This window comes from Diceros bicornis, assembly GCF_020826845.1.
Source record: "Diceros bicornis minor isolate mBicDic1 chromosome 2 unlocalized genomic scaffold, mDicBic1.mat.cur SUPER_2_unloc_6, whole genome shotgun sequence".
NCBI lineage: Eukaryota > Metazoa > Chordata > Mammalia > Perissodactyla > Rhinocerotidae > Diceros > Diceros bicornis.
The window spans coordinates 671,186-794,464 of NW_026690880.1; the positions used below are offsets into that span (position 1 = coordinate 671,186).

A 123,279-nucleotide genomic window follows, 5' to 3' on the forward strand; every position below is an offset into this window, starting at 1 on the left:
GTCTGTCTGGACATAGTGTTTCTTCAGGGGTGTAGAGTGTTGAACTAAACAGGCAAACAATGTTGGTGCCCAAGCTGATCTCTAACAACATACTTATTCCACACATTCCCACAATGACAGACATCCTATGAACACTTGAAAATGCTGACAACACACACACACACCCACATACACACTATTTGCAAATGACCAGCAGCATTCAGACTGTAAACTACACCTGATAATGCACACTGATACTCAGAACATACACACAAACTCACACATACAGGCAACTCACTGTCTCAGAGCCCACAGTGACTTGAACTCTCTAGACACACACAGACATCAACAAAGCACACCTTCACACAGATGCCATAATAGCCATGCCCCCTGTGACCATACAGAATTGCTGAACACACACACATCCACACAACAAGGAACGTGGCCGTGCATGTGTGGGCTTGATCAGGGGGTTTTTCACACCTTAGCATCAACATGGACACCCCAGTGTGAGAGGGAGAGGCAGAAGGCACAGGGAGAACATGTAGGGACCAATCAGGAGGCACTTGCATAAAGCAAATATGATACCTGCAAAGCTGGTTGCTAAATGACATATGACTCAAGGGTTTGAGGAACCAAGAGGAGCTGAAATGGTACAAAGGGGGTGACTGATACAAACCCATCACAAGATATTTAAATGTAAGGGACAGTGATATTTTAAAAGGCATTGAGAAGAGTGTATCAAAGCTTAGATATAATTCCAAACAATGAATGACGTGGAATTCTGACCAAAGAACAGCCATTATTGCTGTTAAAATGTTTCTTATAAAATTATACTCATTGAAAAATGACAAATATTCATTGGTTTAAAACATTTCAGGATAAAATTACTGCAGGTTCCACTTTTGTTGCGTAGCTTTCCTTGGGCAGCTATAAAAGCTGGACAAAGCACACAGAACAGCTGTTTGAAGGGTTGGAGAACCCGCTCTGCAGGCACGACTCGAGGGTCTATAATCTCTGAGACGAGGGAAGCACAAGATTGTGAGTACCAGCTCCACGCGGCTTCTCCCCTAAGGCATTTGCTATTTCAACAGTGAGAGAAGAGAGTCTGAGTAGAAAGGGGAGGAAAAGTGAAATGAAATTTGGTTCCAGCAAAGTCCAGTAACATCTGCTTCCAGTCAGATGTGGTAAAGGCAGAGCCAAAATTAAACATTGATTTAATAAATATTGTGTGTTTGAAAGCACCAAAAGGATGTTGAAGCAAACAGGACTAGATGAAATAAAATTTCACAAAAGGAAGAGAGTCTTTTTAGGTGAGATTGCCAGACATGCACTCACCCGGGGGAATTTGCTTAATCTGGACTCTGATAATCAGACTTGTGTTACCAGAAGACAATAGTAAGTATAATCGGTCATAATTGATCTATGTTAGCTTTTTAATATCACAAGTTTTGTTTGTCTGTTAATTTTTTTATTAATTTTTTGTTTATTGCAGTAACATTGGTTTATAACATTGTAAAAATTTCAGATGTACATCATTGTACTTCTATTTCTGCATAGATTACATCATGTTCACCACCAAAATACTAATTACAACCCATCACAACACATATGTACTAAATTATCCCTTTCACCCTCCTCCCTCCCCCCTTCCCCTCTGGTAACCACCAATCCAATTTCTGTCCCTATGTGTTTGTTTATTGTTGTTATTATCTACTACTTAATGAAGGAAATCATGAGGTATTTGACCTTCTCCCTCTGACTTATTTCACTTTGCATTATACCCTCAATGTCCATCCATGATGTCACAAATGGCTGGATTTCATCATTTCTTATGGCTGAGTAGTATTCCATTGTGTATATATACCACAGCTTCTTTATCCATTCATCCCTTGATGGGCACTTAGGTTGCTTCCAAGTCTTCGCTATTGTGAATAACGCTGCAGTGAACACAGGGGTGCATGTACCTTTGCAAATTGGTGTTTTCAAGTTCTTTGGATAAATACCCAACAGTGGAATAGCTGGATCATATGGTAGTTCTATCCTTGATTTTTTGAGGAATCTCCATACTGTTTTCCATAGTGGCTGCACCAGTTTGCACTCCCACCAGCAGTGTATGAGAGTTCCCTTCTCTCCACATCCTCTCCAACACATGTTGTTTCCTGTCTTGTTAATTATAGCCATTCTGACGGGCGTCAGGTGATATCTCATTGTAGTTTTGATTTGCATTTCCCTGATAGTTAATGATTTTGAACATCTTTTCATGTGTCTGTTGGCCATCTGTATATCTTCTTTGGAGAAATGTCTGTTCAGGTCCTTTGCCCATTTTTTAATTGGGTTGGTAGTTTTTTTGTTGGTAAGATGAATGAGTTCTTTATATATTTTGGAGATTAAGCCCTTATCAGAAGTATGGTTTGCAAATATCTTCTCCCAATTGTTAGGTTGTCTTTTCGTTTTGTTGATGGTTTCCTTTGCTGTGCAGAAGCTTTTTAGTTTGATGTAGTCCCATTTGTTTATTTTTTCTATTGTTTCTCTTGCCCGGTCAGACGTGGTGTTTGAGAAGATCTTGCTAAGACTGATGTCGAAGAGCGTACTGCCTATGTTTTCTTCTAGAAGTTTCACAGTTTCAGGTCTTACATTCAAGTCTTTAATCCATTTGGAGTTAATTTTTGTGTATGGTGAAAGGTAAGGGTCTACTTTCATTTTTTTGCATATGGCTATCCAGTTTTCCCAACACCATTTGTTGAAGAGTCTTTCTTTTCCCCATTGTATGTTCTTGGCTCCTTTGTCAAAGATTAGCTGTCCATAGATGTGTGGGTTTATTTCTGGGCTTTCGATTCTATTCCATTGATCTGTGTGTCTGTTTTTGTGCCAGTACCATGCTGTTTTGGTTACTACAGCTTTATAGTATATTTTGAAATCAGGGAGTGTGATACCTCCAGCTTTGTTCTTTTTTCTCAGGATTCCTTTAGCTATTCGGGGTCTTTTGTTGTTCCATATAAATTTTAGGATTCTTTGTTCTATTTCTGTGAAAAATGTTGTTGGAACTTTGATAGGGATTGCATTGAATCTATAGATGGCTTTAGGAAGTATGGATATCTTAACTATGTTAATTCTTCCAATCCAAGAGCACGGAATATCTTTCCATTTCTTTGTGTCTTCTTCAATTTCTTTCAGAAATATTTTATAGTTTTCGGTGTACAGATCTTTCACCTCTTTGGTTAAGTTTATTCCTAGGTATTTTATTCTTATTTTTCCAATTGTAAATGTGATGGTATTCTTAATTTCTCTTTCTGCTACTTCGTTGTTAGTGTACAGAAATGCAACTGATTTTTGTATGTTGATTTTGTATCTTGCAACTTTACCATATTCGTTTATTACTTCTAAAAGTTTTCTGGTGGATTCTTTAGGGTTTTCTATATATAAAATCATGTCATCTGCAAATAGTGACAGTTTCACTTCTTCCTTTCCAATTTGGATCCCTTTTATTTCTTTCTCTTGCCTGATTGCTCTGGCTAGGACTTCCAGTACTATGTTAAATAGGAGTGGTGACAGTGGGCATCCTTGTCTGGTTCCTGTTCTTAGAGGGATGGCTTTCAGTTTTTCACCATTGAGGATGATATTAGCTGTGGGTTTCTCATATATGGTCTTTATTATGTTGAGGTACTTTCCTTCTATACCCATTTTATTCAGAGTTTTTATCATAAATGGATGCTGTATCTTGTCAAATGCTTTCTCTGCATCTATTGAGATGATCATGTGATTTTTATTCTTCATTTTATTAATGTGGTGTATTACGTTGATTGATTTGCGAATGTTAAACCATCCCTGCATACCTGGAATAAATCCCACTTGATCATGGTGTATAATCTTTTTAACGTATTGTTGTATGCGATGTGCTAGTATTTTATTGAGGATTTTTGCATCGATGTTCATCAGTGATATTGGCCTGTAATTTTCTTTTTTTGTGTTGTCCTTGTCTGGTTTTGGTATCAGGGTAATGTCAGCTTCGTAGAATGAGTTAGGGAGCTTCCCCCCCTCCTCAATTTTTTGGAAGAGTTTGAGAAGGATAGGTATTAAGTCTTCTTTGAATGTTTGGTAGAATTCACCAGGGAAGCCATCTGGTCCTGGACTTTTATTTTTGGGGAGGTTTTTGATTACTGTTCCGATCTCCTTACTGGTGATTGGTCTATTCAAATTCTCTACTTCTTCTTGATCTAGTTTTGGAAGGTTGTATGATTCTAAGAATTTATCCATTTCTTCCAGATTGTCGAATTGGTTGGCATATAGCTTTTCATAGTATTCTCTTATAATCTTTTGTATTTCTGAGGTGTCTGTTGTAACCTCTCCTCTTTCATTTCTGATTTTACTTATTTGTGCCTTCTCTCTTTTTTTCTTGGTGAGTCTAGCTAAAGGTTTGTCAATTTTGTTGATCTTTTCAAAGAACCAGCTCTTGGTTTTATTAATTTTTTCTATTGTTTTTTTGGTCTCTATTTCATTTATTTCTGCTCTGATTTTTATTATTTCCCTTCTTCTACTGATTTTGGGCTTTGTTTGTTCTTCTTTTTCCAATTCCTTCAGGTGCATTGTTAGATTGTTTATTTGAGATTTTTCTTGTTTGTTGAGATAGGCTTGTATCGCTATACACTTACCTCTTAGAACTGCTTTTGCTGTATCCCGTAAATTCTGGCATGTCGTATTTTCATTTTCATTTGTCTCCAGGTATTTTTTGATTTCTTCTTTGATTTTTTCATTAACCCAGTCGTTGTTCAGTAGCATTTTGTTTAATCTCCACGTATTTGTGTCTTTTCTGATTTTCTTCCTATAGTTGTTTTCTAGTTTCATACCGTTGTGGTCAGAAAAGATGCTTGGTATTATTTCAATCTTCTTAAATTTATGGAGACTTGTTTTGTGGCCTAATATGTGATCAATCCTGGAGAATGTTCCATGTGCCTTTGAAAAGAACCTGTATTCTTCGGTTTTTGGATGGAATGCTCTGTATATATCTACTAGGTCCATCTGTTCTAGTGTGTTGTTTAAGGCCAATGTTTCCTTATTGATCTTCTGTTTGGATGATCTATCCGTTGGTGTAAGTGGAGTGTTAAAGTCCCCTACTATTATTGTGTTACTGTCTATTTCTGTTTTTATGTCTGTTAATAATTGCTTTATATATTTAGGTGCACCTACATTGGATGCATAGATATTTACAAGTGTTATACCCTCTTGTTGGATTGTTCCCTTGATCATTATGTAATGCCCTTCTTTGTCTCTTTTTACAGTTTTTGTTTTAAAGTCTATTTTGTCTGATATGAGTACTGCCACCCCACCTTTCTTTTCATTGCCATTTGCGTGAAGTATCTTTTTCCATCCCTTCACTTTCAGTTTGTGAGTGTCTTTAGGTCTGAAGTGTGTCTCTTGTATGCAGCATATATATGAGTCTTGTCTTTTTATCCAGTCAGCCACCCTATGCCTTTTAATTGGAGCATTTAGTCCATTGACGTTTAAAGTAGCTATTGATAAGTATGTACTTACTGCCATTTTTTAACTTTTTTTTCTCAGTGTTTTAGTAGTCCTTCTCTGTTCCTTTCTTCTTCTATACAGAATTGATTGTCACTTTAGTTTGACCTCTGTCTGAACGCTGTACTCTTTAACTCCCCTCCTCCCTCATGTTTTTGATATCATATCTAACCTCTTTGTTGTGCATTTGTATCCATTACGTTCTAATCATGGAAATAGATAATTTTTCCTATTTGTGGTCTTTTCTTTTCCCCTTAAATCAGTCCCTTTAACATTTCTTGTAGCACTGGTTTCTTGGTGACAAACTCCTTTAATTTCTGCTTGTCTGGGAAAATTTTGATCTCTCCTTCCATTTTGAATGATAACCTTGCTGGGTAGAGTATTCTTTGCTGTAAGTTTTTTCCTTTTTGCACTTTAAATATATCGTGCCGTTCTCTTCTAGCCGGTAAGGTTTCTGCAGAGAAATCAGCTGATAGCGTTATGGGGTTTCCTTTGTACGTAACTTGACATTCTCTTGCAGCTTTTAGGATTCTCTCTTTATCTTTAATTCTGGACATTTTGATTATGATGTGTCTTGCTGTGGGCCTCTTTGGGTTTATCTTGTTTGGGGCTCTCTGTGCTTCCTGTACCTGGATGTCTGTTTCCTCCCTTAGGTTAGGGAAGTTTTCATCTATTATTTCTTGAAATAGATTCTCTGCCCCCTTGTCTCGCTCTTCTCCTTCCGGGACACCTATAACACGGATGTTAGTGCGCTTGATGTTGTCCCAGAGGTCCCTTAGACTGTCCTCACTCTTTTTAATTCTTTTCTCTTTTACCTGTTCACCTCGGGTAATTTCTTCTAGTCTTTCGTCCAGCTCACAGATCCGTTCTTCTGTATCCTCTACTCTGCTTTTGAGTCCCTCTAATGAATTTTTCATTTTCAGTATTGTATTCTTCATTTCTGATTGGTTCTTTTTTATATCTTCCATTTCTTTGTTGACATTCTCACTGAGTTCATCTATTCTTCTCCCCAGATCAGTGAGCATCCTTAACACTCTTAGTTTGAACTCTCTGTTGGGTAGGTTGCTCATTTCTGTTTCACTTAGTTCCTTTTCTGGGGTTTTGTCCTGTTCCCTTACTTGGAATGTATTCTTTTGCTCCTTCATTTTACCTCTTTCCCTGTGCTTGTGTCTACGTATTAGGTAGGTCAGCTACGTCTCCTGCTCTTGGATAGGTGACCTTATGTAAGTGATGGCTTAGGAGGCTTCCAGTGTGCTTCCCTCAGTTCTCAATGTTCCAGGGGTGACCCCTATGTGGGCTACGTGTATCCTTCTGCTGTGGCCTGTTTGCTCTCCCTGTAGGCGCCCAGGGAGACTGAGTTATGCTCCTGGTCAGCTGTCGTAATGCTCAGCTGCTTGTAGTTGTTGTGGGCCATTCAGTCTCTTTATCAGGTGTGGGGATCCCCAGCACAGTTGGCTGCAAGTTCTAATACCACGTTTGTGTTGCAGTATTTCTTTTAAGTGAGTAGGCCCCCACCGTGGCAGGTTGTTAGGCTCAGGGCCTTACAATTGCTGTAAGCCTCTAGCCTATTAGGTCTCTTGTCAGCTCTCTGAGGATTGCAGCTGGGTGGGGCTGGCCTCAGGCACAGGAGCACCCAATTGTTTCAGGTTTTGGAAGGTGGAGCAAGCCTCCTATGTGGGTCTTTGAGAAGTACAAGTCTTCTGCGGCTGAGAAGCCCTGCCGCCCACAGGTCCACACACACAGTCAACACAGTCTTGCCCCGTGTGAGCGCCCCGACCTCCCCAAGCGGACCCAGTCTCTCCATGGCGGGAGCCCCACACACTCTGCCACCGCCCCACACTCTCCACCCACTCCTTGTGCACACCCTGCCCTGCTCAAGTCGGCTCAGTTGCCAGACTGCAGAGAATCCAGTCACCAATCTATGCAGGCCCACAAGTTGCCTGAGGGCTTGTTGTTGGGTGAGACCAGTCTCTAGGGTGGGCTGCCTGCCCTGGCTGAGCTGGATTAAATCGGTGCTCTAGCGGGTGGGGCAGACCCTGGGCTAGCAGGCCTCAGGGAGAACTCCAATGGCGTCTGTGTCAGCACGCCCACACCAGGCCACAACAATGGCCGCCGCCAATGTCCCAGTCCCTGGAGAGGTCTCACCCCTCACCGAGATGCACTCAGGGCCTATTAGGTGAGTCTCTTGTCACCAAAGCACTGTGCACCTTTCTTTCTGGTGATTTTAGGGTGCTTCCTGAAATGGGTGAGTTTGCGCGCAGGCCCTTTAAGAGCCAGTTTTAGTTTCTTTGTGAACCGGGTTTTCTGGGGGTGCTCCCCAGTGTTTTAGTAGCAGGCACAGTCAGATATTATGCCGCTGGTCTCGATTGTGCTGGGTCCACAATATGCCCAGAGCGGGGGCCCCGGCTCAGGGCCCCGCGTCTCCAGGGAGGGCTGGAGGTACCTGTGAGCTGCTCCCAGCGGCCGTGAAGCTGGCGGCTTGTGAAGGCGGCGTTTTTCCTCTCCGGAAGGGAGTCTCTGCCTCTTCTACCCCAGTTAGGATTGTCCGTTGTTGCAGGAGTTCCTCTCATCCAGTTTTCAGTTCTGTCTCAGGGGTAATTTTTCCACGAGTAGTTGTAAATTGGCTGTGTCCACGGGAGGAGGTGAGTTCAGAATCTGCCTACGAAGCCATCTTGACTCCAGTCTCCTGCCTGTTAATTTTTATTGCCTCCACAAGAAGACTCTGTGAAAGGAAGGACATTGTATCATTTGCCACATGATCTCCAGAACATTCTTCAGTTGGAGCTGTATGATGTCTATAAATATTTGTTAACTGTTGGTTTCATGAATGCTATGGACTGAATGTCTATGTAACCCAATTTCATACTTTAAAATCCTAATCCCTGACGTGATGGTATTTGGAAGTGGGGCCTTTAGGAGTTAATTATTTTACGTGAGGCCATGAGTGTTAAGCCCCCATGATGGGAATAGTGCCCTTATGAGGATATGGATGGCCAGAGCTCTCTCTGCCAGATGAGGGTAGAGAAAGAAGCTGTCCTTCTGCAAAACAGGAAGACAGTTCTCACCAAAAACAAATCAGCTGGAACCTAGATCTTGAACATCCCAATCTTCAGAACTGTAAGGAATGCATTTCTGTTGTTAAAATTGCCCAGTCTAAGGACGGCCCAGTGGCGCAGTGGCTAAGTGTGTGTGCTCCACTTCAGCAGCCCGAGGGTTTGCAGGGTCCGATCCTGGGTATACACTGACGCATCGCTTGTCAAGCCATGCTGTGGCGACATCCTATATAAAAAGTAGAGGAAGATGGGCACAGATGATAGCCCAGGGCCAAACTTCCTCAGCAAAAATGAGGAGGATTGGCATCGGATCTTAGCTCAGGGCTGATCTTCCTCACATACACACACAAAAAAACCAAAAGTGCCCAGTCTAGGGGCCTGCCCCACCACTTAGTGGTTAAGTTCAGTGAGTTACTCTTCGGTAGCCTGGATTCGGTTCCTGGACACAAACCTACACCACTCATCAGCAGCAATGCTGTGGGGGTGACCCACATACGAAATAGATGAAGACTGGCATGGATGTTAGTTCTTGGTGATTCTTCCTCAGCAAAAATATAAATAAAGAACCCAGTTTATGGTATTTATGTTACAGCGTCCCATATTGACTAGGCCACTGAGTGTGTGAATAAGTTCATTTAGATCAGCGATCCTTCTTCTTCATGACACGTTATTGCCAACGATTCCTAAGTTGGTGTGAGTCAAATTTCCCTTAAGGATCATAAAGACGTTAGAGCCTTTCTCCCTAGCTATGCGCCTATTGATACACATGAAAACATGTTGCAACAAGTGCTTTATCGACACCTTAGTCTCACACCTCATGCCATTAACCTTCAGCGAACCTCAGTGTTAAATCCGGTGCTTTGGGCAATACAGGAAAGTCCCTGGACTGAAGAGGGGCCGGTATCCACCATGCAGCTCCTGTCCTCTGCCCAGCCAGCTCCAGCGCAGGGTCAATTTATAAGATGGACTTTCCTCCAGGCAGTTCTGTCCTTCTCCCAGCCTGATCTCATTTAGGATGATCTCACCAAGAGCCATGAGTGGAAATTGAGAGGGAAGAGCTACAGAAGGCATCTGCCAGAGGAAATTCTTTGTGGTTACATGATCTAGAATATGGACAACCGGCTGCTCTAAGTTGTCCTGAAAATGGAATCCTTCCCATGTCTGCAATATCCTTCCATGTCCTCTTTCCCCTCCATCTCTCTGTTCTTGGTGGCAAAATTCCCTTGGCAATGACAATATAAAAATGAAAGTAGGGAATGGCCCATTGCCAGTCTCAGAATTCTGTGAAATTTTACTGCCTATCCCCAGTCTTCCAGGACTAACGCCCTTTTTACTCTTTTAAGATTAGATTTCATTTTATTTATTTATTTATTTTTATTTATTTATTTATTTTTCTGTGAGGAAGGTCAGCCCTGAGCTAACATCCATGTTAATCCTCTTTTTGCTGAGGAACACCGGCTCTGCACTAACATCTATTGCCAATCCTCCTCCTTTTTTTTCCCCAAAGCCCCAGTAGATAGTTGTACGTCATAGTTGCACATCCTTCTGGTTGCTGTATGTGGGACTCGGCCTTAGCATGGCTGGAGAAGCGAGGCGTCGGTGCATGCCCGGGATCCCAACCCAGGCCGCCAGTAGCGGAGTACGTGCACTTAACCGCTAAGCCACGGGGCCGGCCCCTAGATTACATTTTAATCTCCTTTAATCAGAGTTTTCTCTCATCCTTGTTATGTATATACATTTTCTAATAGAGAATATTGAAAACATTTTTGGCCCTACAATTTCCAGATTAACTCATAGCTATTTTTCTGATGGATGCATGCCTCTGTGATTATGTTTATAATGTCATTAACTATAGAAATTGACTAAATGATGAGTAGTAATGTACAAATACAGGAAAATGGCCCATTTTTATTCAACATAAAGTTTCATGTTTTCATCAAGACAAATACACGAATATTTAATTATTCAGCAAAAACTCTTACTGTGTACATGTAAGCAATTATAAATGTATTGGAGTTGGTTTACCTTGTCGATTATTCCTTGTTTCTGAATTGTCCTTTCAGCATTTCCATGAACATTTTAGAATCCTGCATCCTTATCCTACCATTTTAAATACTGGGTCATTGACAAAAGTCCAAATGACTTGTCCAGTTGTGTGCTAGTGGGTCCTTTGTAGGGTGTCTTCCCGGGTACATTTTCACATAGTCATCGACAAAAGTCCACATTACTTGTTCAGCTGTGTGCTAGTGGTTCCTCTGTAGGGTGTCTTTCTGGGTACGTTTTCCAATGTGAACTCCAGCTGATGGCCTTGTGACACTGATGTAAATACTGGTGTCTCCTCATATCATGGGGCCAATGTTGTGTGGTCCTTTACGGAGTCATATATAACCTAATACTTTTCATTCAGTTAGTGTAAGGAATGCTATGGAAAGTAGATTGGGGACAATTAATAAAAGAAGATTGATTATGAACATGTTGTTAGGGAGAAAAATTGAACCTCTGGTTATAAAGGTTTATGTTTTATGCAATTAATCAGCCACCCTAACAAACCTTGTTCATAGGCAGGGCTATATACTTATATTTGTTAGATTAAGATTATATCATCCATTAGTTTGAATGTGCTTTTGTAAAATATACCTTGTTTCTCTTGCTCTTTCATACTGGGAGAAGCACGGAATAGATAAAAACCGACTGGATTACTCTGGTCCTAACTCGGATGACGTAGGGCTTGAATCGTTGAACAAATGAGGCATTAATGGCGGCTACACCACTGGGATTTCCGGATCCAACATCAGTTATACACCCTATTGTGGATATGGACTCTAGAATAGGATTGTGCTGGTCTCCTGAGGGTAACTTTTTCAGTTGATCAATATTTTGGATCAATAAGTGATAAAATATTTTGACTAGCTGGTCTAGATTTTAACGACTCAGGTTATTTTCTTCTCTGATGTCACCCCAACCAAAATTGTTAGTCCATTCAAGTTTTGTTATCCCTTGATTTGGCTTACCTTTGTTTTTTTCTTAATTAATTGAAGCTCCATAGGGTCTTCTTGTCTTATTTTGTCATTGCTGCCTCTTCAGAGAAAGGTCAATTTCACTGATTAAAAGTAAGAGAGAGTAAAACCCTCGAGAGGCCATTCATACAAGTGCTCATTTAGACAACAAATGATAATGTTGCCTTTGCAAGGTCCGGTCACCGCGGCCTTTACACCATGTCACTGGGCAAGCAGTGCCTGTAACACCAGAAACGCCAAAGGAGATACTTTTGGTAAACAGATGGGGGCTGTGTTTGTGGAGTTTTTTTTCTTTTTTAAAGCTTCCCTTCAATACCTACCTGTGTTGGGTTAACAATTAATGTAATAAATAATTATTGGGTTGAATTTATTTTATTGTTAACTTTCGGTGATTATCTGTTCTGATATAAAATTATGCAAGGAGAAATAATTCTTATTCCTCATAGTAACAGTACTACTTCTATGAATTAATAGATTAATGCAGTATTAGATTAGGAGTTTGTTTCTGTGATTGAAATTAATATAAGTATATTGTCGAACCTGAAAGCTTTCTTAATTGGTGGCTGAATTTAGGCCAACTAGGGTATTGTTTGTACTCCCTCTCTAAGGAAGTTTGTAGCCTGTATCTAAAAGGCTGTACCTCTTTAGGGCTGGGTCTGGAGGAAGCAGGATGCTGGACAAGTGTGGAGCTGGCTCTGGCCCAGAGGGATGAGAAAGAGACACAAGGCACCTGCTGCCACACACAGCTGCAGCAGACATCACTCATCAGGCACGACATGCTTGGCTGCATAGCCCAGAGAGCCTCCAGTCCTCAACAAGGTGCACACGGAAGGCACTCCAGAGCAGGGGACTGTGATGAACCCATTTGCCGTCACTGCTCCCCTAAGACGTGCTCCAGGCCTCCTCTCCCCACTTACTTCAGCAGCATCTCACTGTCTTCGGGACTCAGGCCTTCAAGGCCCACCAGCAGGCTGCTCCAGCACTTCTCCTTCCTTCCCATCCCCTCCCCTCTCTGCTCCCAATCTTGTTTCAGGGCAAGTTACTTGTGGCTCCTGAGTGCTGTTCCTTGGCCTGGAAGGCCTTTCCTTCACCCCATCCACCCTGTGCACTACTACTTATCCTTCAAGACTAAACTCCAGTGATGCCTCCTCGGGAAGCCCTCCCTGTTGCTCCATCTTCCCAGGCATGCTCTGGGCCACCATTCTGCCTTCTGCCCACATCTATCACTGCTGGGAACCTTGCTGGGCCCCCTTGTCTGGTCTCCACGTCCAGCCTAGCCCCTCAGGAGTGGAGGAAACGCTTAGGCTCAGGGCAATAGAGCAGATTACTGGACCGTGGTGACACTGCCCACCACAGGAGAGGTCATTCCTTGGCCCACTTCCAGCTTGGGCCCAAAGCAGCTCAGGGAGAGCCAGGACACAGGGAGGCTGGCTCTGGGCTCAGCAGGTCAGAGGGTCAGCCTAGGGAAAGTGCACAAGGGGCTACACAGAGGGGCTCAGGACAGATCCCCAAGTCAACTATACACTTGCTAAGAACAGCAGGGGCCAAAGACAGCTGCACAGGCCGCAGGAGGTGCTGGCGAGCTTTTCATTTGCTCAGACAGTCCCAGGGCTGGATAGAAGGATCTCAGGAGGCCCGTATGAGTTGGAGGTAACCTCGGGGGCATGTAAGCAGAAGCTGAGTTTCCCACAGGAAGTGGAATCTGAAGAGGTGACCTTCAGACGCCTGGCAGGTCTAACGTCTCCGAGTTGGAAGTCAGTCCCCTCAGTCACAGCCTCTAGCTGCCCCCTCACAGGGCTGTGCCTCTCAAACACAGCTCCCAAGGTGAGTGGAGGCTGAGGGTGAAGGAAATCTCCTACCCATGAGAACTGCTGTGATCACGGCCTCCCACAAGGGGCCAAGGATGATGAGCAAGGGAGAGAGGGACTGACCCACAGGACTTCCCCTTGGATGCTGAACATGCTTGTGATTCATGGGGCCAATCAGTATCTGTCTTCATCCTCCACTCCTCTCTCCCCAAAAGGACATGTCAGTGTTTACTATGACATCCACAGACACATCAAGGGCATCTGGGAAGAATCATGTGTACATCTGGAGAGAAAGGAACTGTGAAAACCTGTAATATCTGCATCCATGTGTGCAGATACCGACATCTACATACAGCTGTCACATTCCTCCAACAGCCCCGGAATACTCCGCAATCATGCTTGCAGGTTTCGGCACATGACAGCCAAACCAACTGGTGGTGTCCACAAGTGCCACCACTCCTGGGGCCTACCTTGAGATTGGGGGGAGACAGGGTGCCATGCCCCATCTCACAAAAGTCTGGTTGGTGTCCAGGAAGGTCTCACAGCCTTTGAGGATCATGCACTCCATGGCTATGTTTTCCTGGATGCTCTGTGTCTCGTTTACTTCATTGTGCATTATCCTGTGGGGACAGAAAATAAGCCAGAGACAGGCTGCCCCCACTTCTCAGAGAGAAGGGAATGCCGGGCCTCTGGTGAGACCTAGGAAGAAGGCCTGGCACCCAGGATGCTCAGGTGGAGCCTGTGGTCACGAAGGGGGAGAGAGCATGCATATTGAATACCTGCTGTGCTGGGCACTCTATGGACATGATCTCATATCATCCTTCTGACAGCCCAAGGAGACAGGTGTTCTTATTTCAGAGAAAAGGAAATGGAAATTAATAGGTAGAAAGCAAGTCTGATCTAAAAGTCTGAACCACGTGGAACAGAGATGGCAAATTGGGAGGAGGACGGGAGTACAGGAAACAACCTTTCTTCATTACTCTGCCCCACTACTGGCCTTATCTCCATCCACAGAACTCCACCCACCCATCCTGCCTCAGGGCCTTTGCACTTGCTATCTCCACCCTTCCCCCAATGCACTTTATACAGTTCTTCCTTAATGTTTGGGCCCTGGAATGGCTTAGTTTTGGAGCATCTGGCAATCCCACTGGCTCATGGAAAGACTGACATCAGTAGGCTCCAACACATCTAGGGGAGAACAGGACACACCTTGCCCCTTCATCTGAGAGTATGAACAACTGTCCTATTTGTCCTGTTCTGACTGCCGCAAACCCCTCCTCTCCAGGAGGTGGAGCCATTTGACTGCTTTTGAAAAATAGCATTAGTGGAAAAAGGGGGGTGTGAGTTGCCAACTTTGCTAAGAGCCTTGGTGGGTTTTCAGGAATCTTAGGAAGTTAGTAATTTTGGAGGGAAGAGTGTCTGGAAAAAGTACCCCACCTGCTCCAAGAAAAGAACAAAACCTCTTATTTGTCTGCTTATGCCTCAAACTCTACAACAACGACCTGATCACCAAGAGGGCTGGTTAATATTCGTGACTTTCGAAGTTTTCTCGTAGACACTGTCCCATTTAACCCGCCCAGCAATGAGAGATGACACTGGTGGAGTTGGATCTGTGATTAACGAACTCAGAGTGATGAGCAAATTACTGGGCCCCTCTGACCCTCAGTTTGCTCACCTGTAGAAGGTCAGAGTGATGATGGAAGAGAACGCACTTCACGTGCTGACCTCAGGCCCAGCACACGACAGGTGCTTGAGTAAAGGGCCATGATGACTGTTGCTATTTTCACTGGTTGCAAAGATGTTATTATAAAAATATTATCCGTTGTTTTCTGGTTATCAGACTGGGGCATGGAGATGGGGTCTTTTCCTTAAGAGCCTCAGTCCCTCCCTCCCAGCAATGCTCTTCTCAGCAACCCAGGCCCTAACCCTGTTCTAGGGAGGCATCTTTCAAGGATATGCTAGTTCACTGGATATGGACTCATTTTTGGAGGTTAGCAAAGGTAAGCAGAACCATTTCTTTTGAAGCGGGTGGGGATTTTGCTGAGGAGGGCTGTATTTGTTAAAGACAAGGGGGCGATTCCAGAGTAGCAACACTAGTTTCACTCTTAAACAAGTGCCAACTGCAGCTGCTCAGGACTACTGTCAGTCCTGGCTAGAGTTTGCGCTGAGAGCCACACTGTCAACGCAGCTGAGGAGGAGTTCCCAGGGCCACAGGCTCCCAGGGCAACTGGAAGCGACGACCTGGGTTACAGTAAGCCCAAGAGATGAGGTTCAGGAGAAAAAGCGGGACAAAGGCCAGAGGTAGGAGAGAGTCAGCCCCAGGGGAGGAGTGTTTCTGAGCACAGCCAGGGAGGATAGGTTATTTGATGGCTTCCTGCTGGGCTGGGAGCCTTCCTCAGTCCCCCAATGGAAGGAGAAAAGAGGATGAAAGGGCTGCTGTCAGGGCGACAGGAAAACCCTCTTCTGTGCCACTAGGGCTGGGTTCAGGCCAGGTGCAGGTGATCAGGTGGGACAACGGACGAGTAGGCTTCGGGAAAGGGGATCAGGGTCTTGGGACAAATGCCTTGGCACCCATGTGCCTTCCTCAGCCCTGCCGGCAATGGGACAGGGCATTCTGCAGTGACGAGGAGCCTGCAGTGACGAGAAGCCTTCCCCAAGTCTTCTCCTTGGGGAAGTGTGCAGGATTTGGCTCCTTGGGGTACAAGAGAACTGGGGTCCCCACCCCACAATGGTTTTTGTTAGTCTGGAATCACGCTCTGATTACATCTGCTCCCTGAATGAACCTCCAGTCTTGGGCCTGTGAACTGCCCTGGTCCAGCCTGGTCGTCTCTCTGCCCAGCTGGGAGCCGTGGCCCTACTGGCTGCCTTTTGCTGGACTCGGGAAGACATTTAGGTCACTGAGTGGTTGGCAGGGCTGGGGATTGGACCTCACATGCTGCAGACCGACCTTCCTTTGCAGCTTCTGGCAGCCCATCACTGAGTACGAGGCTGCTCATCGTCTCTTTCCCTCCATAAGGTGGAGACCCCAGGGCTCAGCTCTTGGTGCGCATCTCGTTCCTGCCTAAACTCACTCCCCTGGTGATCTCACCTGTCTTGTGACTTTAAATACCATCTCCGAGCTGATGGCTCCCGAATGGCTCGCTCCCTTAAACTCCAGACTCAAACGCCCTCCTCCCTTCTTGTCCTCTCCAGCACTGTTGTCCATCTGAAGCTCAACATGCTCCCAGTAAAGCTCCAGTGAAGCAAGAAAGACTCCCCCTCCACACCTGCCCCTCCCGCACCTTTCTCCATCCCGGTTAGCAGCCACTCCAACCTGCTTGCTCAGCCAAAAACCCCGGAATCGCCCTTGACTCCCGTCTTCTCTCTCCCCACATCTAATGCATCAGAAACTCCTGATGGTTCCATCTTCAAAGCACACCCAGAATCTGAATCTCCTCCTCACCTCCATTGCCACCACCTGGTACAGGCCACCGTCAACTGCTGCCTGGGCTGTTGTAGGTGTCTCCTCTCTGGTCCCTCTGCTTCTGTTCCGGCAGAAGAAGGTTGCCCCTGAACTTTGGTGGCTGAAAGAGGGGCAGCGGAGGGGCCTTGACCAGAGGGCTGGGGCCACTGAAGCTGGAAATGTCATGGGCTTCTCCACCCATGATACTGCCTGCTGTTAACTGCAGCCTTGGGCACATGAAGGCCTGTCACCCAGGACCCCCTCTGGGGCTCCTATACCACAGGTTGTGTCACACTGACACTGGAGAACAGAGGAAGTTGGCAGAGTGCCTGCGAGTCCCTGGGCAGATCCCCATCCTGGCAGGTGGCCCCACGTGAGTGCCCAGGGCCCTTCCCCAACCCTATCTGTGCCACGGACAGTACACCACCCACACCATCCCACCAAGTGCCCCCTTGTCTTCAGCTGTGAACTCCTAAGATTGTTCCGGGGGCCCTGCTTGCAGGTGCGGCAAGCTGGGGGTACCCCAACCCTCACCACTTGGGATCCTAACCTGAACATGAGCTTTTACCATCTGGGACTCAGCAAACCCACGCTGGGGAACATCATCAGCCTTGGCCTTTCCACTGGCTGGGCCACTGGGAGGCGGGCTCAGCCAGACATCTCCTCCAGTTTAGCCCTGGCATTGTCCAGGCTGTTGGCTCGATGTGCTCGTGAAAAGTGGGCAAGGAGCTCATGCAGTGTCAGAATGTGCCTGGGAATCTGCAGCAGGGAGAGGCAGTAGGAGAGGGACAGAGGCAAGGATGGGGAAGGAGAGAGACAGTGATGAAGCAAGTCAGAGTGAGACCAGCAATGTAGTGAGGGAGAGAGAGAGACAAAGCAGATAGAGAATGGTTCTCTCAGCTCCCAGCACTCCCATGAGCGGTGCTGAGGACAGACACCCACAGCACTTCTGATCTCAGACTCTAACGTGGAGCCTCTTCCAGGGTCTTGTCTAGGGCAAGAACCCAGATCTTGAGGCTCTAAGCCGGCAGGAAGAAGGGCCTGGAGGTGGGCTCAGGACCCGGAGCTACCCCTCACCTTCCCACACTGCCTGCTTTGCGGAGCTGGACATGCCTTCGGTCCGCTGGGTTAGGGGCTGGCTCTAACCCCATTCTCCAGGCAGCCCAGAGCTGGGGCCTGTTAGGGCCTGGGCCCTTCCGGCCATGGCCCGCTGGTGCCCCCAGGTGTGGCTTCCTCCCAGCTTGGGCCCTCACTGCCATGGCCCCCTGAGTGGGCTCCCCAGGCATGTGCCCTCAAGGACAGGGCTAGGTGCCAGCTGGAACATGTGGTCAGTGAGGAAGGTCTCCATCACCCTCTCCTTGCACTCAGTTTGGCCTCATAGTGCTTCCGCAGCTTGTCAAAGTCACTGTTTTGCTGGCAGTGGGCCAGGATCTGCAGGCTGTACTGGTGGCTGGAGACCAACTCCTGATAGAAATTGACCATGGGCAGCAGGGTGTCCAACAGGTCTGCTCGGGGAGATGCCCCACAAGCCCTCGGTCACCCAGCCCCACCCACAGAGATCAGGGCCAGGCTCAGACCTCCCACCCAGAGACACCCTTGTTTTTGGGGATGACTTTGGCACCACTGCCCTATCCATGGCCAGATAGGTGACCACAGGTATCGGGACCACATCAGAGTCACAGATCTTTATAGAGATGGGGCCCCGTCTAATCTGACACCTGTGTATTTGAAGGTCCACGAGGACTGTCATGGGTGCTGTGGTGTGCCCCACTGCCTGAAGGGTCTGACGTGCCACCCAGCTGCGGAGCTTTGAGGGGTCGGCTGCGGCCTCTGTGGTAACTGAGTTGCAGCTCCACATCCCCCTTGGCCCTGGCTCCCCCAAGAGGCCTCCTTCCCAGAGTGCCCCACCACTGACAGAAGTGACCCATTCGAGGTCATATGGTAAGTCAGTAGCTGGCCTGCAACCAGGTCTCCTGACTCCCCCATTCCAGGGCTTCCCCGCACATGATATGCCCTCCCAAGTCACATCCCTTCAGCTGTCTGTCCCTTTATCCATGTGTCCCTGTCCTTCCACACCTCCCCATGTTCAGCAAGGTGGGTCTGCTGCTGGTCTGCTCTGTCTCAACCTCCTGGATACACAATACCCTGGCTTCCAGGCCCCAAAAGCCCAGCCAATCTCCCCAAACTTGCCCTTCAGTACTTGATTGGCAGGGATGGACCCACTGAAACCTCTGCTTATAAACTCCATTAAAAAAGAAAAACATGCCGCCTCTGCAATAAACTAAGTGGGAGCTCTTACTCTTACACAGAGCATTCCATTACCCACGGAACAACACCTTCAACCACGCCTCTACAGGAAGTGAAGACTTCATCTTTCTAGGGCCTATTCTCATTATGATCTTGAGGAAAATCTGGACTCTCTGACTTAGGAAAGTGAACAACAAAAGGGTCACACTCAGTGTGGGAAAGGCGTGATGCAGGAGTCCTGCTGTGCAGCCCTTGGGGCCATCAGGGTGGTGCAGCCAGCTTGGATAGCAGTGACTCAGGGTGGAAGGAGTGGGAGACATGACATTGCTTCTACATTTGTTTCAGTCATTCTACATTTGCAAACCTGTGCCAAGGAGATGCTCTCTCATATGAACACTTCAGATGCAGAGATGAGTGTTTCTAGAAACAAAAAATTGCAACAATGTTAAGAGGCAATTATGGGAGATGGCTGCATGGATGATGGCATGCTCACAGGTACTGGAGCATCATACAGCCATCAAAAAGCATACTTTCAGCATGAGAAAACACTTGTGATATAACGTTAAGTAAAAAAAACACATCAAGGTTCAAATTCAGGGGCCAGCCCAGTGGCTTAGTGGTTAAGTACGCACGCTCCGCTACTGGGGGCCCGTGTTCGAATCCTGGGTGCACACCGACGCACCACTTCTCCAGCCATGCTGAGGCTGCGTCCCACATACAGCAACTAGAAGGATGTGCAACTATGACATACAACTATCTACTGGGGCTTTGGGGGGAAAACAATAAAGGAGGAGGATTGGCAATAGATGTTAGCTCAGAGCCGGTCTTCCTCAGCAAAAAGAGGAGGATTAGCATGAATGTTAGCTCAGGGCTGATCTTCCTCACAAAAAAAAAAAAAATGAATTTCAAAAAAAAGATTCAAATTCAATATTCATATGTGTGACATTGTGTAAATAAAACTGGGAAAAAACTCAAGATCGGTGCATAGAAAAAAAATTGAAGAAACAGTGTTTACAGTGGTTATCTTTGGGAAGTAGAAGTATGGTTGATATAGCTTTCAATATTTTCTGCTTCTCTAGATTGTCAAATTTTCTCAAATGGGTTCGTATACATTATTTTTAAAAGGATAAAGTAGATAAGAAACTAAAAATGTATCGCTTCATCCTAGAGAAACAGCTTTGGCCAACTTGTCTTTCCTTTTCTGCTCTGTCTGAGGGATTCTGCAGGTTTTTAAGGGGCCACTGTTACACTCGGGGAGGATGGAAGTGCCACCAGCCTGGAGGGGTGGGCCCTGGAGAGGGACTTCTCAGGTGTAGGCGGGGGCAGAAGGGGCTGGGGACCTCTGCCAGGGCTGCCTGCTCATCCCAGGCCCCAGTGGGCCAGCTGGAGATGCAGGCCTTTGGGTCTTGGTAAAGATCTGGTGCAAACCCACATTGGCCTCACTGACAGAGGATCCACAGGGTAAGCTCCGGCCATGGAATTCCTGCCCCTCCAAGGCCCCGCCCAAGTCCAGCAGAGCTGAGGGGTCCAGGAAGAGTGCAGGGGCTGCCACCACCCGTGAGACTCTAGCAGCAAAAACCTTTCTCAAGTGAAACCATATGTGAAACCCCATCAGCAGGATGGACTATGTAACTTGTAGGGCCCAGTGCAGAGCAAATACGCAGGACCCCTTGTTAAAAAATGACAAACTTTCATGATGGTGACAGCAGAGCACTAAACCAAACACAGGCTTTTCTAAACATGGGTCACACGCGGCAGAAGCTGGCAGAGGACGGGAGCTGCTCTCGCTGCCAGCCTTCCTGGAACCCTCAGTGCCCACCTGCTGGGGTGACTCTGAGGGACCTTAGAGGAACTCAGGGCTTTGGAGAATTCAGAGGAAATGCCACTGATGATGTGAAAAGAGCTCAAATGTGAGACACACAGAGCAGGATCAAATCTGCCTTATATTGCTTCTCAGCTGTGTGACCTCCAGCAAGATGCCTAACATATTCTGAACCTCAGGTCTTTCCTATAAAATATGAAGTGAAATGAAGTCACTTCTGCAAGTAATGGGACAATTTGAGGGTCTGGTGCAGAGGAGGAGCTCAGTAAATGCTACCTCTCCACCACCCCCTTTTGGGGGACAACTTAGAAAAGCAAAAACACCCAGATTCTCCCAAACACCTGCTCTGTCAAAACCTAAAGTGCCCTGGGGAACATGCCTTCTCACTGTCAGCTTAGCAACAGGCTGGGCAATGGGCCTCTGAGCACCCTTGGCAGCCACATTTTCCATGGCTCCCCTCCCAGCACCCTCTTCCACGCCCATGCTCCCCAGCAAGCCAGCTCCAGAACACAGCCTGAGTCTCCTCTCCCAGGATGAGGTGTAAGGAAGCCAGAGAGACTTCTGCTACTTCCTGCTACTTCCCTCTCCTCCCAACTGTTCCTCCTCTGCCTCTGTTCATCAACCCCGACTCCTACCACCCTGGAGACCTGGGGACCTCCCACCCCAATGTGACTGGGGTTTGAGCTGAACGACAGAGGGGAAGCCAAAGGGACTCTGTCTTTCACTCCATTTGTGGACAGGAAAACTGAGCCTGGAGAGGAAGAGTGATCCTCCCAGGAGTCAGGGCAGCCCCAACTTAGGAGCCTGTCCCTGCTCGCTGAAGTGGTCTCTGTCTTTCTCTGCCACATCAGATGCCCCTCCCTGGTCCCATTCTCCACGTGTGATTTCTGCTCCCTCCCTCTGTGATGACAAAGCACTTTGGCTGTTGGAGACCCCTGGTGTTGTCCTCCTCAGGGAGCTGTCACAGTGTGCTGTCCCCTCTCCCAACAGTTTGTGCCCTGAAGGCAAACCCTTGCCTTGGTATCTCACTCGCTCGGTACAACAAGAGCAGGGGGTGGAAGGTGCTCAGTGGGTGCAGAGACATATCTGAGCTGTGTAGCACACGTCCAAAGATAGTAGCTCAGGAAATCACAAACATACCACAGACCCAGCTCTGCTCCCTTTTCAGGGCACGTGGCTTTGTTCCCTCAAGGCCACTTGCTGAATTGCAGGAAGAATGGGCTCTGACACTTGAGCAAAAGGAGCACTTTGAAAGCAAAATGGGACAGTTACCTGCTCTCCCCTTCCAGGTTGCTAAAACTACCCTGGCCTGTGGTTGAAGAGTGCGTGAAAATATCCAATGGAGAAATACTCAGTGCCGATGAAGGCTTTTCTATCTTTTCAATTCTCTGAGAATCTTGGCACATGAAATAGTGGCTGTTCTTGGATCTGAACTCTAAAGAGCTAAGGGACTCACACACACAGGCTCGTGGAGAGCTCAGAGAAACGTGGATGCCCAGTCAACACCCTCACTGCCCTGATGTCATCCCCTCCATGCCAGTCTGTTCGCTTGGCCAGTTTTAGGATTTGCACCTGGTATCCCTTTCTCTTTAGGATGGTGAAGTGTGTGTGTGTGTAACAGTAGTCTGTATGTAAAACTGATGGTGCTCTTCTCAGAGACATCTACAGGACATCTACTCCCCAAGGACCAGAGCAAAAACCCAGATGCAGTCAGGTCAGGCACTCTGCTCCCAGCACAGGCAACACCGGCAGTTTGGGAGACTGATTTAAACATCGGGCTGGGTGGGCAAAGCCCTGGAGAGCTGTGAGCCTGGGACCCTGCAGAAGCCTTGGGAAACAGCCCACCCCTGCTACCAGCCAGTGTCAGGATGGCAGCAGGAGCCCCATCCCCACTGAGATCGCAGAGGCTGCCTTGCTCTTATTCTGCAGGTCCCTTCTGGGAATGCATTTGCTTTGGATCCGCGTTGGCTTGTCTGACGTCCAAGGCCTGCACAGTTGACCCTTGTCAACTATGGCCATGGAGAGTTGGGACTTTGGCTTGTTATCCCAATTCGCCAGTTAGAGTCCAGCTCTGGCTGCCCAACCTGACTCAATGTCTGGCGTCTCAGCTGAGCCCTGCCCACTTGCCACCCCACAGTCTGGCCTTCTTGGCCCATCAGAGGCAAACTCTTTTTTGCCACACCCCTTAGCAGCACTGCTCATTGGCTCCTGCCACACCTCAGTCCCCTCTCTGGAGACAGTGTCTTTAATCCAGAATGCATTTAGTCAGTGCAGTCATTGATGAAGGAATTAGTCCAGGGTTTTTCCTTGTTTGTTAGCAGTCAAGGTTTTGCTCAAGATCTCTGTACTTCTTGCTTTTCAAACAGCTGCCACAGAAACTCGGTTCTCTCTCCTTTATTATTGATTCTCTCTGGCCTCTTCCAAGCCTAAGAGATGCCCATCTCTGTCTCCCTTTGTGCCAATCCTGTCAGCATGTCCTGATGGAGTCTCTGTGGTGGGCAGCATGCTGGGCACGAGTGAGACACAGCCGGAGGTGGATGTCAGATCCCTCCCATGGAGGAGCTTCCAGCCTAAGAAGAGGGTCAGATACCCACAGAGGTAACTTATACTCCAAAAAGGTGAGGCCAGAACAGAGGTGTGCCCCTACTGCAGTGGGAAGGTCTCACCATGGAAGCCACAAACGCTACCCAGAGGTTTTGCAAGACAAAAGGAGCCCAATTGGGCTGGGCCCGTGGTGTAGCGGTTAAGTGCATGCTCTCCACTGCTGGCGGCCTGGGTTTGGATCCCGGTCCTGCACCAATGCACCGCTTGTCAGGCTATGTTGTGGTGGCATCCCATATAAAAGTGGAGGAAAATGGGCACAGATATTAGCCAGGGCCAGTCTTCCTCAGCAAAAAGAGGAGGATTGGCATGGATGTTAGTTCAGGGCTGATCTTCCTCATAAAGTAAAATAAAGGAGCCCAACTAGTGTGTCATAGAAAGGAAGGAAATGGAGCAGAGGGGATGGTGTGAACAAAGATGCAGAGCACGGCAGGGTGTTGAGTGCAGGGCAGCAGGGGTGTGGATGGCAGGAGTAACATGGGAAACAGGACTCAAGGCACAGAGTGGGCCCTGCAAAGGGGCTGCCTGGGGAGGGGTCAAGGCGGCCCTTTCCATGTCAAAGTTGGTTTGCAAACCTGACTCCATGGCTAGAGTTTTACCTTAAACCCTGAACTAAAGATCTCTGCAGGTTCTTGCAGAGTCAGCCTTCCAGGATTCTGAGTGCTCCCAAGCCAGTAAAATACCACGACCATCTCTAAACTCCTACCCTGCCCTTTACGGCTGCCTGAGCCGTCCCAACTTACTTCCAATCATAAATGGGAGAAAAATAGCTATTAAAACAATGAAATGGTGTCAAACTGAGGATTGTAGAGGAGGGGAGGATTCTTCCCAGAGGAGGATGCTCCCTTTGTTTTAGATGGTCCTTGGAGCTTTTTGGTTACAAAAGATGAGGCTCAAGAGGCTTGTTTAGATGGGAGAGAAGAGACTGAGACAGAGATGGATAGTTTTGTTCAATAAACTTTGTGCAGACTCTTGTTTGTGTGTGATCTCCTGTTACCTCTATGGAGAGATGGCTGCGGGTGAGAGTTCCGGGGGTGGAGAGTATAGAGTGAGTAGAGACAGGGTCAGTGTCCTCGATGTGTAATCTGTGAACAGCCCGCTTAGAAGGGCCTAATGCCTGGTTTAAAGCTCCGTTATTGCTGCCTTGAAATTCTTAAGAGCCTTGCATTTCCATTTTGTCCTGGGCCCAGCAAAGTATTCAGCTGGTCCTGAAAAAAGTGTAGACAAGGGTATATTGGTAAAGGATTAACAACGAGCTCTCTGAAAGAAAAACTCTGACTGGTAGCACTGGCCGATTTCCATGGTGTAAACATTCCTACATTGGCCCATTTTAAGCTACCAAAGGGTAAATAGCAAGCTTGCAAGATTCTTGAAAATTTCACAACCGACTTGCAAATTGCTATGGGCCAGCTCCAGCACATCACTGGACGCATGGCGAGGGTCTTGGCAGATAAAGGGATTATGAACACTCCCAGCACCAACAAAATGGCAGTTGCGAGCATGTGGGGAGAAGCCAGTGTGAGGAGAGGAAATCAACAAGAAATCCCTGTAGCAGGAAATGTTGAGTGACAGGAGGGCAAAAATGTCTTCTATTCATCTTGAAGCTGTTTTCTGTTTCAGTACTGGAAACCCCCTTTACTGTATCTAAGCCTTTCAGAAAGTCTGGTCCATACTTGGCCGGTGTGGGGCTTGGGGACTGAAGGAGGGGCTAGTCGGGTGTCATTAGGGCTTTCATGGATACACTGGTTCTCCTCCTGGGACAGGGCAGGACTGTACTGCCCAGGTCCCTGATGTCAGGTGTGGTCATGTGACTCGCTTTGTCCAATGAAATGTGAGCAGAGCTGTCAGGCACCATTTGCCACATTGCTTCCCCTGCCATGGAACTGGTGAATTTCCTGATCGTGGGCGCCCCGTCAGCCTGTGTCACTCACTCTGGGTGAGAATGTTGTGGAACAGAACCCACAATGGACACACAGTGTGAGACAGAAAGCAATCTTTGCTGTTTTAAGCCACTGAGACTTGGGGGACATTTGTAATTGCAGAAGAATCTAGCTCCACCTGATGGACACATGGAGTGACCACATGGGGGTAAGCAGCAGTCAAGACTGACTAAAGACAGCCACTGTGGGAAGTGATACAAGAAGTCAGGAGAGCAGAATTGGAAGCCAGACTTGGCCAGGAAAATGGAAGACCCTGAAAATCCTCAGGAATATGTGGGATGGGGCCTGAGGAATTTTTCTGGCTATCAGGTGGACCATGAGAGCTTGAGGCCAGCCAGGTGACACAGTGGTTCCTGAACATGCACCTTTTAACTGGCCCGTCTCCCCAGCAAGGAAGGAATAAGTTGTGGCGCAGGCACAGGCCAAGGATCTACAGCCAGGAGACCCAAGGTTAAGCCTGAATTCCAGCGCTGGCAGTGACCTTGGAGTGACCTTGGATAAGTCCCTTCCTCTTCTGTGGACCTCAGAGTTCTCAGATCCCTCCCAGCTCTGAAGTTCTAAGACACTCTGTCTTTGTCATGGGCGTCACCCATCACTTACTTGGCTCCTCAGCACATTCTGCCTACCTGATGGTCTACTTCCTGGGAAATGGTCTCTGTTTCACCTCCCTGCAGCCCCTCCAGAGCACACAGGTGCCATCTGCCTTGCAAGATGTGTATGTGTCTGCGTGTGTGTGAGAGTGAGGGAGAGTGAGATAGAGAGAGAAAGAGAGAGAGAGACTACAGCCAGAAAGCTTTACCAAGCTGATCTTTCAAAGTCTTCTTTAAAAAAAATCATTTGCCCTGGAGAGTAATGCACTCAGTTGGAAATATTGTTCCAAATTCCCACCAAAAAGGCCTCTGCTGCCATACTGACAAACACACACACACACACACACACACACACATACACTTTCACTCAAAACTGACCAGTTTTGTGCTCCCCAGCACCAGAGAGGGCCTTGTCATTTGCACCCACCCCTTCTCTGGACTATCAACCCCCAAAACCATTCAAGGCCATATGCGACATGAACTCATACCCACTTTGGTCATAAAATGACTCACTTTTTACCTGGGTTCACACCACAAGCTCTATTATGGTGCCAATCACACTCTACCACAATCAGACCTTAAGGGTAGAAACTTCCATCTCTTTACTGCCTACCACAGATCCTGATGTCCATTCATTCATCAAGCCCTTACAGAGTACCTACTATGTGAGAAGCAGAAGAGGCAGAGTGGTAAACGACACGCCTGCCTTCATGGAGGTCCCACCAGACTGCGTGGGGTCAGAGACCTGAGGAGCTGGCTCTGACGTGACATGCTGAGGGTGGGAAAGCCATGGGAGCAGGGGGCACGGAGCACATTCTGGGATGAGAGTCCCCAGGAGAAGACATTTGAGCTTGGTAGGATTCCACCAGGCAGGGAAGCATGGGAGTGACAGAGGCACTCCAAACAGAAGCCCCAGCATGTGCGAAGGTCAAGATGTGCACAGCTCATAACCATGAATCACTGGCTGGAGCCCTGAGTGACTGGGGTAGAGGAGCCTGGGGAAGAGGATGAGGCTGTGGTCAGCTGATCTTAGGCAATTAGTGAACGAGTGAGTGAATGACACCCTTGATCATGAAGCCACTAACCTGGTCCCGTTCCCTAGACCTATTTCCTGGCCCCTAACAAGGACTCAGCTTGGTTTCAGGGATATATGTAGGGCTTGGATAGATCTTAGAATGAACCAGATGGTTTAGACATGGGACAAGCCCCCATCCCAGGAGCCACGTGAGAAGAGGCTATGAGTAGAGTGGGAAGACTGGCAAGTAGACACACAGACCTGGCTTCTAGTCCTGACTCTGCCACTTCCCAACTGTGTGAGCTTGGGCAGGTGACTTTTGAGTTCTCTGAGCCTGCTTCCTTGTTCGATCCTATGAGGATGGTTAAGGGGACTGACTAAGGAAACTTGTCTGACAGTGTCTGGTGCAGGAAAGAGGAGGTATGTGGAATCTGAAACTTTTGTTCAACCTCAAGTTCCAAGCTGATGTGACCATTAGTTCAGAGCTTGGCAGCGGCACCATACGGTGGAATTGGCAACTTCAGATCTTTGAACATTCCAGGCAGAGCTGGCTTCAAGGGCGTGTGATGGGGTCCTATGCTCAGAAGGCCCCATGCCTGGGGCTTCAAGTTCTGAAGTTGCAACATTGAAGTTCTTAACCATTTCTTTTTGAATTTGTGTTGCACGAGTAACATCTGATGGAACAATGGAGCACACCCCAGGGGAGTGGAGCCTCCGCCTCATGTGTTCCTGCCTCCTGCTGCCTCCCTGGGATGGTTTCTCAGCTGCTTGTTCCACACATGCTGACACCCCAGAACCCATGACCTCCTCTACCCTCTGTCTGGGAGCAAATATGTTGAGTCAGCCAGGAAGACTCACATCCCACCGTGAGTCACTCTCCACCCTCTGCAGGGGCCTTGGGGTAGGTGCAGAATAGGTGGGTGCAGTGCACACCCGATGGTGTCTCGGGGCAGGGTGAGGAGACAGTTCCTGGGCACTAGGAGGGTGACTCAGCACGGGCATCTTGCCCACCCCTCATGTAGGTACCAAGTGTATAATGGCACAGAGGTTAGAGAAGGTTGGAAGTTGAAATTGGGGGATTGCCTGTCTGTCACGGGTGGGTTGGTAGTCTGCGAGAAGGGGAGATTGACTTCCCTGACTCCACCCAGGGCCTTGCATTTTTTGCTTGCCTCAGGCCCTGCAAATCATGTAGCCGACCCTGGTTAGAATCTATGTTTCCATTTTCCCTTCCTCAGCTCAGAGTCCACGGTCCTCGTGTGACGTGACCAAATGTCTTGGAGCATCTGGTGAGCACTGGTGAGATGTGGGGGGAGAGAAAATCAGATCATTCGGTGCTGGGGTAGACAGCTGGTGATGGGCATCTAAGGGACAGAGAGCCAGCGCCTCCCAAGCTTTAATGTAAATGGCAATCAACTGGGATGCTGTGAAAGTGCAGATTCTGATTCCGGAGGTCTGGGCAGGGCCTGAGATTCTGCATTTCTAACATGCTCTTGCTTCATGGACCACATTTTGAGTAGTAAAGTTCTAGAAAGCTTACCCTAACAACAGTGTGGCCTCCAGACTGATGTCCGGTGAGCCCCTGTAGGAACTCTTATGACATGTAGAGGGAACAACTGCTTGGAACTGAGCCAGGAGCACACACTATGACGACCTACTAGGAACTCTGTGTCCCCGGACTCTTCAGCTGATAATGTGGGAATGCTTTAGTCAATGTGGTCATCAGCAGAGTAAATAAAAACTCGCCTATAAATAACCTCACTCAATCCTCACAACCTTGTCAGGCAAGTATAAAAAGGACGTTTTATAGATGAAGAAATGGAGGCACAGAGGATGGGAGGCCGTACTCCAGGTTGCAACTGTCAAGTGGCAGAGGTAGGATCTGAACTCAGATCTGACTAAGGCACTTCCCACTCTGCCAGCATCACTAAATTTAAGTTTGGAGGCTGGCCTCACTGTGGCTGGAAGCTGGTCCCCCTGCCAGTCATGTGCCCCTCTGATCCTTCAGGAGCCCAGGGTGTGGGGTGTTGGGCCTGTGTTTTGGGTCCCCCGGCCAGCCTCTGCACCCCTAACCAGCAGTGACCTCTGCCTTCAGCTGCTCAATATTGATCTCCCCATCCTCGATCTGCTGCCGTCGCTGATTGGCCACTGTCTTCTCCGTCTCCATGATCTGCAGCAGGTGCAAGTACTTCTGCATCAGCGCTTCACACTCTCTGGCCAGGGTCTGGTAGCTGTGGACAGACAGATGTGGTAAAACACTACCTTCTGGTCCGCCAGACATCCAACCAGAAGTGGGGGTCCCCCATTGATTGCAACTTAGAGAAGGACCTGACACCCAGACGTGGTGTGCGGGGCCTTGACCTGGCTGCTGTGCTGTTACCGACTGTTCTGACCCCTTCTCCAGCTGCTGTCTCATACTCTGAACTCTGGTTCCTCTACCTGATCCTATTCTCTCCTCTTGCCCTTTAATCCACCTCCGGGCCTTTGTACAGGCTCACTCTCTTGTTAGGGGTAAAGCATCTGGTGACTTTAAGTTAAAGTCAACACTCAAATGGAACAACAAAGCCTGGATGACAGCACATCTGATTGCAATATGGTTCACTGAATATTTTGAGCCCACTCTTGAGACCTACCGCTCAGAGAAAGAGATTCCTTTCAAAATATGACTGCTCACTGGCAAGTGCTGTGGTTCCCACGTAGATACTGATACTGGTGTGTGCCCCCCTCCACACACACACAGAAGTTAGGAAAAGTCTTATGACTCACATAATAGAAGTCTCCTAGGAGAGCAGGACCAGAATCTCAAGCAGCTCTGAAATGGCTTGAGAAAGCAAGGAAAGGAGCCTGGCCTGGGTTTTTATTGTGGTGGGAGGTTTTAAAGAAAAAATATTCAATAACACTTGTGAAAGATGGTAAAGCATATTTTATTCAGAACCACTGTGATACTTAGAGACCACCGTGATGGGATTCAAAGCAGAGGAGAAATGAGATTGGGCTCGACTCTGAAAGCAGCATGGGCAAGTGGGAATTCAAGGCCAGGCTGCATGGTGGGGGTCAGGGGATGAAAAATTACTAAGAGAAAAAGCAAGTGTTGGGGTCTCTGGCTAACCTGACCTAACAGGATTCTTACCAAAGACAGGCCAAAGTGATCAGACACCACCTGAGGGATGGTGGAGGAGGAGGAGGAACCTGAGCCGATCTCGAGGGTGATCAGACATACGGGTGGGGGTTCTGGTTAAACTGACTTAGCAAGGTTCTTGCTAAAACTAGATTTTACGAGGAAGTGCACACAAAGGCCTAGGAGAAGGTTCAGGAGCCTGACTAAAGTTTGGTCAAAGCAAGAAATCTTTGCCAGGGATGAGACTAGGGCAAGAGTTCTGCACACAGACAGGGGCTTCTGTGGTTCGATCTAAAGCCAATGCCCAAGAAGGGAGCCTCTGGACTTTCTCCTCAGCTTGTCCAGGTGTGGACACGAGGGGAAGTAGGAGAGGAGAGGCGTAAGCTGTCAGCACACATCATAAAGTTCAGAGTCTGACCGCTCATTACAAGGACCAACATGTGTACAAAAATATGCATTCTCAATGCCTTGTTTTTATATAAAGAAATGCCAACAGGAAGCTCAAGAATGATGAAAACTGTGTACGGGGGCCGGCCCCATGGCTTAGCTGTTAAGTGCGCCCGCTCTGCTACTGGCGGCCTGGGTTCAGATCCCGGGCGGCAACCGACGCACCGCTTCTCCGGCCATGCTGAGGCCGCGTCCCACATACAGCAACTAGAAGGATGTGCAACTATGACATACAACTATCTACTGGAGCTTTGGGGGAAAAATTAAATAAAAAGCTTTAAAAAAAAACAAAAAAAACTGTGTACTGGGGGTGGCTGGAGTAACAGCGCTGGAGAGGACCCAGAAATGTTGGCAGTAACTGTTCTGAGGTTAGACTTTTCTATGTTACAGATTTATCTAATATAAACAGAGAAATTTACATATACCATGCTTTCCCATTTATTAGTTTTTCTTTAATTTTAACTTTTGTACATAAGAAATCATTCTAAGATTTGATTCCTTTAGCACACTAACAGTTACAAAAGAGTAACCATATGAAATGAAATTTTCGTATCTCTTGCTAACTAAAAGGACAAGCTGCATCCTAGTTTGTCTTTCCACTGTATCTCACACAGGCAGTATTTTCTGGAATCAGTGGCATATTATAATGCAATAGGGGTTTGGTTTAGGTCCTTGAACATAGTAGAATTAGTTTGACTAGTTTTCCTCACATCAATTGAAATTAGAAATTCCATTGCTTTAGCTTTTTAAATCTCAGTGATCTCCAAGGACATGCACATGTAAACACTGATGTAAAAATTATAAATGCACCTGGAAACTTCAACACATTCATTTCACATCTTGAGATTCTCTAGCCTAAAAAGAACAAAAATTCTATTTATTTCCACAATTCTCTTGCCTTACTGACATTATCTCTCTCCATCAATTCACATTTTTAAGCCCACGAAACTCAAAATGTTATTTCTCATACAGGAAATAAAATTACCAAGAGCCAAGGGAAACCAGAGGCACAAGGCTGCACTGTTCAAGCGATACAGGAATCCAAAGGAAAGAAACACAAATATTGGCATCAGCACAGATAAGCAGCCTGCTTCCCAGGGACAGAAGGAAAGCCACATTCAGAAATTTAAACACATTCTAAACTCCTCTGGTAGAGACAGAAGCCTTGGAGTGGGTTAGTCCCTGGTGCAGAAGGGTGGGGACACCTGAGCAGCCACAGGAATGGACTCTGGGAGCTCAAACACCCTCCTCTGCCTGTGGAGGAAGAGAAGGGCTCCCTCTCTCAGCTTCCACTCTCACAAGTGAGGAGACTGTCGGCAGGATGCTGTTTAACGTTGTGACTCAAATGAACCCTAAATTGATAAACCCTAATCCAGACTCAGAACTCCTGACTTTCACAGACTTTCTCAATGTGCACAAATTACACTCTGTGGGCACCTGCACTGTGGGTGCAAAACATCGCCCTACGTGTCGACACAGGCCCAAGGGGATCACAGAGACGACCTCAGGGAGGACAGCAACCCCCAGCCCCTGTGCAGGTGTCTTCAGAGCTTTCCAGGGCTCTGTAGCTTCTCTCAGCAGACAGGCTCCTTTTGCGGTGGGTATGAGCAGGGACGACACCCAGGAAGAACTTGTGGGCCCTCAAGTACTTCCCTGTGCAGACTCAAGGGGTGCTTAGCTTAGAGACCCTGACCCCAGGCCTCTGCTCTCAGTCACGTTGCTTTGGACCACAGTGATCTTGTAAATGGCACAACCCAGTGTTTGAAGAATCCAGCAAACTCACACCAACCTACAGTTTACATGGAAAGGAGGGAAGAAAGTTGTAAAGCATTTTTCTAGTTCAACAAGAAAAGCCACATGTATTTATTACTTTCAGAAAATAATGTTAATTAATTGCTATTTCCATGGCAAGACACTGTTTTATGAACAAGTAATCATACTTAACACTTTTGCTGTTCAAGTATAAGCCCTGGAATTCCATTTGAAAACCCCCCATCCCAAAGAAAAGAACAGATCTCACAATATGACTACACACACTCAGGGAAGGCAGAAAGGGAAACAAGAATTTTTAACACATTCCATGTAATACTAGAAACTTATTTTTTTCTGAAATTTACCTCTTTCTTGCCTCTTTGGAAATATTTTATATTGCTTTACAAGCCCACAGATTACATAAACTTTAACTTTTGAAAACCTAAGGGTCAACTAATTGAATAAATCTTTTCAAGGTGACAAACCCAGGGAGAAGCAGTGCTGACAGGCCAGAACACCCAAGCAAGTTTGCACAGAGGAACCTCCACTCCAAGGCCTACCCATAGGATGTCTGTGCCAGGACACAGCCTGGGAGGGGCACAGGGACTTCATATGATGGATTCCAGGCAGTCCTTCTCTCCTCTCCTCTCGTGGAAGAGTTACAGACAAAATATAAATCTCACAGTCAACTCAGCCAAAACAAAACTCCCAACAGCTCCCCACCAAGCAGGACCTCCCCAAGTCTCCCCAGCTGAGGCTCTTATTTCTTAGCTCAGGATATAAACTCAGCACTGACTTCAGCTCCTACCTCCCCAGCCCCACCCCTCACCACTTCCCATCTGTACATGGTCCTAGTGTCTCGACAACACACCCAGAATTCAACCTCCTCTCCCCACCCTGACCTAAGCCTCCAAGATCTCTTGCCTGGCTTATTTCAACAGCCTCCTAACTGGTCTCCTTGTTTCTCCCCTGGTTCCTCTGTGGTATATTCTCAACAGAGCAGCCAGATCAAGGCTGCTAAACATATGCCCAGCCATGTTACTCTTCCTCTCAAAACATTCCAATGGTCACCATCTCATTCAGAATAAATAAAAGCCCAAGTCGTCACTACGACCAACAAGGCCCCACAATTGGGCCCAAGTCACCACTCTGCCTTCAGCTCCTGCTGCCCTCACCGGCTGTGCCCTGGCCAAAGTGGCTTCCTTGCTGCTCCCAGAGCAGGCCACTTGCCTTCCTCCTGCACTGCTTTTGGGCCTTGTTCAAAATCTAACTCTGCGGTGAGACCTTTCCTGGTCCTCCTGGCTACCATTCCACCCACCTCCATCCTAGCACACATCACTCTCCCACATGAGCCACACCATTGATGTCACACCCAGAATGTCACCCAGGGCATGGTTTTGTGTCTTGTTCACTTCTCTGGAAAGGTCACTGCAACAGTGACCCATGGGGCAGTGGAACAGAAGTGTTGGGGCAGCGCGAGCCCGGGATGGGCGCGGCAGCAGGCATTTTGCCTAGGCCCGCGGGCACAGCCAACTTGCTTTACGGAGGACGAGGGCGAGCGCGCCGCCATCTTGCTGTCCTTCGGGCCTTGGGGACCAGCTGCATATACCAGAGTATTGCCCAGAGCTCTACGCCACTCCTCACGTGGCGGTCCCGCTCGGGGGTGGTGAGGAGGGGGCAGGAGCCTGGCGGTTCGACAGCCTGAGGCTTGGGATGGTGATTACTGCGTGGCCGCGAACTGCTCCCACTGGCAGGGCAATGAGGAGAAACTTCCATCTTCTTCCACAGGTAACCAGCCACCGCTGCCCCGTCAGCCCCCCATGAGTTCCAGCCCAAGGTGGGCGGCACTTTGTGCTAGGGGCCTCAGGGCTGGTCCAGCTGGTGAGTCAGCGTTGGGCGCTGCATTGCCTTGGTCTGCGCCACCGTCTCTGCTCGGAGCGCCTCAGGTCACCACAGCCACCACACAGCCACCAGCGCCAACCTTATGGCCTCCATCACCCTCTCACCCCCACCCTGCGGCCACCCTACTCTCCATTGATTCGGGCTGGGGCCAAAAATGTCAAGAAACAGTATATTCCGGAAATGCTCTTCCTTAGGTCACTATCTTCTTGCATTTGCTGTGACTTTTCTTCTCTTTTGATGGCAAGGGAGCCTGCCTTGATCTCTGCGATCAGGAATGTAGCTGAGCAAATGCAGCTTGTATCTGCTGAATGGATACATCTCCCAATTGCTCTGTTGCTAGAAGGGTCCTGGCAGGGCAGGGAAAGGTGGCTCTGCGTGTGGAGGTGAGTCCTGGAGAGGTGCCTGACAGCATCTTGGGCAGAGCAGAGTTAGGCCCACTCCTCACGGGGAGGCTGTCCCTGCAGACTGGGCATCTGACAGCATCTGGGGGAACAGGGTACAGTCCAATTCTCATAGGGAGGCTGACCATGCAGACTGGGACTCTGCAACTGACAGCATCCTGGGTGGAACAGGACACAGCCTAATCTTCACAGGGAGGCTTACCCTGGGGACTCGGGGAAGGGGCTCCTCTCTCCACGTCTTCCTTGGGCTCTCACAGTCTGGTGAGGGGTTTGCCTTCCCCCTGGCTTGGCTCCCTTCATGAGAGCTTCTGGAATTCAGCTAGTTCAGCGAGTCCTTTCCTGCGGACTCCACGCTGGAGGTGCCAGAACAGTGCACTGAAGACATTCTACATTGAAAACCTGCTGGCAGATCCTTTTGTTTCATGTTGCAGGTTGTTATTGAAGTTTGAAAGACCTGAATGCCACTGTTGTCTATAGTCTTATTGAAAGTTTACAGTGATTTGTTCTAATTTGAAAATTGTTACAATCTATCCAAAGAACTAGTAACATGAGCTTGTTTTAGAGGTCAGCCACCCTGCTTTCTTGACAGTTTCCTTCAGAGCCTGTGTCCCAAAAATTTTGTTACTGTTTTTGAGAATGAGGCAAAACACTGCAGAGAAAGTTGCTTATGGCATGTCTCATGGTCAAACCTGTTCTAGGGGCAAAGGAGGTGGAGGTCTTTGGGAAACTAGTCACAAAGCATTGAGAAAGGTTAGAAGGTCGTGTTGCTTGGAACTCCCTGAGGAGCTAGTACCCACCTGATCTGGTCCACAGTGGCCTCAGGGGGTTTAGATGACCTCAAGTGGAGCAGAAAGCCCTCGGGAGAGACAACCCCACCCCCCGTGTGCACAATTATGGTCTAAATAGAGATTTTACCTTAATGAGGAGAAAAGATTATGAAGTATCTTGGTCAGTACCTTGCAGGGGCAGGTTGCTTTGTACAGGGAGCAGCTTTCCTTCTGATAGTGGAAGGACAGGAGGAACACAGAACCACAGCTCTTGGTGCTGACCTCCTCTTGGTGGTGGTCTCGCATCCTCAGCTGCTTGAGCAGAGCTGGGCCAGTCGCCCTGCTGAGTGCCTGGGAGTCTCTGCTGGCCGACACCTGGCCTGGCTTTGAAATAGGGGGACCAATCTTCCCCGTTTTAACACCCAAAGTCTTGCATCCCAGGGACAGCAGGAGGGTTGGGCAGCCATGAGCTTCTAGGAACTATTTCCGAGGCTTCCTGAAGCCTTTCCTGTTGTCTTGATATCATCCTGTGCTATCTGCCTGAGCGTCTGTGTCCCTACAGGACACTTACCACAGCCTGGGAGGGGGTCCTCACCTTCCTTCCTTCTCTGCCCTACAGTCAGTCAACTCCTTAAGGTAGACAGTGGGTCTTTCATCTTTCTATTCCAGTAATAACTTGCAAGCAGAAGGTGTTCCTTAAATCTTTACTAAGGGTTGAAATGGGCATAGTCGTTACAGGTTTGGGTGTTCGCAAAAACACTTGTTTTGTTTTATAATTGATCATTTTAGGGGGAGACATTTAACTCTTTCTTTCTAATTGCTTTTTCATTTATCCTTTCAGTCTCCCCATAAAGGGCTCAAAACGTCTGGCCCAGTTGTTAAAAGCTGTTCACAGGGATGAAGGGACCCCACTAAGCATTCTTTTGTCTGTAGTGAACATTTCAACAATGTTCACCAAAAAAGCTCTCGGAAATGCTGGAGGTTCAGTACTATGTGCTCAAGCCCACGGCCATGCCCTCCATCTTCCACTTGAGGGAGAAGGGGGCTCTGAAGGACATGGCCGCCCCAGGAGAAAGGACACCAGGAAGGCCGCTGGGGGCCTGAGGATCATAAGGGTGAAGCAGATGGGGAAGGAGCTTCAGGTTCATCGTGGTCCTCGAGGGAAAAGCTGAGTGCTCAGCCGGGCTCCCGCAAGTTGAAGTGAGCCACTCTTCAGGGTGAACATCCACCCAGGGCTGCCCAGGAAGCCACCAGTCAGGATTGAGCACAGAGTCTCTGGAAGGAACTCCAGGAGACAGTGTGGCCTCCACAGGGTCAGACAGCCAGTGAGATGCAAACACTTCTGCTGTAGATGCTGGCGATGAGACCCCCTCTTCCCTGCCAGGGCCTGCTAAGTAAGAGTGACATTTCTGTGGGTGACTTTACCCCCCAGGATCTGGGGCAAGGAGATTTATTGGCTGGCTTCCTTCTTACAGTTTCTCCTCAGCACTCACTCAAGAGAGGCCATCTGTCCCTCAAGAGCCAGTCGAGCAAAGGAGGCTGAAGAGAGATGTGGGGACCAGCTGCAGCGGGACCAGCCTGGGGCCTGATGAGGGTTTGGCCCAGAGCCCCCAAGTTCATCATTCACAATGATGGCTCAGAAACCCTCCCAGAGCCCCTCCACCCTCCAACAGACGTCAGCCCGAAGCCAGCCACAGAAGCTGTGTAGGGCGAGCACGGCAACACTGGCCCCACTTCCCTCAGCGGGGTCATCCTGTCAGCTCTGGGGGCCCAAGAACTCTTCAACTTGCTGCACTCCTACTGCTTCTGCTCCCAGGGGAACAGGAACATGTGTGCCACCTGCAGGAGCAGGTAGATAGAGTGGCGAGCTGAAGAGGGGCAGCCGCCGACAGCTATGTTCACCCGCAGCAGGAGGAGCTGGACGAGCTGAAGGGAGGCGGCTCCCTGCCTGAGCAGCCTGTGGCCCCCAGCCGAGGTCAGTCCCGGGGCTCAGGGCTCCCCCACTGCCTGCTCATCATGAGGGGTTTCCTGCTCCACAGCAGACGGCCCCTGAATAGTTCTGTGTGTAGCATGCCTGCTGCTGTCTTGGGAGAAGGCTCTGCTGGTAGCCGTCCCACGCAGACAGGGAGCCCAGGTTGCAGAGCTCACCCTGCTCACTCTAGGGCACTCGAGAGGCAGCGATAGCTGTTGGGGTTTAGCCGGCGTGAAAGGAAACATTGCAGGTCAGCTGGGAAAGCCAGACTTACCCAATGAACAGTGCCTGAACGGTTGGTTTTCCACTTGAACAGGAGAAAATCAGCTTCTGTTGCATCCCACACACAAATGTAAATTCCAGTGAGTTAGGATCTAAATGTGAAACAAAATCGACATAGTAAACTATTAGAAAAGTTATGGGAGACTCTTAAAGTCATGGGGAGGTTCTTTCCATTCATGTTTTAATGAATACCCTTGAACTGAAATCATTTTGAACATTTTAATAATTTCTTTAAAATTTTAAACAGCTGTTTGAGTAGAATACGTTCTCTTCTGTAAAAATTAAAACACTAAAGAAATACATAAGCTAAGAAGTGGTAAAAACACCTATTTCTCACTTACCTCCCAACTTTTATTCCTTGTTGGTAGTAAAATTTGGTGTGTAATCTCCTAGACTGTTTTCTGTGCTTTACATACATATTTCTCTACCTGTACAAATAGTTTGGATATATTTTTGGTGTGTTTATTGGCTATGTTTCTGATTATCCTGTTCTTTTACAGTTTAGTACTTGTAAACATTGGTTTTTCGATATTCTTTACATATTGAAGGTACCATCTTTTCCCAGTTATAGATCCATGGAAAACATTTCCCTACCACGTTGTTCATTTAATCTGGATCAGTGCTTGTCTTCCCAGATGTCAGTAACACTTCAGGTGGGAAACGGCACTATGTGACAGGCTGTTCAGGACCTCCTGGACCCCCAGGGCAACAACCATTAGGACAACACAAAGCAAGAAACAAAACACATCCTGTGTGTTTCCAGATGCATTCTGGAGGAAGGATAGCTCCAGTTGAGGGCCGCTGATGTCCTGGTCAGAGCCATCCACTATGTTCTCTTATCACGTTAAAGCTGTTTCTGTAGTTTGTAGTACCTGATGGTACAGTTTGGTGCCTTTGTCTGTTCCTCTTGGTCAGACTGCACAAGGTTTCTCACTGTTACAGGTCTTTCCAGACAGCCAGCCTTTGACTCCATTGCTCATGTCTACGTTGTTGTTCCTGCCTCGTGAATCCTCTCTTCATTCTCCAGTCTTTGGTTTTATTGTGGTGTTGTTCTGGCTCCTGGAGGGAAGTGGTCAGCTTCTTCGTGTACAGTTGATATTCCCTGATACCTGCAGTGGAGGCTGTGTCTCTTCTTCTGTCCCTTTGTCCCCACGCCATGGATTTGCCCCATGCTGCTCTCATTGCAGTTCATTTCTAAAGAGTTTGTCCTGTCAGTCTGGATTCCCTCTTTAACCTGAGAGACTTAGAAGGGCGTTGACAGATTTTCAAGTGGATAGGTTGGGGGAGGGGAGCCAATATTTTGTGATTATTTTTTACTTTTATTGCTTTAAGGCCCAGTAATATGGTCACTTATAGATTTCTGCTTTTTGGACTCTTTAGATATTTCATTGTGGCTTAGCACACAGTCAATTGTGGTGATTGTTTCATTGTGGATTGAGGAGAATGTATCCTCTCCACTAGTTGCTTACATTGTTGTCCCTCGGGCTGAGGCTAGATCTAGCTTTTTTGTGTTTGTCAGCAGATCTATTTCCTAACTTACTGTATCACTTGACCTGTGGATTTCTAAGAGAGGTAAGGTAGGTTTCCCTGTGATTCTGGAGGTGCCTGTGTCTTCATGTTTGTCCAGTTTTGCTTTATGTTTCAAGACCATATTGTTAGGTGCATAAGTGTTCTTGACACTTGTCAACACAGAAAACCTCTTTTTGTCCCATTTAAAGTCTTATTTCTTTATCTCCTTATTTTCAACCACATTATATCCCTTTATTTTATAACTATACTTTAACTCAACTTGAGAACCTTCCTCTTTTTATAGCGCAATTTAATCCATTTAAAATTGAAATTATTGATAAATTGGAATTTGAGTCTACCATTTAATTTAATTTTTAATTTGTTAGGCTTTCTCATGATTTTTCTATTCGTCTAGTAGGTGTCTTTCAGCTTTTAGGAACAACCATTTCTGTCTGTCTTTCTGTCAATTCTTAGAGTTGATCAGATCCTGTGTTCTACACTCCCAGCTCCTCACCTTCCACTCCCCAGCTTGAGACTCTCTGATCTTAGTTCTGTGTTCTTATTTTCCCCGTCAAGTAGCCATGATTGGATGTAAGTATACATTTTATTGGTTACTTTGTTCACCACTATTTATGGTATCAAATTTTTCCTCCTTTTTGGAAATATTTGATGCTATTTTGGAACTCATGTGACAGTAAAATTTTGAGAGGAATCGAGTCTGAGATACTCCTTAGGTGCTGATGCTGGGGAGCTAGCACCTAACCTCTTAAAGTTGCATCGGTGTGTCTGCAGAGTCAGGATGAGGTCAGAGATGTTTAAAACCATGGAATTGAATGAGGTTTCCTGGAGACACTGTAGCCATAGAAGGGACCACGGCCCAGCCTAGGATCAGGCAGTGTTTGCAGAGGTGCAGCTGAAGAGGGTCCAGGAAAGGGGACTGAAACAGTGGAGCATGGAGTCGCAGGAGCCATGAGGGGAAAAGTGTATTGGAGAAAGGAGTGGCAATCAACTGGGTCGGATACAGCTCTGATCAGAATGAAGAAAAGATGGCTCGACTCGGCCACGTGGGATCACTGGTCACCTCAGTCTCCTCGAGAGGGTGGGAATGAAGCTGGGTCTAGAGTTGGTGAATGGGGGCCGTGGGAGGGCAGTAGGGATGAGGCACTTTACTTAAGAGGTTTAGCCATGAAGGGGAGTCGTGAAAGTGGACAGTAGCCAAAAGGGAGCATGGGTCCAAAGGAGAGTTTTGTTTGTAACGTGGAGGTGAGCTAGGAGGTGTCTTGCTGCAGGGAGGACTGGATGGAAAGGAGGAACCTGAGAGCCTGGGAGGAGCGTGCTGGACCCTGAAGAGGTGCAAGGCTGAGCTCTGCTGCCTTGGGACTTGCAGAGAACATGAGGACAGATGTGCTGGTGGAAAGAGCGTCCTGTGTCTCTGCTCCTGTATTCCTGGAGCATGAGGTGGGCAGTGGCTGGGAGTGGAAGGGCGATGCAGGAGGTGTTAGGTGAGTAGCAGGGGGAGGAGGGGAGGGAGAGAGAGCGCTCCGGCTTGGTCTCCATGGCCTACACGGAGCTTCCCGCTGGGGTCCCCGGTCTTAATTTGTGTATGACAGACAGCTGCTGTCTGTCTTTGATGTCTTCCTCAAAATGTCGGCTCTGTTGATGGTTCCCAGGGCTACTATGAATTTGTTCATCACTGAAGGAATCTTTGGGTCACTTTTTAGGGATTTTATATCAAGAGTCTCTACATCTGTTTATTCAGTCCATCATCTTTACCCAATCCCTTTGTTTTTGGACAGATTCCCTACAACAGAGCTGCTGGTCCAGTGGCCTGCAGGTTCCAGGTTTCAGGAGGTTTTCCCTCCAGAAAGCCGCTGCTGATTGGCATTCTCACAGGACGTGGTGTTCTGTCCCTGAGCCCACTAAACCTGTGGGTGTGACGACATTGTAAATCCTAGGGCAGTCCTGTCAGGGCCCATCGATAGCATTTCTGTGACCTGTGAGGGCGAACATTTTTCCATGATCATTATCTGTCACTTCCCTGAGTGTGCTGTCGTCTGCCTTGCTCACTGAGCTCCGAACCTTCCTGATGGAACCAGGCTGTTCACTCTCTATCCAGTGTGATTGCACCTTCCCTCAGTGTGCCCCTTGAGGACTTGCTTTAAAAATATCTGTTTTCTTCACATTCTTTGATTCTTTGTACATATAATCTAGATTTAATCTGGAGCTTTAAAAATGATTTATTGTAGAAAACCTTGAACATACACAAATTAAACAGAAAAGTGTGACAGCCCCCCATTTCCCTATTACCCAACTTCAACATTTATCAATATTCTGATAATCTTCTTTTGTCCATATTTCTACCAACTCCCTACCTTCCATTGATTATTTTTTAATTAATAGATTGTTTTTTAGGAAAGTTTCAGATGGACAGAGAAATTCAGCAGGTAGTGCAGAGCATTTCTCCCTCCTCCCCCCCAGTTTCCCCTACTGTTAACATCTTGCATGACCACCTGTGTTAGTGCAGCTCATTCCTTACAAGTGAGGAGCTGATGTTGATACAGTGTTTGTAACCAAGTCCGTGGTTTACATTAAGGTTCTCTGTCTCGCTGTCATGTACTTGGATTTTGACAAATGCATAATCTCATGTATCCACCATGACAGAGCCTACAGAAGTGTTGGATTGTCCTAAAAGTCCCTGTGCTCTGCCTCTTCATCCCTTGCCCCCTAACTCCTGGAAACACAGATCTTTATACTGTTTCTATAGTTTTGCCTCTTCTAGAATGTCATGTAACTGGAATATATGAAAACTATGGAACAGAGTATATAGCCTTTTCCAGTTGGCTTCTTTCACTTAGCAATATGTATTTAAGCATCCACTATGTCTTTTAGTGGCTTGATAGCTCATTTCTTCTTTTTTTTTCCCTTTTTGTATATTGAGTTAAAATATACATAACAAAAAGTCTGCCATCTTAACCATTTTTAAGTGTACACTTCAGTGGCGTTAAATACATTTGCACTGTTGTATAGTCATCACCATCATTCATCCCCATAACTCTTGTAAATCTGAAATTCTATACCTATTAAACAATAACTCTTCCTTCTCCCCGCCCCCCAGCCCTTGGCAGCCACCATTTCACTTTCCATCTCTATGATTTTGACTACTCTCAGTACCTCGTGTTAGTGGAATCATACAGTATTTATCTTTTTGTGACTGGCTTATTTCTGTTAGCATAATGTCCCCAACGTTAATCCCTGTGTAGCATATTGCAGAATTTGCTTTCTTTTTAGTGCAAAATAATATTCCATTGTATGGATATACTATATTTTGTGTATCCAATCATGCGTCAATGGACACTGGGGTTGCTTCCACTTTTTATCTACTGTGACTAATACTCCTATGAACATGGGTGTACAAATATCTCTTCAAGACTCTGCTTTCAGGTCTCTTGGGTGTATATCCAGAAGTGGAATTGCTGGTTCACATGATAATTTTAGGTTCAATTTTTTGAGGAACATCCATATTGTTTTCCATAGCAGCTGCACCATTTTACATTCCTATCAACAGTTTACAAGTGTTCCAATTTCTCCGCATCCTGGCCAACACTTGTTGTTTTCTGTCTTTTCCATAGCACTCATCTTAGTGGGTGTGACATGGTGTCTCACTGTGGTTTTGATTTGCATTTCACTAATGATTAGTGCTGTTGAGCGTCTTTTCATGTGCTTGTATGCCATTCTTCTTTGGAGAACTGTCTCTTCAAGTCCTTTGCCCATATTTGAATTGGCTTGTTTTTTAGTTGTTTAGTTTTAGGACTTCTCTGTATATTCTGGATATCAGTCTCTTGTCAGAAATATGATTTGCGAATATTTTCTCCCACTCTTGGGTTGCCTTGTTACTCTGAATAGTGTCTCTTGATGTACCAACTTATAAAATTTCCATGGAGTCCAATTTGTCCATTGTTTCTCTTTCGTTACATGTGTCATATCCAAGAAATCATTGCCAAGTCTGGTGTAGTGAAGATTTTGTCCTATGTTTTCTTCTAAGATTTCTTTTATTTTAGGTCTTACATTTACATCCTTGAGTTAAATTTTGTATCTGGTGTTGGATGAGGGCCCGACTTCATTCTTTTGCATGCAGATATCCAGTTTTCCCAGCACCATTTGTTGAAAAGAAACCTTTCTCCATTGCATGGTCTTAGCACCTTTGTCAAAAATCACTTGACCATATATGAGGGTTTGTTTCTGGGCTCGCTATTCCATGGCATTGATCTCTATGTCTGTCTTTATGCCAATACCATACTGTTGATTACTGTAGCTTTGTAGTAAGTTTTGAAATCAAGAAGTGTGACTCCTCTAGTTTTGTTCTTCTTTTTCAGGATTGTTTTGGCTATTCTGAATCCCTTGGGATTCCATGTGAATTTTAGGATGGGTTTTTCTATTTCTGCAAAAAACATCATTAGGGTTTGGATAAGGATTACATTGGATCTGTAGACTGCTTTGGGTAATATTGACACTAACAATAGTAAGCATTCCAACCCATGAACATGGGATGTGTGTTATTTGTGTATGTCTTCTTTAATTTCTTTCTGAAATGTTTTGTAGTTTTTATGGTGCAAGCCTTTCACCTCCTTGGTTAAGTTAATTCCTAAACATGTTATTCTTTCTGATACTGTTATAAATGAATTGCTTTTGTAATTTCCTTTTCAGAGAGCTCACGGTTCGTGTATAGAAATGCAACTGATTTTTGTGTATTGACTTTGTATCCTGCTACTTTCCTGAATTCATCTGTTAGATCAAATGGCTTTTTTGTGGAGTCTTTTGGATTTTCTACATGTGAGATGATATCCTCTTCAAACGGAGACCATTTTACTTCTTTCTTTCCAATTTGGATGCCTTTTATTTATTTATTTTTATTCCCTCGTGGTTCTGGTTTGAACTTTCAGTACTGTGTTGAATAGAAGTGGTGATGGTGGGCATCCTTTCCTTGTTCCTGACCTTAGAGGAAGATCTTTCAGTCTTCCATCACTGAGTATTATGTTTGCTGTGTGTTTTTCATATATGGCTTTTGTTATGTTCAGGCACTTTCCTCCTATTCCTTGTTTATTGAGTGTTTTATCATGAAAGTGTGTTGAATTATGTCAAATGGTTTTCTGCGTCAATTGAGATGGTCATGTTTTTTTCCCCTTCATTTTCTTAATGTGGCATATTACATTGATCGATTTTTGAATGTTGAACTCCCATTGTATATCAGGAATAAATTTCACTTGGTCGTAGTGTATAATTCTTTTAATACGCTCTTGAATTCGGTTTGCTAGTATTTTGTTGAGGATTTTTGCATCTATGTTCATCAGCGGTAATGGTCTGTAATTTTATTTTCTTTTAGTGTCCTCGTCTAGTGTTGGTATCAGGGTAATGCTGGCCTCATAAAATGAGTTTGGAAGTGTTCTCTCTTTTTCAATATTTGACAGAATGTAAGAAGGCTTGTTTTTAATACTTCTTTTTATGTTTGGTAGAATTCACCAGTGTATTCATCTGGTCCTGAGTTTTACTTTCTTGAGAGATTTTTTTTAGATTTCTTGAAATATTAATGACATATAACATATGTAAGTTTCAGATAATCAAGATGATGATTTGTGAAAGGATTACCACAATACGGTGAGTTAGCACCTCCGTTCCCTCACATAATTAACTTGTTTTTTCTAGCTATCAATTTTAAGATCTACTCTCTTAACTTTCAAGTATATAATATAGTATTGTTAATTATGGTCACCATGCTGTACACTAGATCCCCAGAACTTATTCATTTTACAGCTAGAAATTTGCGCACTTTGACTCACATCTCCCCTTTTCCCCCACCCCCGAGGCCCTGGCAAACACCATTCTAGTCTCCATTCCTTTGAGTTCGGCTTTTTTAGATTTCACATATGAGTGAGAATATATAGTATTTGTTTTTCTCTCTCTGACTTATATCACTTAGTGTAATGCCTTACGGTCCATCCATGTTGTTACAAAATGCAGGATTGCATTCTCTTGCATGGTTAAATAATATTCCATTGTATATTTCATGTATATATACATATACCTCACATTTTATCTATTTATCCATTGATGGACACATAGATTGTGTCCACATCCTCAGTTTGTGAATAATGCTGAAATGAATATGGAGGTGCAGATATCTCTTCAGAATAGTGATTTCAATTCCTTTGGATATACAACCAGAAGTGGAATTGTTCATTTATATAGTATTTCTATTTCTATTTTTTTGAGAAAATTCCATATTTTATCCATAGTGACTGTAGCAATTTGCATTCATACCAACAGTGCACAGCGTTCTCTTTTCTACACAGTCTAGCCAACACTTGTTGTCTGTTGTCTCTTTGAAAATAACCATTCTAGCAAGTGTGAGGTGATATCTCATTATGGTTTTGATTTCATTTCCTTGATGATGAGTGATTACGAGCATCTTCGCATGTACCTGTTGACAATTTTTATGTCTTCTTTGGAAAAGCATCTAATCAGGTCCTTTGACAATTTTCATACTGTTTTGTTGGTTTCTTTGCTGTCGAGTTGTAAAAGTTTCTTATATATTGTGGATATGAGCCCCTTTAGTTTACCTATTGTTTCATTTGCTGTGCAGAAGCTTTTTAGATTGATGTCATCCCACTTGTTAAGGTTTGCATTCATTGCTTGCACTTTTGATGTTATATCCAAAAAAATCATTGTCAAGCCCAGTTTCATGGGGATTTTTTCTTTATATTTTCTTACAGTTGTTTTATATTTGGTGTCTTACATTTATGTCTTTAATTCAATATGGTCTCATTTTTAGAGTGGTGTAACATAGGGGTCCAATTTCAGTTTTATGCATGTGCTTATCCAGTTTTCCCAAGACCATGTATTGTAGACGCTATCCGTTCCCCATGGAGTCTTCTTAGCTGACTAGTCAACTGTTAGCAAAGTGTATGTGTGTGGTTTTATTTCTGGGCCCTTGATTCTGTTCTATTGGTCTATGTGTCTCCTTTTATACCAGTATCATATCGTTTTTCTTACTATAGGTTTGTAATAAAGTTTGAAATCAGGAATTGTGATGAATTCATCTTTTTCTTTCTCTGGGTTGCTTTGGTTATTGGAGGTCTTTGTGGATCCATATGAATATTAAGATTGTTCTATTTCTGTGAAAAATGTCACGGGAATTTTAATAGGAATTGCATGGAATCTTGAGATGGCATTGGGTAGCATGGACATTTTAACAATATTAATTCTTCTGATCCATGAACATAAGATATCTTTTCATTTCTTTGTGTCTTTGATTTCTTTCATCAATGTCTTATAGTTGTCAGTGTCTAGATCTTTCACCTTCTTGCTTAAATTTATTTATGAGTATTTTACTGTTTTTGATGTTATTGTAAATAGGATTTTTTTCTTTATATCTTTTTTAGATAGTTCATTGTTAGTGTACAGAAAGGCAACAGATTTCTATACGTTGATTTTGTCTCCTGCAGCTTGAGTGAATTGGCTTATTAGTCCTAATAGTTTAAGGGGGAGTCCTTAGGTATTTCTCTATATAAAATCATATCATCTGCAAACAGAGACCACTTTGTTTCTTCATTTCCAATTTAGATGCATTTTATTTCTTTTTCTTGCCAAATGTCTCTGGTTAAGTCTTGCAGAAGCATGTTGAAGAGTGCTGTTGAGACTGGGCACGCTGGCCTTGTTCTTTGTCTTAGCAAGAAAGCTTTCATCCTTTCAGTGTTCAATATGATATTAGCTGTGGGTTTTGTCATGTAAACCTTTTATTATATTCAGGTATCTTCCTTCTATAACCTTTCTTGAGAGTTTTTATCATGAAGGGGTGTTGAATTTTGTCAAACTGCTTTTTATGCATTGATTGACATTATTTGATGATTTTTATCTTTCATTCTATTAACGTGGTGTATCACACTCATTGATTTACATCATGTTGAACTTGTCCCTGTTGATTGATCCTTTTTTGAGTTTAGATAGTTTTGTTATAATGTGTCCTGGAGAAGAAGGTTTTAGTATGAAATTTTAGGGTGACAGATCAGCTTCAGGACCTTGGATGTCTAAAACTCTCCCTAGATTTGGGAAGGTGTCAGCTGCTATTTTTTTTTAAGTCAGCTTTCTTTTCCTTTCTCCCTGTCTTCTCCTCTGGTACCTTAATAATGCTTGTCTATTTCTTTTCATGGTATCCCATAATTCACACTTTTGTCATTCCTATCCATTTCTTTTTTTCTTTTTGCTTCTTTGACTGGATGATTTCAAATGACACATCTTCTAGTTCACTAATTATTTCTTGTACATGGTTGAATCTGATTTCGAAGCTCTCTATTGAATTCTTCAGTTCAGTCATTGTGTCCTTCAACTCTAGGATTTCTATTTGTTTTTCCTTAATGATTTCTGTTTCTATGATGAACTTCTCACTTGTTCATGCACTGTTTCCTTATTTCATTTAGTAGTCTATCTGTGTTTCCTTAGAGTTTTATGAATTTCTCAAAGAAAGTTGTTCTGAAGTCTGTCACATTTCCTATATCTCCATTTCTTGGTTGGTCGTTGGAGTTTTATTCTTTTTCTTTGGTGGTGTCATGGGTCTTTGATTATTCATGATCCTTGTGGCCTTCCATTGGTGTCTGCAAATTTGAGGAAGTAGGTATCTTTTTCACTTTTTACAGACTGGATTTAGCAAAACAAAGCCTTCACAGTCAGCCCATCTAGGGGTCCTAGGTAGGCCATCTGGTGGTGTCCAGGGCAGGCTTGATGCTGGAGTCCTTGGGCAGCCTGGTACTGGAGTGAGTGGAAAGCTTGGGTCCACGGTATTTTGTCTGGCCTTGGGCACAGCTGGAACCCTGAGTTCATGAGTAGCCTCACTGGAGCCTGATTTGGCAGGTCCTCATTGAGAGCCTGCAGCCACTGGAGTCATCCAGGGCCATGGGAGTTGGCCAGTGCTGGGATGAGCTGAGAGCCTTGGTTCACGGGACACTGCCAGGAGACTTGTGCCATGAGAGACAGCTTGTGCTGGGGTAGGCCAGAACTCTGGATTCCTGGGAGCCTGCTGGGAGCCTGGGGCCACAGGAGCTGCCTGAGGCTGCAGAAGGCAGCAGGCACTGGGTCAAGATGGAAGACTGTGTTCATGGGAACCTGCCAGTGCCTGGTGCCATGCGAGCTGCCTGGGGCTGCCTGAGTCAGCAAACACCTGGGTGAGCTGGGGGCCTGGTTTTGTGGGAGCCTGCCTGGAGCCTGGTTCCATGAGAGCTGTCTACAGCTGCTGTAAGTTGCAGGTGGTGTGGTGAGCCATGGGCCTGAGTTCTCAGCAGCCACTGGGGAGCCTGGTACCATGGAATCTACCTGGTACCATGCTGGAGCCAGCCATAGGTGGAGTTAGCTGTGGTCCTGGGTTTGTGGGAGCCCATTGAGTGTCCTGTTACAGAAGCTGCCTGTGGCTGTGGGTGCTGCCTGTGGCTGCCTGGAATAGGCAGGAACTTGGGTAAGCCAGGGTCTGGATTCACCAAAGCCCACCAGGAGCCTGGTGCCAAGGACACCACTTCGGGTCACACGAGCCACCTTGGGCTGTTGAAGATGGCAGCCCCTAGGCTGAGATGTGGGCCTGGGTTCCAAGGAGCCTGGTGGGAGCCTAGTTTCAAGGATGCTGCTTGGAGCCATCAGAGCTGGCATGCTCCAGGGTGAGCCAGGGTCCTGGATTTGCAGAAGCCTACGGGGAGCCTCCTAGGTCCACAGGAGTCAGCCTGGGGCTGGGGCAGGCTGGCTCAGGACTCTGTGGTGAAGTCAGGCAGAGTGGAGAAGTCCTTTCTCGTTGGGAGGTATTTGATTACTGATTCAGTCTGCTTATTTGTTACTGGTCTGTTCAAGATTTCTATTTCTTCATGATTTAGCTTTCGTAGGCCGTTTCTAGGAATTTATCTATTTTGTCTAGGTTATCCAATTTATGAGCGTACACTAGTTCAGAATAGTCTCTTCTGATCTTTTTCTTTCTGAAGCATCAGTTGTAATGCCTCCTCTTTCATTTCCAATTTAGTTTATTTGAGTCATCTCTCTTTTTTTCTAGATATATTATCTAAGGGTTTATCACTTTTATTTTTTCAAAAGATCAACTTTTACTTTTATTAATCTTTCACACTGTCTTTCATTTTTTTCTACTCTCCTCTTGATGACTTCCATCCTTCTGCTAACTTTGGGTTTCATTTTTTCTTTTTCTAATGCTGTGTGTTGTAAGTCAGGTTGTTTCTTTGACATCTTTCTTCTCTTATAATGTACAAGTTTATCAGTATAAACTTTCCTCTTAGTATTACTTTTGCTGCATCCTATAAGTTTTGGTGTGTTTATTGTCTCTTTTTGTATGTCCTGAGCTATTTTCTAATTTCCTTTTTGATTTCTTCTTTGATCTACCTTTTTTTTTGTGAGGAAGATCAACCCTGAGCTAACATCCATGGTAATCCTCCTCTTTTTGCTGAGGAAGACTGGCCCTGAGCTAACATCCTTGCCCATCTTCCTCCACTTTATGTGGGACGCCACCACAGCATGGCCTGACAAGTGGTGCATCAGTGTGTGCCCAGGATCTGAACCTGGGCTGCCAGCAGTGGAGCGCACACACTTAACCGCTACAGCACAGGGATGAACCCCTGATCTACTTTTAAGTATAAGAGTTTTTTGTTGAACTTCATCATATCATTAATGTTCCAGTTTTCCTTCTGTTATTGACTTCTGGTTTCATGCCATTGTGTTGGGAAAAGATACTTGGTATGATTTCAGTCTTCTTAATCTTGTTAAGACTTGTTTTGTGACCTAACACATGATGTGTTCTGGAAAATATTGTGTGTGACCTTGAGAAGAGTGTACATTTTGTTGCTGTCCAGTAAAATGTTCTGTGTGTGTCTGATAGGTCAATTTAGTATTTCATGTTTTCATGTCTTCTCTTTCCTGATTTTCTGTCTGGATATTCTAGCCATTGTTAAAAGTGGGGTATTGAAGTCTCCTACTATTTGCAACTTATAAAAGTGAGAAGGCTCTAATTTTGACAATATATAAAGATCTCTTAGAACTCAGTTATAAAAGACAAGTCAATGAAAAGGGGTAAACAATTGGAATAGACATGTGTCCAGGAAATACATAGATGACCAATAAGCACAAGATAGATGCTCAGTATCATTAATTATTAGGAAAATTCAAATTCAAAGCACAGTGTGATACTATTTCACACTCAAAATGAAGGCTATATTCAACATAATGGAAAATAACAAGTGTTGGTAAAGATATGGAGAAAGGGAAACCGTCATACATTACGGATGGGAAAGTAAAATGATGCAGCCACTGCAGAAAACAGGTTCGCATTTTTTAATATCTTAAACCTAGAATTACAATTGACCTGGAGAGGCCCATGGTAAATATGTCCACAACAGCAAGCTTGTCCATGGACATTCAAAGTGACATTGTTCACAATGGTCCAAAAGTGGAACAAACCAAAATATCTATCCAGTTATGACTGCATAAACCAAATGTGGTCTATTCATAATATAGGATTTTATAGAGCCATAAAACGGAATAAGGTACTGCTACCTGCTAGGCCATGGGTTAACCTTGAGACATGTGTGCTCACTCAAGCCATCCACAAAGGCAACAGATAGCATGATGCCATTGAATGAAATGTCCAGAATAGGCAAATAGATGGGGGAGAATTCAGATGAGTTGTTTCCATGGGCTTAGGTTAGAAGAAAATAGAATGTGAATGAGTATGGGTTTGTTTGGGGGTGTTGAAAATGTTCTGGAATTAGATAGTGGTGATAGCCACACAACATAATCATTGTACTAAAAGCCACTGAACTGTATATTTTGAAATGCTTAAAACGGTGTAGTCTATGTTAAGCAGATTTTCTCCCATAAAAATTTTGAATTTTTTAAATTAATCAGGGTATTGGTTAATTTTAGGTTGGTTGGGATATTTAATAATGGTAATTAATGAAGTTCTTATGGGTAGAGCAGGTTGTAGTCAAGAAAGTAAACATCTGATGAGGGCTATAGTAGCAAATCCTATGATTACACAAGCAACAGTCTAAAATCCAGTCCGTTTCCTTTGTTCCCAACTTGGAGAGACTGGCCATGTAAATATGTCAGTGATCTTAGGGGTCTTGGGTATCTGTTCAAAGATTTGGGTAATGTTATACAATATTTTAACCTCTTGGGCCATCTGATGGAGGTAGGTTTGAACTTGTGTGTTGAGGTACATTCAGCAAGTGGTTCTAGGAAAGGCACAAACCCCTCCTTCCTTGGCCGGTATAGACAGTCTAGGGCCAGGACATTTTCTAAAACCATTTAGGCAAGAGACTCATGAGACTGTTGTACAAGGGCTAGTATAGGTCCTCATGGAGTTGTTGTCCGTGTGGTGTTAAGGTTTTCGATACTTCTTGGTTGCCTCAGTTTCCTGATTTTGTGTGGGTAGTGCCACCGCACCTATGTCCAGTCCAGTCAGTCAATCCTAGTAGAACCGAAACACTCAGTGCTATAGGATTGACAGTGTTTCTATGAGTTGGTGGTAGCCAGTCAGGGCAGGAAACTCAGGGGACCTGAGACCTGAGGGAAGCAGGCTGAGAGAGAGACAAAGATACATTGCAGACTATAGCCTGGAGTAAGTTGCTCAGATGGCTGGGGAAGACAGAAGCTCACTGGGTGAGAGCCTTGTGATATCAGCCCACAGTAAAATCCAAAAGTGGATGTTCCTGGTGTAAAATATTCATTAGGGGTCTTGGAGGTAAAACCAGTAATTTGCACCCATTCACTGGTTCCCTGTGCTGTATGATTTCAAGGGATATGGTTAAAGTGTTTGTTGGTCAAGAGCTGTTTGGGCCTGGGCACAAAATCACCAAGGTGGCCTCAAAGTCTACCTCAAAGTGACCCCTCAAGGAGCTGTTGGGGCAGAAAGTGGGTGGAGCATTTTGAAGGAAGCCTGGAGCAAAGATGATGTTGTTTGATGGATTTGGCTACAACTGAGTCTCTCCGCAGTGTAAGCCCTTCAGCTGCGGTACAATAGGTGATTGGAGGCCAAGTGACAGACCCTGTGACTCCTGATTCCCAGTGCATGGGCAGCCCTCTCAGCCCATAAATGGTGGTGGTGTTTGTGAATCATCTTTCTGGTAGTGTGGAAGGTATAGGGGACGTGTGGTGGGACACGTCCTGATAGTGTTGGGAGGGACTGTGTGTGAGATTACGGTGTTGAAAGGGAAGGACTGGAGGCAGGTGCAGTGCGTGTATGACCAACAACGGTCAGTGAAGGGACAGCCGAGGTGTAACTAGGGAAATCAGGGACCAGCAGAAGTCATGTGTTTAATACAAGACATCAGGCCTAAATGGAGCCACTTAGGTTACGCCCCACGTCAACAAGCGGAGACTTAATTAGACTTTTGGCCCTCCCAGTGATGGAATCTTAAACCAGTCAATCAGGAAGCACCTGATGAGCAGCACGAGTAGGTCATCTTCCTGATAGAGCCCTGCCATCCCCTAAAGGAAGGTAACCTTACAGTAACCAACCCGCTTTGTTGTCTAGTGTAACTTAATTGTTCCTGCTCCCTTCTGCCTATAAAAGTCTTTCATTTCGTACAGCTCCTTGGAACTCCTTTCTCTCTGCTAGACTGGATGCTGCCTGATTCATGAAATGTTGAATAAAGCCAATAAGATATTTAAAATTTACTCAATTTTGTTTTGTTTTGTACTAGTTTGGTGGCAGCAGTGGGATCCAAAGGAGATATCTCATAGCTTTGGGGATGAGAATCACAGGCATTGGTACCTGCAAAACCTTTGAGTTCTCCATCTTTTTTTGCTGTTTCAGAGTGTTGTTGGTAAGTTCCTCTCAGATCTCAGATCCACTATCTTTTCATTGAGCTCCCGATCTAACTGGCTTCCCAGTCCAGGGCCAATGGGTCAGTCTAGATTGACAGGATGCTCTATGAGAGCATCAGTCTTACCCCTTGGCTAGTCAGCAGTGCCAGACAAAGGCTTAGTGAGTCAGCTTGAACTGGCGAAGGATTCTACCAGGAACCTGAGTCCCTGGCCCTTGGTTAGTCCACAGTACTCATTTGTTGGGGTCTGCTGGTTGAGTCTGTAGTCGCCATGTGTTAGGGTCTAGTGGTTCAGTCCATAGTTTTTGCTAATGGAGAGGAGTGGAAGAAATGTGTGTTCCATGCACACCCAGTCCTTGAAAACTTCCCACGTGCATTTTACATGCATTTTCCCCTCTGTTGATGGTCGATGAGTTTTAAGGAAATGGTGAAGGCACAGTGTGGAGGAATTGTGGGTTTCTGCATGACTAACTCGAGGAGTGCTGCCCCCTCAACCTGAACAGCCACCCGGCACTACTGGAAATGAAAGACATCCCCTCATCGTGGATTGGAAGACTCCTTATTGTGACAATGTCAACATTATCCAAAGAGATCAATAAATCCAGTGCACTCCTAATCAAAATCTCAAGGATGTTTTGTGCTGAAATGGAAAAAAACCCATCCTAAAATTCTTATGGAATCTCAAGTAAGCCCAGATACCAAAAATAATCTTGAAAGGAGGTGCTAAGTTGAAGGACTGATTCTTCCTGATTGAAAACTAACTACAAATCTGCAGTATCAAAACAGCATTGTCATGGCATAAAGACAGACATATTGACCAATGGAAACAGAATTGAGAACCCAGAGATTAACCCTCACCCATATCATCAAATGATGTTTGACAAGGGTGCCAAGATTATTCAATGGGGAAAAGTCTTTTCAACAAGTTGTGCTGGAAAGAGTGGATATCTACATGCAAAAGAATCAACTTGGACCCTTACATAACACCATACACAAAGCCTAATTTCCAGTAGATCAAAGACCTAAATGTAAGAGCTAAAACTATAATACCCTTAGAAGAAAACATAAGACAAAATTTTACAAGAGAGAATTTGGTAATGATTTCATGGATATGACACTCAAGGAGCAGGCAATAAAATAAGAAAATACACATACTGGACTGCATGTATATTAAAAAGTTTTGTGCCTCAAAAGACATTATCAATAGAGTAAAAGCACAGTCCACAGGATGGGAGAGACCATATTTGCACACCATGTATCTGACAAGGCCTTAATATCCAGAATAGATAGAGAACTCTTAAATTCAACAACAAAATCAAACAACCCAAATCAAAATTGAACAAAGTACATGAGTAGACATATCCTCAAAGAAGATCTGCAAATGACCCATAAGCATATGAAAAGATGCTCAACATCAGTAATCATTAGGGAAATGCAAATCAGAAACACAGTGGGAGACCATCTCACATTCATTAGGATGGCATCTATCAAAAAATAAAAAGAAGAAGAAGAAAAAGAATAGAACCAGTGTTGGCCAAGATGTGGAGAATTTGGAACCCTTGTGCACTGTCTTGGGAATATAAAATATATGGTTGCTGTAAAAATCAGTATTACAATTCCTAAAAAAAATTAAAAATATAATTACATAGGACCCAGCAATTCCACTTCTGGGTATATACTCCCCCAAAGAGTTGAAAACATGTTCTCCAAAACATATTTCAACACCCATATTCATAGCATCATTATTCATAATAGCTAAAACATGGAAGCCACCCAAGTATTGTAACCAAGGAAGGGCTTGCTGCCCAATGCACCCCTTAGGCCAACCATGAGATACCCGCTCTTGTAGAAGGGAAAAAGCTTTATTACAAGGTTGGCCAGCAGGGAGACAGGAGACAAAGTTTAAATCCTTCTCCCCAATGTGCAGTTGAAAAGGGCTTTTTAAGGGCAAAGGAGTGGGTGCGGGAAGGTTGGGGTCAGTCCTAGGCATTTTGCTCAAGAAGATTTTCACGTTCTGTCCTACATCCCACGTTCAAAAGGCGGTGTCCTTAACATGATCGGCAGGGGAGTTCTTGGTCCCCTAGGTCATCCTCCGTCACTTGTGCAGTCACGGTTTGAATCTTGCCAGCCATCTTATGGTCTCATTGGCTCAAACCAGTTGAAAATTGCTCAAGGAGGAAAAACGAGAGTTTCTGAAAAGCAACTCATGGCCCAAGACTAGAACCTTAGTAAATATCATATGGAACGTGGCTTAAGAAAGTAGTCTCCAGGGGACCATTGATAAAAATCTGGTTGTGGCCTCATTTTATTTTGGGCTTGGTTTTGGGCCGGGCTATGGTATCTGTCCAGGGATGTATGGATATGCAAAATGTGGTATATACATACAATGGCATATTATTCATCCTTAAGAAAGGAGGGAAATTCTAAGATATGGCACACCATGGGTGAACCTTCAGGATATGACTCTAAATGAAATAAGCCAGTCACAAAAATACAACATTGTGTGATTTCCCTTCTATGAGGTTCCTGAAATCGCCAGATTCAGAGAGACAGAAAATAGAACGGTGTTTGCCAGTGGCTGGGAGGAGGAGGAATGTGAAGTTATTCATGAATAAGTATAAAGTTTCAGTTTTGCAGGATGAAAAGTGTTCTGATGATGGATCGTGGTGATGATTGTACAACAATATTAATGTATTCAATGCACTTAAAGTGTACTTAAATATATCGATGTAGCCTGATGACTTGGCCTGGCCGAGCACATGCTTGTGCTGTTGCACATCTTACCCCTCACTGTACAGTTGGGAAACTGGCCCAGAAAGAGGCAAGTACTGGCCCAGACCACAGGAGGCAGTCAGGGTCTCGAAGACTAGACAGAGCTCTGGCTTCCTTGACCAAGCCTCCGACCCTTCCCTCAGGGGCCCTTTGGCAATGAGAGACATTAAGATCCTAGGAGGTTGATGGCCACGCCTCTCCATATGGGGTCATTTTCCTCTCCTCATCATCACATGTGCACAGGTACACCCACTCACACTGACTTCTCATGTAGGGGCCATGGAGGTGCAGTCAAGAAAGACCCGACTCCGGAGAATTGACAAGAGGCAGGAAGGAGAGAGGGTGGAGGCAGCTCTCCCACAGGGCCATAGCATCCGTTCTCCTAGATACGTGCCCAGGGGCCCAGTGATGGGGAGAGGAATCCCTAAGGATCCTAGGTTTCCACCTGTTCCAGACCCATCCCTGGCCCAGCTTAGAAAGCACAGGACTGGGTCCCTGCAGTCCACCTCTGTGTGCTCCCAGAACTATGATCAGCCCACCCTCCCCTTGTGTAGGCATTGGGAACAGAAGAGAAGACCTCAGTGAGTGTTGTCCTGTATAAAGTGGCGTGCATCCAGCGGGTGACACCAAGGGTTCCATGAACTCACAACGAGTCTGTTGGACTAGGTTCTCTGTTGATGACCTACTGTGCTCTGCAATGCTGAGAAAATGCTTTCCACCCACTTGAGATCGTTTAGAACTGAGGAGGCTTGGGGGTTTGGGTGGATGAGAACTGGGGATAAGGAGAAAGATGCCAGAGCACTGGACACCAAGTCTAGAGATGAGAGAGAAGACCAGTCCCTGTTGGACCCTCGGGGTCTTCATCTAGAGGCAGGGGGGAGTCATTGTCCTGGTTGAGGTTGGATGCCACAGGAGTGGAGGACACCTGGTGGGGGACAGCAAGATGAAGGAAAAGGTAGGCTCCCGAGATTCCTCCTACTCCCGCGAAGGTGACAGTTCCTGCTCCTTTACCTTAGAGAGCCTCTGGTCTTGAGGACACCCAAAGAACGGTTCCTTTCTGTTTGGCGGAGATTTGGTAAGGGCTGCAGTGCTAGTGATGGCCACCAAGGTGTGGGCAGCCTCTTGTGTCAGTGGTGGCCAGTGAGTTTTTGTTTTTATTTTTTTCAGTTGTATTGAGATATACTTGATATACAGCACTTTGCAAGTTAATATTGTTGTGTGGTATATTTGAAAGTTGCTAAGAGAGTAGATCCTAAAACCTCTCATCACCAGGAAAAAACCTTTTATTTCTCTTTGGTGATTGATGTTAACTAAATTTATTTTGGTAACTGTTATATAATATATATACACATCAAGTCCTTTCCTTCTGCTGTAAACCTGGAATTTACTCAGTGTCCACTGAACTTTACTTGACCTCCTGGAGCAGCAAAGAATCAAGTAGAGGTCTTTCTGGCTGACCCCCTGCCTCAGAAACAACTTGTACCTCCTATTACTAGTGTTCATCTCCACAATCAAAGTTGGTCAGAAGCACGGGGCGGAGTGCAAGATCTTCCCATGTACTCATTCAGCAGCTGTGCAATGAACACTCATCCTGTGCCAGGTGCCCTGGTGGGCCAAAGTGCAGGATGAAAATGACCAAGTTGTCCCTGCCTGCCAGGAGCTCACACTCTAGAGGGGAAATGGACAAAAGCAAAGACATGAAAAAGAAAAGAGAAAGTGCTGTAGAGAAACACAGCAGGGGACTGTGAGGGAGGGCTGGGCATCACTGGGTAGGAGGGTCTGGAAGGCCTCACTAGGGTGACATTTGCTGGGAGCAGAATGACAAGAGGGAGCCAGCCCTGCATTAGTCTGGGAGCAGTGTGTCAGGGAGATGGCACCACTGGTCCTGAGTCTCACAGGCAGAAGTGACTTTGGCCAGAGGGGGTTAGAAAGGTGGCCAGTGCAGCTGGAGGGAGGCTGGGAGGAGAGAACAGGAGCTGGGGTGGAATGTAGGGCCAGGGCCTGGTAGGCTGTGTCAGTTACGTTTCCCTCTCTGACATCATTGCCTGTAACTTTGCACTTCAAAACTACAAATGATGACTATCTGACAATTTGTGTGGATCAGCAATCAGGCACGTTTTAGCTGGGTGCCTCTGCCTCAGTGAGTTTGACAGGTTGGGGCTGTGGCTACACATGAGGCTCGACTGGAGGAGGACTGGCCCCCAAGTTCACTGTCAGCCTTCAGGGTTCAGTTTGGACTGAGAGCCTGAGTTTCTTTCTGTCTGTTGGCCTGGGCAGTCCGGTGCTTCTCTCCTCTATAGGCCACCACATTGGGCAGCCCCACACACTGGTATTTGATTCCTCAGTTACAGGGATTCGACAGTGAGAGAGAGAGAGAGATGGAATATGAGAGAGGGATTAAGAGGAAGTGAGAGATATTTTTAGTCAAAATTTAGACAAGACATCCCATCACTTTGGCTGTTATTATGTTAAGAAGCCAGTTACTACCACTTGGTTCCACGGGAATGGCTATTCCATGGGTGGGGCTTACTGGGTACCACTGAGGGGGCTGCCCACCTCATAGGCCAAGATGAGGCACTTGGGTCTCATTCTCCATTAAACAGGAACAAATCTAATGGTTTTATGCCGCAGGATGGCAGTATCTAAATTTCCATTAGTTTCAACCCCCCCGATGATGCTGACCTGAAAATGAGGCCAAGTTGGAAGCGACTGTTCCAATATCACATTGCTAGAACCCAGGCCTGTTTAGAGTGGTGTTCTGTGTTACCTGTCACCCCTTCTTGTTATTCTTCCATCTCTAAGTTTGTGCCTTAGGTACCTGTGACACCAGCCCACAGGGGTAATAGATATTATGACATATAAACCGGGTGACATCCCTAGGAAGTAGATTCTAGCCTGATCCCCATGGTGCAGGTTTGGAGACTGGGGAGGACCTGAGAGGCACAGGGATTTTCCCAGGGTGAAGAACTGGTAAGAAAAAGGAGGTCTGCATTCATCTCTGTCTCCTCAAAGCTAGGACCCGACTTAGGTTCCCAGGGAGCTGTGGCTAGGGCTGTGTAGGCTCCTTGTGTACAGTTCAAGAGATGACATGGGGAGGAGGGTGAGCAGCCCGGGTGCAAGGGGCAGCTCTGGACATGTTTGATTGAGGGAAGGTGCCCAGGTAAAGGAAACTTGAAAAGTGACCTCACTTCCTTGGTCATAGACCACAACAGATCTTAGAACTCTGGTAACCAGACACCCACAGCCCCCCATCCAGCTCACTTGACTGGAGACAGTCAACAGGCAAAAATGTTTTGTTATTGTATCCCAACTTTTGGAGGATCTGGGCTCAAAAAATCCCAGAAAGAGAATATTTTTGGTTGTTGCCGACGTTGTCTCAGCCCTCATCCCTGATGCCTCTGGGTGTCTGGCAGGAGGCAGTGAAGGCTAACACGGGGCAGCCCAGGAAAGGCTAGTGCAGGCCAAGACACAACTGTGATCCCACCTGATCAGCCCCTCACCCCTTGGCCCTCATCGTGTGTGTGTGTGTGTCTGTGTGTCTGTGTGTGTTTGTGAGGAGGGGGGAAGGCAGGGCATGGGGTCAGGTCATTCCTGGGCAGGAGCTGGTTGTTAGGTGTCAGAAGCATGGTGAGTCTGTCATGTTCATAGCTCAGATCATGGCTGGCAGCATGAGAAAGTGAACTCCTCTACTCTTATGCTACCGAGCCATAGAGGTTTCATCTCCTTCCCTCCCTGACCACACTTCTTTGCAAGGATGTCCCTCTGTGCCTGAACTGAGGAGCAGACTTTCTCTTAGGGGTTGACCCCAGTGGCAGTCTGCAGGCAGCCCCTGATTCCTTCTGGCCCAGCTCCCGAGCAGTCTTTGCAGAACTCCGCTCAGGAGGTCATTGAGGAGCTGCCCAATGGTTTCAACTCCACCAACTCACTAGACAAGGGTCAGGTGCATGAGGCCACAGACGCCATCCAGTGCTGCTCTGAGATGAGATCAGGAGCCACACTCAGGACATTGAGATGACGATGTTGAACCAGAACTAGGGTGGGACCAGACTTGTGATGTCCCTTTTTCAAGCTAAAGGGGATGTACACGCAAGTCTCCTGCCTGGTTCGGAGCTGAGCTACCTTGACCCTCTTACTCTTGCCCAGTGTGAGCTTCTGGAGGCCACTAAGGCAGAGCCAGAGGGTAAGGGGGACTGCAGGCTGGCTACATGGAAGGGAAGTGGGATATTTCTTGTGTTTAGGACACATGGAAAGCCAGCTATGTGAGTGAACTTTTCTCTTTATTCCACTACAGCGGCAGCTGCAGAACTCCAGACAGTGACAGAAGTAGACCAATGGGCAGTGGTGGAGGTAGAACTGGCTCCAGCGCCGTTGACATCACCTCTTCTAGTGCTGGAGTGGGCCTCACCTCCATCAGCAGTGTTGGAGCTGGAGCAAGGGCCAACATTGGCTCCAGCAGGAGAGGTAGCTGTTGAGCTGAACCATCATATCTAGTGGGAAGTCCATCTCCACTTGTGGCTCTTAAGGAGTGTGAGAAGAAGCCCAACCTCACGGCCTTCCCTCCTCAGCTGGTGGTGGAGCAGTTGACCATGATGGATGCGGTGAGCAGCTGGGCTCTCAGGGTGAGGTGGAGCAGGCCTTCCCTCTGCCATCGTTGCACCAGACCTGATCTGGACTCCTATGATCTGGACCCAATTCCTGGCTCTGCCCCTTACCAACTGTATGTCCTGGGCAACTTTCTGAACCCCAAGCCTTTGCTGTCCACCTGCAGGCCATAGAGGTGGACATTAAGAGTACGTGCTGCACAGAATGGCTTTGCCAGCTCCATGAGGTAGAAGAAATGGAAAGCTGGGCAGGGCGTGGCCCATCAGTGGTGGAGGGGAACTCACTGTGTGCCGTCAGGTCCACAGTAGCCCAACCGTCTGCTCAGGAGGCTCAACAACCTCAAGACTTATTAGACACCTGACGTGTACTTCACTACAAGGGAGACAAACAAGGCCCGTGGTTGTAGCTGCCACGGGGGAATGTGCATCAGAATGGGGAGTGGGACCAGAGGGCGGATCATGGTGGTGGAAGATGCTCCCTCGGCATGAGCTGAGTTGAGCCACCGTCTGGAGCTTGGGGTTAGCCAGGACGGGCTGGGTGCAAATGCCCCTCTCCCTTCCCTACCAGTATTGGGTCCTGGGTCATCCTGTGCTGGGTACCCTTGGTGGACAGAGAAGAATACCCAGAGACTCTCACAAGACTCAGGCCACATCTTGAGGTTCCTGAGCTCCAGCTCTAAATTGTGACCCCTGCTTGGGACTTTGGGGGCTGTGGACACAGAGCTGGGGTGTGGCAGGGCTGGGTGACACTCTCCCTGTTCCCCAGGAGCTCTTCCAGAAGGTGGTGCCCTCTCAGTGCCTGGGCTTCACCTGGGGCAAGAGGAACAAGCCCGGCAATGAGCACCTGACACCCACTGTCCAGGCCACCGTCGACCACTTCAGAAGGGTGGCCAGCCTCGTCATCATCACCTGCCTCGGGAACGCGAGCATGATGACCCAGGACAGGGCGAGGGTAGGGGAGCACTGGATTCAGGTGGCCCAGATGTGTTGTGGGAGGCCCAGTGGAGCCCCTCACTGGAGCCTTGGGAATTGTCTCTCCACCTTTATCAGCTCCCAGGATTGAAGTGTGTGGTCTAAGCCCCTGCAAGTCCCTAGGCCCTTCCTGCCAGGGGCACGCTGACCTTAACTCCAGGTCCCAGTGGTAGGATACTCACTTCCTACCTGGCTCCTTCCCTGGGTTGAGCTAAAATCCTCCTCCCTGTGAGTGTTACTCTTTGGGTCCTAAATGTGCCCTTCTGGGGCTCCTTGAGCGTCTGTCTCATCCAGGAGGGGTGATTTAAATAGAAGGGGATTGAAGCTAGATCAAGAGGGGCTCCAGCACCCCACCTCACACCTCACTCTCTTCCCTTCCCCAGGAGTGCGTGATCCGGAAGAACTTCTCAACCCGCACTGTCATCTCTGTTCTGCAGAAAACCTCCACAAACCACTTGAAGAACACATGGGAGGAAGTTTCCCTGTGGGTAGGCCTCTTTCCATAGGAGGACCAGGGTGGATGGGGGATCTCCTGTATGTCTGCCATTGTCTCCTCAGTCAGCTGGGAATTCCTGGGAGGCAGCAAATGCTGGGGACAGGGCCTGGGCCTCGGTGTGTTGTCTCTAAGTCTCCTATGTGTCCTTAGTGCACCAGTTCTGCTTCAAGACTCAGTTTCCCTACATGTCAGGTACTGGGTTGAACCACATTGGAGATATTCAAGTGTTTATAGCAACAGAACTCTACGACCAGTTGAAACTCAAAGTGGTCGAAACAGAGCTGCTCTGTGGATCTTGGGAGTGGACACCCCAGTGACCAACAGGAGAGCCCCCTCCTAGTCCCATGGGACCTTAGCACTCAGAGGAGCCCAGTGAGAACACTCCCCCAGGAAGGTTGAATCTCTTGGGTTGTCAAAGAAAAGGGATTTGCACTCAGACCCCTCACATTATCCCTAAACTTATCCTTCCCTCTTTCCCCTCCTCTCAGGGACAGCTCTGAAAAACTGAAGGAGCTCTATAGCCAAGACGAGTCCTTGAGAAGATAACTGATGACCAAGGTAGAGTAAAGGCTGGGCGTCTGGAAAGAGAGGAGGGGAGAGAGGGGGAGGGGGACTGGGTAGGCTGTGGGTTTGATAGTTTCTCACTTGAACTTTCTCTGAAACATTCCTGTCTATCCTGTCCAGGTTAACAAGCAGAAGGATCTGTTAGGCCCCTTGGCCGGTGGGGTGCGATTTTTGGGCAGGAGGCCCTGGTCATGGGACACAGTGGTGTTGGCTGGGCTGTTCCAGGAGGAGTTGCTGAGCTGGTGCCATCAGCAGGTCTCTGGCTTCTATGCATGTCCATCCTGCTGGAAGTAGCGCCTTCCAGGATGTTGGGTTGTTGAGGTGGGTTTAGCCCTCAACCTAAACCTGTCCTCAGCAAGCCAGGCCCCTGCTGCTCCTTCTCTCTTCACCACATCTCCAAAGGAAGGGAACCCTGCCTGCCCCAGGGACATGTACAGCTGGGGATTCCCATGGACCAGGTGGACAAACAGGCTGCTCATCCTTGGGTCTGAACTGCTGGACCAGAGACAGATGTGTGTGCATTCTGGGACCCCCCACTGGACCCCTAGAGCAATCACTCGAGTCAACCACAGGAGTTTAACCTGAGTGCCTGGTTGGCAATGACATATGCCCCTGGTGGCTTATCAGCAGCGTCTAGGCAACTGATGGATTCTTAGTGGATCCTGCTGAAAGGATGTTAGGAACTTCATGTAAACAGGGAAGGAAAGTGTTCTGTCACCCCTTTCCCTGTGGATCAGAGGTGGCAACTTGGAGGTCCAGTTCCTTAGTGGATAAAGAAAGAGTTCAATGCAGGGGAATGTCCTGAGGGGTTCTTTGGGGAGGAGAAGGCTTTGGCATGGCCACTGTCCCAGCTTGGGGGCCAAACACTCCACGGGACTGGGGCAGGCAGGAGCCACTCAACCAGACTGCCAAGACACACAGTCCTCTCCATCCACGGCTCGGCCCAGGACCAAGCTTTGAGAGCTCGGGGACAGGACTCTTGTCAGTGGTGGGGCTGGTGGTTAGGGGAGGATGTTGGAACAGAACCTATGGCTGGGAGGGTCAAGGGGCCTCTCCTCTTTGGGCCCCTGAGCAACTCACTGCCCCTCTTTGGGCTTCTGTCTCCTCATCAGGGAAGGGAGGGATGGTGGTTCTGTGGTGCAGGCCTCACAGGGGTGTGATGAGGTAAGAGGGAGGAAAGGAATGTGGGAGCTTTCTGCCTGCTCCACCTGGAGGGGTGAAGGCGAACACAATGATGACAGTCATGTGACTCTGAGTCCTCAGGAGAACCTGTGAAGTAGCTGGAGTTCTCACACCTTCCAGATGAGTAAACAGGCTCAGAGAGTCCAGGCCACAAGCCCAAGCTCACACCCAGAGTGAGAGTTGGAGACGGGCTTGTTCTAGAATCACAAAACCTTGGAGGGTGGCGTGACATTGTTACCAGTTGATTAGAGTTAGATGTTCAGGGTCGGAGGCCAGTGGTGCTGGAGAGAAATGAGGTGAGGGGAGTATGGCCCACTGACACTGTCCTTGACCCTGGCAGGAGGGGTCCTCCACGTTTGCCTCCCCGGAGATCAGCCCCCAGAGAGTGCACGAGAAGCAGCAGCAGCAGGAGAATATGCCTGTGGGGGAGGGTCTCTGCTGGAGGCCTCAAATAAACAGAGGAGGGCCCTTCCTCTTGCTGCCACAGTGCCTGAATCCCCCAGTAGAAGTGACCAGGAGGAGGGCCTGGGAGATCTGGTGCAGAATGGGTTTGTTGTGGGGAGGGCCAGGGACCGCATACCCTGTGATTTGCCAGAAGCCGGCCCTGGGAGGTGAGGAGGAGGAGTGTGGTGTTCTTGGGGTGTGAAGGGAGGAGGAATTGAGGGGAGGCTTCTGAGGGTCTTAGGCTGCTGCCGGTGGGAACACTGGGGTGGGCAGAGAGTATGAGGGTGAGGACTTTTCAGGGGAGGGTCTCCAGGGGGCAGACTTGAGAGCAAGGGCTCATCCCACACACACCCCGATGTCACAGAGTGTCATCGCATATCTTGGTACTTTCCTCGGTGACCTGCTGATGCTGCACCTGCTGATGGGTGATAATCTCGAGGTGGGTGGACATGAGGAGCAGGTAGGGAGAACCAGGATCCTGAGCCTTGGGATGCAGGAGACTCCAAACTGAGCTCTGAGCTCTCAGCACTTGACACATCTCTCCTGAGAGCCTCGCAGCCGCCCCTGGGAGCTGGGGCATCAGGCCAATCTTAGGGATAAGTGAACAGAGGCTCCACCTGAGACACCCATTCTGGTTCCCCAGGCTAGGGAAGCTCAGAGCTGCCTGATGGCACAGCTGCATGAGGTTTTATCTGAGTTGGACACAGCCTCTCCCTCCTATGCTGCCCATGGAGGGAGAGAGACTTCGGGCCTCTCCAAGTCAGGCAGCACATATGTGGCTGAGCAGTCCCGTCTGCCTGAGACCTCACCCTCCAAGTCTGTCATCAGAGAGGGTTGTGATGCCACGTCCCTCAGCCTGACCCCCATGTCCTGCTTCTCTGGATCCCAGAGCCTGGCCTGGGTCCAAGTCCTGTTTTCTCTGCATGCCCCAGCCCCTCTGGGGATCTGGCTGTAGTGCAACATGAGAAAGGGTGGGCATAGGGGGCTAGTCAGGCTAGGGGCCTCTATCTAATGGACTCTGGCTCTCTGCCTTCCAGGAGAACAAGATTAATCTTGAGTAAAGGACTGAGGTGAGCAGCTGTGGCACTCCCTGCGGGGGAGGGGAAAGAGGTGGAAATCAGAGAGCTTCTGGGGAGAAAATTCCCTGGCTCCACCCCCTGTATCTTACATTGAGTGGAAGAGTTTGATAACAGAGAAGTGGGAGACCCATCCAATTGGCGGGTGGCTTGAGGGGAGGATGGCATCAAGTAAAACTTTCTGGAGGAGGGGCTGATTATTCCCATTCTGCAAACAGGTAGAGCCTGGATGGAACTGGAGAGAAGGATGGTTCCCAGGACCGGTCCCCTGCCCCTTACCTCACAACCCACAAGACCCATGCAGCATCCCCCACCAGGCCCTGTCTGAATCCTCTCCTTCCCTCTGGTCCCAGGAATACTGAGTCATGAGGGAGATCCTGCTGCTCCAGGTGGCTGCAAAGAATTACAACCTGGACCCCGAGGAGCGATTTGGGGCCTGGTTCCAGGACATGGTGCTGCTCAACGAGAACGGTAGGTGAGGCCGGACAGGAGTTGGGTGAGGGCAGGGGTGGACTCTCCCTGTTGGCCAGTCCAGAGAGCCTGTCTCTGTGGCCCCCAACTCAGGCCCAGGACTTATTGCATGGTGACCTCTGGGACACCCAGACTCCAGCTGCTGGGCAGGCTGTGGGGGGACACCTGAGGTGTGGCTCCTGGTAGGCTCACAGGTGCCTCTTTGTCCTGGAGCTACAGCCTGTCCTGCCAGCTGGAGTCCCAGACCTAGTTGGCCAACAGAATACTCAAGGCCAAGAACTGGCCATCGTCAAGTTCAAGGGTGAGTGAGTGTCTGGGCCGGGGTGACTGACTCCTAGGGGTTCAGTAAAGCTCGGGCTAAGCGTGGCATTGGGGAGTCAGACAGCTGGCACTGGGATCCCAGCTCCACTACTGAACACTCCTGTGACTCGGGTGACTCTCTTCAGCTTCCTGAGACTCTGTTTCCCCCTCTGTGAAATAGTTGATACTAAATGATCGCTCACGTGGCAGAGACAAATGGGGTACTGGTGGCTGACAACACTGAGCACAAGGTCTGGATCACCCAGTGCAGTGGGGACAGGGTGGGGGCCATGATTATTGGAGGCCCCTCAAGAGAACCCGACAATTCTACTCAGCCCCCAGGCCCCAACTCCGAGCCCAGTACCAGTGGCCGATCATAGCCCCATCCTCAGCAGCGCGGACACAGCTTGGAGGCTTGCGATGCACCGGGCCAGCTCCTCCCACCTGATGGGAAGGGGAACATTGTAAGCTGATTCCTGGGGCCCCTGAACCCCAAGAGAGAGGGGACGACCCCACCCCAGCTCCCTGACATCTCTACCCCAACACCTATTCACCCACTGGAGAGGGACAGTAGTTATTTGTTGTAAATAATAATAGCCATATTTGAATATTATATTAAAGTCCTCTTCCCTTTAGAGCCTGGGAGTTGTGGAGTGGTTCTGTCGCTTTCTGTAGGCATGTAAGTGAGACACTGAATCTCACATTTTTCCTTGAATCCAGAACTCTTCTGGGTCATCAGCTTATTGTATGTGGGAGAATGGAGAATGGCCAGCCCCTTCCCTGACTAGTGGGGACAGTCCCAAGTCCCCCTAACACCGAGGACCGGTTCATTTCAGTATCATTCAGCTCCTCCAGGAGAGGACACAGCCCCCCGCCTGTTCTCTTGGGATTTAAAGGTTGAAGGTACTTTCACAGGCAGAGCAACAACCACTGAAATGTGGGTGTCTTTAAAACAGCACTACCCAGGATCATTTCGTGCCACAGGCAGGGGCTGCCTTTCTACATTCTGGAGGAACAGGGAACATTTTATGCTTCTCTTCTTGAGGTGTCTTTTAACCAAATTTTAGGAACTTGTAGTTTTCTAGTTCAATCTCTGGGATTGCATCAGCTCTAAGTGGGGAAAACCATGTAAAAGATCAAAACGTGCACGTGGAGACGACAAGGACTGAGGAAGGTCATTTGCAAATGGACTAAAGGCAGGCATGACTTTCCCTCTTGAGGCCCCTCTAGGGGCTCTGTGTTCACCCCTGACCTAGCTTTGAATCCGCCTTTGATCCTTGATCAGGACTCTGAATTCCTTTTCCTGCTTGTTTTGTATCCAGGAGGAAAGATTTGTGACGCAGCTTTTAAGGCTACTGCTGGGCCTCGTTCCATAAACATGACTGTTCCCTGTGGAGTAGGATTTTCAGCACCCCTGCCTTTCTTATGCAATTCCCTTTAGGGCAGATATTCCCTAGAAGGCCCACAGCCTCCTCCCTGGCTTGGCCTGATGGATCCCGGGTGAGCTCTACTTTGCCAGGATAAGGGACCATAATCTTGGTCAGTGAGTGACCTCACACTGTCCCTTGCTGTCCAAGGTGACTTCTGAGCCCATGTCATTCTGTGGTCCATGGTCTTGGACAATCTTCCAGTTTACACACTAAGTGTTGGTGTTACCAACTCGTCCAAATGGGGCAACTGGGCCCGAGACCTTAAAGTGTGTTGGCCTTGGGTGGTTGTGATTTTTTCCTCAATCGTGTGCTGTGGTTACATTACCACCACCTGCTGGGGTGGGAACACTGTTTGGAGCTTTGAAAGATGAGGCAGGACAGGGGTGTGGGGGGCTCCAGCAGGGAATGCCATGGAACTGATGATCCATGGACGTGCATGAGCACAGTCTTACCAATTAAAATACTGAAATGCTTCCCATCTGGTGGTGGTGTGGTGATCATTTCAATATACACTCAAACATTGAATCATTACATTGTACCCCTGAAACTAATATAATTTTGTATGTCAACTTTACCTCAATAAAAAAAAAACACAACAGACAAAACAATTTTAATATTATAAATGAGTTCAGTGAATCCCTGAAAGTGCCCCATTCCCATATGGAAGTTACAAGAAGCAGAGAGGATGAAGTAAATGGAAGAAAGTTGTATAAAACACTATTCAAATTAAAATCGTTTAAGTTGCTATCAGCTCCTTGTGGCAAAGTTCTATGAGCACTGATCTTCTTTCACATTTTTCCGGGAAAAGCATATTTTCAGATCCAACCCATAATAGTTTCATCATTTCCTCTAATAAGACAATTTCAACTTAATAAATAAAACCAAAGGTATCCCTTATGTATGAATAAAATTAGTGAACTCTACAGAGAAAAGAGCATATTTGCACAATCTCAATAATGGAAACAGAAGAACTGAATGATGGTAAAGTCTCATTCAAGCTTATCTTTGAAAGCCAGTAAGACCAGGCTGTCTTTTCAAGGATGTGTGTAGAGCTGTCAGCCTTGAAAGATAGAAATAGTGGCCTCCTCTGGAGCAAAGGGCAGGCTTGCTTACTACCCAGTATAATACAAATAACACACCCCCAAGGCAATGTTTAGCAGACATCCTGCCCGTTATCAAAGATTTGAGTTCCTTAGGCTCTGAGATCTTGCAACCCTCTGCATGTCACCTGCCCCACACTGTATCACACTGTAGGAAGTGAGATTCAGTGAACCGGTGCAAATGCTGATACTCTGGCCACTGCTATTGCTGTGTCATTAAGTTCTTTGTCTCTGACCCATGGGTATCGTGTCTTTTGCCATCATCTATAAGACCATGGTAGGCTGACATTAGCTAGCAGGTAAGGTAAAATATCAGACCTTTCACAGTTCCCGTCAAGCCCTTAAAGTAACTAGTAGTCTTAGGAACAGAGAGCTATCCAGAACAATATGCATGGATGGTCTTCATAGAAGACTTCATGCAACCAAAACTAATAAGTCTCTCTGATCTCTTTTATTTCTACCCCAATTAGAAGGAAAGGCACCAAGCTATTACAGAACTAGGGATTATGAAAGCCACCTGGAGACCTAGTGACCAGAAACTTCCCATGGGGAGCAAAGACAGATGGGCATATTTCCAAAATGGACCCATATGCCTCCCTATCATCCAAAAGACAGTACATTATCTTAATTTATGATGATTTGAGTCATTAAAATCTTGTGATGGGCCAAAGATAGATTTCTAAGAGGAGTGAGGCACATGGCAGTTGTAAGCAGAGTAATACATTTGGTGAAAATCATACGCTGAACTAAACTTAGTGTTCTAATCAATTATAAGCTACAACAAATTTAATTAGGTCAATTAAATGATATTTAATGGTATCCTTAATTATTACTCTGCAATAATGAACAAGAAACTCAGGTAGATAACTATAATTGGTCTTACTTTGAAACATGATAGTCAGGACTATTTGAGATAAGCTGGAGAGAAGGAAGGGTAGAAATAGATAAAAGTTAGCTGCTCTGAAGCCACTCTCAAGACCCCTGGATCTACATGTACCCCAGGAGATCGAGGCAGACGGCTGTGTACCTAGATCCTCCTGCACTGTGGTTCTCAGGGATGTCACAGGGCTGAAACAGCTTCCTGAATCGTGTTTACACGTCCATGTGTACAATACCTCTGACCATGGGGATGAACCACCATTCAATCATCCCTTACACCCCTCTAATTAACAATTAGATTTCAAAATCACTGTATCATTACATTATCATTTATTCCTCAAACCGGTGGGATGCGGAGCTAAAAGAAAATCAAATTTCAATGGCTTCTTTTCTTTGAAGGACTCGGATGTTCTTTCACACTTGGAATCCGGATTAGAAGATAAATCCATCAAATCAATGGAAAAAAACTTAAGAAATAGACAGAGGGATATTTCATACATATATACACAGTTTGCACTTTGGCAAAAATAGAGTTATATTTTAAAAAATTAGAAATTTTTGAAATTTTATAGATATTAAATACTTTGTTCTGCTTATACTCCCTTTGGTTTACCAAATGAAACTCATTCTTTAATGGGCATTTCTAGCATTCAGTGCTAGTAACACCAGCTTTTTTAAATTCTTATATTTTCCAGGTCAAAGAACAAGAGCAGAGGTCATCAAAAGGTCAAGTCTAATCTACCTACAGATGTGGCAGGCTTAGCTATGGATGTTCAAGCCAGACATTGCCAGGAGAACCACATCTCTTCACCCATAGGTGAGTTTTTACTAGTAATCACAGAGACTTAATGATATCAAAGGAAATTCTTTATTAAGAACTAAAGTTATAGATTCCTATCTTGGGTTCATTACTTTGAATTTTTGAAGCAAATCATATATATAGATTGGACCATGTTCAATTCTATGATCTTTAGAAGATGCAACCTACAGCTGAAGAGAAATAGATACAACATCAATATCTTATCCTCTCTGAAGGCCAACTGAGAGCCCCTGGAGTCAGAAGTTTTCAAGACAAGAAAAATTCATCCTCCTGAACAGAAAGAGTAGAGGCTATTCAAAGATACAACTTTAAATTTTTAACATGACTTGTTAGAATGTGATGGAGCGAGCATAATATGTTCTAAGTTTCATAATTTTTCTCCAGAATACTGAGATGGATGAGCTTGAAGTCCAGTTTCCCCATAAATGTCATTATTCAGTGATAAAATTAATTTCCCTATAAAATAATTCCCATAAAAATGTTAAAAATGTATCATAGTCTCTGACTAAAAGGAAAGGAAGCAAATTGAGCAATTGAATACCAGTTTAATAAATTCCATACAAGGATCTTATTGCAGCATTATGTATAATAGTGAAACTGGATGTAATCCTGTTTCTATCAAAGAAGATATAAACAGATCATGGTATACCTATTCTTTGGAATACCTCTAAAACTTCTAAAAAAGTAAGTTAGAGTGATGTGTACTGATAAGGAGAGAGGTCTATGATATATGGTTTGGGAAACAGCAAATTGCAAAACGATGTCGTTATGTAATTTGTGTTTAAAAAAAAAACTTTGTGTATATATAAATTCATAGGAAATTTCCAGAAGAATAAGCCGCAACCTCTTAACAATAGTTCATTCTGAGTAGGGGAGTGAGTTTGCAGAGAAGGAAGGTTTCACTTTACTCTACATAGATCAGTATAATTTGACTTTTATTACAGTGTGTATTTGTTTCATAATTAGAAAAATGAGTGATGTGACCGTTTGGTGCAGGGCAACAGTATTATGTTCACCAGTCTCTGTTCTCTATGTTACTGCACAGCATGGACTGTAGGAGAAAGCCCAGAGGAGCAATGAAGACAAAGAAGACATGACACCTGCAAAAAGTCAGTGGAGTATTTCTACATAAGAAACATTCCAGGTGAGTTACAGTCAGTATCTTCCACTGCTCCAGCTCTCGCAATGAACCTAGAACCTGCCCAGGGTAAGCCGGAAGACCACACCCCGCTAGTCCACTCCCTGCCCGGAGCCGGTTTGTGCAGGGTGACTGCCATCAAGCAGACAATGGACTCAGGATGCAGTGTGTGCCTTTGGGGAGGCTGGCAGAGAGGCACAAAGTGGAACACCAGCTAAGTGCACACACCTGAGAGGCGGAATTCCAGGTGGAGACTCAAAATGTACTAAGAAACTGTGTGAAGTGAAGGAAGCTACTCGACCTCTCTGATCCTCAGTGTCCCCTCCTGTAAAATGGGGATCACAGGCCTACTTCATAGAGCTGTTGGGGAAGATACATAAAAGTTCCTGTGACAGGCAGTGTCCACATTATTAACAAAGTCATATTCGACTTCCAAATAATTGATGAAAAGTATAATGTTAATGAAACCAAAGACGAGCTACCCAGCTTCAGAAGCAGCACCAGCAGCATAAGAATGAGAGGAACTCCAAGTAAGCAGGGTTCTTCACAGCTCCACTGGAGAGGACGAACACGGGGTACACCAGGTACACTGTTGTACAGTGACTCGTGTAGTGAGGGTGGGTCCCTAAAGACACTGTGAAATACAGTTACACACAGTGGCTCCTAGGAAACAATTACAAAGCAATCAACGCAGCAGTTAGGAATGGGCAATAGGCGAGCAGAGGAGGGTCAGAGCCACAAAATCTGACAGAAAACACTGAACCACGAGCTCCCAGCTCTGTCAACGGCTGCAGTAGTTGCACCAGGAGATCAAACGTCTGAGACAGCCATTGTGGGGACTGCTGGGAGCACAGTGGTCACTGCAGCCACACCCCAACAGCAGTTGCATCGGAGCACACAGACCCAGAGACTTTCCTCTCCATTAATCCTTGTTTTAAGATGATGAATATCCTCATGTTACAATGTCTCCTTCCAACACTTGTGGACGAGTGTCATCAGAACCCCCTGAAGAGGGGACAGGCCAGAGTAGGATGGAACACTGGGGGCTGGGGGAGCTGCGCTGCACTTGACCACACGGACTATCACCCGGGTCTATTGAACACGAGAGAAGAACCCGAGGATGTGGTCTAAAGAGAATTCCCCATCTTGCCACATTCAGAGACACTGCAGAGTTTCTCACCCGTTCTTTACAAAAATGTTAAAGAATTCGTGTCGTTAATCATAAAGAGGCAAATTCTTGACATAATTACAGAGTCCAGTTTCCAGGAGCAGATTTTTCAGTTGTTTTGATAATATCCCACATTCAGGAATCAGAAATGTAACCTATTGGGGTGTGTAATATAAACAAGGACTTTTTTTCATGTAGATCAACACCCAGATTTTTAGAGAGGACATAAATCGTGAAAGCTGCTAATCATTCCTCTACAGGTTTCAATAAGACTTTTAAGTTAATTTACCAATCTCAGGAAAAGAGAACTTGGCAATTCAAATTTTTTGTTTCTGCATTCAAGCGTACAGTACAGCCAACAGAATGAGCATAAAAAAAATTAACAAGAAGTTCTTGCTTGCATTTCATCTTTTTCAAATAAGCAGGATATTTTATGTTCTGTTCCTTTCACTACTCTAATCAATTTTTAAAGAATACGGTACGTCTGACTATCCCTAGGCGTGTTTATCCAGGAACCTTGCCAGAATCCAAAACGGAATTGTTAATGCTGATGAGTTTCAAATGCTGCACAAGTGCTGTCTACCTTGAACATCCCTTACCCAAAGCTGGACCACTGTTCTCTTCCTGAGGGATCAGAGTCTCCAGCCGTGTCCCTGAGAGACTGGTCACTCAGGCCTCAGCTGAGATTAGGTGATCAATCTAAAGGGAAAAATTGTTAAGCTATTATCATCTTAAGGATGTTGTTTCGGAGTCCTCTGCACTGGAATGTGTTGGTGAAAATGACCTAATAGATACTTGCCTGAGAATGAGGTTGTTCCCCTCTGCTCTTAATGGATCCTGGGGAAACCAGTGATTAACCTCACAGATGTCTCAACTTCCACATCTGTGAAAAAGGCAAGAAACAGCCAATGTTACCAAGCTGAAAAGCTCTTAAGTTGTGCTTGCAAGAGGGACCACAAGGGCAAATGTCTCCCAAAAGCTGATGAAATGATGGCACTTTGGCTGGAGAAGACAGAGGGCAGCAGGCAAAGTGGAAAGTTTCTGGGATGTCAAACCAGTTCCTATAAGCAGTTTAGAGAAGCACTTGAACCTGGACTAGGTAGGAGGCTATGAAAAGACCCACAGGCACACAGGTGGGAGGAGGATTCAAGCAATAGGGGGAGGCCGTGGGGAAGAGGTGCGAGTCAGGTTTCAATTTTGGACAAAACCAGTTGCATGCTGCAGGCCAGCAGTTGCCATGCAGCTGCCATGCCTTCCTAACTCTCTGGTCCCCCTCGTCTCGTCACATCCCTCCAAGACTCAGTCAACGTGGAGCGGGTGCAGGACCAGAGTCCACAGCCAACGGCGGTTTGGCCCTCGACAAAGCTCACACCGCCCTGCTCCTACCCCCAGGCCTAGGCACCGCCCCATGCCCAGAGCATCCTGAGAGTTGTAGTCCTGCAGCCCTACAGGTTGCCAGCTAGGAGCAGTTAAGAGACGAAAGCTCCTAGCATGCACAGTTTGTGGCCCCCACTCTCGCCTTGTTCCTCTGGCCCTGGGCCCCACCCCTCTGCTTCTCCACCCCACCCTCTACCCCACCTCTTCTCTATACCACGCCTACTCTCCATGCCCTGCCCACCAGAGTTTTCATAGTGTGGTTGGGCTGCATCCATTAAGGCTGGTACTCAGGTAGGGGTGGGGCTCACCAGCCTGGTTATTGCTGAGGATGCTTGCAGCCCTGGTGGAAGCACCCTGGCCAGTATTTGAAATGTAAATTCAATATCTAAAATGGAAATACCGGGTGCCAGGCATCCTGGAATTTGCCTTTTCAAGGCCACCTGTCCTATCATCCCCTCCATCCCTCCAGGCTGCCATGATCCTCCCTCTGAACCCCATGGTCAGTGTCGCTGCAGAGATCCTCCCTTTGGACCCTGCCTGCCTGAAGGGCCCATACCTTGATCAGACGTCTTAGAACGACTGCCCTTAGCCATGTCATAAAAAGGAGAAAACATCATATTTGACAACCCCAATTCCTGCATTATACAGACAGGAAACTCAGGTGCACTTGTAAGTGACCCTTAAGCCACTTCATGGGACCACACGCATGCCCCTTCTCCCATACTGCACACAGGCTTGTTCACTGGATTTCCTTATCCCAGTGTGGACCTCTTGGCCTCATTAACACAGGCAACAACACTGAAACTTCCCATTGGTCCTCCCCACAATGTTAGGCAAGTTTGTGCAGGAAGGTAATATACAATTTCTGCTCTACTATAGGGCTGGCTTCTTGGGAACTAGTTTTAATATCCCTGTTTAAATATACCCTCAGAATCACAAAATAATTAAGCAAAATAATTTGTTGTTGTGGGGGGTTATGGTGGTAATTCTCTGAAGTCGTTTTTCCATTTAGCTTTTCTGATTGACTCCAAATACTACAGCACCACACGCTTCTCAGTTGCGTGGATGCACATCTCCACTTCTTTGCAGGGAGGACGAACAACAGCAGAATACCCGTGGCCTGACTTTCTGGAGCATCAGTATTACTACAAGATTTGGAAAAACCAAAGTTAGGTCATTTCCAAGGTAAAGAATTAAAAACTTAAAACTAAGATGAGGTGGGAAAATCACATGCCATTAATAATTGTCAGTAATCTGTGCCTGAAATGTCAGACTTTCTCTGAGAAAGAACTTGGAGACCATGTTTCCCATTGTTTTAAATAGGAAAAATTAGAAAGCATAGTAAATCTATCGAAAAACTCTAGCAATTTCCTCACTCACATTATGGCACCTAGACATAAGTTCCGAACATCAGGTGTTCCTCATTTTTTTCCTCATTCAACCCAGTCCCACAGGTCTTGAGTGCATGCTGTGAACACGGCATTGTGCTAGGTGTCAAGGCCTTGGTAAGCATTGTGGTGGGGGTGGACCTTGCTGGAAAAAGCATCATAAAACCTCAAAGCCATGCCACTTACCAAATTGAGGCAAAAATGGAAAGACCTAGGGGCCAACGCAAGGATGAGGGCATTAATAGACACTTGGAAGTATTAAAATCCATCTAATGGTGTCATAAGTGAATGTGTTCCACTTTAAAACAAAACACTGCTGTTATTCTTAGATATTGAGTTAGTATCTTTGTGCAAATATGCAGGATTTAAAATGGTTATTGATTTATAACATGTGTACAGAAATATATGCAGAAGTCATCCACGTAAATCTCAAAGAATTATTACAAAGTGAACACACTTGTGTGACCAACAACTAGCACCAGCTTCACTCAGGTCCCAGCAATCCCTTTCTCCTTCCTTCCTCCCCAAAGGTAACTGATATCTTACCAGCAAACACTGTATATCGAGTTTGTCTTCTTATACAAGTGTTTTATCACAGAACAATTTAAACAATATACAAAATAAACAAAATAGCATGGTAGGCCTGTCACCCAGCTTCAACAACTACTAATCATCTGCCATTTTGGTTTCATCCACACTCCATCCCATTTCCACCTCACTTTATTATTTTTTTAGTACTTTGTGTGTGGGGGGGGAGTAAGACGTACAACAGTGAAAGGCACAAATCTCAACCGTACAGTTTTGACAAATAAACATGCCCATGTAGCTTTCATCCCTTTAAGAATAGAATATTTCCATCACCCCCAGAAAACTCCTTCCTGTTCCTTCCCAGGCAATTTTTTCGTTCCCCCGAGGCAACCCTTGTTCTGGTTTTTTCAGCATAGATTCATCTTGGCTGAAATCATCCCACGTGTATTGTTTTCTGTCCAGCTTGTCTCCCTCTGCACGAGGTTGATAAGTGTTTTTCAGCATGTGTGTGTCAGCGTTTGCTCTTCAGCACGGCTGAGGGCGATCTGCTCTGTGGATCTCCTGCAGTGCGCTCATCTTCCTCCTGGGGACGTGCAGGTCATCTCCTGTGAACAGTCTTGTACAAACTTTTTTGGTATGCTGTTTAATTCCTTTATTAGCATTTAAGTTACACACCTTTGCACTTTTTAGTGGTTGGTCCAGATTACAATATGCATCTTTAACATATCACAGCCTACCTAGCTTAATAGTTCACCAATTTAATCAATGTAAATATGGAAGCCTTGCTACAGAACAGTTCCATCTACCTCTGTCTGTCCTTTGTGCTATTGCTGTCATAAATTTTACAACTACCCATGTTATAAATCCCACAATACAGTGTTATAATTTTTGCTTTAAATAGTCATAGGTCTTTTAGAGAAATTAAGATAAAAAAGTTAAGTATTTGGAAGGAAATGCTTTGAAACTCTGCAAATGTACTGTCTCTTCTTTAAGTTTCATCCACAGTTTTTGCATTCACCAGTCAGTCTTTTCCACAGTAATTATTACTGTGGTGTTCTAGTGGCGATTTTCTATTTCATGCTATCCAGCCGCATTTATTATTTGGAATTCTGGGAGGAAGATTCCCTGCCCTCCCTCTCCCTTTCTTCCTCCTTTCTTTCTCTCTTTTTCTCATTCTTTTTTTCCCCTTTTTCCTTTATTCCTTTCCTTCCTTTCTTATTTAATCTTTTTTATATCAGTATAGCCTCGTGGATATTTATTTTGTTCTCTGGGTAATAATCCAATGCTACCATTATTTATTTTGTTGCTCACAGTTTTCCAGCTTGAGCCATTGGGAAGTCTTTCAGATTGATTCCTTTTGACACGTCCCATCATTTTCTGTGTTTTTTTTTAATTGACTTTCTTACTTTCTGGCACTACAAGATGATCCAGGCTCATCTTGTATTTTCCATCTCCAGCCCTAGAATTAGCCATTTCTCCAAGAAAACCTGGTTTTTTTTATTTGAGAATGATATTTAGAAAACAAGATCTGGGAGCGAGGTGTGCTTATTAATACTAGAGTGTCACTGCTTCTAGACCCTCTCAGCAGAGTTTGGAAATGTATGTATGAATATAAACTCAGGTATACACATCTATCAATCTATCAATCTATCTATCAATCTATCTATTTGGTAGACATATTAAAAGTGACATGGATTCATACTGATACTTCCAACTCCAATCGAGCACCACAGAGTTTATTCTAGCATTCTCCTTTTGTTTATTTGAAATTTCTTTCACCAACAGTGAGAAACTTAACTCCAATTACCTATAATATATTTACTAATGTGTCAACTACTTTCAGAATTGCTAATCCATACCCTTATGAAAAACAAATTCACCACCTAGAGTACAGTGTTTGGGTCCAGTACTTTAGTTTTACAGCATCCCATCAAAACACTGTCTTCCAAAGTTACTTAGGTCGGGACATTTCATCCCCACCCCTTCAGTGTGGTTTTGTCACATGCTTGTAATACAGTGGGATTCATTTTTCACTGCATTCTATCTGGGTTCCCCAGCATCCTGATTGATTTTTAAAATTTGCAGAGTAAAATTCACTCTTTTCGGTGTACAGTTCTATGGGTTTTGACTTCATGGTAATGTATCCATGTCCACAGTACTATACAGAGTTGTTTTTTTCACCTCCAAAATTCTCTCATGCTATCCCTTTGTATTCAACCCCTTCCCCTACTCCATCCCTTGGCAACCACTGATCATTTTCCATCCTTGTAATTCAACCTTTCTAGAAAGTCATATAAATGGAATCATATACTGTACAGCCTTTTGAATCGGGCTTCCTTCACTTAGAGAAATGTATCCAAGATCCATCTATGTTGTTGTGTGAATCAAGTGTTTATCCTGGGGCTGGCCCCATGGCTTAGTGGTTGAGTGCGTGCGCTTTGCTACTGGCAGGCCAGGTTCAGATTCAGGGCACACACCAATGCACTGTTTCTCCTGCCATGCTGAGGCCACGTCCCACATACAACAACTAGATGGGTGTGCAACTATGACATACAACTATCTACTGGGGTTTTGGGGGGAAAAGGAGGACGATTGGCAATGGATGTTAACTCAGAGCCGGTCTTCCTCAGCAAAAAGAGGAGGATTGGCATGGATGTTAGCTCAGGGCTTATTTTCCTCACAAAAAATAAAAAGTTTATCCTTTTTATTGCCAAGTAGTATTCTAATGTCCCAGTGTCCACAGTTTCTTTTCCCATTCACCTGATGAAGGACATTTAGTTTATTTCCAGCTTGTGGCAATTATGAATAAAATGGCTATCAATATTCACACAAAGATTTTTGTTTAAACGTTAGTTTTCAATTTGCTTCAGTAAATACCTAAGAGTGGGATATCTGAGTCATATAATAAGTGTATGTTTAACTTTATAAGAACCTGCTCATCTGTTTTCTGAATGCAACTATCATGTTGCATTCCCAGTTCTAATTGCTCCTACTCCTCACCAGCATGTGGTATTTGCAATTTTATTTTTTATTTCAGCCAGCAAATAGTTGTGTGGTATTTTATTGTGGCTTCTGTTTCCATTTTGAAAGTGAGTTCTGCTAAATATAGAATCCTGTGTTGACTTTTGGGTTTTCTTTCTGCATTTGAAAGATGTAATTTCGTTGTTGAGTTGTCTCTTTTGTTTTTGATAATATATCATCCATCATTCACATTATTTCTCCCTGTATGTAATGTCTTCCCCTGTATATCTATATTTCCCTGACTGCTTTCAAGATTTTCTTTTTATCTTTGGAATTTAGTAGCTTGACTATCATGTACCTAAGTAGGGTTTTATTTTATATTTTATTTTGTGGGTTTGCTGACTTTCTTAGATCTAAAATTTTAGATTTTCCACCAAATTTTTGAAATTTTATGCTATTACTTATTGATTTGCATTTCTGCCTCATTTAATTTTTCTGTCTCTCTCCTCTCTGCTTGGGACTCAATCATCTCACAGGTCATAAGGCTCTCTTCACTTTTCTTCAAGATTTTTACATTCTTTTCTTCAGACTGGATAATTTCTATTGCTCTATCTTCATGTTTCTTCTACTGTTTCTAATCTACTGGTAAACTCAAAAGTATTTTTTTTATTTCATCTTCCTATTTGGTTCTTTTTTGTAATTTCCACTTCTCTGCTGAGTTTCCACTTCTGTTCATTCATTATGGGAATATTTTTCTTTACCACCATGATCATCTTTAGAATACCTGCTTTCTTATCCTTGTCTGCTAATTGCAACACCTTGGGGATAGTTTCTACTGCCTGCTTTTGGTCATATATGGATTATATTTTCCTATCTCTTCAAATCTCATGAGTCTTTTAAATTATGTACTGGAAATCATGAAAGATAGTTATAGAGACTCTGGATTCTATTGTATTCCTTTGAAGAGTGTTGTTATTTTTCTAGCAGGGAGTTAACTTGGCTGGACTGAAACTCCAATCCTATCTCATTTACAGTGGGCATAGCTGAAATCCTCATTCAGTTCTTTCATCTTCCAACTGCTGTTTTTACACTAGGCCCTCTGTGGCCTACACTGCATGTGTGTTGTTCAAAGATCTGCCAATTTGGTGTGTGTGGGGGGGGAGACTTACATGCATATTTTGAGATTTTCCTCTTTGTGGCTCCCTCCATTCCAGAATTTCTCCCCGAACTTTCCAGCTACTCTGTCAGCCCCAAAATATATCCTCTAACATTACAAGTAAGACTGTAGTTTTTCCACAGTCTGGGCCAAGTACAGATTTCGGAATGCTTTGAGGCAAAAGACTCAAGCTTGCAAATAGCTCCTGGTGCAATTCCCATCATTTAAAGGAAGACTCCCTCTCAGTTCTGCTTGCTTTTGGAAGTGATTTATACCTACACACATATACACATTTATTGTATCTGTATTACATATAAATACATGAGTCTGTATAAGTATATATAATGATTTACGCAGATTTTATCATTGTTATCTGTGAGAGTGTTAGTTCAACAAGCTACTCCACCATTACTGGAAGCCAGACCTCTGTTTTGTTCCTTTCTTGGATTTTATATAAATGGAATTATAAAATATATAGCCTTTTGAATATAATCTCTTTTATACAGCATTATGGTTGTGATATTCATCCATGCTATTGCATGTAGCTAGTGTTTGTTCATTTGTTGAAAATAATTAATTTTTAATGGTCATAAAATATCATAACATAAAATTTTAACCATTTTTAAGTGTACAGTTCAGCGACATTCAATACATTCACATAATTGTGTAGCCATAACCTCCAACCATCCACAGAACTATTTTCACCTTGCATTGAAACTTTGTGCCCATTAAGCAACAACTCCCTGTTATCCCTCCCTCTTGCCCACCATTCTCTTTTCCATCCCTATAAATTTGACTACTTTAAGTACCTTATATGTGTGGAATCATATAGTATTTTTCCTTTTGTGACTGGCTTTATTTCACTTAGCATAAAGTCCACAAGGTTCATCCATGTCATAACATGTGTCAGAATTCCTTCCTTTTAAGGGTGAATAGTATTCCACGATGTGTATACACCACATTTTTTTTGTGAATTCATCCGTTGATGGACACCTGGCTTGCTTCCAGCTTCTGGTTATTTTGAATAATGCTATGAATAACACAGGAGTATGTATACGTCTTTATACTTCTGCGTTCAGTTCTTTTGGGTGTATTCCCATAAATGGTGCTTTCAGATTCATTTTCTCACATGTAGGAGGGTTCTGCACACCTCCAACAAGCAATTCTTGGAATGTCATCTGGTCGCTAGATAATTCAACTCAATTTGATGCTGTCAACCCAGAGATACATCAGATTCCACAGGTTGAGGGCTCAGTCCCATAAGTCTGCACACCCACCTAACCTCACCTCAACTTCAGATGCCAGTTACAAGCCCAAGTTTTACCTGTACTTCTGACTGACTGGCTATAAACCAGAGGTTCCCACAACCTCCTCCTTGGGTTTGATTAATTTGCTAGAGTGGCTCACAAAACTCAGAAAAACATTTACTAGATCACCAGTTTATTATAAAACGATATAATTGTGAGAAGGGGCACAGATCTTTCATGTCATATCCAGATGCACCACTCTCCAAGCACTCCTTGTCATTGCCAACCTGGAAGCTCTCTGAACCGCCTTCTACTGGGATTTTTATGGAGGCTCCCTCACATAGGCATGATCAATTATTAACTCAGTTTCCAGCCACTCTCCTCTCTCTGGAGGATAAGGGGTAGTGCTAAAAATTCCAAGCTTCTAATCAGGGTTTGGTCTTTCTGGTGACCAACCCCCATCCAGGAGCCATTTAGGAACTCACCCAGAGTTGCCTCAATAGAACAAAAGATTCTCCTAGTATTCTTATCACTGGGTAAATTACAAGGGTTTTAGGAACTCTGTGCCAAGAACTGGAGGCAGAGGCCAATAAATATGTTTTTTATTATTTCAGAACCCATAAGTGGAATTTCTAGATCATATAGTAATTCTATTTTTAATTTTTGAATGAACTGCCATACTGTTTTCCACAGTTTTATATTCTCACCATCAGAGCACAAGGGTTCCAATTTCTCAACATCTTTGCCAACACTTGTTATTTTCTGATTTTGTGATGGTAATTATCTTAATGGGTGTGAAGAGGTATCTCATTGTGGTTTTATTTTGCATTTTCCTGATACTTAGTGATGTTGAGCATCTTTTCTTGTGTTTCCTGGTCATTTTATATCTTCTTGGAGAAATGTCCATTCAATTTCAATTTGCATTTTTAAATTGGGTTGCTTTTTTATTTTTGAGTTGTAGGAGTTATTTATTCTAGATATTAATTCCTTATCAGATATGTGATTCGCAAATATTTTCAACCATTCCATGGTTTCCCTTTTTACTCTGTTGATAGTATCTTCTGATACAGAAAACTTTTGCATTTTGATGAAGTTCAATTTGTTATTCTTTTTGTTACTTATGTCTTTGGTGTCATATTAAAGGAATCATTGTCGGCAATGTCATTTGGACCCAAATTTTGGAACCGAAAACACAGGTTTTACCCTGTGTTTTCTTCTAAGGATTTTATAACTTCAAGTCTAACATTTATATCTTTGATCCATTTTGAGTTAATTTTTGTATATGGTGTAAGATAAGGGTCCAACTCATTCTTTTGCATGTGGGTGTCCAATTATCCAGCACCATTTGGTACAAACTTATCCTTTCTCCAATGAATGGTCTTTGCACCCTTGTCAAAAATCATTTGACCATATATGCAAAGGTTTATTTCAGGGCTCTCTATACTATTTCCTTAGTATATTGTGTGTAGTTATGCCAGTACCACACTGTTTTGATTACTTTGTAGTAAGTTTTGAAATCAGGAAGTGTGAGTTCTCTAACTTTGTTCTTCTTTTTCTAGATTGTTTTAGCGATTTAGGGTCCCTTGAGAGTCCATATGAATTTTAGGATAGATTTTTCTATTTTTGCAAAAAATCATTGGAATTTTTACCTCCTTGAGTAAGTCGATTCTTAAGTATTTTATTCTTTTTGATGTTATTGTAAATAAAAATGTAAAGTTTGTAAATTTCCTTTTCAGATTATTTATTATTAATGTATAGAAGAACAAGTAATTTTTGTATGTGGATTTTGTGTCTCATTACTCTGCAGAATTTATTAGTTTTTACAATGTTTTTGTGGAATTTTTAGGGATTTCAACATATAAGATATTATGTGTAAACAAATATAATATTTCTTCTTCCTTTCCAATTTGGATGCTCTTTCTTTTTATTGCCTAATTGCTTTGGCTAGAACGTCTAATACCGTGTTGAAAAGTGGTGGTGAAAGTGGGCCTTCTTGCCTTTTTCCTGATGTTAGAGGAAAAGCTTTCAGTCTTTCACCATTGAATATGATGTTCTCTGTGGATTTCTATATATGGCTTTTATTTTGTTGAAGTAGCTTCCTTTTACTCTGAGGGTTTTCTAGTGTTTTTAACATGAAAGCATGTTTAGTTTCGTCAAACGCTTTTTCTGCATCCATCGAGACGATCATGTGTTTTTTTCCTTCATTCTGTTAATGTGGTTTATTACGTGGATTCATTTTCATATATTGAAACATCCTTGCATTCCAGAAATTAATCCAACTTAAAAATGATGTATATCCTTTTAATATTCTTCTGGATTTGGTTTGTTAGTATTTATTATTTATAATGATACTATTTATAATATTTATTATTGAGGATTTTTGTATCAATATTTGTCAAAGATATTGACCTGTAGTTTTCTTTTCTCTTAGTGTCTTTGGCTTTGATATCAGGGTAGTGCTAACCACATAGGATGACTTTAGAAGTATTCTCTCCTCTTCAACTTTTGAGCGAGTTTGAAAAGAATTGGTGTTAGTTAATTGAAAAAAAGTCTTTGGGCCCAGGAATAAATTCAGCATAAAATAAATACAAATAAATATTTTTTAAAAATGTGAAAAAGTTTTCTTACTAAAAAAATTAAAAATGAAGCAAGTACATCACTTATCACTTTATTTCTAAAAAGTTTTTTTAACCTACTAGTAAGCATGAACAAATTGTTAGAATTAAAATGACTCGTGTTAATTTTCTTCATTGTAAATTTTCTGACATAATTATATGATGCCGTCATGTATGACATCTTTTATGAAAAAAATGGTCATTTTTTGTAGTATTTGAGAATATTATGAATTTTCCCAGTGGTCTCTGACAAAACTCTGATATGCAAAGTTATCTTTTCAACATATATGTCTTTACCAAATTAACAAACTCTGTCAGGTGCTAATTAATCAACTACTTTTCATATGATTCAGGTTCTCCATCACCGACTTCCTTAACCATCAGGAAATTCTACAACTTCTGCAAAATTAACAATTTTACCTTACACTCTATTTATCTCATGTGGTTTAAAACATCCAAAAATCATTGATAAACTGACCCTGCCCAAACTAAACCATGGTGAATTATAAAAGATGGTCACTGTTAAGTGGAGAGGGATTTCAGGTTGAACTTAATTTTATAAATGGTCAATTTATTACGGTGTATTGTCCTGTTATGTATTTTATTTCTTTTTTAAAGAAATGATAGTTGAGGGCACTTAGATAATAAGAAGTTGAGAAAATAAGGAACTCATATACTCTGTAAGCTTCAAATGTTTTCAAGCATAAGATACAATAAGAACTAAAAGTAAGAAATGGCAGAGGAAATAGAGATAAGGGGATGAAATTGCAAAACTGAATCTATAATAATATCTCAATGGCTACCGTTGTAGTGCCAAGAAAGTGGTGAAGTCAAAGAATTCATAAAGATGATAATAAACACACTACAAAGGAAAGAAACTGAAATTTTTATAGAGAGGATTTTTACAATGATATGACAGATAGAGAACAGGGAAGAGAAGTTGGAGTGAGAGACTATCTGCTTCTTAAATTATTTCCACTGTAGAGAACAAAAAACCAATTTGCTGAAATCTTTATTCCCCTCTATGACCCTATCTTTACCTGCAAAATCTCAGCCCTGAATCGATGTCAGAGTCGAGATTTTCCATCTCTGGGGAACAGAGCAATTAAGCTCATCTGAAACCTCAAGTGCCCAAGCTGTGAAATATGGCCGACCATCCATTCTCACAGAGGAGCCAACTGGAGGTAGGATTTTTGGTTCTGAATTCAGCTAAACATCTTCAAAGAATTGTACCTGGTCTTCCTTATCCAGGGCTATCAGTGAAGTGCTGGCTGGCTTTCAGAGAAGAGCAATTCACAGTCAGCTGGGACATTTTCTGTTGAGCTCTCTAGAGAAGGCTGTGGGGTTTGTCAGTAAGAGATGATTTCTATAAGAGTTATATTTTTTTTATTTTATTCAGAGGTTTATAAAGAAATTTACATGATAAGTATTATTATCAAGAAAAATGGTTGTGTATTCCTTGGTCATTTAAGCAAAATCTTCCTCTCAGAGCCTACCCATAGACAAAGCCAAGATTTAATCTGCAAGAGTCTGCCAGGCACTCTGTGGTCCATGGGAATCCCTCAAGTTGGCAGCCTGTTCCCTTGTGTCCTGTGCTGGTGTTCAATCTTCCATCTCTTCAGGGTACCACTAGACAGAGGCCTATCAGATCCTCAAGGGACTTGACATTTGAGAAATGTACTTTTCATTATCTTTATACATCTACACTTTTCAAAAAACTCTCAGCATGTCCAGTAATTGTGCAGCAGTATACCCAACAGTAAGGTTCTCACCATTGAAAGTTGAAACAAATAAATTTTGAAAAGGAAAAAGTGATCTTTGCAATTTTGTACAGATTAACACTGTAAGTAATATACTTTATATATTACCAATTTTGAGATTATTTGTATTTAAAAATACTGCTTCAAAACCTTAAATCATTGTAAGTGGTAGAGTCTGATATCTGCTTTGGCTGAACCATTGTATACAATGTCAGCCATAATTCCTCTATTCCAATATAATCTTATATGTGGGTGGTAATGGTTAGTTCTTATAGATTGTTTGAACACATGCATATCACAAAATACAAGTGGCCATTAAAAATTAAAATGTTCACCAAATACAAGATTATCTGATACCCAAAAAAAGAAAACATTACTGTAACATTAAGGCTACAACTGTGAAAAAGGAAGCCAAGATACACTCAAGTCAAGCTTTTGTTCAAAAGTTAATTGGCTCCTCTTTGAAACTTTATCATGTTTATTATGTAAGCAAGATACTTTCAGAGACTAGAATATAGAAAGTGCTTATTGGTAAGTTAACATTGTGATCATTTATTTTGTAAATGTTAATATGAGAGATGTAATTCATTTTCTACTATATTCAGATTTTCAAGTTCTGCTAAATCTAAGGCCACATTACTGGCAAGTTGGGATACCTCTAGTCATATGAAAAACATGAATCCTACACGGAAGCATATAAACTCTCTATTCATCAGGATCTAAATTCTAAAACATTCTAAGCTTTTGGAAGAAACCAATCATATTCCAAATTTACAGTAAGGCTGCATGTGCCATACAAGATCCTATAGGAAGAGAAATCCAGATTTTAAATAGAGGAGATTGTGCACAAAAATAAAGTACCTTTTCAAGTCTGAAAGGGGATTTCAAGAAAGAAGGGATTCTCAGAACATGTGGGAAGTGGTAAATAACTTAGCAAGGGCTCTCTAAAGGAAAACATATTGTGGACAAAAGAGCTTCACATGCAGAGAGCTAAAATGGCATCTCTGGAATCCTAACACTGAAACAGATGCAGAACTACTTTTTCCTAAAATTTAAAATGCATCTTATCCTCCAAACAAATACCACCTCCCTGCCTTGTGGCTTACCTGGGCATGGTGACGTGTTGGAATCATTTTTCTAATTCATTGGCTCTTAAACTTGATGGGCTCCAGAAGCACCTGGAGGCCTTGTTGAAACCCAGACTGTTGGGCCCTCAGAGTTTCCAGTTTAGCAGGTCTGCAGCAGCACCTGAGAATTTGCATTTCTACCCAGTTCCCAGGTGATGCTGATGCTGCTGGTCCAGGGACCCCACTTTGAGAACCACAGCCTAATTTAGACCCTATATATGGTTACCAAATCAATTATTTCATCCTTTGGCTGCCATTTTTCCTTTATCACATCAAAACCTTAGCTCCGAATCTCCTCATCTAGCAATGGGTATACTTGGAGAGTTTAACAGCTGGTCCTCTCTTCCGGCTCAGTTCTCCCTCTTCCTCTCAATACTACATTCTCTTGCCAGGTAATTGTTCCTTAAACATCAGTGCATCATAGATCTTCCTTGCTCAAAAACTCATGTCTCTTATGCTGAGCACAAGACATTTTAAATTCTCTACTTGGCTCATAAGGTCTTTAATAGCCTTACTTTAATAGCAAAATGCAGACACCCTGTTCCCTACTCTGCCTGCTATAAAGGAGTATGTGAGGATTACATAAGATACAGTCAGTTCTTGTTATGCACAGTGTGACATTCTATAAAGTCACTGGGAACACTGAATCAGTGAATATGACCCACTGCTCCTACGGGAAATGCAGTGTTAGGTTCCTGCAAGCCTTAGTCACATTTTCTTCAACTGATCAATACATAGCCTTGTTCTCTGTGTGTTTCTCTTTAAAGTCACCTTATTTAATATATAGTTGATATATTAACATTGAACTTAGACTAACAGCACTGTACCTCGTGTCTCAAAGAAGCTTGTTGAACACACATACTTTCTCCATAAAGGCATGTCACAGCCTCTTGCCCTGAGGAACACCAGGGAACATTGCAGCACTACACACGGAGGACATATTAAACAGCCAAGTCACCAACACAGGCACAAAAAGATAGCAAATGAGGCACTAAACGGACTGCAAGAAGGACACTTGTTTACAGCATGGGCTGAAACAACAGGGCAGAGCGTCACCTTGTTCCCCTCAACTGGGAACGTGTACTTCGAGTGAATCAAATATTTCACCACTTTGCGCTTATCTGCAAATGGACAAGAAAGCCCTGTGAGTGTTGATTTGGGGGCTGCCAGTACATTTTAGCTAGTAGGCAATTGTGCAGACACAGAATCCACAAATAATGAGGATCAACTATATTATGAAAACACGTTTTCAAAACCAGAGTATTGTTCAGATATAAGAGCAATAATGATAACCCCACAGCTAACATGTTAATGCCTACTATGCGCCAGGAGCTCTTCTAAACACTTTACATAAGTTAATGCATTTATATCTCACTAAAACCCTGTGAGACAGGAGTTCTCAGTAGCCCCATTTTATAGATGAGGAAACTAAGGCTCAGAGAGTAAATACTTTGCACAAGTTCCCCAGTTAAAAGTGGGATCACTGGGATTGGTGTCCAGACAAACTGGTCCAAATCTCACAGCCTCAACCACTATGGTAGGAACGTGAGCGAATTTTCTACCACTCCCCAAAAAACCCCTTCTGCTCCAGCCAGAGTTGTCTCCCACATACTTATTCACTCATGAAACATTTTCTGAGTGCCCCCAAGGTATCAGGTACTGTGTTTAGATACTGGAGGGACAAATAGAATGTCAACGCAAATAATCCATAAAAAATCTATAAAACCTAATTGGGGTGAGTTTATTATGAGTCAACCTTTGATGACCATATAGCCCGGGAGAATCTTTTCACAAAGAAATGGAGCACTCCAAATAAGTGGGGTGTACAGAGTGGTTATATGCCACCAAAGAGCATGTACCACATGTGATTGCAATATCTCTTTTACAATAGCCACGACATTGACCTGTTGGCACCTGGATTGATGAACACTGTGGATATCAGATGTGCTGTCTCCATGGGCGTGGCTGTTGTCTCAAGTTGGGTTGTCACAGGATGAGCACAGCAATCAAATCCTAGACTAGGGAGAAATGTTTATCCTTAAGGAAATGTCAATGTGGTGAAGTGGCATTTACATCTTAAGGGCATTGCTTTTGTCTTTGGGACACGTTAATTGCTTAAAGCGGATATCTGGATGAACAGAAGCTACAGGCCCCTTTTGGGGAAAAAAAAACAAGGTCAGGCCCAATTAGTTTTACACCAAATGGCTTCCTCATATGCTCCAATATATCCTATTGCTTGCCATTTATTTATCGTTTTCCCCCTTTTGATCTATAATCTTTTGATAGAAAACATTGATGATCAAAATATTGTCCCTTGGTGCCAGGGTGCTTGCCTTCTTCCCTGGGTTTATCATGTCCCTGGGTGCCAGGCTTTTTTTTTATCTCATCTATTTGTCTAGTTGTCCACGTTATGGGGAATTAGTCGGATATTGTGGACAAGCAAAGAGGTATATATATATATAAAAATAGAGAAAGTATTTCATGGGTTTTGGATAATTTTAGGTTGTTGCACAAACATTGCATATGCGCCTTTTTAAAAATACTATAGCCCCTTGTGTACATTGTGCACAATTATAGAACAAGTACGGTAACAATGATAATAATTTAACATTTTTTTAAAAGATTAGTTTACAATGAGATTTTAGGCATAGTCCTTATCAGAGAAGGATATTTGTCCAAGGTTATAAGATTGATTGGCCATCTCAAGTCGCCGAGCCATCATTACTCTATTTTGCATGACAGTCTTACAGCACTGAGTAAAGAAAACAACAATCAGTTTGAATATTATGATTAGTACAAGAATTCCAAGATGTAATAGAAATAGGACTTGCAATCCAGATCGAAAAAGGGAACCAATACCAGAAGGGAGCTCATGGTGCTCAGGGCAAGCTACCCCAGGAGGCACCACTCTGGTATGTGGATTATTTCGAGCTGAAGACAATAAGGACTCAGAGAACTCAGGAAGAATATTTGAATTTCCCCTCCCAAACTGCCTAAAGAATTTAAAACAAAAGATCTGTTTCAAGAAGGAGTTATTATCATGATGGCTGTAAAGATAATGTAGGATAGAGGTTACAATAGGAAAGGCACCAAGTCTCTTTTATCAAAAACTCTATCTCTCCCTGACCACATTATCTATAGATGACCCTGAGAAGAGTTGTCAGGCAAACATTTGCATTTCTATCTCCATGTGAGTTGTCTTCTTACCCTCTGAGGTCCCAGACCACTACCCATCCCCAACACCTTCCTCACCTTTAGCTGCAATACTTAAGTGGACAGCTTAGACAGAGGGACGAGTTGCTCATTTCTGAGTTTCTCCCATGTATACATGTTATTAAACTTGGTTTTATTTTCTCCTGCTAACCTGTCTGGTTAATTATTTGGCCAGCCATAAGAACCTTAAAGAAAATGGCAGAGGGAGATTCTCTCTCTCTCCCGACAGTTTTGGCGCCCAAAGTGGGGCCACACTGGCTGGCAAATTGCCTTCTCTGGCTGGAAGAACTGCCTTCTCCCTGGACTATTGCAGATGATGAGATACGGGAATGCCTGATGAAAGCCGGCGGAAGGTAAGACTTCTTACCACGTCAGCCACCAGGAATCTCTATCTGTGGAGTCTGGTGGAAGGAAGCGGTGAGAATTTTTTTCTCTTTCTAAATTTAGATTGGCAGGAGAAAATATTTGGGAAACTAGTTTCTTGTGCTTTTAATGACGTTGGTAAATTTGGTAGAGTACTCTTGGTTTTGATCTTGATCACTTTTCCTCCCAGAGATAGTCTCTGTTTTTCTCTTTTGTGTCTGTCTTTTGTATCATGTGTGATAAGAAGGAAATACCTTAGGGTAGAACGCAGGCATAGGCTCTATAAGCCTGCTCTCTGGGCCGTCCCCACAGACTGGTGAGTTTGCAAGTCTCACCAGACTGGCGTCTATTAAGACAAACTTTGCTGTGGGTTAATATGCACATGAAGTGAAGGCCATTGCCAAGGACATCTTGGAAGCCAAAATGGCCGCAAATTTGGTGGGCACGAGTCGAGCAGTTAAGAGCCATTAGGGCACTTGCCACTTTCAGAAGACTCCCATGACAGGATAAGTTGGGTCACGGAATGGGGTAGATGACTCAGGTCCCTCGCCAACTCCAAGAAAATGTCCGTGCAATGGCAAGGTACTCTGTAAAGCACACAGTCCCTAACCCCATGGCACTTCCCCCCCAGGTATTATTCTGGCTCCAAGAGACCTAAGGAGTGGCTAAAGCTGTCATTGTGCACATAAGAAAAAAACCGGATGAGGTTTTCTCTTCTGTCTTGTTCTGTGTCCTGAGAAAACTTGGCTTTGTGACCAGTGAGAATCTTCTCCTTGGTCTCCACCATACAGAAGGTGCATTTACCAGCGTGCCCCTTGGTGGCCAGTCGAGTAGGCTGGGGTTCTGAACTGTCTCTTTGTCTGGCTGTGCCAACCTTTCTGAGGAGTTTGTCATAAAGGGCCCAGTCCATAAGGGCTTTTGTTGTCTTAACCTTCGTTGCTTGTTAGTGCTGGAAAAATCACATCCCAATATCACCTGCCCCGTGTCACAGATTAGCGGCTCTGTGACTGGAGGCGTCCCACACTATTGTGGGAGACCTGAGACACCGTTTTCACTACACCATCCTTACCGCCTGTGCAATGAAGGTCTTTATTTTCTCTGAATATATTTGGGAGTGAATTCTGTGGATCATGGGGGCTACATCATCTGCGCCCTCACCAGGGATGCCTCTTGCGTCCAAGGTAAAGATTTACTCTAAGCGTGGAAAGTTACTTCTAGATCTTTCCTTAAAAAGGCTTATTGGATTGAGTCACTATTAGAATAAATATACAAATGAAGATCCTACTCATCAATGGCCAGACACAGATCCTTTGAGTTAGGAAAATTTCTAAATTGGGGGACAAAAGAATGTTTTCAGAGCTCTCACACAATTGTTTAATTGGTACACAAAAATGGGCCAGAAAAAGGAAGGGAAAAATTTGAATAGCCTTAAGACCTCGACTCAGGCTACAATTGAATTAAGAACATGTAAAAGTGTAAATATTGATAAGATTATAAAGGTTGGAAAGTTTGAGCTAATTTTATATAAAGAGGTTACATCAACTTTGCCTGAGTATGTTTTAAAATGTGTGGCTGGGGGGCCGGCCCCGTGGCTCAGCGGTTAATTGCGCACTCTCCGCTTCCGGCAGCCGGGGTTCGGTTCCCGGGTGCACACCGAGGCACCGCTTCTCTGCCCATGCTGACGCAGCGTCCCACATACAGCAACTAGAAGGATGTGCAACTATGACATACAACTGTCTGCTGGGGCTTTGGGGAAAAAAAGAAGGAGGACTGGCAATAGATGTTAGCTCAGAGCCGGTCTTCCTCAGGAAAAAGAGGCGGATTAGTATGGATGTTAGCTCAAGGCTGATCTTCCTCAGAAAAATAAATAAATAAAATATAAAATAAAATAAAATAAATAAAATAAAATAAAATAATAAAATAAAATAAAATAAATAAAATAAAATAAAATGTCTGACTGGGAATGCTTCCCTTGTTCAAAATTATAAGACCAAGACCTATTGATAAAAATCTTAATGATAACTATGTTTAAAGGTATAAGAGTTGATGAAATTTTGTAGAAAAAACCGATGTTATTTCTGTTACAGAACTGGTTAACAAAAATAGTAATTTAAATGATGGCTAATTTTATCTGAAGTCTTATGAAGTCTTGTAGGCAATCTAAATAATTATTGGGAATAAGTAAATAATTGTGAAAAAGATGAATGTTGGATGAACTTTAAACAATAATTTTGTCTTATGGTGGTTACAGCTTCCAAACTCTTTTTGGTGACTTAAAACTTTAGAGTTTTGCTAAATTTTATGATAAAAATACTCTGTGTCATCATTTCCAAACAACATAATATGTTAGACATTGATTGCTAAATGTACATTTGTCTACTTTTGGCTTTTCATTACAGGAAAACTAAAAGGTGTTTTGGGTCTATTGGTAAACATGTGTTTTATTAAAAGTTGTACTATAAAGTAACATATTTCTAGAAGTTATGAAGTGTTTATAAATTTTCCAAGCCACAAGATACCAATGTAAAAGAATGTTTATAATTGTTTACTTAGTTTTTACTTACAAATTAAGGTTTCTAAAGGTTAAAATTTCTAATTAATATATGTGATTGAGGCTACTAAAAATTAAGAAAAATATATCTGTGTACAGGGAAAATAAGATATATAAAAAAGGTACAAAGAATGAAAATACTTTGATTAAGAAAGGTAAATTTGTCCTCAAGTACTAGGAGGGAAAAGAAAGATATAAGACAAATTCTGAAGGTAAAAAGGAAGTTATAGAAAGTTTATGGAAGAGGAATTCTGGAAAAAGAGTTTTATGCATGGTCAAGTTGGCTAAGATTAAAAGGAATTTAATTAAGTAAATGAGTTTTAATAGCAGAAGTAAGCTGGTGCAAAATTAAAATTTGGTCTTCTGTCTCTTAAAAGGATAATTTGCTTAAACATGATAAAGAGGATACAAAAGATTTTTCTTTACCTCTGAGTAAGTCTACCTAAAAGACAGAAAATCTATGTTTTGTTAAAATAATTTCCTGTGTTCAAAAGACTGAGGTCTCTCTATTGAGGCTTTTTGGACTGTTAATGCTCTGTTTGCTTTAACTTTTTATATTTTTGACAAGATCCCCAAAATTCATATCATAAATAAAGTCTTTTTTTTTACTTTTTTTTCTTTGAGAATTTTCAAAGTGCCCTGGAATTTCTCAAAGATATTTGCTCTCTTCCTATAAGGAGGAAGATACTAAACTTACGGGGTTTATTCAGTATGTTAAACTATGTGAAAAGCATTGTCAGACAAGTGATGATAAGTCTGCTTAGGTGGTATTATGTGGGTAAATGTTATTGACAAAGGTGTTTTAAAATTGTATAACATTACTGAAATTCTGATCTGTCCTGGTTATCAGTCATAATTCTGGTTATTATTATTTTAAAGTGTTGTATGTCACAGAATTAACCAAATTTCTCTGTCAATTGTCATTTTTGAGGTCTTGTTTACAGACATTTCTTGGCTCTAATGCTTTTGCAAAATATGTTTCAACTTCAAAAAAATTCATAGAAAGGACTCTGACATTTATACTGTAACACAGGTTTCTAACAAACTTTCTGATCATAAAGCTTAACTTGGTAAAAAAATTACAGAAATCCGATGGAGAGACTGATAACTTCATGAAGCTGCTAACAAAAAGAGTGGGATCAAGAATGGATTACACAGGACTGAATGAACTGATAAGGATGATTATAATTTTTATGATTTTTCATTTGAAGTATTGCTGAATTTTTAATATTTTGTTTTTTCAGATTTAAGGAAAACTTTTTCTCTTTTCTCCTGAGCTAGCTATGACTTATAGCAATTTGGTAAATGATACTTTTGCAAGTAAAATGGAAATATTTATCTTTTTCTCTCTACCTGATCCCTCCAGGATTTGGAAACTCTAAGTAAGTTAGTATTGTTGTTTTCATGGCAATATAGTTATTTGCATAAGTTCAATAAGACTCTGTTCTCCTTATAACGGGACACAATTGGAAACACTGGTTATATTACCAAGGTGGTGACTGGAACATCATATTTGTGATATAACCATACAGCTTTTGAGGAATGAAGATTGGATTTTATAGAGTAAAGCCACGTGGAAATATTGGCTTTGTACCTTATGTTCCAAGCAGCACTTACCAGGATAAGTAAAGAATGTCACTTATCTGGCAGGTACAAGGAACCTCGAAATATTTTGGGGGAACCTTGGAAGAGGGGAATTCACCCAAATCTGTAGGTATTGCAGGCAAAGTGATGACAAAGTCCTTGGCTTGGCTTTCTTGGCCTCGAGAGGCCTTTGAAGTTCAATGTGAGATTCCTTATAAAAAGTTCCAGCAAAGCAGATTTAAAAGAGCCTATGTGATCAATTGCTATTCTTGCTGTACTTATGTAAATAATTGTGCCAACTCTATTGGAACTAGACTTATTTTGCAAACTAGTTAGCTTTAATTTGGCTATCTTAATAAAAATGAGGGTGATTTTAGAGGGGAAAATTATATTTCAGTAAAACTATAGTATACATTTGCGGATATTAGATCCTAGTTTTTTAAATTGTCTTTTGAGGTTTTTATTTTATATCTGTTGACTGGATTGGATCCTGATTTCTTCTAGTCTCCTGAAATATCTGGCTACAGATCTCCAAACTAATGTTTTTCATTTTTTTCCCATTGTTTTCATTTGGAATCACTGAAAACTGAACCTACCCTTTTTCCTGAAGCCTTACAAACTGAAGCTGATGGACTTGATATAAACTTAAGAGATGACCCGATGACATCATCAGAGACATTTTAAACTGCAAAAGATGCTTTGATGCTGACATCTAAAAATCTTCTTAACTGGCCCTCCCCTAAACTCAGAAACTGCTTTACAACTTGCTCCAACCATTAACCTTGTTTTTCTTTCGTTTACATAGAAATGCTTCTATTAAATACTTGATTGCTTGCTTCCACAATATAGGCATAACCTTGAGAGCCCACCTGCATCACCACCTTCTAAAATGAATTTAATTGAACTGATCTATTATCAGGACTAAGAAATGTGTTCAGTGAGATGAAACAATCTACCAACTCAGCGTCTGGACTATGAAACTTCTTTAAGTTTCAAAAGGACTGTGAAACCTCTAGGGAAGTTTCAGATGAGGGAACTGATGGTGCCCAGGGCAAGCTACCCCAGGAGGCACCACTCTGGTATGTGGATTATTTCGAGCTGAAGACAATAAGGACTCAGAGAACTCAGGAAGAATATTTGAGTTTCCCCTCCCAAACTGCCTGAAGAATTTAAAACAAAAGATCTGTTTCAAGAAGGAGTTATTATCATGATGGCTGTAAAGATAATGTAGGATAGAGGTTACAATAGAAAAGGCACCAAGCCTCTTTTATCAAAAACTCTATCTCTCCCTGACCACATTATCTATAGATGACCCTGAGAAGAGTTGCCATGCAAACATTTGCATTTCTATCTCCATGTGAGTTGTCTTCTTGCCCTCTGAGGTCCCAGACCACTACCCATCCCTGACACCTTCCTCACCTTTAGCTACAATACTTAAGCGGACAGCTTAGACAGAGGGACGAGTTGCTCATTTCTGAGTTTCTCCCATGTATACATGTTATTATTAAACTTGGTATTATTTTCTCCTGCTAACCTGTCTGGTTAATTATTTGGCCAGCCATAAGAACCTTAAGGAAAAGGGCAGAGGGAGATTCTCCCGACAGAGCTGACCAAAAAAATCAAGGCTGGGTGTAGGATCGCTTAGGGCATTCACTTGTTTTTTTCATGTGCTTTAGTAGAGATGACACATTGGAAGACTGGTCAGGTATAAAAACACAGCATTCGGTTTGAATGATCGCACATGTACCACCTTGGGATGCTGTAAGAATATCTAAGGCCATTCTATTTTGAAGGACAGCTATTCTCATTAAAGACATTTCAGTATTTAATAAAACTCTTGTTACCTGACTATCATTAAGGGCTTGTAGAGTAAATTTTGTCAGAGCCTGTCTATGAGATATGACATCTTCTAGCCCCAAGGAAGGAGCAAATATAGCTGCTAGGTGGTCATACTAGTGGAATACTGAACCAGCCCCTCTGTCCTTAAGGAGAAGCAGATTGGCAACAGATATTAGATCTGGGCGAATCTTTCCCTGTATCCAAAAGAAGACCAGAGTGCAGCACCCTAACCATCCTGGTGACAGCCAAAGCCAGAGGTTTGTTCCACATAACCACTGAGTTCAATTAGGAGCCGTTTAATACAAGCTTGGTCTTCGAGACCAGTCTGTACCAAACCAATCACTTTTTTTAAGTATAATAGTATTCTGACATGACTCAGGGGGGTATCCAGCCTATCTTTCAAGTGTAATTTGGTAGATTTTGTTTGGAATGATTTCTCTGCTCCCAACATAAAGGTGCTGGTATGTTTAAAGTTCCAAGGCTAGAAGTAAGCCAAACATATCCATCCCAAATTTGTGTGAAACTTTCCGTAGTTTTTACTGTAATGTCTGGTTTCTTTTGTTTATCTGCAATTTGTTGGGATAACTGGGTGGTTTGAGTAACAGAAAAAGAATAACCGTAACCTGTATTATTAATGGTACGGGCTATTGGCCCATACCATTGGCCCATACCATATCCATTTCAGGATCATAATTACTAATATCAGACAAAGTGCAAACATTAGAACTAGCTCTTTCTATCACAATAAATTGATTTAGAGCTTTCCAATCCGTGCCTTGAAAGAGAGAGACCCACCAAGGCAACCCAGAGGTCTTAGAAAGTGGAAGTTGGCTACATATCCAACAAGTGGACGGATTTTTGTATATAGCAAAGGAATGAGCCCATTGCAGAAAAATATTGCCATCAGAGGTCCATTGAGATGTAGTTTGGAAAACAAACATAGCATTAGAAAAACTTTACATGGCATTTTTTTTTTGGTAATTAACAAAAGGTTTTGTAATTAGGTTCTAATCTATCTTATAAAGTTGAAGGGTAAAGTATTGGTGTAGGAAAACGGTAAGGCAATATAGATATTGATTATTTTAGCAATTACATAAAGCTTAAACTTTACGAGGGTTTACATGAGGAGATATAAAGTTAGGAATACAGGCCTGGTCCGGAGTCTTGGGACAGCTGTCTACAACAGATGTTGTCTTCTTCTCATCCTGGTTTGGAAATATTCATCTTGGTCAGTCGAAGTCAGGTGTCAGAGACTACAGTTGAAGTCCATTCAGGTGGAGAAGCCTTTTATAAATGAGAAATGTGAGGCCATGAATCTACACCTTTAAATTTTGCAGCACATGGCTTGGTTAAAAACACCTGATATGGTCCTTTCCAACGGGGCTGCAAAGAGTCATTTATCAGATGTCTTTTCCAATAAACAAAATCTCCAGGTTGTACTCCATGATCCTTAAGGTCTTATTCTCCTGGGAGCTTAATGTGAAATGAATTAGCTACCAATTTCTCGTTTCTTTTAGGAGCCACAATGAGACCTTGACAATAATGTAAAATATCTCCTTTAAGTAAAGTTGGTTCATACATTACGTCGTCTAATTGCATAGGTCGTCCAGTTATTATTTCAAAAGGAGACAGTCGATGTTTACCAAAGAGCGTAGATCTAAGATTGAGGAGCACTAGCAGAAGAGCATTTGGCCATGAGAGACTAAAAAGCTTTCTGAAAGCTTTGCCAATTGAATTTTGATGGTGCCATTAGTTCTTTCCATCAATCCTGAGGATTGGGGATGGTAAGTGCAGTGAAAATGCTGCATTATTGGGCAAATATTACAAACAGATTTAATTATTTGTCCAGTGAAATAAGTTCCCTGGTCACTATGTAACTCGGTAGTCATTCCCCAAACAGGAATTATTCTAATAGTAATTTTCCTACTGTTAGAGCCGTTGCTCTTCTGCAAGGAAAGGCCTTAAGCCAATGTGAGAACATACAGATAATTACCAAGATGTATTTATATCCTTGAGATGGTGGCATTTGGACAAAGTCCACTTACCATACCTCAAAGGGTCCCTTAGGAAGGTGAAAGTGGCCTTGTGACCCATGAAGTGGTTTCCCTGGATTATATTTTGGGCATATAACACAAGGAGTATAAGCTTTATGGGCCACTGTGGGAAAGAGTTTCCTAAAGTATTGTTTTGCCCATAAAATCATCTTTTCAAGTGCCCAGTGGGTTAGTTGGTGTTTATGCTGGAGCAGGGGCAATTGTGCTCCAACAGGTACTGTGGGTTTCCTATTGGGCCCAAACCACATCTGTGAGGGGGTGTCAAAAATTCGCCCTTTTGACTGCCATATCTGTTTTTCTTCTTCCATAGCCACTTCTTTGGCCTGTAGAAGGAAGTCTTTTACTGAGTTAGCAGAGTTAATAGGAAGCAGCAGGCATTCTCGAGGCTGGGTAGGGCAAGCCTTCAAGGCTGCTTGTTTAGGAGCTGCATCAGCAAGCTAGTTTACTGTAGCTTCTAAAGTATCAGATTTGGAATGCCCTGGCATTTTAATAATCGCTAGTTGTCTCGGTAGCTGTATGGAATTTAATAATTTTGCAACCTGTTTCCTATTCTTCATAGGCTGACCTGAAGAGGTTAAAAGTCCTCGTTGTTTCCACAGCATTCCCAAATCACGTGTTACTCTCAAAGCATGACGGCTCTCAGTGTAGATACTTGCTACCTGGTCTCTGGCCAATTGACAAACTCGAGTTAAAGCAATTAACTCAGCTTGCTGTGCTGACTTTAACTCTGGTAAATAAGAACTCTCGATTATGTCTACTGAGGACGTTACTGCCTATCCAGCCTGATAATGTCCTTGTTCATCCTTTGAGTAAGATCCATCTGTAAACCAAATTAGATCAGCATTATCAATGGGAGTTTCTTGCAAATCATTCCTAGGAGTAAGTAGATAATTAATTAATAAAACACACTCGTGGGCAACTTCTTGTGATGCTGGAAGTAAAGTTGCAGGGTTAAGATAATTACACCGAGCTAAGGTAATATTAGGAGCAGAGACCAACAGAACTTCATAGGAGGCTAGCCGGCTGACAGAGTAATGCTGAGTGTGATGAGAATTTAGGAGAGATTTGACTGAGTGAAGAAGATAGATAGCCAAAGGAATCCCCATCACTATTTCTTCAGTGGTCTTGCATAAGAACGCTGTTGCTGAAATGGCTCTAATACAAGGTGGAAGCCCTTTTGCCACTGAATCTAACTGCTGACTATAATACCCTATAGGTCGCTGTTGACCTCCGTGTTTTTGAGTTAAGATACCTAAGGCATTTCCTTTATCTTCATGTAGGAAGAGGAATAATGGCAAGCTGTAATTAGGATGTCCTAAGGCTGGTACTTGGGCCAAAACAGACTTGAAGGTAGTTACTGCCTTCTCTCCTTCTGGTGTCCATTCAATTAAATCAGGCTGGTCAGACTTAGTAACATATGTAAGGGCTGGGTAATAAGTGAAATGTTAGGTACCCAGTTCCTGCAATATCCAGTTAGTCCTAGGAATCCTCTTAACTGTTTGTCTTAGGGAGAGTAAAAGCCAGGATTCTTTTAATCCTTTCAGAATCAATCAACAGTCCATCTTTAGATATCAAGTGTATTAGATATTTTACAATAGGCAGGCAAAAATGTAATTTGTCCTTGGACACTTTATGCCCTTTAGATGCTAGCTGTTGCAATAGATAAATTGTGCCCTTCTGAGAACCCAACTTAGTGTTTGAACACAAGAACAAATCATCCACATATTGAATTAAAGTGGAGTCATTAGGGAATTCTGTATTCACTAAGTCAGCCTTGAGTATCCGGGAAAAATAAGTGGGGCTTTCAGTCTAGCCCTGTGGCAACACTGTCCTGGTATCCTGGCGATCTTCCCACGTGAAGGCAAAAAGATATTGACTATCCTTTTCCATGGGAATGCTAAAGAAAGCACTGCATAAATCAATGACTGAGCAATAGCAGCTGTTAGTTAGAATGGTTGAGAGCAAAGTGTGTGGGTTAGGATCCACAGGATGTCGGGGAATCACGATATTATTTATAGCTCTGAGATCTTGAACAAATCTCCCGCCTTTCCCATTCGGCTTTTTTACGGGCAAGATAGGTATATTACAGGGACTAGCACAAGGAAATATAAGTCTCTTTTCAAGAAATTCCTGAATGATAAGCCTCATCCCATTTAATGTTTCTGGTTTAAGTGGATATTGCCGAATATTAGGTAGAGGTTTAGAGTTGTCAACAGTCACCTTAATAGGAGTGGCTGATTTAATTTTCCCAATATCTGAAGAGGATGATGACCATAATTATCTAGACACTTGTAATAACAGGTCATCAGTTTTCTCTTCTTCTATTTGAGTCATTGATTTCACAGTCATCAACCTTTCAGCAATTACATTCTGGTCAGCATCCCGATTTTCTGAATCCAGAAGCATTTTGCCCTTTTGTGAAAAGGCAATATGGGCGTTGTATGCTTCTAAAAGATCTCGTCCAATCAAATGAATTGGAGCACATTTAACCAGAAGAAATGCATTTTTTCCTGTGATGGTTCTTAATTGAAAAATGATTGGTTCTGATTTAAAAACCTGCATTGGAAAATTCGAAACACTTACCATTTGAACTGTCTGTTTACTCCGAGGGAGAGGGCAATGAATAAGGGTAGGGCTGAGGACAGATAAGGTAGCCCCGGTATCTACTAGGGCCTTTAAAGTTTCCCCTCTAATAGTTATCTCAATTTTCCCTAAGGCATTTGTGAGGAGGAGGGGAAATGCCCTCTGGTAATCCTCTGAGCAGCCTAATTCCTGTTTATTGCTGTCACGCCCTAAGTCCCATTTGAGTTTCCGGCAGTGTCGTTTGAAATGACCAGGCTTTTTGCAATAGTAACAGACAAGGTCATTTCGTTTCTGGTTAGATTTGAAAAGGTTTGCTTTTGTTGGGGCACTAAGCTGTTGTAGCTGTATACTCATAAGCTTAGTGGCCTTTTTGTTTTCTGTAATGTTTTAGAGAGTTTATCTGTAATAGTGACAAGAGCACTAGTGTGCCTTAAAGTGCAATCCAGTTCATGTCTCTTAACTAACTTTGCTAATTCCTCATCTAATCCTTCTAAAAAAATTGAATTGAAAATTGAATCATTCTGGTGATCCTCAAAACTTTCAGGAGCCATCCCAGAGTGCTGTTTGAATGTTTTCTCAAGCCTTTCAAAATAATCAAAGATAGATTCCTCGGGTCTATGCTTACATTACTGGAATTTAGCACCATCTATCTTCCTGGAAAAAATTACTGGAATGGCTTTGTGTAAGTTTTGAGCGATATCCCTACACTCCTTAAGGCCATGAGGCTCATGCTTATGGAAATCCTCCAGGGGGTCTCCAATCTGCCTCTTTTATCCATTCATTTGTTTTGTTCTCAGACACCAGCAAATGCACAAGCTGATATAAATCTGAACATCCTGGTGCATATGTTCTAACAATTAAGTCAAATTCTCGAGCAAACCCTAAAGGATCTTGCAAAGGGTCTGGGAAGCCCTTTGTCAAATTCTTAAGTTCAGTTCTAGTCCAGAGAGTATACACAAGAGCAGGCTCACCTCTCCCAGTAACAGGTTTCTCCTTAAAGGGAGCCACTATAACTTTAGGTCTTTCAGTATCTGCCCCTGAGTGTTACTCCTTGTTTTCTCTAGGGGTGGAGGAGGAGGGAAAGGTGCAGGAGGAGGAGGAGATGAGCTCTGAGGTGCCGAAAGCGGTGGCGGTGGAGGAGGTAGAGGAGGTGAGGGGGGTGGACAGCTTCTGACTTCTTATCTCTCTTTAATTCAGAAAGAGTCTCTGTCAATTTACAGTTAGTCTCCTGTAAAGAAGTCATTTTACTATTATTACGCTTTGAAGCCTCTAAATGCCAAGCACATAAGCTTCTCTTTCTTTTGTTTTGGTTTTATTGCCGGCTTTTTCAACCTATGCACGCAAATACAGTAGTTTTCAGAAGTCAAACTTTCCCCATTTTGGCCATTTACGACCTAAGTCATCCTTGGTTAATCTCTCCCATTTAGTTAAATATTTGCAAGCATTGTTGCAGTATGCATTATACATGAAACCCGCTGCAGTCCCATGGGGGGTTGTCCTTCCGGGAGCCAGCTGGCTTTTGAAGCACGGCTTCCCATTTTCTTTTAGTTCTGTTTGTTTGTTTTTTATAAAGTCTGAACAACTTCTAGGAACTGTGTAGTGGGTCACAAGTGTGCTGCTTTGAGTGTTACTCCCCAAAGGAATGTCAGAATCACTCTCTTATGTGTCTCAGTTTCTCCCGCCGGCAGTCTTAAGACCACTGTCAGGGTTGGGAGTGTGGGTGACCAACCCTCAGGTGCATGTCCCCGGCTGAAGCTATAATTAATTAAGGTGAATGATAGTGGAACGCCCTATAGGACCACTACACGTTGTGAGGTTCACCTCTGACACTCCCACTGAGGTTTTTCAGTCACACAAATAATGCCTTTTTGGTCGGAAGGAACAATGTCCCTTTTCTTCAGAGCTGAACAAGTTCAGACTCTCATTTCTCTATCAAGCAGATTTGTTCAGACCTTATAAACATAATTATTTCCAATTTTAAATCCAAATTAAAAGGACAACCAACCCAGTTTACTCCAAGTTTCCCCTAAGCTCCCCTGGCCTAGGAAATTCCCCCTAGGTTTTTCTCTACCTAGGAAATGTACCAGTACCTTTCAAAGCCTTTAGTCTTAAGACCTTGAAACAGTTCAAATAAACTCTTGGACCATCAACTTAAAATAAGGAGGTCCAGGTTTCAGGAGAACTCACCAAGTTGACCTGAGGAATGCAGTGATCCGGATGGGGCTCAAAGGGCCCCTGCGGTACCAAGAACCGGTTCAGTGTAGATTCCAGGTGGTCTCCAGTGGGTTTCTCTGAAATCCTGCCACAACTATGCCATAAAGGTCGACACAAATAATCCATAACCAATCTATAAATCAAACTGGAGTGAGCTTATTATGAGCCAATCTATGAGGACCATATAGCCCAGGAGAGTCCTTTCACGAAGAAATGGAGCACTCCAAAGTAGTGGGGTGTACAGAGTGGTTATATACCATCAAAGAGCATGTACCACATGTGATTGCAATGTCCCTTTTACAATAGCCACGACATTGACCTGTCGGCACCTCGATTGACGGACACAGTGGGTATCAGGTCTGCTGTCTCCATGGGCGTGGCTGTTGTCTTGAGTTGGGTGGTCACAGGATGAACGCAGCAATCAAATCCTAGCCTAGGGAGAAATGCTTATCCTTAAGGAAATGTTATTGTGGGGGAAGTTGCATTTACATCTTAAGGGCATTGCTTTTGTTTTTGGGACATGTTAATTGCTTAAAGCGGATATACAATGGATGAACAGAGGCTACAGGCCCCTTTTGGAACAAAAAAAAACTAGGTCAGGCCCAATTAGTTTTACACCAAATGGCTTCCTCATATGCTCCAATGTATCCTACTGCTTGCCATTTATTTATCAAGAAGAAGGATAGTCTCAGCTTTAAGGAGCTCACTGTCTATGAGACATGACTAAAACAACAGTTATGGAAAAGTAGGTAAGTACAGGGTCCCAGAGTGGGTATATCAAATGGGGTCTCTAGATGGAGACCTCTCAGGAAAAGTCTCCAAGAGAAAGAAATATTTAACATGAGTTTAGATTAAGAAATAGGAATTAAGTTGATTAAAAAAGGGGATAGGAGGACAGAAGAAACAGATATAAAAAGACAGATATAAAGGATTCTAAATCTTTCAGAAAATGGGTGGTATTTTTAAGGCTGGAACAAAGCAAACATGTAGGACAGAGTGTGTTATGCGGGTAAAGATGAGGACAACAAGGGAAAGCCTGCGTGTCCAGCTCAGGAGTCTGAATGCTCTCTAGGCTGCTCTGAATAGTCATTGGAGGAGTCTAAGCAGATATCAGATTTAAGCAAATTTGGATTCTAGAAGGTAAGTCTGGAGGCATGGTGGAGGAAAGATTAGAAGAAATTAAAACTGGAAGTAAATGGAACTGTTGGGAGACTAGGCAGCAATCCAGATAAGATAATCCTTGGCTCAGAAATGGGGTCTGCAGGTGGAGGAGGCCAGGAGGTGGGAAGCAGTGCTGGGCTCCTGGAGGAGGAAACTGAGCTGCCTCTAGTCACGGGAAGACTGTGCATGTCATGGCCTCCCCACCCCCATGCACAAATGCCATGTTCTTTTCTACGTCTGTACCTTTCCTCTCTTCCCCCTTCTGAAATCCTCACTCTTTCTTCCCTCCACCTGCCCAAAAGTGATTCATTTGAGGACCTGATCTAGTCCATCTCTCCTAAGAAGCTGTCTTTAATTACAATTTCTCCATAGCATTGCCAATGTTTTTTAGGTTCTGTAATGTAACATACACTAAATACCTTGGCAGAATCAAATTACATCTTGCAAACCATGTCATGTATGTGGAGGAGCTTGGAACCTTATAATTCTTTGTATTTCCTTCAATACCTACCACAAATACCTTGCACATATAGGTGAATGGATGTCCAGTAAAGTTCAGTAAAGAAGAAGCACCGCTTTATAAGCTAAGAACTTTTATAAACTCAGTTATTCCTTTAGATCATCTGCTTAAACCATTTGTTTTTCTCCACAGGTCAACAGTGTTGCCCAGCACAAATGAATTTTACACCTTCTCAAACTCAATAGAGCAAAGATAGAAATTCATTCCCCCTGCAAACCTTACTGCCTCAGAGAAGCAAAAACAACGTGTGACATCTAATTCTTTCTTTACATTCTCATCTCAAATTGCAACTGGTTTCCAGATGCTAACTTGTTTTCATTGTTAAAACAGACAGAAAAAAATTTCCCATTATTTCTTTGTTTCTTTCTCTTTTTTTGTGAGGAAGATCAGCCCTGAGCTAACTTCCAATGTCAATCCTCCACTTTTTGCTGAGGAAGATTAACCCTAGGCTGACAACTGTGCCCATCTTCCTCTACTTTATATGGGATGCTGCCACAACATGGCTTGAACAAGCGGTGTGTAAGTGGGCACCCGGGATCCAAACCTAGGAACCTGAGACCACCGCAGTGGAGTGCGCGTACTTAACCGCTGCACCACGGGGCTGGCCCTTCGCTTTATTTCCACTTTCCAGAATAATCCTTAATATATTATGGTAAACTCCTTTGCAAAATGTCACTGATTTTCAATGTCAGTGCCTCCGCAAGGTTATCCTTGCATTGTCTCCCCTCCCAACCGCCTCTCATTTTGCCCTTACCCAGTCTCATGGGGTCAAAGTGTTTACTGAACACTAAGAATGAGCAGAGTCTGAGGGAGACTTCAAGGATGACAAAGCCATGTTTTCTGACCACAATCATCTCTCTCTTTCTCTCCTTTAGCCTCTGTTTTTCTTACTCTGGTTTCTACTTTAGTTGTTTACTTGTCTTGTGAATTGTTATTTTGTGGTTTATAATTACCATGTAAATTCATGTTACTGTTTGACTTAGAGTTTAAAAATAACTTACATTAAACAATGTTTTTTCCCAGCCCTTTGATGTGTCTAATACATTCCAATGTAATTCAAGTGGCTTTTTGTATTTACCTCTCCATCATTATTCCTTCAGAATTATGTTCACCCCACACTTTTGATCTGACCAACGCTGCTTTACTCTTTAAACTTTTCTATGCCAAGACTCACATGAGGAATCCCTCGAACACCATCAGCTAGGTGACCCCACATTCCTCACATCTGTTGCCTTGATTTGTTCCTAAACAAACATGTTTCTGAATCTAATAATAAATTGTACCAAGTGGTCACTGTATAAAAGGCAGTATCACAGATATCTTAAAGAGAAGAAACGGAAAAGAATATTCAATTCCTCAGATAAGTTTGCAATCAAATGAGGCTGAGGGGACCTGGGGGCACTGATCAGAGCAGGATCCTAAGGGAAGAGTTTTAAGTCAATTTCAAATGAGGCTAAAACTGGAATGAGATAGTATTTTAACAGTTATCTGAAATCATAAGCATTTTTCTGACCTTTGAGAATTTACTTGCTTATAAACTATACAACATGTGGAATAAGAGAGTGTTGATATTGTTTAATTTCTTTTTATTTTTCAGCACTTTGTAATAGATGTGGCTATTCACAATTAATAAATATCATAATGTGGAGAGACCCAACTTTCAGCTGCCTGATATTATCAATTCTTACACAAAGCTAGAGTTTTATAATTTTATTTATTTATTTTTACCTCCAAAGCCCCAGTAGATAGTTGTATGTCATGCTGCACATCCTTCCACTTGCTGTACGTGGGACGCAGCCTCAGCATGGCTCGAGAATCAATGCGTCAGTGTGCACCCAGGATCCGAACCCGGGTCGCCAGCAGCGGAGCGCAAGCACTTAACCTCTAAGCCACGGGGCAGGCTCCCCAAAGCTAAAGTTTTAAAGGTCAAAATTCATTTTAGTTACCTTTCATCTAGTCCATTTATATCAGAAAGTTGTTGAGTTTTAGGAAAATACTCCAAAACACAAATTTTATACGTAATTTCAAAAACAAAAAATGACTTAAAAACTGAGTGGTAACCATATGTTAATCTACCATATATTAATCTTCAACATGGGAGCAAAGATTTTTAGAGAATATAATTGATATTTGCCAATTTGTATATTGTAGAATGCTAGAGAATTTACAGTTTTAATAGTATTTCAAATGCCAGAGAATAATAAACAGAATGGTTTCAGTTTTATGAAATGGTTTTTTAGACATAGCAGATTTTCAGAGCATATTTCTTGAAAATAAAACAATGAGTTAGTGAGGTTTAAGCAATGTGGTTTTATTTTAAACTTGCTCATTCCATGGGAGCATCAATAAAAGCCCTCCAGGAGTGGCTGACACTCTTTCCTTCCGCCTGACCACCAGCTGTATTTTCTTTAAGCATCAGACTCTCAGGCAACACCATAGCCCTCAACTCCGTTTAGTTGAGAAAAGGTTTTATGAGTCCTGTGTTTTTTCTAGGGGTATGGAGTTCCCAGACTTATTAAGTACAGGGAGAGAGTAAGAGTCAGAACACATTCAATAAACTCCGGTGTGCTCAGGTGAGAGGACAGGTGCCTGAACTCACATCTGAAGAAGAACTTGGAGGATGTTTTCTGACTCTGTTTCCTGCCTCTGACAAAGCAGTCCTGGACATCCCCATTACGTCCACCCAATAACACAGGCAGCCTTGATGGACCAGAAGTCCTCCTATGTCCATCATTTGTACAGAGCAAACTGGCTTAAGGCCTCTCGTTTCCTGCTGCAGTGGTAATTTACAGAGATACAGCACTGCCATCTAGCGACTAAGAAGAGAACAGCAAGGTGCTTTACATGAAAAGTGAGATTCTGAGTTTTTAAAAAAACAGTGAAGCACTAAAGTTGGTAAAGTTGACACAAAGTTGACACGTTGTGGCATACGAAAGTTATAGTAAACCTGAAAAATGTGTATGTGAATTAATCAGTTCTCTATGTCTTTAAAACATGTCTTGACATCTGACTCATAAATAGTACAGTTTAAATATAATTGAATAACTTTGGAAATAAACTTCTCATCTCATCTCATCCAATGCTGTTGGCAGGAGCCGGTATTAAATAGCCAGATGGTGAGTACCCATGGTGAAGCACTATTTTTATCACAGTGGAGAGAATATGAGGCATAAACCCAACAGACTGATGTTCAGATCTTCCCTCTTACCCTTGATTAATTTTGTAAACATGGTTTTCTTTATCGGTTAAATATGAATTATAACAGTTACTTTAAAGGATTACTGTAAGAATTGCATAAGGTAATACAGTAAAGGAACCGGTGCACAGTAGATTGATAGTTAATTCTCCTTCGCTTTCTTCTATGAAACATACACACTTCATCTAAGAAGAGAACCCGTGTATAAAATAAACTTATGACAAAGAGTCAATGGCTCCTGAAGTAAGGGACATCATTGTTGAGTGCTTAACCTCAACTGACTCCAAATACTGTTAACTGTCAGTTAATTTTATATGTTTTCTGTCTTCCAGACACTTCACTGGCTACAAGGAGAAGGTATGAAATTTAAATTGATCTATTTCACCCTTGAATGGCCAAGCTGTAACATCAGGTGTTTTAAATCACCTAGTTCTCCAGGTATTCGGCTTATTACTATATATTTTACCAGGGTTCACAGCCCGAGACAAATAGAAAATTATTATAATTTTACACACATGAATATATATCTTGACTATTACAGCTGGAATCTTAATATATAGAGCAATTTTGTACATGTTTTTTCCTTATCGATAGTACAGAATACTTTTGTCCAGGTTTACTTTGGCATTATTATATATAATGAAGAATTCAGCAATATATGCCTTGGAGATAAGGATTTAGAAAAATCTATCATACTATTGGAGTCGTGCCTCAAAAAAAAAAAACTGCTATAAAATTGAGAGGATATTTTGAAGGCATTAAGATATTTTTCTCAATTATTTCCAACTTTATTTCCTTTTACCTATTTTTAATCTTTCTCCATCTTTTTCACTATTGGCTAATCATCTCGTAGTAATTAAATCACCCTCAGCTGAGTCGAGCATGCCTCTTCAAGTGCCCCAGTCTGATATTGGTCTCAGCTCTGACAAAAAGAAGCTGGAAAACCAGTTTTATGGCACTATTCGTAAGAATGTCTTTACTCTTACAATAATAGCTATATTTTTGAAAGGCACCAGTGGATTACAAAATGAACTACTCGACCAATGTGGTATCCTCATTTTCCCTCCAGAGGAAGAGAGCACAACTTTCATGTGTAATGCAGGGCTGCTGCTTTATTGTTTTTTCCTTTCAAGACATTTTATTACTTGTAAAACTTAATAGGGTGAATAGTAATACATGAGTAACAATATAAACGTACAAACAGCAAAAAGATACTATTTTAGTGTCATAATTTTATATACTGTAACAAACAGTAATACTTTCATAATGTAATATCTTGATTGATCATAAAGTTTTTTCTGGCTCATTTTTATGCTAAATCATTTATTAGATTACCAAATTTATACTTTTATGATCTTTATTTTCAATCAGTATAATTGAAGGGACACCAATTGTTCTTGGTAAGTGAAAGGTCACAAAAATTTTTTGATAATTTGTAAGTTTGAGAAGGATCTTTCTGCTTTTAAAAAGAGAAGTCATTTAATATTTCAAAAAGTTCTCAAAAATCATCAAATTCTTTAATTTCACAGAGAGGAATACTACGTTCCAGAGAGCCTAAGTACGTTGTCACACACTAACCAGAAACAGACCTGGGCCTAGAACTTAGGTCTGAGTCGCCTGACTTCTACTGGAAAACACTCAAGAGAGCACACTCTCTTCTTACTAGTAATTTCTAATACTAAGTTATTTTCAAAAGCACAGTTAAGAGAAAGTGTAAATAAATAAAACAGATGATTTTATATAAAAAAGTAGCAATTGCTACCCACAATTTCTATTCCATATGAGTGTTTCCTTTCTTGCAGGTTTCTTTTTTTTAATAGCAAGTCCATTTTGGTAACAAGAAAAAAGACATAATATTTTGCTTCTTTAGTAACAGCAAAAAAAGCTTCTGTGGAAATTAAAAAGACACTAACTAGTGTTTCATCTACTAAAGCAACTTAAGAATATTATTTGATTTTAGAAAAGCTCTGAGAGATTTTTTTAAAAATCATATCCATGTGACTATTAGTCCAGCCAGGCAGATCTCCACATGACATCTCCTAAAGTGTCCAGTTTTCTGCTGGATCCAGCTGTTGTCAGGCCCAGTGCTCTGGTTGGGTAGAGAATGATGCAGCTTCTGAAAAGCATGTGCTCAGTTCCACTTCAAGGCTGATTTTCTCTGCAAAGTCTAAGTGGAGGAAAACATCCCCTTCCACCTGACTGGATTCCCCTGCAGGCCTAGAGAAACAAGGTGGCCTAGCCACCTGGGCAGACAGGAAGATAAATGAGAGTCTGTCACAATTTTATGACAAATAAGAGAGAAAAGGATTCGACATCCTAACAAGATCTTCTTACCGGTTGAACAGCATCTGAACATTTTTTTTCAGAGTTTCCAAAATAGCACATTGAGATACTAGGTTGGAAAGGAAGAAGATAGTCAATATATTAAAAAATAAATTTTCTCATTTCCTCAATCAGAAAACCAAACTAAACAAAATATATCTTTAACCATAAGTACCTAAAACATCCAGTTTATCTTCCCGTTATAATTCTGTGTTATGAGAACATGACTGCTTTTCAATATATTTAATATGTACAGTGACTAACACTCATGCCATTAATGACTTTTGAAATTAGAATAGCCCTATGCCCTTATTGACAGACATCAATCATAATTAATTTTCTCAATTGCTAGTTTCTGTTTTGTGCCAGAAAGTACCTGCTAAGACATTCAGTTTTTATATTATTCACTTTGCGTAAGTCTGTACAATGATGGGCGACAACTCAGCCATCTTGAAGCACGGGCTCTCAAATGCTATATCTCACTATTGGCAAATCACCTTCTGGTTTGAATGAGAGACAATCAGCCCTGTCACAGTAGACACTCGGGAAAAAGGGATCTTGCTCCTTTTGTCTGTCCTTTGGGAGTCTGTGAGACTGCAAATTCTTCATACTGGAAAACTTAAGAGATAACCAAGTCCAGGAATCCTTTTAAAGCTAGGGGACACTTTCTTCTAAGTGAAGCTTGCATCAAAGTTTGTAAACATAAGAAAAAAACCAAAGAGTCTTGGGGGCCAGCCCAGTGGCACAAGTGGTTAAGTGCACGCGCTCCGCTTTGGGGGCCCAGGGTTCACTGGTTCGCATCCTGGGAGCATGCCAACGCACCGCTTGTCAAGCCATGCTGTGACGACATCCTATATAAAGTGGAGGAAGATGGGCATGGATGTTAGCCCAGTGCCAGTCTTCCTCAGCAAAAAGAGGAGGAGTGGCAGATGTTAGCTCAGGGCAGACCTTCTTCACAAAAACAAACAAACAAACAAAAAAAAACAAGAGCCTTCAGGAATCCCCAGTGATCCATTGATGGGAGTCTGAAAACCACTCATCTTTTCCGTCCTCCACGTTTTACAGATGAGACATAACACAAGCAGTTGGTGGCAACCTGAAGACTAGAGTTTGTCTCCTGACTGTCACATCAGTCCCACCCCTGACTGTTGTGCATAGCAGATGCCTGACAAGATACAGCAGAAACTCCTTGGAATAATTTAGACATTCCCAATTTAGCAGCATTTTAGTTGATGTAAGTGACAAGGCTATAGAAAAACAAAAGGTATTTACTACTTAAATTGTATAACGTATAGTTAAATGACATTGAAAGTTTTCATTTCACTTACAGCACAGTTTGGATGGGCCCAGGGGCCTTCTTTAATCTGCTCACCCTCCCTGGAGTCTCAAAACTTCTCTGTCTTTCCCCTCTTGCTCACTGTGTTCCAGCCACACTGGCTTCTTGCTGCCCAACAACATCCGAGTCACAGTTCCTCCACAGCATCTCTGCAGTGCTGGGATATCTGCATGTCCTCCTGCTCTGTCCCTTCCCTCTGGGCCTTGCTTCAGCCTCCCTGGGCTCTCTAATTAAAGTAGCAACCTACTCGCTCTCTAGCTCTCCCCATTGCCTGTGACTTACCTTCTTCTTGACACAGGTCATCACACAATAGACTATGTAATTCACTTGTCTGCCTACTTATCCATTATCTCTCTTACCCAACAAAAACAAACTCTGTGAAGACAGAGATTTTGTAGAAATTTTTTTACTTAGTGTATCCCAAGACTGGCATACAGTAGGTGTTTAAATATTTGTTGAGTAATTGTAAAAGGGAAGGAAAGGAGTGATCAGAAGAATGATCACACCAAGGAAGTAGGTGCCACCATGAAGAGTGTGTATCCTGGGAAGGGTAAGAGGGAGGAAAGATTTTATGTCAGGCAACACGGATACCACTGTGCCTTTACTATTTCCTGCACATCAGCTTGTCGACGTAAATAATCCATAATCAATCTATAAATCAAAATTGTTGGGCGTTTATTAAGAGCCAACTTTTGAGGACGACAGTCTGTGATCTTCCTTCCCTAAGGAAAGAAGGGCACCAAAGAAGTGGGGTGTACAGAGCAGTTATATACCGTCAAAGAGCATGTATCACATGTGATTGCATTGTCCTTTTTACAATAGCCACGAGATCAGCCCTACCAGAACAGCTATTGATGGACACAGCGGGGGAGCAGATCTGCTGTCTCGATGGGCGTGGCTGGTGTCAGATCTGTTGTCTGGAGCTGGATGGTCACAGGATGATTGCAGCAATCAAATCCTAGCCTAGGGAGAAATGCTTATCCTTAAGGAAATGCCAATGAGGGGGAAGTTACAGTCTTATCTTAAGGGCATTTACTCTTCTCTTTGGGACATGGCAAAGCAGATACACAATGCAGGCGACAAGCCATTTTGGAAAAACAAATTCAGGCTGAATTAGCTTTACCCCAAATGGCTTCTTCAAATTATTTTTATTTTTTTTCCCCCAAAGCCCCGCTAGAGAGTTGTATGTCATAGCTTCACATCCTTCTAGTTGCTGTATGTGGGACGCGGCTTCAGCATGGCTGGAGAAGCGGTGCATCAGTGCGTGCCTGGTATCCAAACCCAGGCCACCAGTAGCAGAGCGCATGCACTTAACTGCTAAGCCATGGGGCCGGCCCAAATTTGCTTCTTCATATCTTCCAATATATCCTATTGCTTGCCATTTATTTATCAAGCTCAGTATGTCTTTCAAACAGAAATCATTGAGAATAGCATGAAGTAGTCACTTACCAACAGATTTCACTGTGGCAACAGAATATTAACAAATGGCCTTCAAATATAACCATTCTCCCAAATACTGTATTTCTCTGACTTAATCAAAAAGGGATTCTTCTCTCTTATACTGACAAATCTCCACTCTGAACTTAGGACTAGAGGTAGCCAATTTTGAATAAAGACTTTTAACATCAAAGCCAGCCAATAGTTCTTGTTAAAGCAAATCCAAACTTGGGAACACTTTTGTTTTCAGTCACCTCCAAATCCTCTCAAACTCAAGATAATGTCCTGGCTTTGTGCAGATAGAGCAAAGGTTCTCTTCCTCTTTTTCTATTCAGATAGTGCAGGGAAGAGCCCAAAGTGTCTCCTGGTGGTACACTAACAGTTCTTTACATTAGAAATGCATGCAGTGTTCCTAGTTTCTTTTCCATAGGCCGAGACCTGCTGATCTGCCCAGAGGAGCAAACTTGTGGGCTCCAACAGTAAATAAGACTGTGTGCAGTTTACCACAACAATGAACTACAAAGATGTATCAGAAAATATTTTGAACACCCACACCTAAGCTCCCAGTTTCCCTCTGTCTAATTCCATGGCTACCTGAAGTGAATTCCTTCTCCATCCCCATCCCTTTCGTGATAGTTTTTATTTCTTTGAATCAGTATGTTATAACATCTAAGAGAAATTTCTCAAAATACTCTCTTCAAAATAGCTAGCTGAAGTATAGGAGTTGTAGAGGGTCATGATTTTAAGATGAAAGTGATGTACAGAGTAACTGTACATCAAAATAAAACTGTACTACATCAAACTGTACTATAAAATAAAAAAAAATGAATGAGAACAATAAGAGACAGAGGAAAAAATGCTAAGGAGAAGGACTATAATAGAGAGTAAAAGTCAGAAAGAGAGAAAAAAGATGAAAGAACGTGTAGGAAAGAGAAAGAGTCAGGAGTAACATGAGAAATAGCAGAAAGTGGCACGAGCAGAGGGAAGACACCATGCTCAGAGCGAATGACAGGTCAACTGGCTTCTGAGCAGGGCTCAGTTCTATAGTCACTGGACTACATTTGAGAACTCCACTCAGTTCTAACATCCTGAGATTGACCAGGCTTCATCCAAACTCGGACGGCACTGGTTACCAGTGCTCTCCTCTCCCAGCACCTGCTGGAGCTTTGGGAACTGCCTCTCTCAGCTCTGGCACTGACGGAGTCCCCACTAAATATTCATCAACTGGGATGGTTGTTTTAAAAGAGTAACCCAGAGAGAGCTCTCTCAAGGATACATTTAAACCTGCCAACTCCTTCACTCATCCTTCTGAAGAATTAAGAAACTAATCTGTTTTTTTTTTGTTTTTTTTTAATTACTGTGAAGCAAAGTAGGAGAAAACTTTCCTGGCAAAACTTTAAATGTTCCATCTTTTTTGAAGTTACATCACAAAAATTCTGAGCATAATCTAAAATTCTGGGCTGCCCACAGTTGCAAATGTGTTTCAGAAATGATCTTTTTATCATCACAAAGTAAGCCTATGTCTTATAAAACAAAATAAACTTGGATGAGTTTTATCTTGTAGAGAGAGGTCAGCAAGAAAAAGACTAGGATGTGCCTCTCTGCTATGAAGGAAAATAAATAAAATCACACCAAAATACACAAAATATGCCTCTAATACTGAATGAACTGGCCTCTAAAGAATTTTACATTTTAAGTAAAAATGCACTTATATAAAATTATACATTAGTTTGACTAAAATCTAGTCAACTTAAGAGAGGAAGAATTCATTATATTTCATTTAAATAACATGACTTATGATTAGCTGCATAATAAATGGTTGATATTTTAATTCTGGTATACTATGTCCTTCCAAAAATGAAGGTGGGCTTAAACCTGTCATTTTCCTAAAAGGGGCCAACCGTGTGGTCTGCTTATTTGATTATTTAATAGTATGGATCTGTTCCTCATTGCCAATGAAGGATGTCTACACACAGCCTTTAGCTTGCATATGTAAGGGGAAATGCAGGCTGAGTTTACAAAAAGAAAAATTCAAAATAGGGCATTATCTTTAGGAGATGTGGTCAATGTGTTCAAGAATATTTTCTCCCTTGGTCAAGTGACTAGCTGAGAGAGAATGCTGTCAACCTCTTCCTTGGTCCCTTATAGAATGTGTGCACTACCTCAATTGAACATGTCCTAAAGTGTTTGAACTAAACTTGGGAATGAGTTGATGATACTGTATTTGCATTACATCACACAGAATCTCCTTCATTAGGCACCATTCAAAACAATTTTTTGCGATATTAGAGGCCAGAAAACTTTTGCTTCTCTGAGAGACTGCTGCTTTTCATCTCATGGACATGAGATGATCGAGAATTCTTCCCATTTCTCTTTCTACTTTAAACCTGAGAGATACATTTCCGACTACCTTTAAATACTGCAGGTCCTTCTGAAACACATTTCAGTGCGCTGGCTTAATTCAGCTTCATTGCACTGTTCAGTCCTAAATTCCTTTCAGTTTGATCTATTTCCCTTTGTAATCCTTTTGTATTCCTAGATATTTAAAAGCTGCTCAAATCTATATTGTAGGAAAGTTGGGTTACAATTCTTTCAGACAGCATGTAAACCCAATTTTTAGGGTTTCTACACAAAACGTTTCTGCCATGTTTCTACCAGCTCTCCTTTCATATATTTTTCTCCAGGACTTCCTGTGACAAAATTGCCTTTCTAAAAGCCAGTCTTCTGTTCACTCTCTTGGCTAGTCACATTTCCATAGAAAGATACGCGACTGGATTTTCAAAAGATGCAACAAGAATGATCAAGTCCCGATTCACACCTAGACAGCCTGCTCCTGTTCTCCATGAATTTTAAAACTCAAGTTAATTATCTCTTTGATTTTGCCTCAATCTCTTGAGTAATCTTGGCAATGAGCCCCTAAACTGCAACACAGCCTGCTTCAGCAGACACAAAACTCTCTCTCAAATGCTTGCATTCATGTGCTGACTATGTATTGTATTTATTTAGATCTTATTGAACAAAAGATCTTCATTGATTCACTCAAATACTTAAGTATATACTATGTGCCCAATGGTCTTGAAATGTTGGGGGTCCACAAGGAAGACAGATATGTGTAAACAGATAAATTAGACTACAGAGATAATATGAATGAAAGAGATATGAATAAACTGCCGTCAGACTCCAGGGAAAGAACCACCATGGGTTGACCTACAACTAAGATATATAGCTATGTACTGGGGATTTGAGGAAAAAAATAACCATCATGGGGGGTGGACAGGCTTTGTACCATCTAAGGAAAGGAAAAGGAAGGGAGAGAAGATAAAGAGAAAATGAGATAAATGGAAAGGTTTTCTTCTTCTTCATGCTTTTTGCCACCAGATTTTGGAGCACATTGCTTGCTGATGTCCTTTCTAGCCAGTCTTATCCTTCAGCCGGCTTCTAGAGACTTCAACAATTCAATTGTAACAAGCTGGGCTCCTCCCTGCAGAAAATGCCAACTATGTAGGGAGCCAGGAGGGAAGCAAAAGATTCACAGGAATCTGCAGCCCTTCTGCAGCTCACTGGTGGGGAGGGTCACTGAGGCTTCACCTTGGCCTCTGTCTCCAAGTTCACATAAAGGAGAGTCGGTTCCTTTCTTGACATATGAACATGGAGAGAAACCTGTTTCACAGAAGGGGTTATGGAAAAATTAAAGTGAGATCCATGAAAAAGGCAGAGGAAGTAGCACCATGAATCTGAAGTAACTGGACATGTGAATTAGTAACCAGTATAAAGAAGAGCTGAAGACAAAGGAAAGGCAAAAAACAAGTTCTCAATTTCCTAAAATGGAAATGCAAGTCTTTCTTCTTCAAAAAGAAAAAAGTCATTGAACCCTTTCCTTTAAAATAAAATTGAAAGGGGCCACATGTTGCAAATAATGCTTTTAACCATGATGTCACTACCCAATAATGTGTAGCAATCAGTTGTTAAGTTCATTGCAAATACTTCATTCCTTAACAATTATGTTATCAAAGTTTGCAATTGATATATATGCACTTTAGAAAATAGTAGACTGTGTGCAAATTCGTCATTATATTATTGACAATGTCACTCTTAGAACTGTAATCTTGACTAGGAGAGAGCAGGTGGCATGACCCTAGATTACTAGAGTCACAGCAAGAAAAGTTAAGAAAGTGCCATCAGGACATTTGGACAAAAGAATGTTATATGGCTTTTGGGTTTATAACAGATCAATTGGAGAAAAACAAGTCACTACATTAAATTATTTTCTACTTACCTCCATCACCCTCTCCAAGAACACATATTTTAAAATGAGACAAGTTATTATATTAAAAATTACTGGCTCTGGCATTTTGAAAACTATGTCCAATAATGAAGCAAAAACTGGTTTATAAACATCCTGGTATCAATTCCAACTACCATCTTTTACCAAACTAAAACTCTCATTATCACTAATTCACTTGCAATCTAGTGCTCCTCCAATATACAATATCAACAACTTAAAATGTGTCATAATTTTTTAAAATTTCCCTAAAATTTTAGAGGATAATAGGAATATATGTCTTGGACAAGTTGAGAATGATGGAGACACTAGGAAAGGAAAAGATGAAAATATTACCCTAATCAATGATGTCAAACACAAGTTATGAACAACTGTTAAAAGAATTCTCTATGAAATTGATCAATGCTACTGTCTCTATACCTGGCTATTTCCTATCAGTAATTAGATACATAAACAAATAGAATAGTCTATCTAACGGGATCAATTCTTTTACTTGTGTGCTTTCCCTTTTAAAACTACATATGCTTTTATGTGTTTGCTCTATGTTTAGGTGGTGTCACATTAGAACACCCTCATCTCTGAAGATCTTTGCGTTAAGGAACACTACCTTGGCCCTTGATCAACTGTACTCTGTGTTATGGTAAACTCAGAGCCCTACATGCATCAATGTTTTCTACATGCTCTTTCCCGTGCATTGTTCATGTCAGGGAGTATAGTCCACCAAGTGAACACTAAGCAGTGTTTCAAAAGCATCAGATATTAAAAGGAGGACATGCAGGTTTGGGTGTGGGCCCCCAGTCAGTGCCTCAGTGCAAAGAAGAAGAGGTAAATGCATCCCTCCAGAGACTGGGATAAAAACAGGAGGTTATGAGCAGGAGGCTCCCTCTGCAGGCCTTTAAGCAGGGACCTGGAATAAAAGTGCTGTCACCGTGGATCATGGTTGGTTTTACAGGAAACTCACGAAGAAGATAAGGACATGAAATAATGATAATTATAATAACAGCAACAAACACTTCTACTGAACCAAGGACTGCACTTTGAATGTAAATTCTGTGCTTGAACATACATTAACTCACAGGACCCTGAAAATATCCCGACGTAGTAAATGTTGATGTTTTAACCATTTTATAGATGAAGAGACTGGGTACAGTGGATAGAATACTCACCCAGGTTAAGAAGCTGATATATGGCTCAGCCCAAGCTCAGTGCTCTTATGTTATGCTCTTTGACTACAACTCCAAGTTAAGTCTCTAATGACTATCTCCAATCACAGGTGCCAACCCCATCCTCCTCCATCGATGGAGGTAGGCTTGGGCAGGGCATGGACCAGGGTGTGGGAGGCCGGCTGATCTCAGGTCTGGCACACAGGTTGCCAGGCTGCTTCCTCTTCTGTCGAGGCCTAGCACTCGCCCCAGAAAACTTGGCTGCGGGCCTCAAGTCTCTTTCGTGCGGAACTTCTCCCTCTGAAAGTGGCCTGTCCCAGGAGACTGGGCCGGCTGGCCGGCCAAACACCTCTGGACAAAGTAGGCGAACTGAGCTGGCCTTCCCGTCGCCCTCTGCGTGGCTCCTCTGCACTCAGGCAGAAGGCCTCACTCGTGCCCTCCATCATGCTTTTCTCCCCAGAGCCATGGCCTGGGCTACTGTTAGTCTTACGTTAGTGTTATGTTTGGTTTCCGGTTAATGTCAGTTTTAGGGCTAGGTTTAGTTTTCGAGGTAGTGTTAGGTTTATGTTTAGGTATATGTTTAGGGTTAAGGTTAGGTTTATGGTTCTGGTTAGGGATAGTGTTATGATTCATGTTAATGGTATGGTTGAGTTTAGGTTCGGGTTGGGGTTAGGGTTAAGGTTGATTGCCAGGTTCGGGTTAGATTTCAGGTTAGGGTTAGGGTTCAGTTAGCGTAGGGTTATGATCAAGTTAGTGTTAGGGTTAGCGTTTCTGTTACTGTTGGGGTTAGGGTTAGGTTTAGCATTCGGTTTATCGTTCTGGGTAGGGTTAGGGTTTGGGTTTGGTACATGTTTGTTTTACGTGCACAGTTAGGGTTTGAGTTTAGGGTCAGGCTTATGGTTAGGATCAGTGGTCAGGTTCAGTTTAGTGTTGGGGTTAGTGTTTGGGTTCGAGTTAGCATTAGGGTTAGGGTTAGGTTCAGTGTTTGTGTTAGTTTTCGGGTTAGTGTCAGGGTTAGAGCTTGGTTTCGGTATTGGTTTAGGCTTAGAGTTAGGGTTGGGTTAGTCTTCAGGTTAGTGTTAGGGTTCAGGTTCGAGTTAGGGTTCTTGTTAGGGTTAAGATTCAGGTTAGGGTTCGGGTTAGGGTTAGGCTGAGGTTTAGGGTTAATATTCGGATTAGTGTTATGATTAAGTTTTGGGTTCGAAAAAGGCTTAGCTTTCGCGTTAGGTTTCTTGTTAGGGTTAGGGTTAGGGTAGGACTAGGGTTAGGCTTAGGGTTAGGGTTGGGTTCGGGTTATGGTTAAGGTTAGGTTTAGGTTTAGGTTTTGGTTTCGAATTAGGGTTATGGTTAGTGTTAGGGTTCGATTTAGGGCTAGGGTTAGGGTTAGCCTTGGTTTTGGATTAGGGTTAGGGTTAGATTTAGGGTTAGAAATATGTTTAGGGCTCAGGTTAAGGTTAGGGTTAGCAATAGGGTTAGGGTTAGGGAAATGTTTAGTTTTAGTGTTAAGTCTAGTGTTCGAATGAGGGTTAGTGTTAGGATTCAGGTTCGGGATCGGGTTAGGGTTAGGGTTAGACTCGTGCTAAGATTATGGTTATGTTTAGGGTTACAGTTAGTGCTAGGATTTCTGATAGGGTTAGGGTTAATGTTCATGTTAAGTTTAGGGTTAGGTTTAAAGTCAGGATTGTTTTCGGGTTATGGTTACAGCTAGGGTTCAAGTTCAATTTCCGGTTAGGGTTACGGTTATGTTTTGCTTATTGGGACGGTTAGGATTAGGGTTACTGTTAGGGTTATGTTAAGGTTTAGGGTGATGTTAGTGTTTGTATTAGGATTAGGGTTAGGGTTTGGGTTCTCATTGGGGTTAGTGTTAGTGTCGGATTAGGCTTTGAGTTTGTGTTAGTTTTAGGGTGAGGGTTAAGTTTAGGGTAAGAGTCAGGGTTTGGGTTGGGGTTCGGGTTAGGGTTAGGGTTCGGGTTAGCTTTAGGCTTAGGGTTGGGGTTAGTTTTGGATAAGGGATAGGGCTGGGTTCAGGTTGGGTTTGGGTTCGAGTTAGGGTTAGGTTTAGCATTTGGGTTCGGATTCGGGTTATTTTTCGTGTTCAAGTTAGCATTATGGTTACGGTCAGGGTTTAGGTTAAGTTTATCGTTAGGGTTAGGTTTTGGCTTAGGGTTATGGTTAGAGTTAGTGTTAGGGTTAGGATTAGAGTTAGGTTAAGGTTAGGGTTGGGTTCGGGTTAGGTTTACTATTAGGGTTCATGTTAGGTTTAGGGTTATGTTTAGTCTTAGAGTTAGTGTTCAGATTAGGGTTAGGGTTAGATTTCAGGTTCGTGTTAGGGTTAGGATTAGCAGTAGGTTTCGGGTTAGGGTTAGGACTAGGGTTCGGGTTAGGTTTGGGTTCGGGTTAGGGTTAGGGTTAGAGTTCGGGTGAAGATTAGGGTGAGAGTTAGTGTTAGGTTTGGGATTACGATTCGGATTAGGGTTAGGGCACTGTTTCAGGCTCAAGATGGGATTGAAGTTAGTGTTAGGGTCGGGTTAAGGTACGGCTAAGGTTCGGTGTACAGTTAGGTTTAGGGTTAGTGTTAGGCTTAGAGTTTGGGTTTTGGTTATGGTTATGGTTAACGTTAAATTTTGTGTTAGGCTTAGGCTTAGAGATATTATTGGGTTGAGTTAGGTTTAGGGTTAGGGTTAGTGTTAGAATTAGTGTTCAGATTATGATTAGAATTAGGTTTCAGGTTAGGGTTAGGATTAGCGGTAGGGTTCATGTTAGGTTTATGGCTAGGTTTCAAGTTAGGGTTGGTTTCGAGTTAGGGTTAGGGTTAGGGTTCAGTTGAGCGTTAGGGTTATTGTTAGGGTTAGGGTTAGGGTCGGGATTATGTTTAGGATTAGGTTTAGGATTCGGGTTAGGGTTAGGGTTAGGGTTAGGGCTAGGCTTAGGGTTCAGTTTAGGGTTAAGGTTAGGGTGCAGCTTAGTGTTAGAGCTAGTGTTCTGGTTAGCATTAGGCTTAGGGTCCGGGTTAGGGTTCCGGTACGGGTTATGCTTAACGTTAGGTTTCATATTAGGGTAAAGTCGAGGGTTAGAATTAAGGTTAGGGTTAGGGTTAAGATTGTGTTGGGTTAGCGTTAGCATTAGGGTTAGGGTTAGGTTTAGGGTTCGGGTTAGGTTTAAAGTTAGAATTTGGGTTCTGCTTTGGGTTAGGGTTACTGTTAGTGATTGGGTTATGGTTAGGCTCTGGGTTAGGGCTAGGTTTATGGTTATGGTTGGGTTGGGTTTAGGTTAGGGTTAGGGTTCAGGTTATGGTTATAGTTAGGATTAGTATGAGGTTTCAGGCTAGTGTTAGGGTTGGGGTTACTGTTAGGGTTGGGTTAGGCTTATGTTTGGGTTCCAGTTAGGTTTAAGTTTTGTGTTCGTGTTAGGATTCGTTTATGGTTAGTGTTAGGATGAGGGTTAGGGTTAGGGTTCAGTTTACAGTTACGTTTAGGTTTCAGATTAGTGTTAGAGTTCGGGTTGGTGTTAGGGCTAGGGTTATGGGTCTGTTAGTGTTAGGGTTAGGGTACGGACGCCTGTTTTATTTAGGGTTAGGGTTAGTGTTAGGGTTTAGGGTTAGTGTTTAGTTTAGGGTTAGGATTAGACTTAGTGTTCGGTTAGAGTTAGGGTTCCTGATAGGGTCCTTGATTGGGTTAGTGTTAGAGTTCGGGTTCGGGTTAGGATTAGTTTCGGGTTATGGTTTGTGTTAGGGTTTGAGTTAGTGTTATGTTTTGTGGGCTAGGTTAGTTTTAAGCTTAGGTTAAATTTAGGGTCAGGGTTAGGTTTAGGGTTCGAGTTTGAGTTTGAGTTAGGTTTTAGGTTAGGGTTACGGTACGGGTTCAGGTTATGTTTCAGGTTAGGGTTTGGTTTGAGTTCAAGTTAGGGATTGGTTTAGGGGTCTGGTTAGGTTTAGGAGTATTGTTGAGGTGTGTATTCGAGTTAGGTTAAGGTTAAGTTGAGGATAGGTTATTGTTGGGGTTTGGGTTCTGGGTAGGCTTAAAGTTAGCATTAGTTTTAGGTTTAGGGTTCATGTTAGTGCTAGTGGTAGGGTTAGGGTTATGGTTAGTGTTAGGGTTCGGGTTAGGATTGCGGTAGTGTTAACGTTAGGGCTTGGATCAGTGTTAGGATTAGGTTTAGGGTTAGAATTAGCATTTGGGTTCGGCTTCGCATTCTACTTATGTTTAGGGTTAAGATTAGGGTTAAATTTAAGGTTCAGGTTATGCTTAGTGTTAGCTTTCTGGAAAGGATTCTGGTTAGGGTAACTGTTAGAGTTAGGCTTCAGGTTAGGCTAATGTCAGGGCTGGGGTTAGGGTTAGGGTTCAGATTAGAGTTAAGGTTCACATTAAAATTAGGGTTCGGGTTCGGTTTAGGGTTAAAGTTATGGTTACAGTAACGGTTATTGCTAGGGTTCTGGTTAGGGTTCAACTTAGGCTTAATGTTAGGGTTCGTATTAGGATTCAGTTTATGGTTAGTGTTAGGTTTGGGGTTAGGGTTAGGGCTAAGGTTACTGTTAGGGTTAGGGTTAGGGCAAGTGTGAGGGTTTGATTTCGGATTAGGGTTATGGTTAAGTGTAGGATTAGAGTTAGTGTTCAGATTAGGTTTATGGTTCCAGTTCGGTTTCGGGATTCGGGTTGGGGTTAGGGTAGGTTTAGGCTTTGGGTTAGGGTTAGGGTTAGGGTTCGTGTTAGGATTAGGGTTAACATTAGGCTTAGCTTTACGGTTCAGGTTCAGGTTCAGGTTAGGTTTAGCATTAGGTTGGGGTTATGCTTTCGGTTACGGTTACAATTTGGTTCGGGTTAGGATTTGGTTTAGAGTTAGGCTTAGGGATAGG

At 43.5% G+C, this 123,279-nt stretch overlaps 1 protein-coding gene across 7 annotated transcripts; it reads left to right on the top strand.

Moving 5' to 3' along the window:
* The first annotated feature begins 60,195 nt into the window (after positions 1 to 60,195).
* On the top strand, positions 60,196 to 117,864 carry LOC131401811 (ral guanine nucleotide dissociation stimulator-like). 7 transcript variants are annotated; one of them, XR_009217993.1, is made up of 10 exons: positions 61,007 to 61,362; positions 61,766 to 61,870; positions 62,367 to 62,436; positions 62,563 to 62,697; positions 65,498 to 65,615; positions 70,020 to 70,141; positions 71,190 to 71,288; positions 74,297 to 74,496; positions 74,868 to 75,012; positions 117,815 to 117,864. XR_009217993.1 is itself a non-coding variant. In XM_058536942.1 (5 exons), the coding sequence occupies exons 1-4, from the start codon at positions 60,396 to 60,398 to the stop codon at positions 62,422 to 62,424; spliced, it is 357 nt and encodes a 118-aa protein (XP_058392925.1). In that variant the 5' UTR covers positions 60,196 to 60,395; the 3' UTR covers positions 62,425 to 62,436; positions 62,563 to 63,268. The 7 variants fall into 7 exon arrangements, 1 of the variants encoding a protein (XP_058392925.1); XR_009217992.1 differs by lacking the exon at positions 117,815 to 117,864 and adding an exon at positions 85,212 to 85,389; XR_009217991.1 differs by lacking the exons at positions 62,563 to 62,697; positions 117,815 to 117,864 and adding an exon at positions 76,160 to 76,221.
* Positions 117,865 to 123,279: the final 5,415 nt, after the last annotated feature.

What these genes read in the sequence shown, in the direction of transcription:
- LOC131401811 (XM_058536942.1), top strand. An exon ending in TGACCCAGGACAGGGCGAGG is followed by an intron (nt 61,363 to 61,765) that starts GTAGGGGAGCAC and finishes TCCCTTCCCCAG; the next exon opens with GAGTGCGTGATCCGGAAGAA. An exon ending in ACATGGGAGGAAGTTTCCCT is followed by an intron (nt 61,867 to 62,366) that starts GTGGGTAGGCCT and finishes CCCTCCTCTCAG; the next exon opens with GGACAGCTCTGAAAAACTGA.